General features: G+C 40.2%; 6 protein-coding genes across 11 annotated transcripts in view; 2 read left to right on the plus strand and 4 right to left on the minus strand.

The window, feature by feature from the left end:
* Window positions 1-918: 918 nt before the first annotated feature.
* On the minus strand, window positions 919-40,929 carry adcyap1r1a (adenylate cyclase activating polypeptide 1a (pituitary) receptor type I). 3 transcript variants are annotated; one of them, XM_029524882.1, is made up of 16 exons: window positions 40,792-40,929; window positions 24,623-25,473; window positions 21,963-22,126; window positions 19,010-19,106; window positions 12,594-12,704; window positions 12,407-12,510; window positions 12,227-12,324; window positions 11,343-11,475; window positions 9,777-9,930; window positions 9,403-9,463; window positions 8,648-8,717; window positions 8,309-8,400; window positions 7,191-7,274; window positions 4,933-5,062; window positions 4,468-4,509; window positions 919-3,811 (listed from the first exon to the last, which is right to left on the minus strand). In XM_029524882.1, the coding sequence occupies exons 3-16, from the start codon at window positions 22,002-22,004 to the stop codon at window positions 3,608-3,610; spliced, it is 1,422 nt and encodes a 473-aa protein (XP_029380742.1). In that variant the 5' UTR covers window positions 22,005-22,126; window positions 24,623-25,473; window positions 40,792-40,929; the 3' UTR covers window positions 919-3,607. The 3 variants fall into 3 exon arrangements, with proteins under 3 accessions (XP_029380742.1, XP_029380743.1, XP_029380744.1); XM_029524883.1 differs by lacking the exon at window positions 7,191-7,274; XM_029524884.1 differs by lacking the exons at window positions 919-3,811; window positions 4,468-4,509; window positions 4,933-5,062 and adding an exon at window positions 5,762-5,851.
* Window positions 40,930-45,760: 4,831 nt separating this feature from the next.
* fyco1b (FYVE and coiled-coil domain autophagy adaptor 1b) lies at window positions 45,761-64,322 on the minus strand. The gene is made up of 18 exons (XM_029525442.1): window positions 64,258-64,322; window positions 63,513-63,596; window positions 63,079-63,185; window positions 62,669-62,794; window positions 61,271-61,377; window positions 59,770-59,913; window positions 58,346-58,442; window positions 55,678-58,113; window positions 53,695-53,787; window positions 53,228-53,346; window positions 52,791-52,958; window positions 52,437-52,577; window positions 51,215-51,423; window positions 50,960-51,089; window positions 50,353-50,457; window positions 49,441-49,651; window positions 49,079-49,188; window positions 45,761-48,938 (listed from the first exon to the last, which is right to left on the minus strand). Exons 2-18 carry the CDS (start codon window positions 63,571-63,573, stop codon window positions 48,863-48,865), a joined length of 4,440 nt encoding a protein of 1,479 aa, XP_029381302.1. The 5' UTR covers window positions 63,574-63,596; window positions 64,258-64,322; the 3' UTR covers window positions 45,761-48,862.
* An 813-nt stretch (window positions 64,323-65,135) lies between these two features.
* LOC115057459 (chemokine XC receptor 1-like) lies at window positions 65,136-67,620 on the plus strand. The gene is made up of 2 exons (XM_029524589.1): window positions 65,136-65,158; window positions 65,435-67,620. Exon 2 carries the CDS (start codon window positions 65,460-65,462, stop codon window positions 66,504-66,506), a length of 1,047 nt encoding a protein of 348 aa, XP_029380449.1. The 5' UTR covers window positions 65,136-65,158; window positions 65,435-65,459; the 3' UTR covers window positions 66,507-67,620.
* Window positions 67,621-67,669: 49 nt separating this feature from the next.
* On the plus strand, window positions 67,670-69,349 carry xcr1b.2 (chemokine (C motif) receptor 1b, duplicate 2). Its single transcript, XM_029524588.1, has 2 exons — window positions 67,670-67,960; window positions 68,090-69,349. The coding sequence occupies exons 1-2, from the start codon at window positions 67,818-67,820 to the stop codon at window positions 69,135-69,137; spliced, it is 1,191 nt and encodes a 396-aa protein (XP_029380448.1). The 5' UTR covers window positions 67,670-67,817; the 3' UTR covers window positions 69,138-69,349.
* A 15,963-nt stretch (window positions 69,350-85,312) lies between these two features.
* neurod6b (neuronal differentiation 6b) lies at window positions 85,313-87,038 on the minus strand. The gene is given in 3 exon segments (XM_029525423.1): window positions 85,313-86,322; window positions 86,740-86,917; window positions 86,919-87,038. Coding segments are annotated over 3 exon segments (1,308 nt in total).
* Window positions 87,039-99,460: 12,422 nt separating this feature from the next.
* The window catches only part of pde1cb (phosphodiesterase 1C, calmodulin-dependent b), a 64,417-nt gene continuing 19,698 nt past the window's right edge, over window positions 99,461-144,179 (minus strand). For 2 of the 4 annotated variants that reach the window (XM_029525738.1, XM_029525740.1), the window contains 15 exons: window positions 117,935-118,048; window positions 116,783-116,965; window positions 115,278-115,344; window positions 114,536-114,652; window positions 114,073-114,213; window positions 112,126-112,226; window positions 111,344-111,472; window positions 110,754-110,855; window positions 108,738-108,858; window positions 107,423-107,504; window positions 106,841-106,961; window positions 104,509-104,684; window positions 103,327-103,539; window positions 102,888-102,947; window positions 99,461-102,694 (listed from right to left, as the gene is read on the minus strand). In XM_029525738.1, the coding sequence (XP_029381598.1) occupies window positions 102,675-102,694; window positions 102,888-102,947; window positions 103,327-103,539; window positions 104,509-104,684; window positions 106,841-106,961; window positions 107,423-107,504; window positions 108,738-108,858; window positions 110,754-110,855; window positions 111,344-111,472; window positions 112,126-112,226; window positions 114,073-114,213; window positions 114,536-114,652; window positions 115,278-115,344; window positions 116,783-116,965; window positions 117,935-118,048 (1,747 nt within the window). In that variant the 3' untranslated portion in view covers window positions 99,461-102,674. Of the gene's footprint in view, window positions 102,695-102,887; window positions 102,948-103,326; window positions 103,540-104,508; window positions 104,685-106,840; window positions 106,962-107,422; window positions 107,505-108,737; window positions 108,859-110,753; window positions 110,856-111,343; window positions 111,473-112,125; window positions 112,227-114,072; window positions 114,214-114,535; window positions 114,653-115,277; window positions 115,345-116,782; window positions 116,966-117,934; window positions 118,049-144,179 lie in introns of those variants that run through there. The other 2 variants (XM_029525739.1, XM_029525741.1) reach the window with 2 other exon arrangements.

Here is a 144,179-nt window from a genome sequence, read left to right on the forward strand (position 1 = left end):
CCAGTGTCCATTAGCTGGTTGTTTGTTTCTTTGTATGTATCAGTAGTTTATCTGGAATCAACAGGGTGTCTGCAGGTCTTGAAATGACTTAAAAAGCATTTCAGGTTTCATCAAAAAAGGTCTGACATGGCAGAATAAATTATCTTAAATTTTGTTTACAGACAATTGAATTTTGTTTAGAGACGACAGATTATACTTTTTTAGCAGTAATGTTATATATAGAACACATTGGATTTGTTTGTAATTCCACATCGTATCTTAACTTTACAAAGAGCTAGAGAGGAACATTTGCAGCTTTATGTGGAGTTAAATTTGTCATGAACCATGTCAGCTGATAGCAGCAGTTTTCATTCCTAGCATGCAGACATGACTGTGATATCAATGCTCTCATCAGGCTCTCAGAAAAAAAAAAAAAAAAAAAAAAGCCAGTGAGCATATTTCCAAGAATGTGAAACTATTGCTGTAAGAAAATATGTCATCAACATGGGCTTTCTTTGACACATAAAGTGAAACTAAAACCAGTTTTACTGGAGCGCTAAGTGCTATCAATTCCTCAGATTTCCTCCCATCCAGATGATTTTAAAGTCTGCCTTGTTTGTTTCTGACCGTTTTTTAAAATGGGAATTCAACATGGGCGCGCAAAAGTGGCCTAATTAAGAGAAGAAAAAAAAAAAGTGACAAATCTCAAAAAGTAGTGTGAACAGCGTTGTCCATGTGGCATACAGGTGCCTCGATACACATTTAATCCAAAATCCAAAATACTAGTTTCAGAAAGCAAGTCAGTGCTGACCACTGCCAACTATCGAGCTTTAATTCTAAGCTTTTGCTGCCACCTTGTGGTAAACAAATATACAGCACAGACACGGTCAAGTAAGAGTTTTCTACTGTTTTTTTTTTTTTTTTTTTTTTTTTACCCCCCCCCCCCCCCCCCCCCCCCCCACCACACACACACACACACACACACACACACACACACACACATTAACAGCTTCGAGACATGGTCGTTTCCATCTGAGCTGACGCAGACTCAGAGTGACAGCTGGTGGTCGAACACATAAGCAGGAGCAGCAGCAGAGTGGTTTTTCCTTTCGCCCCCTCTCTCTCCCTCTCTCTCCCTCTCTCTCCCTCTCTCTCTCACACACACTGTGTTGCATCTGTCGCACTTCACCCATTTTCTTACACCTTCATTTCATGAAACCATCTTTTCCACCTCTGGCCAATCACTTGATAGTTTGTGGTCTCAGACTCACTTTCTCCTCTGATGTGTCTGTTTTATCTCTTAGAGGTTAGTTATATTTCATCTCACTACATAGCCTCTGCGTTTGACAGCAGTTTCCTTCAAGTGTTTTTTGTTTTCTTTAAAACCAGTGAAGAGACATCGTGCCACACATCTCCCACCACCACACATGGCACAACATTTATGCCCCTTTGAATGTGTGTCATACAAGTATTACGCTGAGAAAAACATGGACTGTACATTGGATCATTTCACATGGCACTGGTTTGTGGAAAATAAATATACATATGTTCAACAATATCACCAATTCATTGTTAGTGCATTTTTTAAAAATCCACTAAGATGAGAGAATCTGTACAAAAAAATTAAATAAATATATGGAATAAATATGATGGAAAAATCCTCCTGTACACGACATTTCAACATTTCATCTTATTGAACTTCTGCCCTTAGATCAAATAATTTCCCCACAATAGTTGTCATTGCATGGATGCGCACGAACAGAAATAGAGAATAAAGAAAAACGGGCAACACTCAGATTGTCAAGAGCGGTCACATTAAAGCATTTTGTGTTAACTGTTCCAATGTGAAGTGTTTCGGTTTATGTGACATTACCGCTAAATCAAGATGGACCTCGAAAAAATGCTGCAATAATTGTGAGCAATTGAGTCATATCGTAATTAAAAAAAAAAGAAAAGGGTATTAAAAAGAAGAATCTAACCAACAAATAAGGTAAATATAGATGCTTTTGTTGCACATGATGATAAAAAGCACAATTTTGCAAAGCTGTCTATGATAAAACACATTGGGCTCAACTTAACGAGTCGATGTACTGTAAATAAAAGTGATAGCTATTTTTGGCTGACTAGGCACTTTGGAATATGAGTGTAGACGATGGTTCATTTCGAAATCTTAAATGAAAAGGAATTCAATATGGCACCGTGGGTTGAAGCTGAAGGGCAAAGAATCACATCATCTGTAAGAACACAACACAGCCTACAATAAAATACAGCCCATATAAAGTCATGGCACTATGAGGAGCTTCGGATAAAGGCATCCACTGAATGGCACATGTTCATGCTCACAGTCTGCAAAAGCACGTCTGTCAAGTTTGTGAAAGGGGAAACCAAATAAAGGATATTACAGCTTCTGCAGAAAAACTGTATGGACTTCCATATATATGTATCTTTATCTGAAGAAATAATAGATGTTACGTCCTCTGCAGCAGCAGGTTGCAGCTTTCTCACTTCGATTAATTTGGATAGTTATAGAGGCCCGAAGAGGTAAATTTATCCAACATTTTATTGAGGGGGGGGCAAACATTGATTTTCTTGTGAAATAAATTCAATTTCACAGAGCAGGAAATGGTCTTCTGTCCTAAATTCACTAAGCATCAGGGCTGAGATACACTGCTCTTCAACATTCATTTATTTTGGCACTGTGCTCTTGTATTTGTAGTAGTTGTGTATTTTTTTTTTTAATGCAAACAAATATTTCAGAATAAAGTGGGCAGGATCTTCTGGGTCTTCAAGATATGTGATGAAGTCTACAGATTTGGGCTCCAGTTCCTTTTGTTTGAAAAGGTCATTACAATACTACTTTATGCAAAATAAAGAAATTCTGAATTTAACACCAAAAGTTACTATTTACAAAGTCCATGAGTTGTTTTTTTTTTTGTTTGTTTTTTCCTTTTATTTATCTTTTGACATACTCTGTACTTATGGCTGATTGTAGAAAAACGTTTAAATTCAAGATGAAATATTTAAACAATGAGCATTTGTACAAGCAAGGCGAACGTTCGGTTGATGTTTAACTTTGGACTGTTATGAGATCAGACCCAGTCAGGCATCCTTTATGGCACTTTGAATCACATTTACTTTACACCAACAGCCAAATATGACCCCTACGTTGATATTTAACTATTGATCTTTTTTTACATCTTGTGGTTCTTTCGATGTGGTATTTACAATAATTTTAGAAATAAAACAACATAAGGAGTTACACTTTTAGATAGAAATAGTGTTCCAATATATATTTCACAGCTTAATTGATAGTGGAATTTCATTTGTTTGTAAAAGTGCATCATTAATCATGTAAGTTTGAAACCTACAGAGTCGACTGCAGCACTGAAACTAGTTAAATAAATGCAATTATATTGTGTAACCAAATCAAATCCTATTAAATATGAAAGCCAGCTCTGCACCTCCAATATATTTCCGATAAATGCTTTTAGAAATACCTCATTTGCTAAAGGTGTGGTCAAATTACAAAATGGAAGAGGTGTAAGGGGCCACTTTGGTCTGTTCTGGTTGGTCTGGATGTATGTTTAGAGGAACGGCACCTTGAAGTTGCCACCGGCCAATCAGACGCTCAGGTGGGGAGGCTGATGTTGGCGTTCTCGGCCAGCGGGCTGGACATGCGTATCTGGGAGCTGCTCTTGCTGAGGATGGACAGCTGAGTACCGCCGTTCACTCCGCTGCTGGCCAACGAAGGGTGTCTCTGCTGCTTCAGGTCCACAGCAAAGTACCGGTTCACTGTCCAGCTGCGCCATTTCCTCTTGATCTCCGACTGCACCTTCAGGGAGAAACTTCACAAGGTCATTTTTAATGTACTTTACGCTGTACCGGCTCCACCAAAAAGGTACAGTGCACCGTTCCCTGGAGGGCAACGCTGTCTGATTTGTTTGTCAACGGTTCCTGTTTAAATGAAGGATTCATAACATGGAGATAAACAGCGTATGACTAATGTAATATGAAAAAGCTGCAATCAAATATAAACAGGATTTCAAATATTACATCAGGGATCAACAGATTTTTGACTGTGGACCATTTTAATCCAGCATTGTTGGTGAGGAAGCCAACAGCAGATGTCATTATTTCCATTCATTAAGTGCCATCTCACGGTGCAAATGCACATCGAGTTGTATCCTTGGCAGCACATCATTTGGAAAAGAAACATGTAAATGTAGGCGTTCTTCAGGCCGAATAAAAATATTTTTATAATTACTGTTCCCAATGAATAAACGTCAACACATCTCTAATACAAATATTGATATGGAATGTTAATTGGGATTTACAAGAGTCTTGGAGTTTTGTTGTTAACTACAGGAGAGCACTAAAACCGGAAAAAGGATTTATTTTAAATGTGTTAAATTTCATTATCTATTGCTTTTATTGTCTTTGCCATATTTTATCCAAGCAAAGGGTGAACCATCAAGTTGAAAAGCTTACCTCTCCATTGAGGAAACAGTAAAGGACAGCGACCACAAAGCCCTGAGGACGAGAATGCAGACAAAAAATATGACTGAGATGGAAATTTGCTTTCATCTTTAAAAATATCACAAAACTTCAGACATCAAAGAGAATCTGACTGTGAGCACGATTCAGCTCGTTCAACCATCTCTACTAAATCTGGACTACAAAATGTTGTGTTTTGACAGCTACAAAGATTCAGTATCCAGAAATGATCGTTTGACATCAGGGAAACTACAGGAAATGTCTGGCAATCTGTAAACGTCCTCCTCACCGCTTAGCTCTGGACAGAGAGAGGAAGTTAGAGGTTTAATCATCACTATCGGCCTCCTTTAGAGCTTTTTGTATCCTCAGATGATTTATTATCCCATTATCGTCTCTCATTCATCAACTGGTATTTCTCTTTAACTGAAAGTGGACGTTGGAGGAGCTCGCGGAGTGTACCTGGAAGGATCCCAGTCCCAGTTCAAAGACCAGCCTCTCCCTCTTGCTGACATCTTCAGGTGAGAAGGCGAACACGGTGTAGTGAATGCCAAACAGCGGGATGAGCAGCAGGGTGGAACGTGCCAGACGCCTGCAAGCACACACAACATAGTTTAATTAATCTGAGATGTAAATCAGACCCGCCAAAAAAAAAAATCTACTCTGAACATTTTTTTACAGCTGCTGGTCATCTGGATGTGATGCAAGAACAGAGCCACTGATGCAATGTCATGACACCATTTCTGCCTATTAATGTGACCTCGCCTTCTGTAGAATCGGATATTTTGTAAAAACCGCACTTTTAACAATAACTGCTTGGGAATCTCTGTTCCAAAATTAAGACTACTGCATATTTTAGGGCTTAAATTTAATCAGGCTTAATTCGAATTCTTTGTGGGGGTTTATATTTATTCATTATATCTTTTACTGTCAAAAAATACCATGAAAAGACGAAATCTTCAACAAACTGATCATTATTGTCTGTACAGTTAAAGTGTTCTCTGATTTCTCTGCACCAGCTAAACTATCAAAAATAATTACAACTCATCATAATAAAGACGGGTAACGTAGTTTTCGTTTAGTCTGTCACATAAACACTGTCATACAACAAATGTGTATTCACTGGCAGCTGAAAGTAGTCTCAACAAATGCACCTTTTACTCCTTTGTGAGATATAATTACTGAAAAGCACAGTTTTAGGGTGTCACTGCGTTATGAAAAAGAAAACGTGAACCTCTACATGAATGTATTTAATGTTTTTTTAAGTCACCTGGAGGAGAAAAGTGGACTTGAGCTGCTGTATCCACTACTGCTCCTTGTATGCTACTTTTATGGCATTTATTGACAGTAATGAAAAACAATTACTGTATGCAATCTGCCCCTGCAGTCACACAGATGGACAGAAATACACAAATAGACAGAAAATAAATAAATAAATAATAATAATTACACCTCCAAAATGGAAGACATCCATCTACAACACAGCAGTCTGTCTCAGTGCATTGCAATGACACCAGGACCTTAAAAACAGTCGGACTGTGACGCATTTCTGAGATAAGAGAAAATCTGAAGCAAATCAACCAGCAGATTTGTCGTTTGCCGTTGTGCCGCTGTCTCTCCATGAGTACTGGAAAAGCAAATCTGACATAAAAACTATATGTGCTTAATATCCAAGTTGTGCGTGTACGTGATTGTGTGCGTTTCTGCGCTTTGTACGTCTTCCTTTGAAAGCATGAACGAGGACAGTTTGGTTGTCCACATTTTGGGTAAACATGTTGAAAGCCGTTTGGGGTTAAGACCTGGTTTTAAGGTTCAGGTTAAAGTGAAGTGTAGATTAGGAAAATGGAGGAATTGCAGCTTTACGTGTTACACAACAATGTGTTACGCCTGTAAAACTTCAGAACGGTGTGAAAATAAAACACAGACATGACACTTACAGTAAACAGCACAAGACATGACACAGATGAGTTACAGGTGTGTGGGGAGAAAGACGGCAGATGACAGAAGTCACGAGAGGTCAACATCTGCTCAGATATCTGTTGTCACAATTAAACATAAGGAAGGCTCGAGAAAATTTTCAAAGAAATTTCACTCATAAATCCTGAGTCCAAAGAAAACATTCTGTGTCCCCCCGATAATGGACTCAGGCATATCTACAATACCAACTACTTTGGAGGATTCAAGCTTTATGCCATTGTGTAGCTTCGTAATATTCCTCTTGACCGACTGATTCTGATTAAAGTTTGGGTCTATATCAAACATCTACAGGGGTGCAACAAGTTACGTACATTTATTTATTTATTTATTTTAATCTGATAAACACCACAAAGGACTTTTGCCTGATTGATATTTTCACAGTGGCCTCATCTGCTGCACTGAAAACATCCTTTGGGTTTTGCGATCTGGGGGCCGATAAATATGCAGTTTTATCTTGAGTTAATGAGCCTCCCTTGGGGTGCAGGTCAGGAGAAGAGTTGGTGTTGGGCGTGTAGCTGTGATGGGTGAGGTGGGTTGGGTTGTCGGTGGGGGGGTGAGGAAACACAATATGTCAGTGAGGGTCCTCACAGGTACAGAAGTGCAAACGTGCATACATTTGTGTTTGAGGGAGAGTGTGCATTTGGGAACCCAGACCATTAAAAAGAGTTTAACAACCCCTGGTGACACACATGCAGCATGACACAGACAGACACGAACACACACACACACACACACACACTTACAGTGTGATGGTAGATAACTCTGACATCCTGCACGAATGCTGAACAGCCTGTGTGGGCTCACTGAAGCATTTCTGAGCACAGCTGCTACACAGCACAAAGACAACACAACAATACAACAAAGACAGTGTCTTTAGGGACACAGACACGCAGACTCACACAACACACACTCACACACGTCTTCACGCTCGGTCACGCACGTACAGGTCTCAGCAACAGATGAGAATGACATTATCTGCCGGGGGGCCTCAAAAGACACTATCCTGGGGGAGCAGAACAGGAGTGATGTCTGGCTACAGTACAACTCCATAATGAGGCTCAGGCCTCCTGCCAAGAGCTAGTACAAATGAATATGTTCTGAGAAGTGTCTAGAAGGACATATCAGCGATTCAGTGATAAAAATTTGGAAAAAAAGACTATTATGGGTTCTTTTCAATCAATTTATCAGCACATTACTTACGAATTTAAAGGGACAAGGCCACTGATCCAAAAGGGAGCAGCGAAATAGATGGGAATCAGTTAAGAAGAAGGTTTACAGCAGGTTTATAGCATCCAGGGTGTCTCAGTAAAGAAACAAAACAAAAAACAAACAAAACAAAAAGAAACAAAAAACTGTTGTCATTCAGTTTTTCTTCATAATGACGATAAATCAGTCAGCAGTCAGACCAAAACCAACAACGTGTTTGCCCATCCCTCCATCCAGACCAAGATTGGGATTTTAAAATTCACAAATACACCAAAAAGTCTGTTCCTAAAAAAGGTGGGAACTTTAGATTTTACCAATTCATTGGGAGTGCACGTTTCTTTTGAGTGGGGCGGTCAGTGATGGATTTATTTTGGCTGTTTTTGCAAAAATAGCACCTTATAAAATGATACACCGGCAACACAAAATTAGTTCATTGTTGGTTTTGCTCTTTTCATGGGTGAGAAATAAAGACATGAAAATTGTTCAAGCAAAAGTAATTAACATTTCTTTACAGGTGGTGCACGTGCAGAGTGCACTATAAAAGGTATTTAACTGATTTCTACGCACATACAAGCACACACACAGACACAAACACACACTCCTTTCTGAAACATTGCACCACGTCTGTGAGTGAATCTGATCACTTGTAACTCACAGGTAAATACTGGATTCATTCCCACCGATATCAGGTGACTGGAGCTTTTGGACCAGGATAATAATGATTCCAATGAAGAGGACAAAATTTATCTGAGGGAAAGAAACAGAAACACAAACCTGCCATTAATCAAATCCCAGTAAGGTCATCAGTGAGTGTTTGAAAAAAATAAAAGATCAAATCAAATCAAATTTATTTATATAGCATCAAATCATCACAAAGTTGCATCTTTATATATATTGTGGAGCAGGGGGGTGGGGGGGGGGGGGGGCCTGACCGGTTGGGTTGAGAGAGATAAACGAAGACACAAGAGAAATAGAATGAACAAATCAACTGTACCATTATTGAGGCTACAACTGGTCCTTTGATCACCCACCAGAGGGCAGTATTCTCATTTGTATCCCAACATCTGGAGGAGGAGGAGCATGGTGTCGATCAATAATCACAGTGCCCATCTACATCTCTCTCCACAAAGGTATTGTAGTAAGGATATAATGTAATGAATTTAAATATATAAACATGCTTTAATTGTTCTAATGCATATATATTCATTTCCCATATACAATATGAACATGTGCAATAGGGACTGAACTTACTCTGCTTTCACTCTTCTTATTGTTATCCATTTATTCCTGAACGATTTTTTAGGATTACCTGTTTGATTGGCATTTTTTTTGGTACTATGACAATGAACTGATTCTCAAACTCAGAGCGCAGAGTCAATAATACTAAATAAAAATTATACATAAAACACAAGGATCGATTTAAAGGTAGGGAAATAACCAGGGATTTGTTCAATTACTTTGAATGGCAAAACATTGGCGGCTTACCTACGTGAACCCATGCGAAAGATGATTGGTTTTAATTTTAACTTTAAAAACATCGTCAACATGAGTGAAATGATCTGTGAGTTATGAGTTATTTCTGTCATGGGCGTCATGTTTTCTTAAATTGTGCAGTGTGAAAAGGTGATTACATTTTAAAAGGGTTGAGGGGTGAAATGAAGAAAAAAAAAAAAAAAAAAAAATCAATCAAGTTACGTAAATAACTTGAATGACGGAAATATGAAGTCCATAGGAAGAGGTGGGACATACCCAGAGTCATGAAAGTGGAGCCTCAGCACAGCCCACACAGTCACACAAATGGTGGGAGTTCCTGAGAAAACAATAATTGAAAAACACAATTTATTTGTTTGAAGTACAGTTTTCCTTGATGAGTTTGGTAACGCCAAAGAAAGACAAATCTATTTTGAGGTTGTCGGCAGAGGAAGTTTGTTTGCTAAGAGATGTTATCTCAAAGTTTAATACCAACATGAAATCTCAGAAGCCTTATTTGATTCATTTCATTTTAATGAAAACATACTCTTTAGAGGATTAAAATCCTGCCTATAAAATATGAATGTATCGATCAGTGTAACGATCAGTATGTAACGGTTAGTGAAAAGCAAAGACATGTTCCGGAAACTCACCCCATCCGACTATGGTGTACCAGTAGAAGTATCGTCTCTCTGGAAAGAAGGTCTCTACCAGCAGAGTGAAGAGATACAGACCTTCAATGAACAGCCAGAAATAGTTTGACATGACACAGTAATGGAAGAAAACCATCACTGCTTTACACGCCACCTGCACAGAGAGACAAAGGGGAGGATGTGTTTGTGCAGCAGAGGTAAAGGTCCGACTTTATCTTCATTGCTCATATTGTGCAAACTTTGCAGGATGCTGGAAGCGCGACAGAAGCTTCTGTCTACTCTGAGACAATATCATAAGCAAATTTAAACAGGTGGCATCAGCAATTTGTTAAGTCTTTAAAAAATAACGGAGAAAAAGTAGACAAAAATCTTCATAAGCGTACTAGTGTTTACTTTCTTGGTGAGATTTGGAATAAAGATATGACAGCACCCTCACGAGTTTTCCTTTAATATGAACTTGGAGACAGAAGTATTTGGTTTAGCACGAATAATGGATAAAGGGAGTCGGTTAGCTTAGCTTAGCATAACACTGGAAATGGGGAGAGTCTGGATCTAAAGTGCTCCGCAAGCATATTAAGTTTGTTAAAACCCTGAAAAACTCATCCCTGCTCCCTGTCCAAAACACTGTTAACACCTACTTAAGCTGATATATATATATATATATGTATATGAGACCGCAGTGTGCTAGATCGCCTCCTCCCACCCCTTAATGTCAGGTGAGCTCTAATTTGATGAGTTCGTTGACAGAGATCGTCTTTTGTGAGAGGTCAACCAATTACAGCACCAATCTGATGCCTGCTACTGATGTGACCTGTGGTTGCTATGGCGCTAGCGGCGAGGCAAACAGGTTTGAGAAAGAAAGGGCAAAGTAACCATAGATATGTCAGTGGACCTCCAGTAGAAGATTTCCACTGGCCTGCTGAAGCCATTAGTGTAGCTAAATAGATTTACTTATAATGGCGGCTTGACAACAGCAAGCAGTGCACTGTTAGCAGACAAAGGCTAGGAGCTTGTTCTGCGTGTGTAATCAGGGAGTATTAGTCATCTAATTGTGTGTTTACTTTTTGTAAAATGTGCATGTGATTGAAGTTCCTTCAAAAGGTGCATATCAAATAGGACAGGCTGGAGAATGAACGGCTTCGAGGCGTGCTCTAATCTTAAACAGAACAAACCCGGTCAGATGTTTTCCTCTCTGAAATGAGTCACTCGTACTCTGATGAAAACTCATTTCATAATGCACTCTGGAAACAATTAAACAATAATCTTGACAGGTTTTTCCTGGAGCCAATATCCCACAAACTTCTTACACCGACACCAAACCTGCCAGCAATCATTTTATTCATGTAGGGATAATTTAGAATAATGAGGGCCTCTTTTTGCAATTATACACTTCAAATTTAAAGTAATGAAATAATTTGACTTTGAATTGGGGGAGAAAAAAAATAAAATAAAAAATACTTGAACAACCGAACCAGCAGTCCCAGCGTTCTCCTCTTTGCTGATAAACAAAAACGCTGACCCCCAGGTACCACTGTACATGCATGTGAATGAAATGCTGATACTGACTGTGTGCACGAAGCAGTGCTCGCTGTCTTCCTTAGCGTAGAGCACACCGTCTTTGATGAAGACGGAGATGGCTCTCAGGATGAAGGACACAAACAGGTTCATGTGAATGAAGTTTCTGGTGCAGTGGAGCTTCCTAGAAGGACGAAAGACAAAATATATCTGATCTCACCTTGTTTTCAATTTCAAACATACCAGATCATCTTTTAAAATTCCTTCAACCCTTCAAACCTTCAGATACTCAGAAAGGTGTTTGTTTTTTTCGTTAGGTTTTTTTTTTAAGCTTGTCAGTAAAACCTGCTGAACCAAAGCGTTTCTAGTTTGCTTCCAGTAAAGATACGAAAGCTGAAACAAGACAATATTTGGTATTTCTTCATTCATTCATTCTACCTCTACTGTTTATCTGGTTCGGGGTCGTGGGGGCTGCCGGAGCCAATCCCAGCTCTGGGGTACATGATGGGGTACACGATGACGAACAAACACTCACTCACCAGTTAACCTAACCTTTGGGCGGTGGGAGGAAACCTCAGGGAGATCATGCAAACTCTGAACAGAAAGGGAACCGAACCTGCGCCCTTCTTGTTGTGGGGCAACAGCGCTAACCACTACTCCAGTGTGCTGCCCATATTTAGCATTTATCATTTCAAATTCATGGTCTATTGCTGAATGAATTAAGATGTTTTATTCGTTTTAACTTTTAAAGCCTTGGTTTAATGTAAAAACAAACAAACTAAACCTCTCATTTGTCACGGATTTCTTTACAGATTACTGATGTGTATCTTCTTTTTTTCCTTCTCATTTAGACTGAACGCATTTTCATTTGAAATATTCATGGATAAAACATTTAAACACACTCAGACCTATCACAGGACCATTGTGTTGCTCACCTAAATCTGCAGAGAATAACCATGGCTGTGGTCAAAGACACCAGCGATGTGCTGTACCCGACTGTGTACAGGGCCTTGACTGACGGATAGTATGAGCTCTAGGAATTCACAAAGAGGTTTAGTGTGTGTGTGTCTGACATAAATACAATTGTCATCTACATGAAGTACAAGCGGACATACAAGTGGTGCTGTGGTGTTGTCGTAGAAGAAGCAGACCTCCACGTACTGAGGGTAAGGTTCAGACCAGCCATCCTCAGTACAGTTCCGACTGACCTTCCCCCCGTCTGAAAGGACAGAATATCTCTAAGCTGAACAGGACTGTACGGCGCTGCAAACGACAGATAAGAAATCGGCTGTTTCCACTCACCGTCCTCAGAACTCATGAAGTTCTGGAAAAGCTCTTGACAGCTGACCACCACAACCTCACCGACTCTGGCCGCCTGCCAGCAGGTCAGGTTGTCCCACATCCACGGACACACTGTGGGCCAGAGGACAAGTTAAAGAGAAAACACCCGAGGTCAGCGTGACGCTCACATCGTTTCTGCAGAGGAGATGATGTTACACCATTCAAATGGAACTGAACTGAACTCATGGCTATTGAATTTGAGGTTTCATCCGATATACTGACCATATTTGTCAAACCCACATGGACCAAACTATTGAAAACATTAAAGCTGATTTCATTCCCTGTTTATTATTTTTACACATTTAACAGTTAATCTGTGGTAACACCAGACAATCCTGGGACGGAAAATGCTGTGTATTTTCTACATAAACAGCTCCTTCTTCTTAAATTGGATCACACTGGTTGCCACAAAAATGAGATGTGAACCCAACATTGATGCATAGATGCATAGCACAGAAACATGGCCAATATGCTGCATGATGCAACAGCAAAAAGCTAAAAAGCAAAGTTGTAGGAGGACGAGCTGAAACCCACCAGAAAATTCTGTAAAGTGCAAAAAGAACTGCTTTACAGAAAGCTATTGATAAAACTAACCCGATGTACCACGCACAAATGAAATGCAACAGAAAGCTGATGATGATCTGGAACACAGTATTTATTTTGGTGCTTTCATGCCTTTAATTTAGACTGGCAGAAAGGGCATCAAGAAACAGTGGGAGAGAAGGAAGTGTTCCTGGCTGGATTCTAAACAGGGATGCTGCAATTATACGGCACGTGCTCAAGCCACTTGACCAACAGCACGCCGACCGATTGAAAATTCATCAAATAAAATAAGCACCTGGAGCATCGCAACAAGCGAGGGCCTTACTCAAGTTTTAAAACCTACTAGACAAAGAGAGTAAAAGGATGGAAAAACACAAAAGAGTTAATGAACCTTTAGCTAAAGTTTAATTAGTTCTTTTGTGTGTGCCCATGCGCGGCCTAACTTTATCAAAATGTCATTTATTACATAACTATTTTGTCCTCTTCCTCCCACATCCCAGCAGTGAGACAGTCCCTCAGCTGAACCTGCTGTCATTAACACGGCGACAAAGTCACACTTTCTGTCCCCGCGGAACAAAAATAAAACCACACCTCAACCAGCTTCTGTTCTCTTATTGATTTGCACCGGTTGATAAATTAACGCATTAATTGAAACACTGGACTAAAACGAGTGATTTCAAACACAGCACATGCACAGCGACAAGGACCCGACACAACGGCTTTCACAGTCTGTGCCAGTGCGAGAGCAACTTCCTCTTTTCCTCTCATCACAGCCTGAGTTTGATGTGGATGGACAGGAAACAGACGGGGAACATTTCTTGCCAGCAGTTGCACGTAGCACAAGACGTAAGCAAGAACATCATCTGACGCCACTGTTGATCTCATTGTTTTTCTAACACAATTGAGCATTTAGATTCTCGTTCTAAAACAAACACAAACTCCCAGGAATCATCCGTCCCTCGTGTTTCAGCTGAATAAGTTGCTCTGCTTTGTCTCAGCTGCCATCAAACCTCATTGTGACTGATTACATATCACCACCAACACTGTTCTGATCTCACCTTCAGCCCTCAAAAGGTGGACGGCAATTAATAAATGATGTTGGCCATTACTGTAAGGTTGCTCCACAGCGAACGAGATGTAATCTAGATGGGTGGATGTTTGGTCTTTGGGTTTTGGTGTCTGTGTTTAACGCATGTGACACAGTGAATAAGCTGTAATAGTTAAAGAGCACATTTTCTATTGTTAAGTTCAAGGAGATTAAAGATTTATACACAGCTGATGGTTTATTAGAAACAGATAGAACCGACAAATATAAATAATGCTAACTGATCTAACTAATCCAACAGTAAATCCTGCATGAACGACCGTTATACTGTTAATGTTTTGTCGAAGTGTTTCATTCGGTAATTAAAATGTGTGATCTAAGTTTATGATCATTTCCTGACACAAAATGAGACGACAGAAAACCCAGCCTTCAAAATGATTGGAGTGTTCAGCCAACACCCCTCTAATGCAATTTCTACAAAAAGTGAACGTTCATGAAGGGAGGAATTTTTGCTGAACTAAAGGATTGCCCAACGGAATGGCTGAAGCAATAGGTTTGAAAGTAAAGATATCAATCACACTGGTGCATCTGACATTTGATTTCATCTGGTTTTGTTGTTTCTTCTTTGGGTCAGTTTATGTGGCTGTGATTCATTCCCCTTGTATGAACAAACGTTGCCAAACCCAGTGTAATCTTTTGTTGTTTTCTGATCGCCTTCTCCTCATCTGCCTCCATCTTTACTCCACTGAGGCTCCCTGTAGATCTCACGTCCTTTGTTTCAGTGCAGCTCTCACTTGGACTCTTTTACTATCAGCCTCCATGTGCTTTATCTTCTGCACCTCCCCATCCCTTCCTGCCGTTATTTCCAAATCTCTCTAGTTCTCCCTGTTGTTGTTGCTTGGGTGGTTTTATAGTGCGACAGAGGCAGGTGCAAGTCTGATTGGGTGTGTGCTCAATTGCATGCATGCTGAGTCTTTTTGAGTGTGTGTGCTTCTGTGTATTTGGGATTGTGCACATATTCCTGTGCGTGTGTGTTTGCAGACCTTTCTCTATTCTGTTTGGCTCTCTAATCTGTTTTGGTTCTGTCTGGTGAGCCGGACACGAAGCCAATTACCTTTTAAAGGGCAAATCAGAGCCAAATGAGGCGCACTGAGCGACAGAGGTAACCTGCTTAATAAAGCACTCTGCATCACTGGCTATATCGCACAGACCGACAGTATTCTGAATCTTCAGCGGGCTGCAAAGACACAGACCAAACACATACATGCATGATATAAGGTACATTCACACAAACACAGACAGATGGATTCCTTCTCGCTGATCCAATCACAGGACAAAGTGAGATGAGCTCTCTGTAATCCATAACCAAAATTCATTCATTGCTCTTTCTACTTGGCACATAGAAAAATATGAAATAACGCTCTTGTGAAGGCCAACAAAGAAAATAAACAACAAACGTGCTTTGGCCTAATAAATTTGATCCAGGTAATTGAACAACTTGCTGTATGCCAAAGTCATATCATTAAATAGTTTCTTTCAGTTTAATCATAAGAGATTAAAAGGCGAAGCGAGATAAAGATATTCGGCGCACAATCGTTCAAAAACAGAGCTTCAACAAGTCATCACATTGAGAGAGTGAAATGTGGGAATGTTTTTGGATCCAAAAATCATATGCCAGTTTATTTTCTGTCAATCAATCTAGTTGAACAGCTCCAACCCCCAATTTGTCCCAAATCAATTTTTATTTGGCAACAAAGAAACTGTCAGATGAAGACAAATTAATAAACTGTCTGTTTGTTTGTTTGTTTGTTTTTTTTGTTTTTGTTTTGTTTGTTTTGTTTTCTAATTCAACTTCATTGTTATTACAGCACAGAAAATTATTATATGACACTGTAAGTTGGTCTGCAGACTAATCTGAGCTAAGAGCACTTCAATTTTAAAGATATAATAGCAAAGAAACTGTGAACATGCTTTAAAAACAAATGACCTGGTAAAAGCTGAAAAGAAAAAAGACGATCCAACCAAGCAAAAAATAAAACACCTTTTACAGGCTTCCCCATTTTTCTCTTTTCCTCTTTTTTTTCTTTCTTCGTTTTCCAAGTCGGATTTCTGCAAAGCAGGCGTTTTTATCTCCTAATAAACGATTTGCTGTCAGCAGAAACACAGAATGGCTCCTTTTAAAGAGAAGGAAGAGGCAAGGATCAGCTAAAGGGCGCAGGCAGGGCCAATATGGTTGACTGTACAGTCTGAAAATGGATGGCTTAAGACAGAACTAATACATCTAAACATGTTGCAGAGGAATAAGGGAATTAAATGGCGCCAGAATACCTGATCTGAACTAATTTTCCACTCAAAAGCGAAGTTCTTCATGAATGATACCTTTACTTTGACCCACCTCGCAGCATCAGACAGTAAAACTAAACACATTTCAAGTTCACATGCGTTTTGCAGGAAAGCTGCAGGGCTGACCTTTAAGAGCTTCAGATGAAGAACGAGCTGAACATGCAGATGCTCTCCTCTTTAAACTTGTTATCTTACTCTGTGAATCTTTCATGTTTCTTTTTTTTTTCTTTTTTTTTTTGTTCCCGAAGAGCTTGTGGCTGTCAGTGAAGCAGTGAGTCACAGCGAAGTCTGCTGTGAAACTTTTGAGCGGCGGGAGGCCTATAGCAGTTGCTAATGAAACCCGCAATCCGTAGCCAAGAAAATAATTGCTTCCAGGAATCATCGAGCAAGTTTCCTGCATTATTTGGAAACGGGACATGTGAGAAAAACATGAAAGCAGCTCAGCGTGACATTACAGGCAGACATTTGGTTTGTGAACTGCATCGGTTGATTGCTGCCCGTGCAGCATATTGGCCTTGCAAGGTGATCTATTTGTAACATGAATATGATATAAAGCGAAACTCATCTTTCATCCTTACTGCACATGTTCATCTGTGACCTTTTCAGAGCTGATTGGATGAAGTGAAAAATACCACATCACTGACTAAAACAAACAAACAAAACAAAAACAAATACTGTTTTTAATTCCCAGAAGGTTGCACGGCATTCAGTCTTCTAACCAACCGAAGAAGTAAACAATTTAATCACAGCAGCGAAGCCTAGAAACTCATGGCTTCATGCCAGTTTATGAAAACAGAAGCATATGCGGACAGAAACACATAAAACCACATAAAAAAAAACACATAACAAAACATACTGTTCAGAGGTGGACAGAGGACACAACTTCACTACTTGAGTAAAAGTACAGATACTCCTTGTCAAATATTAATTCATTACAAGTAAAAGTAGCTTTGTCAAAATATCACTAAAAAGTAAAAGTCCAAAAGTATTTGCTGAAAAAATGACAGCTATATTATCATTACACAATACACTGATGTGATTCTGCTACAGACATGTTTATAGCTCCAAAACACCAGCCAGGACTGGCTTTATTTAGCTCTTTTCTTCCTTCAACATCACAACACAGTTATTTTAGGAGGGGACAAATGGGTCTGCTGTCCCGGGCCCAGGGTAGAGGGGGACCCAGAACTGGGCCCTCATTAAATTACGGAATCATTTTTCAACATTTCTCAAAATAAGCCTATTTGTGGAAAAGATTGTTTAATATTTGAGTTACATAAGCTTCTTATTTGTTTTCTTCCTAATTGTCAAGCGCCCCCAACAAATAGTTTGGCTAACGAGCCTTCGCTAAGCCCCGCCCCCCTTGGTTACTGTTGCTATGCCAGGCTGTTCTCTGTTGTCTGAAGTTCGGTAGGAAAATGTCCAGTCAGCATCAGTCCGGTGATCAGAAAAGAAAGGAAAAGAGGATAAGAAAATAAAGGATGAAGAAATTCTAGACAAAATATTTGAAAAAGGTTGTGACGTTGAAGCTGGGACAAAAAACGTAAAGCAAGGTAAGAAACAGGGCCGTTAGCTTGTAACGTAAGCTAACTGGCCAGCTCTAATGCTAACGTCCGTTAGCCTGACACAAAACGTTATCTTTGACAGAAACAGCTGAGTTTGGGAGCTCCATCAGAGAGGAGAGGGCTGCAGCTGCAGACAGGAAACAGAGAGGGTGGCATGGGAGGCCACTGCCCTGGAGCGGGGGGGCATTTATGATTATCTTGTCCCAGGCAAGACTGTCAGCTGGCCTGGATGGGGATAGCGCGAATTGAGTCTAATCGATTGCTTTGGTGAAACCTGCAAGTCTTTCAAAATATGGCAGCTACGCACATTGTACTTCAACTTTCTGGGGAGTTGGTGATAGACATTTTACCCCTGGAAGAGTATGTGGAAATTTAGAAGAAGTACTCCACCGCTTCAGACACAACAACACACAGGACCGGGGCATTACTCGTTGTTAATGGTTAATGGTTAATGGTATTCAGCTGTGTGTGATTTCAGTGTTTTAAGTGATGTCCACAGAAGACATCCAAACTCTGGTTACAAGCTAATGCGTGGTCAAGAGGTGTGCGTGTTCCAGGTAATAATACGGCCATGCTGTATGATGTGGAATGAGCCGATCATTGAGAAACAATCCCAGGTAGGATGAACATTATACATCGTGGCTATATTCTTAACTGGAACATGCACAGAGGTGTGTGCGTTACAAAAACTATTACAATTAAAAACAAAGAACAAGTAATGTTAGTCTAGCGCAAAATTAGCGAGTAAAGAGAGCATCAATAGAAATGTAGTGAAGTGAAAGTAAAAGTATCCCCCAAAAATAAAATTCAAGTAAAGTACAGTACTCAAGTAAATTTACTTCGTTACTGTCCACCCCTGATATGGTTATATCCTCACTTACCTAAATCAGGGTAATCACTGGGATTGTGCAGTGCAATCTTCTCCATGCATCTCTCATGTTCATGCTTAATTATACAGTGCTCCGACTCTGAGGCCACCTGCAGAAAATGCACAGACACATACAATATCACACCACATGCAGACAACACCGAGCGAATGAACTGAGTCTCAAAGGCTTTAATAAGTTTCTGGTGAGGGGTCGACTTGAATATAAAATTGGTAAAGTTGAAATTTTTTTGATTGGCTAGCATGATTGAATCATTTAACATATTGAACGTTTTTTAGCGGTACAGTTGCTTATTTCTCTCCAATTCATTTGGCATTACGCCTCTCTGTTAAAAAACAGTGCCGAGCTGTGGCCGAAAGCAATACTACGAGAGTGATGAGCGTGAACTAAAACAGAGAGCTAATAGTGACCAGAAGCTCACAATAAGGCTCCATAAAGTCTCTGAACTAGCGGCATTGTTTTGTGTTAAATACAGGTCACAGCAATTAAAAGCAGGGAAATCGTTTTGAGGTTTGCTCATTTATTACATAATTTCATTAAATCCCACGCAAATTTGCAGCCCACCTTAAATTCTGCTTCGCTTGTGGATTGGTTGAGATAAGAGCTGAAGATGCTTTGAATATCACCTCACTGTCTCCACTGTCACTATAACCAGCCGAGAAAGAAAGTACCAGAGAGTAACTGCTGTTGTCTGTCTCTGCAGTGCAGTCAGGGAAACTATTTACCCAGAGGTAGTAGAGTTAGAATATATCTGTCACCTCCGTTATAACTCTTCTACTTGCTGTTATAAATCTCTGTTTTGCACCATTTGCTTTCCTGTGCCCTCCTTCACTCTGTCTGTGAAATGATAGGTGTAATATGTCCCGGTCCTCTGAGCCATGGCTGACTCATCACTCCATCTCTGCTCCCCAATATAAAATTCACCTCAGGCCTCGCTGCCTACATAAGATAGGACATCAACCAACGGTGAAGAAGATTTCCTGAATCGAGCTTCATGTGGACGGAATTATAAAATATTCCATGAATTGCGTGAAGCATCTTAAGAACTATCTCCTAATATCTGGTCTGTTGTCATTGATAATGTTTGATACTACTTCAGGAAAACGACACGGGCATCGTTGGAAATAAGGACCTCTGCACCGGTTGCAACCATCCATGTTGCTAAGCAGCAGGTAACCAGCTAAGAGCCATTCCGTATTGTAGGCAAGCCTTCCCAGAAATGAGAAATAATTGGATGCAGATGACTAATATCTGTTTGGCATGAGTGCAGACTTGCCTGTGAGATGAAAGAATGAAATGCATTATTTTATTTTACTTCTATAGGACCCTGGATAGAAAGTGATGCGTGTTATTGAGCCAGATAAGTGTTGTTTATTTCACTAATTCCTAAAATACTGAATTCTTCCATCATTATTCAGCCTGTCCTCTGATGAGAAGCGCCTCTGTGCGAGCAGGTCTGTTGTCGTTAGGTGGGCCCTAGAATATAAAGTTATTATTACAAGAGAAAAGGACTAAGATGGGTTGCGAAAGATGAAGAAAGACATCCAAATAAGTGGGAAGTTAAACTTGGTGGATCCACCGAACACGAGTCGGGATCACAGTTTAGTTAGAAAGCTGTCTGACACACTCCTACGATTTGTGTTCAAGAGTATGGTGGTTTGAGTTGGAGGAAAACAAACTTTTTTCTTTTAAATAAAATACAAGCCTGTATCTAAACAGTAAAACTGACTGCTTATAATGTTGGACTGAATAGAAGGAGAAAGGTGGTTATCCATCCGTAATCCATATTTGTGTTTTTATTTATGATGCCTGAGACTGCAGAGATAGTTTGGATTTGGTGACTGCACATTATTCCAGCAGTTTCCTGCACACTTTTTCACACACAATCCCATTAAAAGAGAAGATCTGGTTGGGCCGAGGACCGTTTTAAAAAGCTATCAGTAATGCAGGGCATGTGGCAACAATGCATGTGCCAGCAAATGAATGAATGAATTATTTTTAAGTGTGCTTGCTGTTCTGTGCTCCCAATTACTCCTTTTCTCTGTGAAGCAGATGTCTTTCCAGATAAGCGGCCCATTTTGAAGTCACACAATCCCGTTTCCCTCCCCGAGGCTATTTTACAGGACCAGATAACTTGGTGGCGACCACGGCACTGTGCAGAACAGATAATAAAACTCCCATTTGACGTTGCAGACCACTGGTCCTCCATCCAAACCCATTTGACACACAATAAGTACATCACATCAGACGGGTCTGCCACATGATCCACTGAAGGTCAGCTTGCAACTGCATCGTGCAAAGATGTCAACTGGAGGAAGACGCCATTTGTGCTAAGAGCAGCAAAAAGATATTTTTAAGAGTGAGACCACGAAGGGAATTAATTTTAGCCTCCCATTAGGAATTACACAACCACTGTATTAACTGTTTTAACTGAATAACAGATTCACATAAAGTTATGCCATTTTTAAATAAACCAAAAACAACCCATGTATCTGTGTGCCTTCTCCAGAGAAAACTGCTGCTGTGCTGCAGTTGCGCTGGATACGATTCCTCCCACACATCTTGCAAAAGCGCTCCATTCTTTATTTTATTTCAATGAGAATAAAAGTGAGTCAGAGCAGATGGATAGGCAGCTCTCCGGTCAACCAGGCCATCTGTTATTGTTCGGACAGGCAGCCAGTGCTAACACACAGCTGAACCAGGACCTGTAACGTATGCTGATGTGCTGATGCGACATATGGTCTCCATCCTTCCAGCGCCTGTCCCTGACAAAGCCGCAAGAGCATAGCGATGAAAATAACCCAGAGCTCCAGCTGAGGAGGAGGAAGCTGATGATGGAAACACGTTAACACCCTTGTGTACGTTTAAATGCATTCCTGCATGCTGATCAGCACGCCCACACATGTGTACAACAAATAGGTGCACACATTGCCCAGTAACTACTCACCAAGGGCAGCAGAAAGACTGCAGTCAGCAGGTATCCTCTCATTGTCTGTGGTGAAGTGCTCGTATCCAAAAGGCTCCACCGGTTTGTGTGTATGGGCGTGTGAATTCACAGGAGTTCTCGGAGATTGCTTCCCTGAACGTCACCACACTTCAGCATCAAGGGCTCTGAAATACAAAACACACACACACACAGACACAGAGAAAAGGGTGTGAGAAGATGGACATAAACACAACAGCACTGTCGCTGTTACTTGGTTTCACTTGTGAGGGCCAAATTAAAGGAGCTATATGTAATTTTCTCTTGGGAGAGGGTTGCTGCCTTTTAATACAGCTGACCTGATGGCGTCTAACATCAGGATATTGATGTTAATGCTAGCGTTTAATGTTCAGTGGCTCCTTTACTTCTAGTGATGCTCTATCAGCCACCAAACGTTACTGAGTGATTAGTGAGTTATTGGTTTCTGCATACTGCAGTGCCGATAGTTTGTGATCAACATGGTTTACCAAAAAAAAAAAAAAGTAAAATCATCCATAAATACTATAGAAATTATAAAGTTTTGACTGATCATTATTATAAAAGGAAAAAATAGTATGATCGTATATGAAGCCAAATTGAGAAGGGAAAACATTTGAGCTATTGGTTGATTAATCTGTTAGCTGAGTGGCAGAAAAACATTCAGCTGTTATTACGACACACAAACAGTCTCGTGTATTTCTGAGGATTTTCAGCTGTTCTAAATTTGATGTTTGGTTTTGGAGCATTAGTGACGCACACTAAAAACAAACACAAAACATTGATATGATGTCACGTTGCACTTCAGGGAAATAGTGACAAGGTTTTTTTTTTTATTGCTTTCTCACAAACAACACAACTCTTTATTTTCTCCCCACAGAATCTGACCCCAAAACCTCCTTGATTAAATCACTGTAGAAATTATATACACCAACAGAGAGACTCAGTGAGTCCCAAAGGCAAATTATTTGTGAGGATCACACACATTTTCTTTAAGACAGCAACTTCTATGTGCCTGAGGTCAGCTCACTCCCAAACCTGCCCACCTTCATGTTTTACTCCTGAAAACATAATGATTCACTGCAAACACAAAGCACATCCTGGCCATCGCCAGCCGAGACACACACACACACACACACATAACCACACACTGTCTCCCACAGCTAATTCATGTACACAACAAATTCCACTCTGTGTCCCTTCCCACCAGAACCCAATCCAATGACCTCCAAAGCATCATTTGGATGCTTTATCAAGTAATAGGACAGAACGTTCTCAGAGGCAAAACCTGTGTCGGGCTGAAGCCAAACTGTTGGGTGATGACTTAAATAGCCACTGACAGGCAGTTCCAAAGAAAGACTTGGATTTGTTTTTTTTCTCTTCCTGGTTTAGATACATTTTCAGCCCCCAGATTGGTGTGGGCTGAAAATGAAGTTCAAAGAAATGGCCCTTGCTATTTTGAACATATGGTATTGAAACTATCCTTTGGGCACAAATGAAAGAGTCTTTGCTTCACTCAGCAGCGGATGTGTGGGACTTGCGAAGCTTTATAGTAATTCGGGGAACTATTTCAAATGCAGTTTATTCCAGTAGCAGTACCCGTACCTGAGAGGAGCTGAAAGAGTTGCACCTAATCGAGACAAGACTAGACAGGGATGAAGGCCTGAACCGTTTCCAATCCGAAACAACAGCTGAGTCAATTGTAAGTCCCTGAACTTGACCATGAACTGGTGCAAAACACAAAAACATGCCCTAAAGGAGAGACACACTCACAAAAATCAACCAGGAGAGGTAAGAGTGTGTGTGTGTGTGTGTGTGTTGTGTTGTGTTCCAGATACAGATGCTGACAGAGGAAAGCAAGAGAGATGAGCTGGAGCTGGAAGCCCTTCGGATCTTATGCACCATCTTTAATCATTTATCTCCATTGTGAAAAGGAATGTTTTAAGACATATCTCCGCCTATCAGCTCCCTTCTCCTGTGTGCTAAATTCCTCTGAACGTGGTGGTACATGAATAATTCATGCCCAGTTTAAAACGATCCCAGCAAGACGGGAGAAGCTTCCAATTAGCCTAAATGCAAGTGTGTTAATGCCTGTAGTCAGAAGGGGGCTGCTTGTCTGCCAGTGTGCAATAACGCAGCCATTCCGAATCATTACTTCTTGGCAGTTTTGTTCATGTTTCTGGGTCATACATCATCCGGGCCACACAGATCACTTTGCAGGAGGATAACAGTGTATCGATGCTGCTATTTTCTTCATGTTTAACTGAGCCAACGTTTTGCTGAACGATTCCCAGACAGCAGGAAAAACACACCAGTCCTCCGTGGTGCAGAGCCCAGTGGCTGATTTTGCCCCGCTTCTTGCTCTTTACCCCTCCTTTTCACAGACATCTGATTAATCAGTGCAGCGGATGACCTTCGCTTTGCACATGGAAAACATCAACAAGAGGAGCGTCTGCAAACCCCCGTTTATTGGATGTAGCCACCGCTTTCATACTGTCACTGAAGAAGATATTAGATTATTATTATCATCACTGTCATTCAGGCAGGGTTCAGTGGAAACCTCTGTCGTTATTCAGCCGCAGTGTGAGCTGAATAGGTGCGTTTGAGCGCGCAGCAGTCAGCGCGGAAAACAAGTGAAAGGAACTTACCGATGCGTAATCTTCAGAGGCGCTAATATCCACAAATGAAGCCATCGGCATTCACGGCTCCATGCGGTGTTTGGCACAGGATGGCTTCAGATGGATACCTTGTTTTTAATCCTAACGCGACTGTCGGATCGTCCCGATGAAATGACAAGTGCCGCTCCTGCTGCTGTTGCTGCCGCCGCTGCTGCCGCTGCAGGACGCACTCACCGCGTCGGTTGCTGCTGCGGCACCTCGACGAGGTGGAGATGGAGGAGGAGGAGGAGGAGGAGGAGGTGGTGGTGGTGGTGGTGGAAGTGGAGGATGGTGTCAGTTCCTTCTGGATTCACACCTCGGTAGACAGTGAGACAACAGTTTAGTCTGCAGATACAGCGATACAGCTGGAGGAGCTGAGGAGCCTCAAAAAACAGAAAACCGTCTCATCACCGGGATGTTGAACTGAAAGGAGAAAAAAAAAAAAACAACGCACAAAACAACTCTGACATGTCTTGGCTTCCCATGGGTGGGACTTTGCTCCAAAACAGACACTATTCATATCACTCTGTGACGTCTTCTCCTCTCTCTCACTCCAGAAGGCAGTCACGGCCCGGCTCCCTGCTGGGCGCAATTTGTGAGGCACTGAGCCGGACAATCTTGTGCGTGACTCACATTTAATCAAAAGTTGAACATCTGAATTCACGTATTGGTTACAACAGAAATCCCAGAGTGATGTGCACTGACCTTTTTAGTCCAAAAAGTAACAAGCATCAGGTTTTGGCCGCCGGTTTGTGTTCAGCACCATGGACAGAGATCTGACGGCGGCCCCGGGGCATCGATGATCTGGGACACCTTCAGTGAAACACATCCCAACATGTCATCTGCAAACAAACGACAGCAGAGGGCTGGATTACTGCTCAGTGACACTGGGTCTAGGCTCAGGGGGAGCCCTCGGCAAAACCACCATGATGAGACTGTTCCCACGTTTGGTTGGAAAGAGTCTGAAAAGAGGCAACGTGACCACAGAGTGACACAAAAGAACGAGAAGACATACAAAAAGAACACAAGTCCATGGATGGAGAAGGGGCACATACAAAAAAGGAGAAGCTTTCGTAACCCCGGGCTTCCCAGGTAACTAAATAACAAATGTTTACTGATATGTTATGTTAAAATACTTAAAGATGTTTACTTTGTATTTGTTCTCCCGAATAAAAGATTTATTAAAAATCAACTTTCTTGCAAAATTTAAAGCTTTAAATGCAACCGAATCACCTTTAAAAGGGCCTCTGTGTCCATGCAAGACACAGCATGCAGTAGAAGTCATAAGGAGCCCAGTGTTTTGAGCGCAGGGCAACACAGTGTGATTGATCACCCAGCTGGGGTCTGGTGATGGCCGGTCCATAAATCAATGAGGCATAAAAGGTATTAAACCCTGCCACAGTGTGATTATTCTAAGAGAGCAAAAGAAGAACTAAAAGGAGTCCACAGCAACTGCCTTGATGAAACTGGTTCTATGAAAATGTATTAAAATGGAGGGGCAAAAAAAAAAAAAAATCCATGACAGAGTCTGATTGGATGTGGGGTAGTGACGCGCGTTTCCTGCTGTTCCCGGAACATTTTAACACTGTTACCGGACCTGCCTGAAGGACAGGGATGAGAAATTCAACAGTTTTCTGTCACTGCAGTCAGCAGCCTGTATCTGCAGCATAACACCAGGTAAGACAATGATCGGAGCCCCGTTTCCATGGCAAACACAGCTGCATCTTCCAGCGGCTTCAAGTGTTTTGGATTTCCAATGCTGAACTTTGGACCAAGCATCGAGGAGAGACAGAATCATATACTGCTGTGATAATTACATCTGTGTGTGCGAGCAGAAGAGCTATTTTATTTCAATTTTGCCAAAATATCACAGCGGGTGTCTTCATATTGCTTATAGAGTAAAATGATAAATTCAGAGTATCAGGTGTTTACCCAAGGACACCGTGACCCTGACGGTGGGGGCCATAACTGAAATGTCAGTCAGTGTCAAAGGTCAAACCAGAAACCTCCTGGCTCTTAAATCCCGTCTGCACCCTGAGATTTCAACCAAACACTGCAGCTGATCACTGACATAATACTGTCATCATTCATCTTCTAATGTTTAGCCATTTTTGGGTCGCGGGGGTTGCTGGAGCAAATCCCAGCTCACACTGGGTGGGGGTGGCGTCACCCTGGACAGGCCCTGGACACTCTCACTCAGACCTACGGACAATTTAGAGTCACCAAATAATCGCTATGCCGCCGTGCAGATTTAGTGACAGTGACATAAAATATCTTTCTCTAACATTACTAGATGTTGCGGCCCTGCGTTTTTTTATTTTTTTTGAAGAAGTCCTTTCAATCAAATGTCTAGCTAAAAATGTCTGATATAGGTTTGCGGTCAGAAGTTTACATACACTTATGAATGTCATTAATTTTGTGCTTTTTAATGATTTATTTGAACCGTTCTTTTTCCAGGGTGGAACTACATGTTCCAGCAATTTAAAAAAAACAACAATTGGGCGCACAAGTTTGAATTTATTTTGGGTTTTCTCTAAGCCACACAAGGTGAAAACGGGACTGGATGGTTAGCATGCTAACGTTAACAGGAGAAAGATGTGATAGAGACAACGCTGGAAAACGTTAAGCTTAAAGGGCAATGAATAGGTATGCCCGGCCCCTGGAGGTCACTTTGGCTGATCATATTTAGTGTGCATAGTCAGTAATAGTATGAATAGTCTCATCTAACTGTGAGGGAAGAAATGTCCAGAACAATGTCCAAATGCCCAACTGTTCAAGGTCACTTTCTAGTGGGGTGAAATGTCTGAAATCGCCAGCATTTGAGGAACTATTACACGGCCCACATGACAGCGTAAACCTGCTTTTGTATTTGGAAAGATATTGCAGGGATTTGAGAGAATGTCCACAGAACAGGAGTGTGTTTGTTTCTTCTGCAGCTTTATTGATGTAACACACAGCCTCTTGAAGGTGTGTTCGTTCGACTGCTCTGCAACTAAGCGAGGATCTCCACAGGACATCTCCCCGACTCTGCCCGACTCTGCTCTGCTGTCACGCACCAGTCAGACAGCTGGCTATCCAGGGAGACTCAATCTTTGACTAAATGTGGGAGGAAAGCAACAAGTGGTTGAGTGCTAAAGCCCCCCTACCCACCTGATCTCAAAGAGCAAACTGTGGGGGACCGGCCAAGACCTCATCCTCACCTCGCATCCCCTCTTCATTCTCCTCCCACATATCTGTCTCCCACTGAGTGTCTCACTTGGTGGACATTAATCAATCAGCTATGCACACGAGTAACAGCAGAGGAAGGGGAAGCCAGAAAGTCTGTAAAAATGGATTAAAAAAAACAAACAAAACAAACAATTTCAATGAGAATTTTTGAGTTGCGCCAACTGTTAGTTTAGCCAAAATTTTATTAGATGTCAAAATCAAAATCTTTTGACAAACTTTGTACAACAACCTGGGATAAAGAAGCATCGTAAACCTTTAAAGTACTAAGCGCCGAGTACATGTCCAGGAAAAAAAGGTTTTCAAGCATCTCTCTGTGTTTTGATCATTATGTATAACATACATCCACCGTGGCAAGAAACGCCCATCTGACCTTTTAAAGAATTTGTTGGATTAGTAAGACCACAGGTGTGAGAAAGGATATCAACTCCATCGCTGAGGTCGGGATGCATCACTTCAGGAAATATTGTTTATTCGTCGTTGAGTTGTAGACTACAAAACACTGCCGGCAGCGGAGCCCCATATATATATATCCTTTTTTTTGGAACCACAGAGCAAGAGCTGTAGATTTATATCCACCATCCATCTTCACACTCAATCTAACTCTGCAGCTATTAATAAATGCTGCACTTTGTTTATGCAACTTAAAAAATACAGATACATTTTTCAGCTAGAAGCTTCTTGGACTGCTTGACCCATGAAATCCAGTTTGACTGTACTTTAAATAAGGAATAACTGCTTTGGATAGATTCCTTCTTGAAATATCACGCTCCTGGTAGTTTTAGTATCCTCTTGATTAAGGTCAAAGCGAGGTATTTTCTCCGAATGTGAACAATGATGAAGGCCTGCCAAGGTCACCCTTGTCTTAATGACCTTTGCTGCTACACTGCATCAGTGTTTCCTTCCTCCTCCACAGTCTCTTTCTGTACAATCATGCAGTTAAATATTTAAAAAGGTCCCCTCTGCAGATTTTAAGACTGAAAATGCAAAACCTAAAAAATGACCATTAGTTTAGAAATATTTTCATAGGAACCATGAACAAAGGGACTGCTGCTGAGCTGGCTGGCAGCTTCAACTGGTTTCTGTTTCTGCAGCTGAGATAAGATTTCACAGGAAGTCTGCTTGATTACTTCATGGCACAAAAAAAAAAAAAAATGGAGGAAGAGGACGAAGGAGGCTTCTGATATTCAAGCACAGACAGAGCTAATGTTTTCTCGCAGCGGCAGATGGTGAAACAAGCAAAAGGCTGATGGAAAATTCTCAGTTGTCCTTTATGGACTCTCATCTTCTTCCTTCCTCTTTAAAAACAAGTATATTGAGTTAGTGGGAAGCTGCAGGATGTGTTATGGAAAATCTGGACTTAATTTCGTGGGACATGAGTGAAAAATAACTGTTAAACATTACAGTGTGAGAGGATTTTCCTTGTGTTGCATATGGTCTCATTTGGTCTATTTCACACCACAGAAATGCATCTAAAGCTACTTTGGGTTTCTTGCGCAAACAAAGAGTTATTTCCTCTTTCATAAAAGTGGTTGCTAACCAGATTATTCAATTTGACTAACTTCAACAATTCATTCTCAAGTCATTAAGAGTAATTTGAGAATTACAGTTTGTGGTAAATAGTGACTTCATGATGCTTAAATGGTCTGTCGGAGGCTTTTTGTGAAGCCGTTGCAGTCAGTATTGCAGTATGGGGGCTGGGCCGCCATTTTGTTCGTTCACAGGTCTTTTCAAAAGCTTTTGATTGCCTTTAATGTGCATCTGACAGTATGAATTGATTTCTCGGCACATGCTGGTATAATTGCAGGTTGTCAGAAAAAGGAAAAAGCGGTTCATTGAAATGTTTCAGAATGGATGGCACATGTCATCACGGGGTCCTTTCACTAGTGTGGGAGAGGAAAATGACAAATCATGGACATGAGTCTCAGTAGGGGAGATTTTTGTGCTCGCGAGAGTGACAAGGTGTTTGATTATACTTTTTTTTTTTTTTTACCATGTTCTAACATTTATGCTATTGATAGACTACAAAACAGTAGCTTACCACATAAAAGATAAAGGTTTGAGATACTGAGGTGAGCGGCTAGCTGAAGATTCATTAACTGAACACCTGTTGACACAGCAACAAATCCAAATGCTTTCACTGTGACCCGCTACTGCGTGGAAAAAATACTTGTGGCAGGACGGAAAAAGACACGCTGCGGGTGACTTCTCAAATTAAACCCTGATCACCTGGTCAGCCGATCCCAGAAGAAGATCACAGCGATTGGCTCAATTCCTCCTCAAAATGGAGGAAATACTTGAGCAACGAGGCAGGCTTTTAAAATTACAAAATAAGATGGCAATTTCTTTGACTGCAAGCAAGGTGATGGGCGCAGAAATCTTTATTTTTTTAAGTTTTAATAACTCCTAGTTGGATTAAGTACTGTACAATAGTGCACTGCATTGGAGGGAAAATAAGCCCAGTTGGCACCTTCCCAGCTGACAAGCAAGACAATAGGTATTAAATATTACTGGTTACAGCGGTTTATCCTCCAGCTCTGCATGAAGTGACTCCATCCCTGAGTTTCCCATGCCGATTAGTTTCGCTGTGCCACTTAATGGACTTTACACTGCAGTTGTTGTTGCCAGGGCAACCACTGTCTGTCCAAACCAGACGGAAATCTTCAAAATTTTCAAAGCCGACAGATTCGATCCTTGGTGCCAGTTTAACGTTTTAGAATATACTCACGATCAGCATTTCAATTCCAGTCCGTCTAAATATCAACCGTCATGCAGCTTTAATTTCTCAAATTCCAAAAACACACGACAAAAGCCAAAATACATAAACTGCAAACATGAGGGAATAATTGGCTCAAGCTTCTGCTTTGTATTCTGTGGACATTATCTGGACCATCACACAGGAGGTTATGGTTGAATGTGTCTCTGATAGTTCATGAAATACTAACATAGGAACGCAGGCGGGTTCAGCAAACGAGACACATTTGTCTCACGTCACTTTTCCAGTTGAAAAAACAACTACCTCAGTGTGAGGAAATGAAAACAGAAAGATGGATAGCAGGACACGAAATAATTACAAAACAGAGAAGTGGACATCAAGCTGTTGCCCCAGTATCATATTCAGGGGAGGTTTGTTTATTCTAATACAGTGTTTCATTGATGTCTCTGTTTTCGCCACTATGACTTATTTCCTGGTCACTGCAGAGCTAATGATGGCAATACACACTTTACAGGATGTGTCTATGCTTAATGTTTTGTTTTTGGAACAATATGAATCTCCTGCAAACATTAAAGTTGAGTGAATTAAAGAGAATTCCCACCTCCAGTCAGTGAATAATCAGGACGGAGAGCCGTTCTTTTCCAATGACAACATTAGCTGGAAGCAAATATGAAAATTCACTGATCCAAGGTAGATGTTCACATCGCCACCATTTGTCAGTTTGCAAAGTAGCTAACGCACTTTCTTTTTATAACTGCTTCATTATTTCGAGTCATCCTAAACATTTCCAGAAGGTCCACCTATCAGCAAAGACTTGCCACGCTGATCACTATCCAGTCGCCCAGTTGACTAATAGTTGCCATGTGCAACATGGTAATCAGTGCCATTCTGCTTTAGACAACTAATTATAAGGTGAGTGGAAACCAGCTGCACGAACCCCAGGCTTTGTTCGAGCAGCTGGAGCTTTTTAGGACACTGCAACGACCATTTGGCCTGTTCTGATGACTGCGAGCTTGTGACTCTACATCCTACATCCTCATGAGACAATTTGTTATAATAAGCATTGATTTCAGATTGTGAAGTCGCAAAAAAAAAAAAAAAAAAACACTTTAAAAAGGTAATTGCTTATTTTGGATCATTTTTTGAATATTGGAGAGATTGCCACGAAAATGCCAAAGCTTAAATTTGAATTATTCTGGCGATCCCCGGATTTGTCTCCTTCTGCAATGGCCCGTTCAGAGTGGCATCACTGATTTTGGGTGAAATGTCTTGAAATCTATTGCATGAATTGTCATGAAATTCGATGCAGGTCCTCCTGGGCAGATTATAACACAACGGCCTCATACCCAGGTGCACGTGTGCAGAGGCAAGACAGGCAAACCATGATTGCCATTTCAACTGAACTTTGTTAATCCAGTTTCTTGCTTGAAAAGTTGCTTCAAATAGAGGCGCAGGCCCAGGAACCCTCCCGGTCCTTTTGACCCCGACTAAATTAATAATAACTTAATCCTTTAACATTTCCTCTTGTGCAATCATCAGGTCAAATGTCTTGTATAAATGTGAGTTGTGTTTTTTTTCTCCTGTCTCATATTCTTCATGTTATTAAAGATGCTTTAACAGCTTTTAATTATTGCCACTCCTGCATATCTGATTTCTTCCCTTCCACTGTTGTCCTGCTGTTATTCAAGTGTCTGTTGGGTTTCTCGAAAGCACCATTCAGCTTCGCTTTATTGTAGTCTGATACACAGACCCACTCATCATTGTGATTTCACACTTTAATTGTCTGAACTCTGGTCTAGTGCGATTCGGATCCTTGGTAATTTTATTATTTATACCTATTGATTTTATCATCCTTCACCTGACACTTTAAAGACCCACTGGAGTCTTTTCACATCAACTTAATTAAAGGGATCATGAATTTGAAGGATAATGCCTATGGTTATGATACAGATGATGATAATCTAGCGAATGCATTTGTTTCTTAAAGGTTGATAGTGGCATGTGCAGTAGTCTGCAGTAATATAGTACAGTAACAGCAGTAATATATTTAAGGGAAACATTATTAAATATTCAAAATGTTTTTTACCAAAGAAGCATGCTGGGTACAATCGAGTAAAACAACATTAGTGTCAGCAAGTAAGATTTTGTCAGGGAAAACACTGCTGGATGACCGCAATGCATCCCTTTGCGTGTATGAAAACCTTAAATAGACAAAATGTTTAATCGCAGGGGGAGGAGACAAACACACGCTGTCAAAAAAAATTAAAATAGCAGTTTTAAACAGCAGTGATTCTGCAAAGTCATACAGTACATCTATGACTCCCACAGCATCAGAGAAATGAAGGGACAAAATGTTCCTGTTGTCATAGAGACCAGAGCTTTACATACGTAGCATTTGTTGGTTATGTACTGGACGGAGACATCAGTCTACATATTTCAGATTAGAGAAAATATACATTATATGGATGATCGGAGGGAACATAATGCTCACAAACATGGCAAATACTACTAATGCCACTAATCTCTGATGAAGGGTTCTGCTGCTCTGTATTTTTCAGAGGTAAAACAAAAACTTCAGTTTTTCCCTTCGTTACAGAAGATAGCAGTGATATTGTATCCAGCCAAATTCTGAACAAATTACAGCATTATGGCACTGCAAAGACTGTCAGAGCTTTTCCTACCACAGACACAACCAATGTGTTGCAAGCTGATGAACCCATGAAATAAGAAATCACAGTAACTACAGGTGACATCTAGTTCATGTGCTCGTAACAGGCATGCAGAGAGAGACATAGAAACCAGCTTCATGGATCGCCTGACAAGGAGAAACACATCCTCGGCTTCAGCTCTGCTTAGTCTGAGGCTGGGTGCAGAAAACGGTGTGCACATTCACTACTAAAACTACGTTCACGCACTGAGTCAGGAACAGGTATGTGCATTTTACTTGGCAGAGTTACAAAGACGGAGCTATATGTGATTCCCTGGCATCAATTTCACCAAGAAAGAAGATGTTGAATCATCGTTTGTAAATCCCCCAATATCTCTTAAAAGGCAGGGGCGAGGTAATGAGCAAAGTAATGCAACACTGTGCCCAAAACGAATTTCCCTCAGGGGACAATAAAGTTGATTTTACTTTACATTGACTTTGTTTGTTAGGACCAGGGATGTCTTCGTAAAGCTACAGACAGCTATATTAAACTGTGATAGTAAATATATCATATCATATATAATATTTAATATAAAAAAAACTCACAGAAGGTGTCACAGTAACACAAGTATAATAATAATACAAGTTACAAAACCAACACAATTATTTCCATCCGTGAACAGTCAAACCTCGGTTGTTCCTTTATTCCACGGGCAAAAGGAAAGCTATGCTGAACACCATCTCCCACAATTCCTCACTCTTCACTCCTCAGACTGACATCCCCTTGGGACCTTAATCGCATTAAGTTAGCATTAGATGAGTCAGTTGCCCTTAAAAAGCTACCGTAAGTGGTGAAATCAATCATGTTGTAAGGCAGCACTATTATTGTGCTCAAAACAATCGTAATTAAATGAATGAGTGGATTGAACTTTACCTTACTTTCATTCATCATACATGATAGAAAACAACTTACTTTCAAACCCATTCATAAAAAAAAAAAAAATAATAATAATTAAAAACAAACAAACAAACAAAAAAAAAAACAAAAAACGGGGAAACTGGGAATAGATACTTTGATACATCGGTGCTCCTAAAAATGGCCTCATTGCATTAAATTACTACATAAACTACACCAATAATGAGAATAATCTTTCAGAAGGATCAATGTTCCTCTGATTTGACAGTAGCCTGCATGTGAAGAAACAATTAGGCATGCAAAGAAGAAATGGTCCCAAGAAATCATTGGACAATATGAGCATGAGCCATCATCCAACAGAATACACACACACACACAACAGTCACACACACACACACACACACACACACACACTCACACACACACACACAGACACAGACACTCACACACAGACACTCACACACACACACACACACACAACAGTCACACACACACACACACACACAGACAGACACACACACACACACACACACACACACACACACACACACACACACACACACACACACACACACACAGATGTTTGGGCTGGATAGCTGGAGAAAAGACATGCCATGCAACTCTAAAGCTTAGTGATGCGTACGAGAATGAGATTTTGCCAGAACTCTGGTGAGTTGAAACAAAGCAGAGGGCAGAGAAATCGATCAAAGGTTCTGATTTAGACAGTAGATAGATCTGCTTTATGTAAAAATACACTCTACAGCAGAAAGAAAATGCTCAGTGGAGAAGATATACATATAGTTGCTCCATTGTTCGGCGCCATCAGCAGCACTAGTTCACATATACAGACAGAGGATGTGTGGCTCTGCTTATCTCTCAGTGACTCACACAAACCTGACAAAGAAGTTAGCCACTAATATTTAGCTTTCTGTGTTTGTCCTTTCCCTCAACCTGAGGCAGATTCTGATGTTTCTTTCTCCCTGTATATGCAAGGACAGACTGCACCCAGTCATTCATCATTTAGTCTGCACAACATAATACTATTACAGATCTCCAGGCACAAAATAATTAAATCAGAAAACGTGCTTTCACCTGTAAATACTGGTTGTAGCAAATCAGGGCCATTTAGGATCAGAAAATATGAGATGTGGCTGGGTTGTGTACAGGCGTTTAAATATGCAGGCGTCTGAGAGCTTATTGACTTCTCTAAGGTTGACTCTCCATCTACAGGGCTGTCACTGTACGCATGTTCTTCATTAAATGTTAAAGTTGAGCCTAGTGAACCCATGTGGTGCTCAGGCTGTGTTGATTCTATTTCAGTAACGAACACATCTCTTGGGGAAATAGAATTTAATCTACTTAGGACACAGGATGTCTTTGCAGTCAGTAAAACTAAGTGCATATCGTTGTAGCTGAAGAAAATAATGCTTATGGCATCAATTCTCATCAATGTGCGGCAAACTCTGCGTCGCTCTCTTCATTGTTGCACTTGAACAAATGCAAAACAGTGAAAAGAGCAATGCCAGGCACTGTACCTTCAAAATGTAAGGGAGGGATTTATACAGCGTCGTGGTTTGAATAGGTTTTGTGACGGACTACTAACGGCTTTTCAGGAGTTCACAAGTTGTTGTTGCATGTTGAGAAATGCATTTTAGGGAAATATTTAACATTATTTTACATATAAATGATTGAAATAATTGACCTAGATTGCCTTTAAGTAGAGATATTTAATCCATTTAGATTTTATGCCGTTCTCCACCTCTGTTATTTGACATGAAAACAAGCATGAAAAAAAAAAATAAAAAATGTTCCTGTTCTGTAACTTTACTCCTAAATGGTTTGTATTGAGGTCTGATCTTTGGTAAAGCTGCCAATATTTATTGAGTAAACACTGTGAGTGAGGGCTCTGTATAGGTGTGTGTGTGTGTGCACGCGTATGTATGAGGAAACAGGCTTTAAAGTATGAATGTTGGTGGCTGACAAAAAGTTAACCATTAGAGAGATACCCCAAATGGCACAGCAGGGTTCAAATACTTAGTCTATCATTACTCTGACATTCAGAAAGCGTTGTTTCCTTTCACTTGCACATTGGCTCTGTTTCATGTTGTGTCAGTGAACATGCCTGATCTTTCTTCAACACAACTTCAAGAGCACAAGTTTTATATTTGTACGTAATGTCTGATTTGTGGTGCTCCATATAATGTCCCTGCGAAGATTTGTATTTATAGTCTCGCTCTCTCCACTTCACCAAGCCAAGCTGTGTACACTGTTTGCCATTGTAGATATCTATTCAACACAGGATGCTTCTAAAAAAGGAAAACATCGCAGCTTTTGAATATGAGGACTGATAATTTGCTCACAGACGAAGAGGAAGCTCATTCTGGCGCAGCGCTCACCAGAAATAATTAGTCTGCGATGTCAAATCTGAATCATGGTTATGCAGCGCACTGTGGCGATCAAACTTGACCATTCAATCATAACTCCTTATCGCCACATTGCCATGGCAACTTGGAGCACAGTGTGTGTGTGTGTGTGTGTGTTCTCTCTGAGGGACAGAAAAAGGTCGGACATATCTGAGGTGACTGGCTTTCTTCAGTTCAGTGCAACAGATGTCAGATAATGTAGAATACTGTACCTGAAAAAAAAAAAAAAATGCTTGCTTGCCATGCTAGTAGCAACCTAGTTTGTGAAAACGACAGATGCAGAATTGATGGGAAAGAAAGCAAAAAAAAAAAAAGAAGAAGAGACCCATTGAAAGACAGAAAGGTAGAAACAGATTGACAGACAGAGAGGGAGAGTGGCTGGCAGGTAGTTACAACTTCATGAGGAGCACGAGATTAGTCTGTGGCAGTAAACTGACTTAGACGTCATGTTCTCAGTTCACAATGCCCGCGGCTGATATGACAGCCTGTACTTGTGTTTCATATCACATTTCTGGGAGTGAACACAGGTAAAGGGTCACGGCAGCTGTGTTGCTAGAACACAGTAAAGTGTTTAAAATGTGAATCTTAAACCAAAAAAAAAAAAAAAGGTTTAATGAAAACACAAATGACGTGTCAATAAATCGAGTTTCTGTTATCTGTTAGTTTGCTGTTATCTTTGCTTGTGTTACTTTTTCAATCCTCCAGAGACACATCAAGGTAAAGTTCTGCCGTGGTGTTACAGCCGCATACTCCTGCAGTACCTCTCTGGTTGTAAACAAAAAAGGCTACACTCAAATTTAAAGGGGGTCTGTCCAACGAACATGGTTGTTTAGGCGTTGTTACAGCGACGAGAAATGGGCACAACAGTCCAACAGCTGCACACGTGTGTCTAAACAGTGAAGGGAACTGGGAAACAGAAGCGGCAGTCCTTTTAACGCCTTTGTAGAAAAGGAAGTGACATCACAGTGATGCAGGAACATATAACAGGTGAATAGGAAAATCAACTCTACATGCGATTACGAGCAGAGGAACAGATCAGTTGCTGACCCGTGGAGAGAAATTAATTTCTGATGTGCAGCATGTGACAGAATTGAATTGGCAATGCAACTCTAATTACTACCCCCCCCCACCCCTTCCAGGGGAAATCGTAATAACTCTGATGATTTAGCTCCATCATCAGGTCACATTTTTATTTTTCGGTATTTAAGAGACACCAACAACCATTTCCTCGTTGTGGTTTCATTTACCAACTATATACATCTAAACTAATTATACGATTCATAAAGAGGAGTCAATGGTGTCAAAAATAAAAATGGGGAAAGTTAACTGAAACCTGAAAGTTGGTGACTTTTAAGTGGGGAGATTTTGATCTGGAGCCGCAGTCGATCCTGTCCCAACCATCTGCTCTGCTCTGCTCTGAGGGCCGGGCTGCTGTCAGCACATCGTGCCCCGGACTGCCCTCCTGTCCACATCAGACTCACTCTCTCTCTCTCTCACACACACACACACACACACACACATCTTATCCTTTATCCTGTTCTTTTCTTTCCTACCTCCTCCTCCCCTTTCCTCTCCTCATGTTGTCACTCCAGCTGGCGGTTTTTTTTCAGCGAGGGCTGTCAGATGCTAAGCTCCCCAGTGCGGAGGCGAGGAGTGAGGAGAGGAGGACGAATGGATGAATAAAAGATCACAGGCAAGCTATCACTTGATTCTGTTCTCCAATGGAAAAAAAGAAAGAAGAAAAGTGAAAAATTCTGACGTAGACACGCATAAAATGAAAAATACCACCCTGTTATGAGATGAAGAGTGAGAGGAAAAGGGAAATTTAATGAATTTAATTTTCAAAGAACCCAAAAATACTTCAGAGGACCCTTTAGATGTTCTATGTATACAGAATCCTAAAAACTGGAACGGATTCTTGTGTTGAATTTTGACATTTTGGGTGCTGAGCATTGAGCTGTGAATAAATGCAGCGCTTCACAATTCGGTTTAATCCAAACAATAATGAATTAAACGAGCCACACTGCTTTCACTTTTCTTTTTCCTCGCCTCTCGTGGAAACAGCCGATTACTTTCTTTTCCTATTTTTCCCATTTGGTTTTCATATTTTTGAATTGCATCTATCACACAAATGACAAGAACTTTTGGTTGCGTTGTCTGTCCATATATTTAGAATACAATATACAGTCTTTGTATGCAAGTTGTTTGTGGTGGTTTGCAGGACTTGTGCCAAAAACAAATTCGACTAACTAAATTTCATATTGCAGTCTGGATTGAAAAAAGACAGAAAATAAACAAGTTTATCCTGATAAGCAAAATGACTTTCTCTCACTATGAGATTAGCCGACTGCACCTCCCTCCGAAAATCACAAAAATCAGTTCTTTCCTCTGACTAACACACACAACAGCGCACATAAGGATATTTCCTGGATGAAAGATATCTAACACAGTCTTTGCGGTTATGAAACCAAATAAAACTTTCTATTTGAGTAAAGCTGATTTGGTTTAGTTGAGCTCATCAACAGAAAAACAGGCGGGTTAGGTATTTTGCTGTTCTGTCAATAAGCTTACACAGTAAATACATGGAACAACAAACCCAAATGTAATATTTACAAATACCAGCCGACAAATTGCACACTACGTGTAATTGAATTTTCCATTTGAACTCCAAAACCTTCTTTTCACATGCATTGATTCTCACGAAATACCCATCTTCCCCAGTGATAACACAATTTTCACACAAGAGCTCAATTTGGAAGCCTCTGTGTAAACAACACGTCCTCCCCTCCTGTACTCCCCACAGAATAAAAGCGAAAGTAATTGTGTGCTTTTCATCGCCCTGAGGTCCACAACGCTTCGTCCCCACGGTCGAGCGTGGAGCTCACTGTTGTAATTAGCGAGGTTAATATCCCGAGCAGCATCACTAAATTAAATCTCTAACTCTGGAGCGATGTGGTTGAGTGATGCACCTGTTCACGGTAATTACAGATGCAGCCTGGGAGGGTACTTGTAATGAGTTGGGATAGTCAAGGTTGAATCACTTTAAAGGCACATCCCACCACTCTGTCTGTAATGTTTTTGTCTGTCTATGTGGAAATTGAGGTCAACTTCTGAGAAATGAAGCCTGGAACAGAACTGTTTATGGCTCTGGAGCTCAATAATCCTAAAGCTGTATTTTTTTGAGGGGGGGGGGGTTCATGAAATGAAATGAAATGCCATAAATTCAATACTCACACAAAATCTCACGGATCTGATCTGGTTATACAAAAAAAAAACAAAAAAACAAAACTATACAAACAGTGCAGAATGACAAGTTAAAAGTCTCTTGCTTCAGCCTTTTCATGTAAAACATGACCAAAAAACTAATGATATACTGCAGTTAACAAGAAATGATTTACTCACGGCACACAAAAGTTCAGGCGTCAGCAAGTTCAGGCAGGTGATGCAAAAATGATAAAACTTAAGTAATTTTCTAAATTATACCTATGACCTAATTTTGACTAAAAGATTTTTGGCAGCTGGAGTAGAGACATGGAAGCAGCAGAAAGAGGAGGGATGAATTTGAGGGAGGTAAGACTGAGAGACAAACTAACTTACAGCTCATATCAGGGCGTCCTCAGTCATCAGTCACGTCTCTGCTTGGCTTGGGGACATTTTACCTGATGCTTTTTCAATATTGATAATGATAATGTGCAACAAGGTTTCCTCTCACTTTCCCTAGTTTGAATATGTGTGTGTATATATAGTGTATCCCTTTCATCCTGTACGCTCGATGAAAATGTTGATGCATCTTTGGTTAAGTTATGTAAATAAATATTTACATAAAGATTGATATCTATACGCATTTACCTATTTACAGTTTTTGCTGCACGATAGGGATGTTTCTTTTGGATAGATACTTTGTTAATGGGGGGGGGGGGTGGCCCATTCAGAGCTTTATATCGCCCCTGGCTGATGAAGCTATTTTCTGTTTTACTCCCCAAACTATTAATGCCACACTGACATCTTTAGCAATTAGCTAATTTTTTTACTGCATGAAAACAATGACACAATGAGCGGGGCAGAAACATCACAACAGTCTAAACTCCTACAGTCCGTGAAGTGGATCCTGTTTGTTCGCACGTGACGCGCTGCGGTGAATTCAGACACCGATAACTCGACAGAAATGCTTTTTCTGACGCTCACATTCAGCCTGATGATTAAATATAAATGAAGGCTTACAGAGTTTCTTACCGCTAGTTGTCCGGGTCGGAAGCAGCAGCTTGCACAGCCGTGCTTCAGGTGTGAGGCAGTGAAGTGCTCCTCACACAGGAAATAACACAACAACACAAAGTTTGCACACTTCACACGGACCTCGGAGGCAAACTTCGGCCGTTTTCTTTGGCGACAGCAGATGGCCAGATAACCCTGAGAAGTGTGGAGGAAGTGAGCCAGACCAAGTGTTAGAGGGGCCGCTAAAAAAAAGAAAAAACATATATACAGGATGTTAGTTTGCCATATCAGAAAAAAAAACAAAAACAACAACAAACAAACACAAAAAGTAAGCAAAAACAAGCCAGGCAGTTATAGCTAAAGTAAACCTCTCTAAAATAAAATAAATACATTTAGGACTAATCTTCATAGCCTTGGCGTCTCCATACTGTATCATCATTTGGCAGCACACAAAGAATCATTTAATATCATCTGCTGCAGGAAGACCAATCTACAGTGCTTTTCTTATAATTTATGATCCAAGGGAAATGTGATTGCTGCTGCTGTTTCCATCTATTGTAAAATGTCTGTGAGAGTGATGTCTCAAAAAAGGATCTTAGTCCAAATTGAAATGTCATTCTTTTTGTATCGACAAAAAGGCATTTAAATGAATGCCATCTCAGGATAAAAACCTTCCAGCAGCACTCAAGTCCTCTCCGACGCTCTCATATCTTCTGCGCCAATTTTCTCCAACCCTTTTAGGCCGGCTCTCTGTGCAAGTATGTGCTTAGGCAAGATGGCCCCCTGCACTAATTGAAGTCAATGACAGGAGCTGCAGGGGCGCATGAACAAATTACATCTCCATGGAAACACATGCTTGCAAGTGTTCCCATTGAGGAGCCTGCAGCGTCGATTGACATCTGATTGGATGAAGCGTGAGCTAAGTGACACACACCAGATCCATGTCAAATGAGCCATGTCTGTACAGGAACAAAGGAAAATTGCAGTACAAGAAACAAACCAAGAAAACCGAATGGCTTTTTTTTTTTTTTTTTTAGCCCATTCGTAGTGGAAACAGCAGGCAACCAGGTTAAGAGTAGTCAGAGAGAAAACATCTGACCCATGTCTCGTCCTGATACAATCCAAAATTATTTATTGTGCTAATAGAAGGGAAGGCCCAGCAGCAGAAAAACCAACAAAACAAAACGGGGTTGACTGAATGGCAGGATTTCATGTCAAGTAAAAATGATGAGCCTTTAGCGGTTGTTACTGTGAGTTTGTACATTTCATCCTTGCCTCTTACTTTCTATTGTTCTATTTTAAGAATGAACTTACCTGACATCCAGTGAGCAAAAAAGTACATTTCAGCATCAACAGCAACAGCTGTGCTTTCTATCTGCTAATAAAATTTGTTTGACATAATGAAAATGCCAACGAAATTCAGAGATTCAAAGGTTTATTTGTCACATGTGCCAGAACAAGTTCAGTAAGTACAGGCATTTCATTTGCTGAATTAACTAGAATCAATAAGAATTCAGTAAATGATGAACTATACTACTCCCCGTTTATTTAAATTATCAGTGTTATGAACAAAAGAGCAAACATGCGTAGCTTTCTCCTTTGGTGAGTGGGGATTTTATATATGATAACTTCTTGTTATTTGTAACAGCAGCTATTAACGAAAATATTTGTACACAAGAGACACAGTGCCTATGTTTTTAACAGCATAGCTGATATAAATAGAAAAATAAGTTTTTAATCCTCTTCCTCGTCTGTGTGCGCGGCTGTTTTCATGTGAGAATTTGTGGACCCCTCGGCTCATGCTTCAGACGCCATCTTGTCTTGTGTTACTTTAAAAATAACAACTCTGATCTTTTGAAATGTTGTGGGCAGAGGTTGCTCTAACAGAGTTGCCATGGAAACAGTGGCCATCAAGCTACCATTTCACCATCTACCTAAAGATAGAAGAAAGGCTGTAATGAACAACTCTTTCTCCCAAAACCAGCCCCCTACATTCCCAACCCTGGCTCGCTCTTCCCCATCTACAGATTGAGGGGATTTGGGGGTGGATCAATGTATGATTGGGGGGAAAAAAAGGAAATAAATATGGCTCAGTTGCACACGCAGTGCATCAACAAGCACTCACTCATAGAAATACTGAACATGAAGTTACACAGAGTCCATATGTGACATATTTCCTTTCTCCAGCTGCTTTTCATAAATCTGTTTCAGTTTAATGAACAGCCTGCTGCTGGATCTATATCTGTAATTCTTACACATTCATCACAGCCGCTGAGGATGCCGGCTGAGATGCCGCAGGGTGCTAACTACAGAGAAACAAAATTCCAGGCATGGATCGTAAAGAGGAGGAATCAAAATGTAAGTGATTCATCTCATATATATGTGACAAAGAAATACCTATTTAAACTCATTCACAGCTCTGGGAAGAGCGCAATGATGATGCTTTTGGAAGGAAACCACTGCAGATAAATGTAGAGCAATATTACAACCATATTCTTTGTCCGTGGCGTAAAGGTACATTTGTAATTTTGCCACACTGAAAGTAACGATATGCCATTGAAAACACATGCTGCACAATGCTTTAGGTCGTGGTCCATTACAAAAAATATACAAACAAAAAAACTGTGCTGTTGGTCATGTGTGCATCATATGTCTGAGTTGTTAGCAGAGATATTGCCTGTGTTCCCTGAGCTCAATTAAAAACATGTAAAAGACTTTTTGCTTTCTTTTCAAGCACATTATTCATCTCACTCGGCACCTGTTAGAAGCAGAGTAAACTGGATTTAGTGTTTTCAAAGTCACTCCACCTGGAGCAGTGACGACATTGAAATGTTGTTTATACACTGATGTGTCAGTGTCTGTTACTTATGAGACATCTCTTGGTCTGGATGAGTAACAAACAGTGGACACACGCAGAAGCTTGTATTGCAGAGGTGGATTTAATTCCCTTTGGACAGGATGAGGCTGTTTTCACTCTTTATGTCATACTAAGCAGCGGCTTCATATTTAGAGGAGACTTCACGCTGGTAGCAACTAGAGGCTGGATAATTTTTACATGGTTGTACTTCTCCCAACAAGCATGAAACACTGACGAATCTGGGAAGAAGGTGTAAAACAGTAAAGGACGGAAGTCCGGCAGAGGAAACAAGATCTTCTACTGTTTGAGGAAAGTCTCTGACAGGCCCTCAGCCTGTGATGGAGGGTCCCAGTGTAGTGGGAGGTGTACCTGTTAGGGTGAAACAATGTTTGACAGGAGCAAACTGTCTGAGGGGGGCCAACACAACCTACCATTAATGCTCCAGGGGACACAAGGCCTGAGGAGAGAAACTGTTGAGAGAGGAAACACATACACACTCAGTGAAAGGACAGATGGAGGTACACTAACAGCCACACATCAGTGTGACTGGGTGAGTTCACTCAGGCACAGACATACATAAACTGCAGAGTTCATATCAGTGCTGTAGCCTCTGAACACACACGGCCTGGCAGCTCGCTCTGACCCATCTTTATTCAGTTATGATAATGCAGTGTCACCCAGGTACAGATTACGTTAAAATGTTTGAGAGGAAAGCTTGAATTGAGGATCTGAGATCTCAAGCTGGGAAAGCTACTGAACACAGAGAGCCACCTGAGACTTTGTTTCCTGTGATTTAAAGCTCTTGAGTCTAATATATTAAAAACAGAGGTGTCAGAAAACAACATCAAACCACCATCATGTATTCTTTACGGGCAGCGCTGCAGATCTTCCCCCTCACTGATTCTAAATGTCTTCACAGTAAGTGCACATAAAATGCACTAAGAAACAGCTTTCTCCCTTGTTAGTGAGCCCGTTTGTTCTTTGACCAAAGATCTGGGCTCAGACTCATATATATGAGCTTTGACATACTTGGGCTTTGATGTTGTGATACATGATGGTAAAATCCCAACAGAGTTAAAATAAGATGATCTAAACCTTAAAAAAAAAAAAAAAAAAATCTCAAACTTTAAAGTTGAAAGGGGCCTTTGTTGTTTCTGTAATTTGGGCAATTCTACGATTACTGTGTAACCACAAGCACTTTGCTGTTTGTGAGTCCCCAAAGGGAAAGTCTGGCCACAGCATCGAAACAGGGTAAAGACACACAGCAAATAATAATAATGATAACATATTCATACAAAACACTTCAAATTCTGGCTCTGAATAGGTTCGCTGTAGATGAGTTTCAATATTTTTATATAAAGAGTCTCGAAAAGGGAACCTGCTGTTCTTGCCAGCGTATTTTTGTCTTTTACTAGGTGTAATTATTTCATTACATCTCCTATGAACAGTGACACATCCTTATCTCCTGGTGGGGGATAAACTGTGCTGTAAAGAGCACATCGCTTCACACAAGAGCATTTTAGACAAATGATTTATGACACCTTCCAGGTAACAGGCAAATGTGATGAGGCTAACAGTGTGCACATTTATTCTCAGTGGAAACGCAAAGACATTTTTTTTTGCATCCTTGACTTAAACAGTGACAGACTTTGACAAGCTACAAGGCACGGACAATAAATGTTTTTCCTTTTTTATTATTCAATGAACAATGAAAAAGATGCAAAGAACAAGTGAGTGGAAGGATTACTCTTTTATATTATGTGTGTGTACACATGTAAAACTGTCATGTGGGTCAGAAATGATACTGGAATCAACGCACATGTACTGTATATATGCATGTTCAAAAAGGCTCTCACTTCTCCATACCTATGCATATGCACATTAGCATTCAGCGCGCACTCACACACACATATTCTCATAAACAACCCTCCCCAACACGCACAAGTCATGCATGTGCACGACCACAGTTTAGATCATAGATTCAGTGAAGGTGGCAGGCAGGAGAGAAAAGCAGGAAAGAGGCGAATCACAGAGGAGAAGAAGTGGATGTGACATGATTTACAATAAGATCATTAACCTTGAGAAACAGAATGGCCTCTATGGCATAAACACTGTCTAAAAGACGGACACACAGAAAACGCTCGTGAATGCTCTCAAAGACATCAATGCGGCAAATTTGCACATTACAGCGTGTGTAAACATAAAAACTCTTCAAATGTTTAAAGCTTATTTGATCCATAATAGATAAGAGCTGTGCCCTAAATACTACACACTTTTCAGTGCGAAATGTATCCACATTGGAAAATGACAAGTGTGTTGTTGTTGGGCCCCACTTTCCCACAATGCAATTCATAAATGAATCTAATTATTTACAGATTTTGAACATTAATAGAAATTATTCATGAGACACTTGAGCAAGCGCTGCATCAATTCTTCAGCTCTGAAATGATGACGTATATTTTATGACTTTAAATAGTGACTACAGAAACACTGTATGTTTGTTATTATATTGTATATACTTGTATAAAAAGGACAAACTGTAAAGAGTTTAGAACCTTGCTAGCAGCTCTGTGAGGTTCCACTTGTACACAACAGTGCTTTGAGCTAAATATTTGTGTTTTGTTGCTTACTGCACACTTTATATGTTTGACTACCGATCTTATGGGATGTCAGGTGACCCTGAGTGCTGTGAAAGGTGCCACTAAGTTATTTAATCTTATTACCATTGTATTTCTAAAATTACCTCTTCACATTAAACATATATCCCTGTCCTAAACGCAGAATGTTACTAAAATATGAAAATAAATAATTTCCTTTTTTGTTGAGGCACCTCAAGAAGATCCTCAGTAGCATTGCTCTGGATCACCCGTTTCTCACAGATCATAGCTTCAGTATGCACTGATGACCAGCATCATATACTATAATTCATATTAAATAAATGGCCAGCCTTCACACACAATCATAACACAATCATTATTTATTTGCCCGTAATCTTCAAGCCAGTCTACAACAAATCTGTTTGTAAATGACATTTAAATAAAATATTATTTAGTCTTTTACAGGTTCAGTCAGCGAGGTACAGTTAAGTTTTCCTCTGACAATTTCAGCTGTAAATGTCTACTATCACAGGAAAAAGGAAAAGAAAACCATTCATCAAGTGGCACAAATGCTAATGGGAGGCAGACCGACAAAGAGCCCTTTCAAAAGTGCATTATACCTCAGTCCTGTTGCAGTGTCTTTAAACAGAAACTCCCATTTGTGTACAATAAAATAGACAACTATGTTTCTCCAATATATTTGGCAATGTATCACTCGTATATACAGTATATATGTATAAAAAGTGAATTTCTTTTGAAAGTAAATTAATTTCCCTTGTCAGTCATAGTTATATTCAAAATAGGTTTTAAAATGTTGGAAGACACTTTGGAAATTCACTGTTCTCTGAAGACTTTTTGTTTATTTTTAAGTCAGCAAAATTAAAGGGCACTATAATATATGACACTTGAAAGAGGAATATGAATTGAAAAAGGTAAATTTCTACATTAAATCCTCAAATGAGCCCACATTGGGCAACTTCAAGTATAAAACTGGTATTTTGGATTTGCATTTTTTGAAGATCATATGCTGAGATTGAAACACTTTCTGTTTGACACACTTCAAAACCTCTCCAGAACATTATACACCAACAGTAAACTGTTCAGAAAAACACATGCCTCTTTATATCTAGAAAATCTATTCATAAACAATATTAGTGTTTTCTTTGTTTTTTTTATTACTTCATCTAAAGGCATCATGTATAGCAAAAAAAAAAAAAAAAAAAAGACAGTATATTTGCTAAAGTGAATGTAGAATTTTTTTAGATTTTAGAGTTTAAAGCACTGAAATTGATGTTTTGATGTGTGTTCCATCTTTTTACTGACTGAGGGTTAAGTTTAGGGGACATGGACATTCTTTGTGTTTACACATCAAAAACCACATTCTTCCACTGCACTGAATTAAAGCCTGTTTAGTGAGGACAGTTTAAACTAAAAGTTGTGTCGGTGTTGCAGCATTCACATAAGTCGTGCTTCTACCAGTTTTGCTTGATCATGATTGCCACACACACACACACACAAGCCAAAGGTAAAACAAAAAACAAAACATATCTTGTAATTTCCGGGAGCTGAAGGCAACAATCAAAATGTGAAATTCAAGTGAACTTATAAAAGCAGATTGCAGTGCAGGTTTTAGACACAGACGAAGGACCAGTTTCTCACTGAATAACATAACATAAACAACCAGTGAAATAGTCAGCCACGGAAAACAGTTTATTAATAATGTATGTTATGATCTAAGTTAAATTGGGACTTAAGTTATATAATTCTACTTTAACTGCTTTAGGAAACTAAAACAACCTTAATATTAAAACATTGAGATTTCGTTTCAGGTTGTCAAAAGCAACAACCACGCAGCCCTCGACTTTATTTTCCACAGCACTACAGCATTTATCCACTTTGTTTTTAACTGTGTCTCTTTTACTATAGGCGTCTGTGAGTTTCAAAACATTGTGAAAAATACTGAAAATCATTTAGCAGGACTGATTTCACATCAGTACTGGATTTTTATAAAATTTTGTATCAACGTCAATAAGCATTTTGATTTGACACAAATTCAGTTCTTATGATAATTAAAAAATAGACATACCTTTTTGATTGATGTCACTACTTAAAATAACATGTACCATCATAGCACTTTAACCCACTCATAGTGGGGCATCCGCCAATGTGCAGGGAACAAATTATTCCCATATTCACAACTATAACCTTCATGAAAGGGTAACTACAATCATTATAAAAATATGATCGACAACAGGATGAGCCAAGTTCTTCACATTCAAATATGCGACAAACCTCTATTCACCTCTACTCAAGTTCAATACCCTTAATGCTACATTTGATTTGTCAAACTTTTATATAGGTAGTGCATGCTCCCATTCACTGGTGTAACATTGTTTTGCTTTACATCTTCTCCAGCTTTGTCGTTATCAGAATTCATCTATTCATCATGTGTAACATTTCATGAGCAAGCAGCAAGCTTAGAGGGACATTTTTAAAATGTCAGAACCTTTTAGTGAGGTTGATGAGCATCATTAGATTCTACTCCAGTTGTCTGGAAATCCTGTGCATGGACCTCAAAACCCTGAATGACTGTTTCAGAAGTCAGTTTTATACCTGTTTATGCTACTTCCTACCATGCTCAGAGGAGGTCAGTCCCATCGTAGACCACAGGCTTGTCCAGACTCAAATGATACAGCACTTTCTTTGAGATGAATCTGATTTATTGGAGAGACACATAAAATTTTAATTAAACTCTTGTGTTGACATGTATGAAAAAAGCAGAGGTTCATGCCAAAGAGTGAACAGGCCATGCATGAGACGGACAGTAACTGAATTACAAAACAGGGGGACTGACCTGGAGAAGGAGTTGTCAAAGACTAGTGTGTATTCTCCAGAGTTCCTGACTTTCAGCTCCCCCTGGATTGTCTCTTTGTGAGAGTTACAGCGAGTCAGTGGGATCAAAACCTACAGAGAGCAAAGGACAGAAATCCCAGGTGACATTTATAGTCAGGTTAGAGGATTACCTCTGAATGCATTAGGTCATGTCTGAAAGGTTGTGAGAATGAAAAGAGGAGGCAGAGATGATGGTCAATATTACTTCATATCACCTTTTTCGTGGGGAGTGAAGACAAGGAAGAGTTTCAAGTCATCAGAGTCGATCATTAAAAAAAAGTATCGTGCACAGATCTTGCCTTAATAGACTTCCAAGCGCCTCACCTTGGCCTGCTCCAGCGGTGTCTCTGTGCTCTCCCTGTAGATCACACTGAAGGCAATACTTTTGGGTTCAGAGGTGAAAGTCCAGGATACAGTGGGACCAGGACTGCTCATGGTGATGGGGATGGTGCTATAACAACTGGACTTGATGAAGAGTTCTCGGGAGCTGTCTCCAAACCCTGAGATGTCATGGATTGTGAAGTGGACAGAAAGACTGCAGCACAAAGCAAAGACCAAGGCACAAAAGAAGTTCACAATGTTCACAAGGTTCACAAAGGATGACAAATGTCAACTATTTTTAATAGCTTCCTCGATTAACTGTCTGATTTTCACAGTTTGACAGAAATCAGGTCAATATTTTCAAAACTACATTTCAGTTTCTCATAGCTGGTAGCAGCTAATGAAACCTCAAACTGCTAACCTACAAGCAAAGGTGAGTATGGGGCTGGAGAGGTTCAGTAAACTCACAACCCTCTACCCCGAATATTTCAATTTTCAAATTTTGCTCTGCAGCTTTCCATGGAACTGGAAAAAGGTGTTATACAACTATTTCCACGTTTTCTAGACATGAGAGCTGACTTGAGCACCCCTTTTCTCTTGGGGCTTGGATTAAGTTCCTTGCTCTGCAGCATATTACTGGTGCTTGCTAACACATGGCCTTCGAGCTTTCTCCTTACTAATCAAACAAACCTCAGAATTTCTACAGAAACAGATGTCTCAGAATAGAAACTTCGCAGCATTTAGGGAAGCTGTTCATAGATCAGTTTCATGTTTCCCTTCCTGTTTTTTGGATTTCGCTTTAAGTTTGCTCCAGAGGAATTATTAAGAAACATCCTCTAAAACTTATTTGTGATTGCATCCATGTGTAATACCACAATACAATAGCAATATGTGTTTAATTTTACTGCAACTAACGTAAGTTCTCCTGACTTCAGCAGGCAAATTTCTGCATCCTGCACTGCAGCCACAGTGTCCTCAGTCTCCTCTGATGTGAGGTCTCCTGCACTGGCACTGCTGTTTCTGTAAAAAGAGATGAATATTTGTCATTTTAATTTACTCAAGAATACACTTCCATATCCACAAATAAGTATTTTTAGATGATCACTGTCAAAATAAATCTTGTAGTCAACTATAAGAATATAGAAATTTGTCAGACGAGGCTCACGGTACACATAAAACAAATGTACTGCATGGTTGTAACCAGTGTTTAGTAAGTTCTTTCTTAAGCTAAAGATAAATGCCATTGAATTTGTTCAGTTAAAATATAATTCATTTTTAAACACTCTGCTTCTTCTCACTCCAGTCAGTGTTATAGGCTTTGATGTGTGGCTGCTACGATGTTAAAATGGAAAATGACTAAATAGGTTGTTTCCACTGTGACACAATGAAAAACTGTGTTAAATCCATCCATCTAGCCATTCATGTCCATGTATCGATTGTGTCTATTAATCCGGTGTGGTTTATCATCTTGATCCATGTGGTACAATCTGAAATAGTCAGTGGCTGCATTTTAAATACTTACAGTTGTGGTGCCCCCTGCTGCTCATGTCCAGGAGAGCAGGCAGTGACAAAAGAGAGGGAGTCACTAACCACACTCACTTCCTCCTCTGTGATGATGTCAAAAACACCGTCGTCCTGTTTGTCATCTTCATCTGGTTGTAGTAAAAACACAATATCTACACATTTAATATGGCATATTCATTGTGCGGTCATCCCACTGGCAACAAAGTAGTTTGACCTCTTAATGAGCAATGAGTGTATTTGCGTGTTGTGTTACCTGGGACGCGGGCCACATCTCTCCCAGCCTGTAGCAAACGGCTAAAAGGTGTCCCTGGTGTGCTGTTAGGCACTTCCTCCTGCGGGTGGCGCTCCACCACTGCACTGTGCTGACTGTAACAGTCCCTGCAGCATCTCTCTCTGTTGCCCCCCTGTTGGGTGCTCACTGTGTTGCTGCAGCAGTAGTAGCAGAAGGGACGCCCACACAGTCTAAGAGAACAGCAGACACAAAGTGATAGAAATGGACAGGCTCTGAGAAATGGCTCATTATTTTGAGGAGAATAATAATGTAAAGAGGAATAATTAATACTTTGAGCATGTTTCAGTTACTCCAACAGAGACCTTCCTATTTTTAACACGTATGCAAAAGCCAAACATATATGAGGAGGCAAAATTGGTATACATTTTAAAGATCATTTCTAAAATTCATGCATTTAAAACCCTATGAGTTTTTGAACAAACAGCAGAATCTTTGCAGATATGGCAGAATTATGGCCATGCAGTTGTTCGCCTCCAGCAGCCACCCCAACTGCGGGAAATATGATTCGCAATCTCTCCTTCCAGGGTTCCTGCAATGACTCATTGCCATTAAGGTCTTGCAGTGAAGTTGATTTTTAACCATTAGAATAAGATGTCTTCATTTTAACTTGTTTAAAAGTGTCATAATTTCTTTATGAATGCATAAAGGCTTGCTCTGTGAAATTTGTTAAAAAACCAATTACTTCAAATTTTGTGCCATTGGCTGGTGCCAAATTTGAACAAAGTCTCCAAAGATCATATCACATTCAAGATAATAGGTAGAGGGAATGAGGGAGAATCCAAATGTATAAATGCAAACATCTTAAAATGGCCCCAAGTCACTGGTCAGCTCGTTTTAGATCAGCACCACACTTCCCTGAAATTGAATGGGTCTGACTGTAGAGGAGGATTAAGAGACCCATGGTCGAAAGCAACCAAAAAGAGAAGTGAAATGCAGAAATAAAATTCCACTGGATTTCAGTGGTGCATTCACAGTTCTTTTTTTTGATATGAGCAAAACCATGTGGAAATGTCAATTTTGGTCATATGAATTCACCAGTCAGTTAATTGTTTTTACGTAATATGGTATAAACTGATGTCGCGTTTTCAATGTTTTGCTGCACTGCTTGAGGAAAAAATAAATGATTGCTGCTGTGAAATTACTAGTTCAGGACATGACTGAACACAATGGACGACCATCGGACCTGCAGTTGTGCTTGCGGAGCCACCAGCTGAACTGACTATGGCAACCAAGGCAGTAGTTTATGTCTCTCTCGGTCTCCTCATCCCGCAGTTTCTGTTCAAATTCAAGGGCGTCTGTCTTCTGCCAAAGTGCATCTTTCTCCCTGAAAACAATAAATCAAGTATATTTGTACAGGTACTAAAATCAGATGTCATTAAAGTAAATTACACAAGCAGAATCATTTGGTAAAACTATTTGAAAATCAGTCAACAAAAGAACCCTCATTTGAGCACATTTTACTCAAATCAACAACACTAGCAAGAAGGAAACATAGAAGAGCAAAAGCCAATCTTAGGTTAATGAAGTATGCTTATACCTGATGAGTTCTACAAGTCTTTCCTCCAGATTGATTTTGGTGCGGTAGAGGTCATCAAGTTCAGCAGCCGTCTTTAGATGAGAGTTCTCTCTGTCCTGTGCAACTCTCCGAAGATTTTCACTCATCTCCTGACATGTCCGATGAGCTGCTGCTCGACCCTCCTCAGACCTGCATGCATGCACATATGTACAAAAGCTGATTTATGACAAAGTGTGTCAAAAATAATTAGGTGATTAATTTTTTTCCCCTATACAGTTATTTTTAGGTCTGAATATTAAAAACAGGAGCAAGTAATTCATCTAAAAAGGCATAATGTAGATATGTAAAGAAACAAAACAAAAAACAAACACAGTGATCTAAACACAAAAGATTAGAAACATTTTTTCACAGAGCTATAAGTTGGTCCAGAATGTGTGATTATGAATACAGTATCTCACCTTGATAAATTCCCTTTCAGATGGATTATCTCGTCTTCTTTCTGCTGGATGAGATTTTCAGACTCAGCCATCTGGATGTTTTTCTCCTCAATCTGTTGGCAATATCTCTGATTCTCAGCCTGCAATCAGCACAGCAAAGCACAACATTATTTCTGGATCTTTGTGAATTACCCCTCTGACCATAACGTTATGATTATTTCAGTTGCCCGAATTCACAATGTAACTGCAATTAGCACTTTCATTTGTCAATTGCAGACGTATGAACATAGATATTGATAAATCTATATTCACTTTGTTGGGGGCTTACTTGCTAGAAAACAAGTCTAATGGCCAAAGAGCTCAATCTTGGTCTCATCATAGAACCTTCTTCCAGCACTCTGTGTAAGCAATTTAGATTAGGGCTTGGGCTATCTGCCTATTAGATACTGTAGTACTAAACTTTCTAAAGTAGCATGTGGCCTTCTCACCTTTAGCTCCTTGAGTTTATTCTCCAGATCAGCTGCTTTCTCCTGCTCAGTTTTCAGTTTTAATTTCACTTCCTGTAACTCTTGGTTCACACTCTAGATGAGGAAAGAAATCACAAATGGTAAAAAATTCAGCTAATAACTATCTAATTTTACCGACTCGGGTCTTGTAAGTTCGTTCAGTAAAAAGAACAAATCTTTTTTCAAGTAATTCGTTCATTTCGTTCATTGGAACCAGTGTGGCTCCGTAGCTGTCACTTCAGTCATGACTGAAAAAACACGGCTTTCAAACACTGAAGAGCAACATGGTTTGCTTCACTTGGCATATAATACACAACTTTGCTTTTGTTGAACTATTGAGCACCCTTTTGGGTCAAATCCTACTGAAGTTGAAATGACTGATTACTTCATTTTCCTGTAGGAGAGCACTCCACCTATCATTAAAAAACTCATTCTATGATGGCTGTTCACTGAAGACCCGTAGTTTATTAATTCATTCCAACTGAAAGGCAAATTAAATATCCATCCGAAAGCTACATAGCTGAAGTTAACTTTGGTGCTAACGTCAGATAGCTCTCATCAGTAATGACAGCATCGGTCATGTTACTGTTATAACCACGTCAAAAATGAACGAATGATCCGAAGACCCGATTTTATGAGTCGTGAACAAATCGGAGCCTGTGGTGCGCATGCGCGGACCAGGGAGCAAAGAACACATCACCCGCTGATGACTTGTTACTCCAAAGTTCAAAATGAACGAAACATCAGTAACGGCCGCTGCTGTCGCCAATTTCACGTTCCTTAGAGTAAAATCACTGATCACTATTGGCGGCTTATCAGTGGAAGAACCTGTTGGTATTAAACCCAGCTGCTGGGGGGCGGAAACTCTCTCGGCTTCCGTCCGCACCTGCTACAGGGTGGGGGGCGGCTAGCTACATTAGCATAAGCTGGGCTAGCAAAGGTGCGGAGCCGCGACTCTATCTCACTAATTCTCGCCTCCATTTCTGCCATCATCTTGCATCTATGACAAGAAATACTATCATAAAAGGAGGCAGAGGAGGAACTACACAGGACAGGAGAGGAGGAGGAGAAGGAGGAGGAGGAAGAGGGGACGTTGCTAATCGTTTAGTTAGATTAGCGGAGCAACAGAATCGTCTGAACAGTTTAGCGAAAAGAGAAAAGAGGTTGAATTCCTATCAAAGTATAAGTTTCATAACAGTTTACAGCTATTAATCAACACGAGGTAACACACAGCACAGCCAGCAGAGACCGGACCCCCCGGAGTTTCACACTGAGTGTACTGTGTCTATGTAATATATATTTTGTGACGGACTCCTGCTGGATAGGATGCAAAAAAGCAGAAATTCAAACTCCATTTTTCTTCTTTCCTGATCTCCTTAAGTGGAGCTGTGTGGATATTAGGTGATTTAGCACAATATCTCATGTGCCACAAGTATCAACATACATCTCAGTATAGTTTGTGAACCTTTCATCATCTAATCTCTACAAAAACGAGCTGTTTGTCACGGGAAGTAAAGCACGAAAAATACGGATGGAGGCTGCCAATATACCAGTTTTCCCACAATGCCCCACAATAAAAAGGGTGCTGGTTCAATTCCCGGTCTGAACATGTCTAGGTTAATTGGTGACTTGATGTAAATGTATGTGGTGACTTGAGCAGCACGGTGCTTAGCTGTGAGGTTGGAGGTTCGATTCCCGGCCAGGGCAGCCTAGGTTAATTGGTAAATTGTCCATAGTGAGTGGCACAGAAATTGTGTGATTGATATGATAAGCAAGACTCTTAAGACCAGAGATTAGACCGGACCCCCCTCAAACCCACCAGAGAGTAGACTGGACCCCCCCCCCAGATTTACTGTGGTCAATGTGACTCACTCATTTACTCGATTATAGAAAATAGCTTACAATTAAAGCAATTAAAGACCTAAATACATGAGAACACATTGAAACAATCCAACAGTGTCTAACCTTGAGCTGGCTATCGTAGCTCAGGGTCTTGCTGCTGAGCTGGAGGCGGAGTGCCTGAATCTCCTCCTGGTTCATCACCTGCAGACCTTCAGCATCATGTTGGGCCTCTCTCAATTTCTGTAGTTTCTCCTTGGATGCCAGCAGACCATCCTCATTATGGAGCTGATTGAGGAGTAGCTGGTTTTCTTGACGTAACTCGTCCATGCAGCTATTCAGCCTGTCAGCTTCCTGAGACGCCTCGTCCTCCAACTCTTGCAGCCTTGATGACAGACCCTCCCAGCGCAGCCGAGCCTCTTCGTTCTCAGCCGTTAGCATGCAGACGTGGACTCCCAGCTCAGCAGTTTCAGTATTGGCTCGATGGAGCGCCTCCGTGGATTCACTATTTGCCAGACACAAGGCTTCATATCGCAGCTTTAGTTTATTTAGCTCCTCTTTGGAAGCCGTCACCTCTGCAGCCAGGCCTTTTCGAGCCTGCGCCTCACAGTCTCGCTCACGGACAAGAGCTTCCTCTCTCTCCCGGGAGCGAAGAATTTCGTCAACATGCCTGCGGTTTAGTTCCTCCACCTGGGCCTTGAGTTGCTCTGCTAAGACACGGAGGTCCTCTCTGGAGGCCTCCGTCACTTCCTGCAGGGCCTGGATTTTCATTCTCTCTTCAGTTCCTGCAAGAAGCTGAGCCCTGAGTTCCACCACCTCTTCTTGCAGCCGGTGCACCTCCCTAAGGTTGAGCTCCAGTTGAGCCTCAGCTATCACCAGCCTGAACGGGGCCTCTTTGGTCTCTACTGAAGAAGACTGACGCTCACCATGAAGCTTCTGCATTTTTTCATTGCTCTCTGCAGCTCCCTTTTCATTGTGTAGCTCTCTGGTCCTGTTTTCTAGTTCCTCTGCTTGAGCCTGCACAAGCTCACAACTTACAGTCTGGTCTCTGAGTTTAGCTTCGGTTTCCTGGAGTTTTTCCAGTAACCCTGCTTGGCTTCTTTGGGACACTGTGAGGTTCTTCTCCAGCTGTGCAGCTTTGGTACTGAGCGAGTCTAATTCCTGTTGCACTCTTGCTAACTGTTTCTTCAACATTGTTTGAACCTCAAGAAGCTCCCTGTTCTCATATTCCAGCTTCTTTAATTGAGCATCTGATGCATCCTTCTGGACACATGCCTTTTGAACGATCTCCTCCAAACGTAGGTTTTCATCTAGAAGCGTCTTCTCCCGAGCTTCCACACATATATTTCCAACCTCCACTCTACCTCTTAAGTGCTTCTCAGAAGCCCTCAAAGCAGCCAGCTGATCTAACAAGGCTGTCCTGCTCTCCGTCAGCTCTGTAATACTTTCCTCACTCTTCTTTACTGTTTGGAGTAGCTTAGTGTTTATTTCCATGAGATTGCTGAATTGAGTTTTGTAGTCCTCATCATTCTCGGTTTGATTACAGAAAGAGACTTCATTATCAGTGAGTCTGGAGCTCAGACTTTCTTTTTCAGTACTTAGTTTCTCCACCTGCTCCTCTAAGTGTTTTATTCTTTCTGAACTGACAGTTAGCTCTATCTCTCTGGTTTTTAGAGTTTTTCTCAAATCCAGGATTAGCGTATCCACTTCCTCATTTTGGCTACCACTTGTGCTACATCTCTGCTCCACCTCTTCTCTCTCTTCCTGTAACCTTTTCCTTAGTTCCTCTGCCTGTCGTTCTCTGCCCTCCAGAGATGCTTGCAGATCCTGAAGCTGAGCTCTCAGATTCCCTGTCTCCTTCTCTTTCAAACTCAGTGCACCCTGAATTCGACCGACAACCCCTTGGAGCTCCTCCAACCGTCGGAGTGCCTCCTCCTGTTCATCATGAGCTCCAGCTTTAACTTCAGTTAACTTTGCCTCGTTATTTCTCAACTCTTCCTCCCTTAGTTTCAGCTCTTGTGATAGACGCTCAGAGTGTGAGGCCCTTACTTCAGCCTCTCTCTTTGCCTCCAGCTTCTCCTCTTCTGCTGTCTTAAGTTTATCCAGTAGTTCCTGGATTTTCCAGGCAGAGTCACAGTAACTTGCTGTTTGTTGACCCTTTTCCTTAAGCGCTTCATCCAACTTAGAGAGAAGCTCCATGTTTTTGTTCTCCGCAGCTGTAAGCCTGTCGTGAAGTTCACTTGTTATTGCTTCTCTACAGTTGTGATGGTGATTTGCTTCGTCCTGATTGCCTCCTTCTTGTTTGTTCTGTGCTTCTGTTGACACTAAGAGACCAGAGGGCTTTTGAGCAGCAAGCTCTCCTCTGAGGTCTTTAACTACACTTTTCAGCTCAGCAGCCTCTTTTCCCAACTCCTGGACTTGTACCAGAAGCTGCTGCTGTCTGAGCTCAGACTGGTCGAGCTCAATGCGGAGATTCTCTTCGATGTTGCAAGAAGGCTGTTCCCCCAGTTCAACAAGGAGACTGTGACTAAAGTCAGGGATTGGAAGGAACTCAGCATGGGCCTGGCCAGTTAGAAGAATAAGAGCGCTCTGGTCAATCACTTCAAACAGAAACAATGAGGAAAAAAAAAGTTTTGTTTCACAGAATGTACAGTTATATGGTTTAGCCACCTCTGGGCAAAAAACACATTTTGTTGATTTCTGGAATTAAACTTAATAAATACAAGCCTGAATAAAGTGACTAAAATAAGCCCAAACCTTTACCCACAACTATAAATTTGCTATATGAATGTACCTGGGATTGTGAGTAGCTGCTAACCAGACTGTTGATACTTGAACAGCGACTGGGGGGCTTCCACAGATAAGCCGGTGAGGCTGTGCCTAATGTTCGCCTTGAGCACAGAAAGATAACAAATATTAATAAAAATTATATTTGACAAAAATGACAGAAGAAGCACATAAGAGAAAGTTCCGTTCAGTTTCTATGATGGCTCCTTTATAGGGTTCCTCTTATATTTCATTAATTACAAAGGGAACTTCCTAAACAGGATTATGTAATTTAGTACAAATTCTATATGAACAGACACAAAGTTCAAACACAGTACCAATTACTGCAGATACTATTTATTTGTAAGAAAAATAGCCTTGCTCCCAATTTATAGATGGACTGCAAAAGTTTTTCTTTCCTGTCTTTCTGGATGTACAACTGACAACTGAGAAAGTATCCTGTGCACGGATACTTTCTCAGTTAATTTACGTTAACAATTACTCGACATTAATTAAAAACACACCAACAAATCAAGTCCTCATTTTGCCTTGAACACTTAAACTATATAGTCACTTGCCCAGTAAAGGACTAAAGGTTTCTAAAGAAATCAGCAATTCCAAGAACAGTAATGTCACAACTACTTCTCACGTCTCTGGGGAAAATTTTAACTGTTGAGCAAAACACAATTTCTGTGAAAAGACCAAGGCAAGCAATGCCAATTGGTTACTGTATCAAATGATTTGAAACAACCTTCTGGAAATGGTAAGTGGAGCTAGTACTCACTCTTAAGACCGCTCTAAGAATAAATTACAAAAAAATACAGAGGGTGTATACAACATAACAAAACTGTATCAGATCAGGTAAATGTATTCCACTTAAGAACCCCTTCAGAATTAAAACACTGCACATTCAGTCATCTTTTTCAGCCATAGTTTGTTTTGTGATTGTTTCACTGGATTGTACAGCTGGGTTTAAAAAACAATCACAATAATGCAATTCAGTAAAACAACCGGAGAAAAAATTGCTTTAAAAAAATGTGGCCTGTAAAATTATTGTGAATCGATGACAAGAAAATGAAAAGTTTTGGATTAAGTGCAGATGTCAGGCTGTCAGCACCCACATCATCTTACTTACACGTTCACACATACAAGCTAAAAAAAAAAAAGTGTGAATGTACAGAGTTATCAGATAATTAAGTTCCTTCACATTTCAAAATACTGTACTTCATTTTACATTAAATGCATCATGTCTCTGTTAATTTAAGGTAGGTTTCTCAGCTCAATTTCCTTGTTGTTTCTGACCCCAGCAGATCATATAACCTTTCATTTCTTTTAAACTTGAACGTGCCATTATGACACCAACAATAAATGCAACACTCAAACATCTATATACTTCCTTTCAGGCCGTGGGAAAAAACTGCTAATTGATCTAGGTATCTAGGTATCGTTTACCTTGCAAAGGCCGGCCAATCTGCGTCAAGGTCATAACCTCTGGCAGCCACGTCAAATTGGATCTGGTTGAGCTCATAAAGATGGTTGATTATGTCAGCAGTGAGATGAGACTTCAGGAATGGACTCCGAGCATAGTACCAATCACTGCATGTGGAGTATACAAACGGAAAAAGATAAGTATTGACATTGAAAAACCATATTTAAAGAGTTTGTTGGACAATGCGTTTTAATATATTGCCCTGTTAATGTTAATATTAGACAAGCTAAAATGAAGTACATTCAAGGGATGACACAAGAGTGAAACAAACAAACAAACAAAAAATAAATACTGATAACAAAAATAAAGGGGTACGACATATGCCACTGTTAACTATGACCCACAGGTACTGTTCCAAATTTCTGTTGAATGCAGAGCGTATTCAAGTGTGTTCATGCACATACACTGAAAAACCTTACTTTCAAATTAATCATTTACCTTGAAGGTCATTAATTAACCCACAGGTTGCGGTGATTAACAATTTCCTATCTGGTAGCTAAACTTCTAACTTATGTTAGGGAATAAAAACTAAACAATAAAGTGAGAGACAATGTACTTCTACTAGTACACATTCATCTACACAATCACAGATGGCTGCCTAATAACAAAACAGTTTCGTCCACTGCTCAAAAATATTTATTTTTCCGAAGCTGATATCCTCTCTGATAATAATAAAAAAATTAAATAAATACATCTTTCATTTTCAAAAATGACATCTATAATACACATGCGCACCAATACAACCATGATGACTGAATAAAGATGGAAACACTTGAAACCAAAAATTGTTATAAGACAAACGTTTCGAAATGCATGACAAAACGGCAAAATCAAGATTGAATGTCTAATCTGTTTTTGTTGATTAAAGGCAAAATAAACATTTGACAACACTACACTACACTAAAAATGAATATCCATTTTTGCGGAATGACAAAAACTAAATCAAAATCACATATCATCATTAGCATTGATTGATGAGTAGTGGTGCTAAAAGGCAAATTTAGGTAGTTTAAAAGAGCCAGATTTGCTGTTTGCTTATGTTTTCAGTTGTCTTGCTAAGCTACATTAACCAACAGCTGGTTGTAGTTTCATATGTCTACAAAACTTTTTCCTTGATATAAAAATTACACTAGAGGGAAAGTAATTGGATGGTCTTTGTGGATTCTACTGTACTCTCTTGAAATATATAATGTAAAAAACTAACTGAGATAACTGAGCATACTAGCAAACAACATTTAGTTTGATAAAAGACAGTGGAAGTGAGTTGTATGTGACCACATTTTTTTGATTTCTACTTTTGATAAGAAATGAAACTTTCCGAATAATTGGAAAGAGAAAAGTAACACTTCCTTCGAAAGGTTGCCATCCAAATGGTGTCAGCGCAAAACACTTTCTGCATCAAGACAACTTCAAGAGAGCGAAGATTAAGAAATGTATACAGTAAATATGCACATCTCCTCTGACCTTGTGACTTTCTGGTTTATAAGACATTGCTGCAGTGTGTCTGCAAGACGCTGGTGCACAAGTGAATAGCGGATGAAAGCCCTTCCTTTTCCCAGTGACGTCTTCAACTGGGGAGACACAAAAACAGACATTTTAGTGAATGCTCGCACACAGACATTACCTCACCACCTTGTGGACTGGCCCTTGGGGTTTACAGTCCACAGTGTCATACAGTGACAATGGCTCCTAGTCTCTGAATATTTTCTTTGTACAGTTTCTGTTGCAGGACCAGCCTTGACAAGACTGATTACAAAACCCAAATTAAGTCTTTCATCAGACTTAAGTAACTATTTACTCTTTAAAATGTCAGCAAATCTCTCAATTAGAATCCAAGATGGCTCCTGTGACTGTCTTGAGTCTTCTGACAAACACTTCAAAGCCACAATATATTCAAAGCTCAGTTAAGGAACGAGTAGGTGTTGTTTTTTAAACATAATTCAAATCTATAATTGCAGTCTATTTTTCTATTGAACACCTAAGCAAGTAACAGACTATTTTTAGCTCTAGTTTTACATAACCCTTAAATGAAACTATGTTTTATTAACATGTATCCTGGTAGAAAAGATTTTAGGATTTCTATATTTAAAGGTCACTGCTGCGTCTTGCACAGATTCTCCAATACATCGGCAGATGGAGGGATTTAGGTAAGACAACAGACTTGCAGACCCACCATAAGGACACCAGCTGGAGACTTTCTTATGTCTGTGACTGAACAACAAGACACAAGAAGAGCAAACAAAGAGTAAAAGTAATATTTTAAGTGAGAGTTAGTTGATTAAGAGAAGAATGAACAGCAAATATTTAAATTGCTGATGCATTCAAGAAGTTTGTTGGTTCCAGCTTAAATGAGAATACTTGCCACTTTTCTTTATTATAAATGATAATAAGCTAAAAGTCTTCCACTCTATAAGGAATAAAGAATTGGAAGAACAGTTTTTGGTGTCATTTTCTTGTTGTTTTCATGACTTCAACTAATCAAGGAAATATATAGAATTCAGAGATAGCAAAAAATAATTTTTAGTTGCAGTTGTATTAGAAACAAAAATCTATAATGGAAAAGTAATGAAAATATTTCACTTTTTTCTCCTAAACTAAAAGAAACCTCCATGCCAGACAGAAAGTTACAAAATTAAATATAGCACAAACTAGGACCAAGTGAACTACAGTTATTCAGTATGAAGCTCACCACTGTCAGTTCCCTGGATACAAGGTGAAGAAGAAACAGTATCGATCATTCAGATGTGAAGCAGCAGGTGAATTAGCAGCATTGAGTCTTACTGTACCTGACTGACCAGAGGATTGCTTACATGTTTGCACAGTCACTGTGTATTTGTGTGCATGGCATGTTAGGAGGATTACCTCGGGGATGGACTTCACAAAACGGATGCCATCATTAGCTCCCTTGATCTTAATCAGGCAGTCGCAAAAGTAATCCCAGTAGTCTTTCCTTTGGCCAAGAAAGGTTGTCCTCTCTTTCTGGTCAAACTGAGAACACACACCAATTTCTTAAAGCATTGAGACGTACTACTGTATGTGACTTAGGTGTAGAATTGTGAGTTCATACCTCCAACACTAGTTTAGTGCTATAATAGCCCATAAAAGTACATTAAATAAGAATATTTGATAAAAATAAACTTAAAGAAAAGAATGCACTATTTCTTCTTGTTTTTTAAGTAATTATTGATTGATAAAAACTTATTGCTGGTAGCAGATTACTTAAAATGAAAAATAATTGCTAGTTGCTGCCGTGGGATATTCAGGGGTCTTACCTGTAGTAGGTATTCTAGTTTATAGAAGAACTTGTGCAGGCTGGGACTATCGTCAGTTATCGGCTCACCACACTCTCTGTGCTCTTTACACAACTCCAACACAGCATCTTTGCAAAACAGTGTTATACACCCTCACAACCCAGAAATGGATAAGCGGTTGAAGACGAAGGAATGAATGTTATACACACACAAAAACACCAATATAAATTCTATTGTACACAACAAAAGTGGTAGGACCTGCACATATATCGTAATAATTTTACAACATATCTATCAGTCATTTTTAAACAGCAAAAAAATTCTACTTATCTAAGCTTTGAAGATATTGTTTGCATTTTAACCTGTGGTATCCTTTTACTTGTATTTCGACTTCAAAACACAGTACACTCTAATATACATATGTTGCTTTTTGTTTGTGCAGACAGCTTAATCACCATGCAAATCTCTGATTATCCTCTGCAGTTGATTATCACCGACAGACGAGAAGGAGGCCATTGTAGGGAAAATGTCAGGAAAACCTGCATGTGGGAATAAAACAGAAATCTCTGTTTTTCAGATTTCATGCATCTATTCATGTCATAACCACCACTATTCATATCTGTCAACTGTTTAAAAAATATATACATATATCTATCTATAGATATACCAATACAAGGATATGAGGTAAAGTGTGCCAAAGCTGCTACCAGTAGGAGGTAGACTTCAAAATATTGCAATCCTAAATAAGTTCCCAATTTCCTGCAACTATATGAGACTTTCTACCCAAAACCAACACTGAGACCTGTTTATTTACAGCTGATGAGGGTTCATGATGAAACCACCCAAAGGTGCCCAGTGAGCTCCATTATGCCTCCAGAGGACACATCTACATCATGAGGACAGGTGGAAGCCCAACACCGTGTGAAGCAACAGTCCGACTGCCACATCATTTATCTGCTGCTATTCGTCAAAACACAAAGTTGACTCATATCGCTGTACAAAGCCGCTACAAAATGCAACAAACCGCGACGTCAACACACATTTGTCAAACCTTGGCAGTGCTGGGAGACATGCACCTGCCCCAGCTTTTCATTTCCTGACCTCATTTAACGTACATTTCGGCTGTAAACCGTCCCAGCGTGGTTTTAAATGAGGAAAAGCGGCTTAAAGAGTAAATAAAATCAAAATAATGAACCGTACTTGTTGTGTAAAATTATCCAGTGTCCAGTTTGTAGGCGATACAGCAGAAACTTGCTACCGTGGTCGGCGGGGCTAAGCGGATGATTGACAGGTCGAACGGACAAATAGGAAGCGCCTCCCGTCAAGTTTGGTTGAGAAAGCAAACCGCAGATAAACAGACGTGTATATCTGCTCAGACGTCACCGACAGCCATCAAAACGCAGTTTGCACGTCATTTCTCGCATTTGATTTTATTTTCACATTGATTAGTGATACTATACTATACTGAAATTACACGTTAATTGATTGATTCATTGAGCTACAAATTCCTTCACTCTTCTGTAGTTTTTGCTTCAATGTATATATAAAAAAATAATAATAAATAAAATAAAAGCCACAGAGCTTCCTGTGTGAATAGATGAGGCTTTAAAATTTATTATCCTTGGACATTTGGGGTTCTGCTGGTTAGTTTAAAAGTGTTGAATTATTTATGAAAAACACTGAGATATGTTCTTTACTGTCTAATGAGTATTGGAAATAATGTGAAATCACACCAGGAAAAGCAGAGAGTAGAATCATCCTTCAATAGTTTTTTGTTTGTTTATTTACTTTTTTCCTTGTAGTGAAACAAACTCAGAGATTAAAGCTGGCCATGTGCACTGAAGGAACTTTTTAAAGTCGACTGAAATGTATATATTTTTTTGGAACTCCGAAGTTTTCATCACTTGAAAAGTGCATTGGACTCCAGAAACATGCACAAGTGGTTTCAGGAAATATTTTTTTGTGTGCATGTGCACTTGAAACATGTGGGTGTTTGTTTTTCTGTTCACCTTTGCGGTCAATGCTTAAGGAACAATTCCTAGGTCACCTAGTTTTTTTTACTGATTTTGCATGAAGCACTCTGTGTGTGCACAACTTGGAGGTACAGTACATTTTACACAATCCTGATTGTGACTGTAGTGTAGTTACAAGTTTGAGTACTGAGCTTAGTGTAGTAAAACAGTATTTTGTGCTTTATTTTGCAGATATGTTTTCACATTTTTTAAACTGTAAGATAACATTTGTTGGGTTTAGGCATAAAAACTTGACTATGCTAAGGAAAGATCCTAGTTTCTTGAGGATAAAACAACTTCAGTCTTTGTAATTTGGAAGGTCTGATTCACTCCTGTAAACTGTTTTGCTTGTTTGTTCGTTTTAGATTTTTTTCTTCTTGCTGGAGGAAAATGGTCACAACTGAAGAATCATTGGACTGGGCAACCTTCACCACAGTCAGTTATGACTATTTCCTGCAAGATGAACTGTGTGACAATTCAGACGCCATGCAGTTTGGAACAATCTGGACTCCGGTTTTATTCTCCATTGTGGTGGCCCTCAGTTTTTTCGGCAACATTCTGGTCATTGTGATTCTGGCCATGTATGAGAATCTCAAATCCCTCACCAATGCCTTCATCCTGAACCTGGCTGTATCGGATCTCTTATTCACTGCAGGCCTGCCCTTCTGGGCATACTACCACATCTACGGATGGAATTTAGGGGAGCCTGCCTGCAAATTGATCCACTTTGTTTATTGTGTTGGCTTCTACAGCAGCAGTATCCTCCTCATCCTGATGACCGTTCATCGTTACATAGCTGTCATGAGACCTCTGTCTAACATTGTGTTAGCCACAGGTTACAATAGTGTCCTGGCATCTGTGATCATTTGGGCAATAAGTATTCTAATTTCCTGTCCAGCCTTCATCTTCATCCACGTGCGTGATGAGAATCAATGTGTCTATGCAAATTCTTCCTCAGCCTTATGGGGAACCTACCAGCAAAATATTTTCTTTGCATTGAGTTCATTGGTTTTCATATTTTGCTATTCTCAGATTATTTGCAGGTTGCTACGTCCTACTGCCCAAAAAAGAAAGCCCAAGACTTTAAAACTAATTTTTACTCTCATGGTTGTTTTCTTCATGGGATGGGCACCTTACAATATAATAATTTTTCTTCAGTCATTGTATTTCTGGCGCCTCGAGTCTCTTGATGCAAATACATTGAGAAAACAGTGTGAAATAGAAAAGCAACTGGAATACGCTTTCTATGTTAGCCGAATTTTTGCGTTTTCTCACTGCTGCCTCAATCCTGTGTTTTATGTGTTTGTGGGGGTTAAATTCAAAAACCACCTGAAGAAGATGCTGAAGAGCTTTGGCAACAACAGAGGCAGCATCCGCAGCAGACAAAACCGACTGACAATCACATCACTGACAAGTGGGGAAGAGTTCTCGATGTAGTTGATGTCATGTACATCTCATTCAAGCACAAATAAACAAAAATTCAGGTTCATACAGAATATTGAATAATTCAGAGGGTCTAGATAATGACGGTAATTTTCCCAATCAAATTAGCCAATATAATCAAGATTTCTGTTTACAGAGTGGAAAGAGAAGGTGGTGGAAGGTGATGAGCTCAAATAGACATTTGTTACAGCAGTGCTTTGCATCTTCTCAACTCAACAGGGTAAAGCACCTCTATTGATTTCTGCTGAGACATGCACAGGGATCTGAATTTGATGGCAAAAAGATGAATCCATGAACTCAATCTTCCCCAAAAACTATGTTTTGAATGTCTTCTGACTCAACTCAACACCTTTTCATTTGATCTGATTACAGCGCCCACTACTGCTTGAGTGCTACTAGTGCTAGTGACTATTGTCAAGCCCTTTTTATACACCAAACAAACTCACTTAATAACTCTATTGGATGTGACAAGAGAAATAATTTAAACCAGTAATATTTAGCTAGCCAGTCTATTGATATAATATTGCATTCTGTATGATTGCAATTCACATGAAATCAAGCTCGTTTGTGGGACATCTCAAGAAACCCTGGGACTGACTTGTCGCCACAGAAGTCCTTCAGAGACACTTTGGTTTGGTTGTGTGCATGGCGAGCTCTGCTGTCAGCTGGTGTGAAACCCATAGAACGTCTTCAGAAGGTGATTAGCGGCATGAATGTGCAGCTGACAAAATGAGGAACTGATGTGGTGCAACAAGCGTTTCAAGGAAATAAAAACCTTCCCAGTGTTAGAATTGTGTTCAAAATCAAGAGTCTTAGACAGTATTAGACATAAAGCTTTTATCTGAGAGCTGTGATCAACAATATAATGTACAGTGTTTCATCTCTAATTTTCTCTTTTAAATAAGTGTAAATTTGTAATTTCCAATCAAAATGTGTTTTTGGCAAAGAACAATATGACTTATATTTGTACTTGTGATTTTGAATGCATGTTGTAAAATTGTGTGTACGTGGAATTGAAGTTATTTGTGGCTATTTCATTGATTCATTGACCAACTGCATTTTAATTTATATTTTCCTGTCAAACATTTTGCTTTTTTTTTTTTTTAATTTTCACTGTACAATATTTGCAATTATTTGAAATGTATTTTTAAAGACTTTGTTTCCACATGAGAATGTTATCTTAAACATTATATGTATGCTTTTCAGTATGATCAGTCAGTCTAAATTAGCAAATAATAATAATGCTTACTGCTGTTTTCAGGTTATGTAATTATAATTAAAAAAAAAAAAAACTCTACCCATGAAATGTGTTTAAAAACGTATGCTTTTCTGAGAAGAAAAGGCGTAATCAGTACGCATTCTGAAAAGAAAAGAGGAATTGCCCTGTCTGCTGTTATCACAAAGTTCCCATTTAGAACTGCCACAAGCTGTGCCAGCGGAGGTTCACGGTGAGTTGCTTGGTTCTTACTGCGATTAGTTTTAGATTTTGTAACTACTATGCTTCACATTTTAAGGAATCACTCTTGTTAAAACCGTCTCAGTTTTACATTACATTGTTTCGTGCTAATGCTTTCTAGGAACTCTACAATACTCAACAACTTCACAATGAGCAACATATCTGAGGACTACATTGAGGAGGATGTCATATATTTATGTGATGAGTTTTTTGATCTTACAAACATCGCTGGTGGCTTCTTCATATTCGTCTTCATTTTAAGCATCTTGGGCAACAGTCTCCTCTTGTGTGTTCTTCTCCTCTACGAGAGTTTAAAAAATCCCACTAATCTATTTGTTCTGAACTTGGCTTTCTCTGATTTGACGTTCACCTTCACACTTCCATTCTGGGCCACTGATCTCCTGCACAACTGGATCTTTGGGGATTTTTTGTGCAAATTGATGACTGCAGCATACTTTATTGGTTTATACAGCAGCATCATTTTACTGACTGCCATAACTGTGGATCGTTTCATAATGGTGGTGCTGCACAACTGGCCCACAAACTGTGTAAAGAGGCAGAGGTTTGCAGTCTGTGCCTGTGTGGCTGCCTGGGTCATCAGCATTACTGCATCCCTGAGTGATGCCATTAATGTAAAGTTGGAAACCGGTGAGCAGAACATTTCCTTCTGTGTGCCTCTGTATAGTGAGACTGAGTCCAAAGTGGGATATTTTCTCCAAGTGTCACTGCTCTTTTTGCTGCCATTGGTCATCATCATCTTCTGCTACTCTGCCATCCTTAAGACAGTTTTCAAGACTACAAACAGAAAGAAGCACAGGACTGTAGCGGTGGTGTTCTGTATTGTTGCAGCCTTCTTCATCTGCTGGGGACCTTATCACATCATGCTTTTCATCCAGGCTTTGTATGTACCCCAAACTTGCAATGACCAAGAACGATTTTACATCGTTCATAATATTTTTCAGATGCTTGCCTATTCTCACTGTTGTATGAATCCCGTGCTGTATATGCTCTCACAAAAGCTGCGAAAACATCTGATGGACTCTTTGACCTGTGCAAAAGAGTGGAGGAAGAACAGGGTGAAAAATATCGGCCAGAGCACTGCTATTTTTCAGAATGAAACTACAACCGTACAGAACACCACTGTTATTTTGGAACTGCCGACTAAATAGAGATCTACTTTTAAAATGAAACATCTGTCCAAATGGAACTTAGTTTTCTATCCTTGTCATTTCCTTGTATCTATTTAATTCATAAATGTTATTATTTCCATATCCATACAGATTCCATGCTATCATGTATGATACTGGGATGCTTTCACTGCAGGACTTTCCAGTCTATTATTGCTCTGCTGATACTGCAAAACATTGAAATAAAACTTGGTTGGAATCCAGTTTGACTGTTTTCACTTCTTTATATATATATATATATATATATATATATCTTTATATATATATATATATATATATATATATATATATTGTGGCATGTTGTGTCTGAAAAAATTCAGTTGAGCAAGTACTTTTGAAAGTGAAACTATGTCAAGGTAAAGGTCAAAGTTCTGTTTTATTACACAGTTATGACATTCTCGGAGAGCAACAGGAAGGAGCAGTATTGGGAAACACACTTCAGTGCACGTCAAAGGTAAGGCTTGTCTTGCAGTTTATCTTTGAAATACTTATTTTCGAAATATTTAGAAACTAGATTATTTTTAAGTACATTTTTAAATGTAGTCAAGTGAATTTTGCAAAGAAGATACAAGAACAATTGTGTTTTTCAATATTCTGGAGTGCCAGTCAATAAAAACCAGGTTTTCCATTAAGGTTTGCACAAAGCTAAATACAAGGCAAGGCAAGTTTATTTATACAGCACATTTCATACACAAAGGCAATTCAAAGTGCTTTACATACGTAAAGAGGCTTGGAAGAACAGGCTGAGAATGCGTTTTCCATTATAGTCTACATCCTCATTTTTTGCCTCAGTGGAGGTCCACCCCTGACATATTAATTCTGCAACTCACAGTTTCTGCCCTTTGTTACTCTGTTACTCTCCCTTCTTGGGCCTTCAATCAGCTCCATGACTGGATTTTTGGGAACTGGGTCTGTAAAGTCGTCGGATGGGCTTTCACGTACGGGAAAAACAGCTGTGTGGTAACAATCACTGTCATGACCTTGCATCATTTTGTTATTGCATACCATTCTTGGTGTCACTCCGTAAGATCCCTTCGTGTGGTTAGCATCTTGGTGTGGCTGATGTGTTCTGCTACAAGCATTGTGTTATCAATGAATTAGGTGATAGAAAAAAGTTGTGGTGATAGCAAGTGTACATGTTTTCCTAGATCTAATACTCAGTTACTAATTTACATCTCCTTAGAATCTGGCCTTTTCTTTCTAATCCCTTTCATTATCGTGGCTTTCTGCTATGTCTACATGGCTACCAAACAACGTGGGACAAGCAGACAGCACCAGGTTTCAAGGACGACTGTTGGGCTCACTGTTGGTTTGTTTCTTTGTTTATCACCATATCATTACTAATTATTCATGCATGTTCTGGAACCAGTAGTTTTTTGGCTCCCACAGCAGTGTATATTATTCAAGCCTTGTTTCATTTTCACTGCTGTCTAAACCTGATCCATATATGTGCCCTACAAAGGTTTAGGAAGTATGCCATATTGCACTGTCATTCAATGAAGGTACAGAGATCAGGGAGTCACTTCAACACCAGTTGTTCTTCTAAATGAGTCCTCTGTGTAACGGCTCAACAGCCATTTCTTTCTCTATTCACACGTCACAATAACACAATGGGCACGTAATTTAAGGCAAAAGACAAAAAGAAGTGACATGAACGTGTTTGGATTCTTATCTTACAGTATACAGTTATTTTCACTTTTAGGATGAGTGCTGACGGGCAAACATGTGTGTCAAATTGGCTGGGCTTTCCCTGATTGAGTATATAATCTGGGAGTAGGCGTTCACACTGTAGAATTACAAGGCTCCACAGTTTTTCAAATCCAGACCCTGAAAATCAAGGTCATCATCTCAAATGCGCTTGAGAAAGTCTGCGCGCACTGTAACACTGATCACACATTTGGTATCTCAAGTTAAAACATATCTTTCTTTAAACACAAACTATTATTCAAATCATGTAAAATATCAAACCAATAACAAATTCAAATCCTCTTCAAACTAGTGTCTCATGAAGTAAATCTCATCGTGCACTAAGGATCGAAGCTCTCACTCTTTCACTTATGTTGTCAAGCTAAGAAACAATAACAGAAAAGACAGAAAATTTAATACTGATTATTCATAAATAAACGACTTTGAAAGGTTCAAACAGAAACAAGAAACACGTGTAAGGAACGAAGCAAAAGCAATATTTTGCGGTCAGTGCGGCAGGCTATATCTTGTTAGCTTGTACAAAGAACAGACAAGGAAATATCAGGAACATTTGAACTAATTTTTTTAATGACAAAGGAAACCAGCAGTGTTAAACTATACGTATGAAAACTATTCTGAGTCTGTTCTCAGTAATGCTCTCTACTTCATCACGATATTGTAATAATAAATTATCTGCACTGAATTTGTCACCCCACAAGATGGAAACAAATTAGACATCATTGTTTCATTTTAAAACAACTGGAAATGATGAAACTGTGTTATTTGTGAAATTTACTTTCATGGCAATGTTATGTTTGTGATTGCTATCATGTATTGTTACATTTCCTATTGTGACCTTTTTTCTTGAAAAGGAAAAGTACTGCAAGAACCAAACAACTTTATGTCATGCATGAAATAAAAAATATCATATTTTCAGGGCCCAAGATGAAATCCAATTCACATTAATAGGTTTGTTTCGCTGCATTTTGGATACATATAATTAGTAATTATTTGTGATTTTTATGAATATTTTTGCTATGATTTTGAATTATGAATTACACACAAATTGCTTATTGCAATTTTCCTTTACTTTTTAGTAAACTTTGAGAGTCTGCCTTTCATGTGGAGGAATAGCTCCATTTCAGAATATTTTTTACCCACAATCTGTACGTCGAAGATTATTACCTGCGCATCAGATGTTATATTTCTGTCCACATCTGTTTGGTCTCTATCTTCATAGGTATAAGCACCAATTAACCAGGCGATGTTCCCACATGGCCCCACTGTAACTGCAAATACAGCAATTCAGAATCTTGTTAATTTATTTAATCGTTTTCTTTTTTACACATCCGCTTGGCCAGCATGTTCACCTGACCTTGTGTGTGACACAAAAGAAACCATTTTAAAATGTCTCTAAACTTTTGACTGGCATATATATACATATGTGTGTGTGTTTGTGTGCAAATGACGCACAAATCTAGTTACTTTCCTCCTATCTAGTTTTCAAAATCTGCGAACTTTATTGCATGTAATGCGTTTCTACAGAGCCCTGTCAATAGACTTGAGGATGGCGACGCAGTGTAGCCCTGATGGCTCCATGGGGGGTCCAGAGAAGAGTGTACAGGGAGAGCTCAGTGGGCCAATGTAACAGCACTCATATCTGTCTCTGGGGGTAGATTAAGCTTAATTAACTAAACCATCCAGCACGCTTGGATGAATGGATACAAGTCAAGGGCAGAGCAGTCACCAGTGTGCTCACACATTCCCTGGCAAGCACCAGGAAAAGGATCTGAGCTGAATATTATATGTGTGTGTGTGTGTGTGTGTGTGTGTAATAGCTTCAAATAAATGAATACTGAAGCAATGAAGAAGTTGTGTTAAATCAACAATTGTAATGACCTTTATTTAGTCTCTTAATGTAGTCATTAAACACAAAATCCCAGTGACATGATAACAGGGAAGTTTCAAATTGGACTGTATGTATGAGATTCAGTTCATCCCGCAATTCTAGGTATGGGTCTGGTATGGGTATATGAGCGTCTCTAAACGGCTTCTAGACTTTTCTTCAGTCTCAAAAAGGAAGTAGTCAAGGCCGTGTGAGATCGTGTTGTGGGGCATCACCTTACGGGAAACAGATTCTCAAGATTTGCATTCTTTGTTTTTAATATGCACCGGGAACAAAATTCAGGAAGTTTATTGTAAATATTAATGCCATCAAAGAGAGAAGACCAAAATTAAAAAGGGGGGGGGGGGGATCAAGCCTACAGAGCCCCCACAAGAAACGGCGTCCCATTTCTTATCTCCGAGTCGGTACAATCTCTTTTCCCAGATCATTTTCTTAGCAAATTATGTTGTTGTTCAAGTCTGTTTTTAGCCACAAGCCAAACAGCTGTTGTTGTTTTCTTATGTAGTCTCTGCAACTAGCCCTCCCTGGCCCTAACATTCACTCCCTGCTCTTCTTTTCTCCAGGGCAACTCACCCTCCTCTTTCACATTGATACCACTCCTTTAATTCCAGTTATCTGTAACGATAATTATGCCAACCATATGTGAATTTAATTGATGCCTTTCAAATGTGTAAATGTGTGTGTTTTATTGCGTGTTCTGGACTGTCAGGGAAACGCACGCAAATCGATTAAGTGTGTCAGTCTTACCATTACAAACAACTGCTTTAGTGAACAAATATAGAGGACTTAATCCTTGTATGTCATACAGCGGCATGTATGACATTTCACTAATGCACCTCGTCTCGATCAAATTTGTCATAGGAATAAAAAAAAAAAGAAAAAGAAAAAAGGATTGGATCCACTGCCTAACAGACACACACACACATTTATGCACGCACGCACGCACTCTCACTCACACACGCACACACACCTATCTTTGCTTTGTTCAATCAAACATCTAGACTGGTGACAGGTTTTAGGATTCATTCTTTGAAAAAAGGACATTTGATGGATGGATGAACCAGCTCTTGTGCTTCACCTTAGTCTGCATTTAGCCACTGCAATTCTCCATTTCTCCACTAGAGGGGAGATGGGTATTGGCATAGTGCTGCTTGTTTCATTATGACTAGACCACACTATTGATTATTGAAATAAACATTTAAATGAACTCGCTCACAAAGATCACGAGTTTCTACAAAATGCCTTGGCTGCTATTTCATCTTTGTTTTAGTTTTTTTTTTTGTTTTTTTGCTGTTAACTGAATGTTTTTGGTTGAGGTTTTGTTTAGTTTAAAAATAAATGTTACACAAAGAACAAATGCAACCTGTCTCTGTCTATAGCACACCATCACATCTCTTAATATTTTGGGTTCATCCTCCTCACTTACCTGCTGTTGTCTGATAGAAAAAAAAAACAAACAAACTGTGATGAACTGCCATTGAGACTTGATTAACAAATGAAACATCTGGATATTCAGACTCGGCCTACTGCAAAAGGCTTAGCTGCCTCTTGTAAGACCGGCCACTTGATGTATCAAAACACACATCCTGATGTATCACTCTCAAATGTTTCCATCTAGCTTGTTTTGCGTCTTTACTTTATTCATCTTTTCTTACTTTTCAATTTCCGCTTTTTAAATGTCGCCCACTTGGAAGCATGTTGTGCTTTACCTGGTGGTCTGGCGGAGGATTGAATGATGACTGGTGAAGGGCAGAGACAGGGAGGCAACGTGAAATCCAAAAATACAGATGTGGGAATTATTTCATAGGTTTGACTATCATATTAGTGGATACAAACATGTACTTTATTTACAAACCGTTATTATTAAATTATGTCAATGGCTTGGTTAAATTTTCACAATAAGACCCTACATGAGGAAAACAAATGAAATACACAACAGAAATGTTTAATTATTTTGTACGTCGTTTGGTATTTGAGTGCTTAAATTTATAAAGTGCACTTCGGTGCAGACTTGCTGTGCTTGGTCTGACATAATAGATTAAAGTGGAGTTAACTTGTGGACTAGTGCAGAGCAATTAATTCAGTTGTACTACAAGAACACTAACTTCCCTTTTGCCTGTGGTCCTTTATTAATTGCTTAATGTAGGACGCAGCGTTATCGTCAGCTGTGGTCTGAAGAAATTCACTTGGAAAAAGTGTTTCTGTCAGAGCAAATATGGAGAATATAACCCACAACAGCCAGCCAGGAATTGCTGAAACAGTGATGTATATATAGCTCTGTGTTCTGAGTCTTGCTCATGTACTAAATATAACTGAAATCTCACGATAGTAGATCAGTAGTTCTGACTTCTTAGTTGAGATACCTTTTCTTCAAATTAGGCGATGATTTACACATCAATACCTCCAGTTCGTTTGAAGAACCAAAAGACTCAGGTAAGAATCAACAGGCTCATTTTAGCCTCATGACAGCGTTTTATCTCGCATTCCTTCAGCCAAACCTGAAGAAGAGGACCCAGATGTTATCCTGTCCGCGAATCATTTTTACATAACATAACGGAACGTAACACAACATGACATAGGTCCAAAGTACTATGCATTACTATGAATGAAAACATTTTTAGCCCGGCATCATCCCAATGAGAACTGGACCTCCAGACCTGGCACTAACTCTTCAATGCTCTACCCACTGAGCTAATATCCTGCAGACCGTGCTTTTTGGCTTACCCTTCCTTATCCTCGGGCTGCACCAGCTGCCGTCTACCTCCGACCACACTCCACGCCCCTGATATGTGGTCCTCTACCTGCCTAGACTCTTCTCCTCCTCCTCCTCCTCCTCCTCCTCCTCATTTGTAGGTGTTCTATCCCCCTTTTTGGCCGCAACTTTCCAAAAGGTGAACAGAAGTGATTTTCAATAGCACCGTGCATGACTAATGGTGGAAACATGTTAAAATCATCGCAGAAATGTCCTTGGGAAGACAAATGAATTTTCAGCAGAATAATTAACTTAATTAACAAATTTGCATGCATATTCATCAGGGCCATTGAAGTCTTTCCAGCTCAGCTTGATGAACGTTGCTGTGTAATAACCAGCTCATTTACATTCTGCCATCCACTGCCATTTGTGTGGATTACTGAGAAAAGGCAATGGTTGTGCGTGTGTGTGTGTGCATGATGCTCGAGGTACATCATATGTGCACACACTTTCCTCTTAGCCTTAACATGTCACAGAGGGAGCTCAATGAATTGATCTGACATACTGTTTTGTTGCATCTACACCCAAATACTGGACCCAGCTGCCTCTGCTTACACACACACACACACACACACACACACGCATGCATGCACAAACAGGAATACACACAAACATAAAGAAAGCATTCATAATGCGCATATTCATACACACATACCTTGTGTGAATGCGACTGATAAAGACCTATTTTTTGTGCGCGTGTGTGCGTGTGCGTGTTTGTGATCTACACCCATATCACCTTGCATCCCACTTCTCCTCACCCCCCATCTCTCTGGTGGGCAGTTCTTGGCACCGATCCTGAGTCGTAAACCCTCCTGGGTTGCCAGACTGTGCGTTGTTAAAAACGTGAGGCCCTCCATACCCCCTCCCCATCTCTGCAGGGCAATCTTTAAAGGCAGCAAGGTGTGACGGCACAGACTGGCAGCTTGGCAGCCATGCCCGAGGATACCAACACTCCGTCAGCCGTGAACGGGCACCATCACATGGGCTCGCCTAACTAATACACTCGCTGTACATGTGCCTCTCTCATGCCTCATCTGTGCATTCAGAGACAAAGGAATTCATTAAGAAATTTCACATGGTGTTGTTTTGTGGTTTTCTGGGATATACTTAATTGAGAATTTCACACTAGCTAAGGTAACTGAGGGAGAGATTAGCCAAATGAGTTCGAGAAAAGTTAATTGCACTTACTTGGCTGTCTGTGCCCTTGATCTGGATGGGCAGGGAACAACAGGAAAACTTATTTTATGGAAGCTTGTGCAGGATATGTCCCTGACAATATGGTTCTCATTCTTGTCATGGAGTTCTCCTTCATTTTAGGCGCCGCTGAACACTGTTAGAAATAGACACTTCCCAGCAGGTTACTTACCAACCTGTCAGAAAACTGCTGCACCAGTAACGTTTTCCTACCAGCATAAGAAGGAATGCAAAGCAAATGCCTTTGCATCTTTAACATGAGCAATATGGTGCACTGTCCCGAGAATTTACAGGCGCAATTATCACATTTATTCAAGGGAAAAGAACCCAGAAAAAAAAAAAGCATCACCTGACACATAAAAAACTTGTGATATTCAGCATACTTTCTTCCCTTTGGCCTGTGATAGTTTCTCCTACGCTTTTTATGCAGACATATGTGTGACACTTGAAGCTGTTATCATAGCTGGAAGTGTGAAAGAGAATTGTTGCAGTAATATGCCACTCTTGAGTGTTGTGACAGGAAAATGCTTTTCAGAAACAGAATTGGCATTTTTAAGTCTTGTCTGACACAACAGTGGTTGTCTTCCATACAGATAGCAATGCAGCCAAGTTTGCACATTATTTACTCCAGAAATTCTTTGATAGATTCTTCAGATAGCAATTTGTGTGATAAAATAAATCCCATGTTTATTAGGAGACTTATTGCACTTTTAATTGCATGTTTTACTCATAAAAAAAATCTCATTTATTGTGTTGTCTGACCCTCTTTGTTTTGAAGCTTCCACTGAAGCAAGACGAATACAAAACACAAACGGACCATTAAACTGACCTTCAAACTGGCCCCTACAAAAATCAAATGGCTGTCACCACACTGAAATTTACACAACTACAGCGTTTTTTCCCTCCAGTGAAGAATCTGAAAAAATAAATAAATACACATCAGATGTTCGTTTTCATGATGCTTCTTTTTGAAGCAATGGCAACTCTCGCAGCTCGACTGAGTAAATCTATAAAAGCTTCGATCATAGAACATGAAAGGAGGGTGTGCGTGGATGGAAACAGCATTCGCTCCCCTGCAGACTTGTTCTGTTGGCATGCTGATGTGATTGTTGCCTCTCCATAATAGCTGTGGCGCATTATTGTTAAAACTTGATGTCTGATCCTGGGCACTGCTACATACAAACAGACAAACACACACACACACATACAGCCCTGCTTTAATCAGAGACTTGTATGAGAATGAAACAACCCCTGGATTTTCTCTGAAGGGATGGGGATCATGCCTTCCAGGTAGGCCTTCTGCTTTCTGTGTCTGCGGCCCCAGAAAAGTGCATTTTCCAAATCATAGCGACTCAACTAATCCAAGTCTCTCCGAAAATAAAATGTTGTAACTTCTTTGTATCTCTTCTTTTGAGGTTGAGGGGGGCTGTTTTTGACGATGGCACCGTTTGATGGTGCAATTGATGGGAAAGTTCTGAAGAAAGTCCCAAAGCCTCAGAGGAATTTGATTACCTCCATCCATTATCTGCACAGTGAGCAATCGCAAGGCTCACCATCTGTCATCCGTTTCATTTGCATCGTCAACACCTGCCCTGCCTGTTTATGCCTTCACATTTTTTATAAACTGCCTTTCATGGTAGGGAAAAATGTTGACTTTTCCTTCTAAATTCATTAATTCCACAAGTTCAAAGAACATATTGAACACAAACAACTTGGTTAATGTCTAATAGAATCTTGAAGCTCTCTTTTTATAACTCCGGATTTGAAAACTAAAAAGATAAAATCTGCTTTTACAGCTTAGAGCAATAATGCAGCATTTAAAAATAAACAGCTATAAGAGAGAAAGAGAAATAGATAGATAGATAGATAGAATGCCACATCCTCCTGTTTTTTACTAGCACATTATGCTGCATACACTCCCTCTTCTTCTTTCCCTCCTTCCCTCCCTCCCTCCATCCCCCTACTCAACGATCCTCCCCCATCCATCCATCCCGTCTTCCATATCCCCAGGTGGTGTCGACGGCTGCGGGGCCCATTAGCGACAGAATTCCTGCCTCCAGCAGGCCATGCGTGTCCCGAGTGACACATTTTTGGACCGGCACCAAGAATCCAACCCTCTGCAGACAGCTCACTTCCCTCTGCAGTCACCACAGTATGTGCATGTGTGTAGTGTGTGGGTGCGTGTGTGTGTGGTGTGTGTGTGTGCGGGCGTGCGTGTGTGTGTGTGAGAGAGAGAGAGCGAAAAAAGGGAAGGAGAGAGGAGGAGAGAGAAGGAGGCCTTGCGAACACAGTATGTGTCCCACAGGAAATGCTTGAAAGGCAGTATGGGCCAGATTGGTGATGGTGCAGAATGGACTAGAATACTAAAAAGAAAGGCAAAGATATTCCACAGCAGACAGATCATCCATCGATAAGATGAGCTTCCTGCCAGATCTGGACATTTGTTATCGTCATAACTTCCTCAAATATCTTCTATTGTGCATCTGCATGTCTTAAAACTGCACATGAGTACTCGCATTCGTGGAAAAAAAATTTAATTGGATCTTGCTAATGCACATTGTTGTTTGTTGATGGTCTTTGCCAGCTGATGCTTGTGTGCCGAATTTTATTTTCCAAACACTTCCTATTCAGGGTGGAGAACCAGTCCAAAATGGGATTCTTGTCAAATGTTGCATGTGTTGCATACAATAAAGGTTGCTGCCGCCATGATTACCTCAGCTGAACTGATCTGCACGGGTAATATTTGATGGTCGATCAAGATTCATATTAATCATAAGGAGGAGTAATTATGAAACAAGTTAAGAAAGAGCAGAAAGACCTTTTAGTATCGATATTATGAATGGATTCTTTCTTCATACTAATAGATAGTTAATTATGTACCTAATGACTCCTCACAAAGCGCTATATAATTAGTCTAGATGAGCCGACAAAGTTCCTACTTGTTCTTACATGTTTAATGTTGGTGATTTCTCATTTCCAAATGGGAATGTGCTGATGGTGGTATACCATTAGTCTCTGTGGGGCTACAGAAAGGTAGTGATATCGATTTGTCTGTCTGTCTCTCTGTCTGTCTGTCTGTCTGTCTATATCTATATATCTATCACACCACAGTGAAGTCATGACTACCAGATGCTCACATTCACAGTCGAGGGACTTGAAACCATCTTACCCAGAAGCACAGCCTGCCCTGAAATAGGGTGTTGCTGGGGTGTCAGAGGATCACACCCTTTTATGCTTCCACCTGCTCCAAAACACGCCCTATACATGTTTTACCCACAAAAATACACTATCTTTCTCACACACACACACACATATATATACGTTGCCCTCAATCACAGTACCACTATAGACAAAGGGCACAAAGCACAAAGGTGATGTAGTGACAGATGCTCAGTCACATACTTAGCATATCTCCACCTCCAAAATAGCACAACTGCAGGAGTTGCTCTGCCTTCCGCTCTGTGGAAATCATGGCTGATTTCACTTGCAGCTCATCCATTTCCGCTTTATATGACAGATAAAAGGAGCTCTTACACCGCAATCCTTCACCCAATATTTATCCAATCTGACCAAATATTATAATTAATGCTTCTGTCTCGCCTCTCCTCTCTCCTCCAGGCCAATATATTCGCCACATCTATCCCTCCCTCCCACCCTCTCTAACCTTTCAGTGCCAAGTTCACAGATAGAGAGAAAGTACTTCCTGTGAGAGGCCGGGCTGGCTGCCAGAGAGACTGATCCACCAATCTGACACGTTAATGAGATCCTGGCCCATAGTACTGGAGTGTCAGGCCTCCTCCACTGCAGCATCAGCCCTACCGTGACCTGCTACACACACACACACGCACGCACGCACAAACACACATCACTACTCATATGTGTAATTTTTTGTTACACACGTGCAGCCACAGAAATATAAGCATAAATGAAGCCGAGTGTCGCCGCACTCACACACAAACACACACGCACACACACACACTTTGAGGGGGGGGGGGGGTTCAGCTCCTTAAATCTGTCTAATTAAAACACCAAATCCCTCTGCTCCCCTCACCCACCAACCCAATCCTCACTTCCCAGCCACACACACACACACACACACACACACAAACTTGCACCCCCCCTCCACCATCCCCACTGCCACCACCCCCGATACCGCAGGAGAAATGATTATTAGGAATTTAATGGGGGAACGTTTCCCATCCCACACCATCTGGGGCTTGGGAACGGCACAAAATTTGAGGATGGTTGCCGACATGGCGGGGAACATTATTTTCATTTTTCTTGACTGGTGCTCAGATTCTCAGACATTGCAGGAAAAAGGGTCCTGATTACAATAAATTACCATAATATATTGCAAAAATAAAATACATATGAAGATGATATTGTGTTTCTTTGTCTATGTTAGGTGATTGTGCAAAACTTTTACTCAACTTTTAAGATTATTATTGCCACTCTGAAACTTATCCCCATAGAAGCACAGTGGATTTTTTTTTTCTTTGCACTAATTATGACACCACGTCTCAGATTGCAAATGCACCTCTATACGATATATATCCCCCCACTCCTGTCCTTCACTTCCCACACAGCGCTGGGCCATATGCTCCAACTCTCTCTCTCTCTCTCTCTCTCTATACTTCTCTCTGCTCCTTTCTCCTCACCCAGCTTAATGAGCTGCATGAACGTAGGGGTGCACATACACGTTTGACCCCATGCTAAACTACTGCATGCTGCCCTGTGGACCCTTGCGGGTGTGAAGAAAAAAAAAAAAAAAAAAAAATCCCTCCTCCTCACCCTCACACATGTCAACCGCCATTCAAAGCCCCGACAGGGATTTGAACCAAAAACCACGTGTGCACATTCAAATGCACACTGTGTGGGGTGCTAAAGGTTTGCTTTAGGGACCCCAGGGGGACCTCTGGCAACCCGCTGCTCTTGTTTGATACTTAGACTGCACAGGACGAGAGGAATGAGCAGGGGAAAGTAAATCCCCCCCCCCCCCAACACACCTAAAAAAACAACAACAAAACCAAAACAATTTTCTCAAAAGGGGAACAAGTTGAGTTGTGATTTTTCTTTTTCAACCAAATGTCTCAGAAACACAGATCACCAAAATTTATTTCATCATCTACATCAACACAATGCAAATCCCAAAACAGCCAAAGCAACATTGAAAAAGATGCCATGTAATTGACGTCTTATTGTGGTTTGTTTCATCCTACATAACAAAAACTGATCCATGTTTCCTTCCAGAAGCTTCCATCAGGCAGACTTGAACGCTTCTGATTTTCATGTTTTTCCACTTTTGACGCCAAAAAATGTTATTTGGTTTCCATTTTAACGAGGGATACTGTAATAATGTAACATCACATTACTTGTCACAGCATTATTACTTTCTCAGTAAGAATTTGATGATGATGGCGATGATGCTTTACAACTCATTGGCTGTGTTCACTTAAAAGTTAATTTGTGTTTTGCTTTTTAAACAAGTTTGTTCTGGAGGCAGAGAAAACACAACAGTGAATTGTTGCCCACATGAAAAATGTTTTGTTTGTAGTGTACTGTCATTACTCTGCTGGCTGTAAAGGTGGAATTATATTTCTCGACAAATTACAGGCCGCCCAGACCCCTTCTTCATCTTTATAAAATGACAAACAGGTTGTCAGTGTCACTGCGGGCAGGTGCTGAATATTAGCACATTGTCCTGCTCTCAGAGGTCTCCAGGATGTGTGTGCTGCTGCATTTTTACCCTCACACACACACACACACACACACACACACTGGAGAGGCGGTAGGTCACTGTCAGAAATCACTGCAGCACTTCAGCAGCAGAAAGAGGAATTTTACTGTTGTTATAAAAACTAACGATGAACTGCAGATTGATATGTGATTTAGGTATCTCAGTCAAGGGCTGAAGTGACCAGCATCAGCCTCACACACAAAGTGTGTGAGTGTTTGTGCATTTTTAACTGTGGATATATAAGAGAAAACAAACAAAATAGGCACAGCAATAACTGGATGACAAAAACCATTGATCACTTTCAGAAAAAAAAAAAAAAAAAAAGGTTTAAACCCAAAATAAACAACCCCCCCTCCCACCCCACCCACCAAGTTTTATTACTGGCACTGATGGTATGAAATGATTTCCTCCCGTCCTGGTTTACTGCTCCTCTGAAACTGTTCCTCAGTTTTTACTAAACTAAAACGTTCTTCAAATAAAAGAGAAGAAGTGTTTTGTTTTGTTTTTTTTTCCACCCTTCATTAAAATCTCCTCCTTCATCCTTCTAGTCATAAACGATGCTGAGAAAGCAAAGGCAGTAAAAACAATCAGAGAAGAAACTGATCACCACAGTCTCGTGACTGGGAGGACTGGGAGGACTGGGACCAACTGTCTCGGCTCTCTGGCCGACATCCAACAACTCCTGGCCATTTCTGACACAAATCAACCACCCGATCAACTGAAATGAAACCAAATTATATCGACAATCCGCTGTGAGATAAAGCATTTAAAGAGCAGACTGACCCCCCCCCCCCTCCTCCTCCTTTTTAAACTGATTGGTATGTCAACAGTCTCATTAAAAAAATAAATAAATAGAAAAAAATCAAATTAAGTGAAGCTGTTTGTGTCCTTTGAAAATAATCAGGATGCGATAAAATGCCATTTTTGGTTTTAACCTAAACACTCAGTTCAATACAGGCCTCATCCTCAGAGATAATTCGTGTCTTCCTTTCTTAATACACAATTCAATTTCCTGATAAGGAGATAAATTAATAAGATTACGCCTGGGGCGTTTTTTTTTTTCAATCTTGATTTATTTTTCTAACATTTTTTTAATCGCCGTCTGCTGTCGATCATTTCCACAGAAAGCTGAGAAACAGCCTCTTCATTTTATTGCGACAAACACATCACAAAACATAAACACATTACTTCACGAATATTTCGATCCATAACGGGTTTCCAGGTGTGTGTGTGTGTGTGTGTGTGTGTGTGTGTGTGTGTGTGTGTGTGTGTGTGTGTGTGTGTGTGTGTGTGTCAGATCGGTAACTGCAGAAATTAATAAATAAATAAATAAAAAAAGTCAACATCATCCAATAACCATTCGTCATTCGGGTAAAGTTACAAAATCAACAGGATTTATGGGCGGACAGTCACCAACATTGTGCAGAAATACATTAAGTGCATCACAGCTGCTCCTCAGCAGGAACAAGTTAGTGTAAAAAGTTCATGTCAAACTATCCAAAACTTTCTCCTCGTTGCATATTGATGGTCCTCGTCTCTGTCTCTCTTTTTTTAAGGCATGTTCATCGGATTCTTATCGTTTTGGAAACATTTTCTTCACCTCACATAAAAACGATTTTTCTTTCTGTTTTTTTTTTTTTGTTTGTTTGTTTGTTTGTTTTTTTACTTTTTTGTTTGTGTGTGTGTGTGTGTGTTTGTTTTTTTTTTTTTCCAGTGTTCGACTTTCAGCTGTGGTGAATTAGTCCAATACAACAACGAAACATAAACAAACTTTAAATGTATGGGAATTCACATAAAAAGGTAACACTGTTGAATTTTTACAATAACTTTTTTTTATAATATATTATCCACATTCAAACCGACGGACTGATAATAAATAAGCTTAAATAAATACAATAATCATTTTACATTCACTTCGTTACCACACAATTTACTCCAAATACAAATGCATTTAATTTTTAAGCACCCCCCCCCCCCCCCCCCCCCCCCCACCCCCTTCTCTTCCCACCCCCACCCCCCATTCCTGCCCCCCAATAACTTCCTGTATGATCAGAATCCAGGTGACATCATCATCCTCAAGTCTCCTTAAACACATGCACATCTCCACACTGGCTGTTTCCTTTGAATTAATCTTGTGTAATTTGTTGTCGTTTTAATAAGATATTGGATAATGAGACACGCCTTGTGAGAGGAAATAGACATATATCCTTTTTTTAAATATAAGCAAAGATTGCATTTTGTTGCCTTGCATAGCTCAATTGACCTTTATTGCTAACAGACTGAATCTCTAAAGTCCGATCGTGTCTCAGCACAACTTCAGTGGTGAAGTGAAGCCTCTTCAGATTCTTCTTCACTCTGTTGTTTTATTTTGATTTTTCATTTCGCCGCCGAAATCAGCGTGATCTTCACTGTGTCAGTTGAATCATGCCATTAAATGTCATCTGCAGTAACTAATGTGATCAAGGTGGCTGAGAAAACCTGCCTCTTTCAAAAATTATTCTACATCTGATTTGTGTGTTGTCTTTTTTTGTCCAGTGAAATCAAATGTGGCAAAGTCATCAGTCATTAATTGTGAATTTGCTTGAAACGAATCGGGAGCTCTGCCTTCAGACTGAGGTCATTCTTGTCTTTTTCTGCCTCACATCGACACTAATTTAGTGGAACGAGCATTAAGGTGAAGTTAAAGCACCCAAACTAATTTCGGACTTTTATCGCATTTCAAAGAAAACGAGACTGAATGTTTGAAACGAAATGACTCGTTGAAATGGGCATTTTTTTTTTTTTTTTTTTGCAGCGTGTCTGCAGTCAATTTCATTTCCATTCGACATCTGCGGGGGGAAATTGCATCGCTTCTGAAACTTGAACTTTGTCCAGCTGATTGATTAATTGTGGAAAGAGCCATTAACTTCCCCTTGTGTTTGGAAGGACTGGCTGCGGACGTGCAGGTCGTAGGGGAAACGGGCCTCTGGGGACACTCGGTACATGGAGTTGTGCGCAAGAGCCGTGCGCCCTGGCGCACTGCAGTAACGCACGCCATAGTGGCTGCCTTTGCCGTAGTCTGGCGGCTCGTCGTGTTTTAGGGAGAAAATCCCGTTGAAGTTCATGGGGGGGCTCAGCTGGCCGTCGAAATGCGGGCTCCCGCCCTCTGGGGACGGATTCTCGTAGTAGGGCTCGTAGGCGCCGCCGTAGCTGTAGTGCCGGAACGGTTTGGCGCTGCTGTCCAAGCCGCTGGAGCTGTGGCCGGGGGGCGTGTTCATGTCTGAGCCCGGGTACGAGTACATGGCGTCGTAGGGCGACCTGCCAGAGAACATGACCTCCCCGTTGTGATCTGTGAGGAAATTTCTCGCGTTCAGCTGCAAACAACCAGCCACCAAGTTGGTGGTGGGCTGAGATAATCCTTTGCACAAAGTCTGCACGAAGGCGAGGAGGTCCGGTCTCTTCCCCGCGCTCAGGGTCTCTGACAGGGCCCAGATGTAATTTTTAGCCAGTCTGAGGGTCTCAATCTTGGAGAGTTTTTGAGTTTTGGAGTAGCATGGCACAACTTTGCGAAGGCTCTCCAGCGCGGCGTTTAAGCCGTGCATCCGGCTGCGCTCTCGGGCGTTGGCTTCCTGGCGTCTTAGTTTGGCCCTGTCCATCTGCTCTTTACAGATCTTCTTTTTCCGGGGGCCTCGCTTTTTAGGAAGCCCGTTCTCGTCCTGATCCTCCTCCCTCTCGTCCTCCTCTCGCTCGGATATGTCGTCCTCGGCCTCCCTCATGTCTGAGTTGGACCTGTCCGGGTTGTGCTGGCGCTCCGGCTTCAGACTCTCAGGTAAGCTTTCTCGAGGATAATTGGCACCAAGCCGCGGCTCACACATCATATGAGGTTCCTCGAAAGGCAGTGTCAACATATTTCCTGAGAGATCAGATCAGAAACATTTGGGCAGTGAGAGCAGAGCACAGAGCGGCGTCTCCTGAAGGCTGTCACTTTTTATTTTTTTTTTTTTTTACCTTGTGAGTGAATCCTCCGAAGAGGAAGAAGAACAAACTGGCAAAGCAAGGCCAATGTCACAGCCTGCTGCCTTCTCAAAGACACTGGTCTTTGGACTTTGGGAAAAACCAACCTCGGTTTAATCCCTAAATCAAGTTCATCCTTGGATGTGACATTGTAGCCTGATGGGCTATTGTTTTGTTTTGTTTTGGGTTTTTTGTTTTTTTTTTTGTATGTTTATTTGATTTGTTAAAAAAAATCCATATCACGTTCAGCAACTCAGAATAAAAGCAATCTGATAATGAATAAATACAATCAAAATGAAAAATAAGTGAGACTAACCTTTGGTCAGCGTCCACCTCGCATGATCCCAAATAACTCCAGTCAGTCTGCGCTGCAGCTTCTTCTCCGGCGAAACGCAAATTAGAGGAAAAAGCTCAAACCTGCGCACCCTCTTTTCCTCCCTCTCTCTCTCTCTCTCTCTCTCTGGCTCTCTCCCTCTCTCTCTCTCCCTCTGTCTCTTCCCCTTCCCTCTCTCTTTGAGGAATGACACTCATGCCAACAGCGGGTACCCATGCCATCTGCCACTGACGTCTTGTGGCAGCCGAGACCACGTGTTCAGTGTCCCGTGGGACCTCCATTCCGTACCGATCATCTGGCAGCTCCGGTAATGGGCACCGGGAGGCCTGCGTTTACCGTCAAAAACACAGACCGGAGAGGGATAACAACTAATATCTGCATCTCCCCGTGTAAAGAAAGATGAATTCATGTCTTTTTATCCGGAAGGGGAAAAAAAAAAAAAAAAATAAATAAATAAATAAAATCAAAAACCAGAGAGAGATGCTGAGAGGAGTTCAGAGTCATTCTCAACAGGTGAAGTTCACTCCAAATGAAAAGGAAATAAGTCAGATAAATTAGAGAGGAGTTGTTTTCTTTTTCTTTTTTTTTTTTAAAGGGACAAGATATGAATAAACAGCGATATTAAAATATTTTAATTGGATGAAAGATAATGGGGAAAGTTCCTGATTACAAAAACAAACTGAACGCAGCTTTTCCCATTTGGTTTTGACTCTGTACATACTTTGGCCCCTAAAGGGATCCTACTGATTTTCACAGGGAACTGTAAAACACATTTAACTAGGATTAAGCAGCACATGTTAAATACATGTGGAGGTGGGAAGCTTAAGACCTGCCCTGAGTCAATTACACTAAATTAAACCAATTATGAATGTGGAGCTGCAAATAAGAAAACAAAACGGCTGGTGTGGATGAAGAGGGTTTAAACGCCATAGACACAGCCACGTCTGTAAACCCTGATGTTCTGTTTAAGACCCCTGAACTTGCCTGGGGCAGTTTTTAACAGCTCACCATGTTTAGCACTATTTCATTAACGTGGCACTTGATGAGTTTTGTGTGTGTGTGTGTGTGCTAGGAAACATGATTTTAAAATGATTTGATCTCCAAATCTCCAAAGCTGTAAAACATGGTTTAATACAGCTGACTGGTGCTGCTCACACAAGTGTGTATTTCTGACTGTTTTTTTTTTTTAACCAGTGTGGGGTTGTTTTTTTTTTTTTTTTTATTATAGTACTTGAGACCTTAGTTAGTGATGTCAAAGTGGGAGTCAGAAGATTTCTTTGTCTTTTCTAAAATTGGTTTTGGAACATTTACATATTGATTCATCTAATAGGCATATATATATATATATATATATATATATATATATATATATATATATATATATATATATATATATATATATATATATATATATATATATATATATATATATATATATATATATGTATGTGTGTGTCTCAGTTATAGCAAATAATTGGAAACAACATTTATGTCTTACTTGAACCAAAACCACGGTCATTCCTTAAAACTATAACCAAATTATCCAACAAGATCTCAGAATCAGATCACGAAAAACTTTACTAACCATGCATATTTTGCCATTTAGTTGAGAGCAACTCATTGGCTTTTAATGCAGACTTTCAGATTTTTCCAGTCTTTCTTAAATTTTACTTCAACTGGTTGTTTTTGGAGATCTTACCGATATCTTCACACACAGAAGAAGGCGGTCTGTCTGAACTCCAACACTGAGGTATCTCAGAAAAGCCTAAGTGCTGATTGGCACATGATATTACAAAGAAAACTAGTGATCACTGATCAACCTGCAGAACCTCTCAAGAACCAAAACCGAACTCAGCATGCAGGAACCAACACTTTAAAAGCAGAGAAAGGCAGCACGTCGTCATATTGGAGGAGCTGTAACCTGAGAACTTCCAGCATATTTTCTTCATTATCAAATAATGGCTGATTCGTTTTCTGTTGATCAGTTGATTTATCCTTTCTGCTCTGGATAAAATGGGTTAAGAAATTCCACCAGGCACCTTGCATGCAGAGGATGGGCAGACCGGTGGGGCGTGCACAGTGTTGGTACCTCATGACCGTACACATTAAGTACACCCCATGGAAAAGGCCCAGTGGCATGCTGCCAAATCCACATTGGGGCACAGCTGGCACTCGATATGGGTATATGCACTCCTCAGTTATGTGGAACGCACACACAAGCGTGCACACACAAACGTATGCCTGTGAATGACCTTGTTGCAAGGAGAATCAATTAAAGTGACTTATCATTCTCTCTACATTGGACATTACAAGACATCGATCAGCAGCACAAGCCCGACTGCGGAGAGCAGCAGTGTGTTGATTACACCTCGGCGTGAGCTCGGAGTGTCAAAGACCACGCAAAGGTGAAGAGGCAGCTTCTACAGAATGCAATGACAGCATGTCCACACAGTGGTCAGTGTGTATACACTTAACCTAATGTGTGTGAGACAGAGTGCTGAGCACGTGTTCACACAAATGCACAGAGCAGTGTGTGTGTGGGCGTGCATGTGGACGAACACGTACTGTACATGGGCACCTAAAAACACACACATGGACAAAAACAACAACAACAGCCATTAAAAAAAAAAAGAAAGAAAAAAAAATCGTCCCTTCATCACAGCCTACCCCCTGAAAATGCCTCAGCTGGTCTACTGATCGTTCTGGTCCAGCAAACACACTCTCTCACACACACACACACACACACACACACACACACACAAGCATCTGATGAGTCAAACTCCCCATCTCAGACTAATCAGTTGACTGCACTAATTGCAAATGCAAATATGCAAATTTATATTAATTAATTACTCCACTAATTAGTTCTCTTGTCTTTTCAGGTAATAAATCATGGTGTGGTTGAGAGAGAGAGAGAGAGAGAGAGAGAGAGAGAGAGAGAGAGAGAGAGAGAGAGAGAGAGAGAGAGAGAGAGAGACAGAGACAGAGAGAGAGAGAGAGACGTGGCAGTGATCTTTTGTCTGCTGGAAGTCCTTGTTTCAGGTCGGAATCTGATCCTGTCATGTTTCCGGGACAGATTTTATCACAGTTGCCCACTGAGATTCAGTAACTTTAGGTTAGGTTGGTTTTTCTTTTTTTCTAAAATAATTCCAGCCTAGATAATTATTTCAACTGATATTTAATGTGTCATACTTCAAGGGTGGAAGCATTGTAATTTGAGAGGTATAGCAAATAGCAGAGGTTGGTAAATCAAAGTGTCTTACCGACAGTTCTTGCCTGTCAGCTCTTTTAATTATCACATTATCAGCTTTTATAGACACGAAGCGTGGTGCAGAGCTGCAAATGAAGGCGCTGCTGATCGCATGCTGAGTTGCAAGCGGTTCTCAATTGATGTCAGCAGTTAAAGGGAGTCTGTCTGGGTGATGAGAGCGAGGTGAAGTGACTGGTGAAGATGGTAATGATGTGGCAATCCAAACACGATTCTGTCCCAAGTCGGATTCACTGAATGTCTTTGGAGCAACTTCTTAAAGGTCATTTCTACAGTAAAACCCTGCAGAGCTTGAGATGACTGAGAAATAAACTCCAGAGGCGTGCTTTTTTTAAAATCCTGACACCGACTTTGTAATGAGGCACACACTGTTTCTCAACCATCTAACAACTCTTAGTAGTTTTTTTTTTTTTATAGCTTTACACCGAGGTGCATGTTCAAATAACTAAATGCTAAAATAAGGAAGTGTTTAACTGCTCCCAAATACAAGTGGAGGTAATTTGATAATGGGAACTTGTTGATACTTTCGTGCCCTGATGAGAGTCCATGTTGCATCCGTTAAACAAATTCACATTCCCGTTTTCACATCATAAACCTGTTGTGAGTGGATTTATCCTCTATTTGTTCTTAAGTTACACAATCTCTGGTATTGTCCTCCTTCCACCACTGTACATTCTCAACTCACTCGGCCGCCATCTATGAATTTATAACCACACTGTCAAGAGAGGTATAGAAAAAGTACAAAACAAAGTTTCAACAAAAACATAAAAAACCCCGTCTCCTAGAAATTATACTGTCATACAATACAAAATACTAAAATACACATTACGATACAGTTTTCTAATATTATATTATTCAAATACTTTTGTTGCTTTCTGCTTCTTACTGAAAGATAGGTGAGGGGCATAATCTGATCCACAATGTCATCGGCCAAACTCCATTTAATGTTCCTCTTTGGGAACAATTTTCAATTTGGTTTCATACATGAGAACGCTTCTTACAACCATCAGCCACCGAAGACTCACACACTGCACAGTGGCGTTGGAGAAGAGCGCTGGGGATTGTGGGACCGATTACCAGAGGCCAGGTCCTGGACTAGTGTCCTCCAGCTGTGCTGTTCTATCCAATTAGAAACTCCATATGCTGCCCCACTCAGCTACTGAGTGGCCACACCTCCCACCCACACAGGTGGAGTATTGCGTGTTTGTGTGTGCGCCTTTGTTGATACTTGTCTATCGACTCCAGTGGAGAAGCAAAAGAAAAGTTTCTCCTGTGCCCGTTTTAAAGTAAAATAAAATAAATCACTTTGCAAATTCAATTTAATTTGATTTTGTGTGATGGTCCATCACTGCTGCGCTTTCTTAATCCCAACTCATCTCTTCACACAAAAACAAAGTAGCTCTGACTGCCACTGCTCCTTTGATAGGAAACACAGGTATTTAGGTGGGTGGCGTAGAAATGCTAATAGTATTAAAATATGGCGGTATGAATAATGGATATGTTTTTGAAAATGTATAATGTAAAGATGTTAGTCCCGTTTTCAGACAGAGATGGGATAGCAGACGTGTAATGTTGCTGGAGGCACCCGTTTCTTTTTCAAAGCACAATCTGTTCACACACGTTCAAAGTGCCTGTGACAATCTGTTGTGGTAGGATGCGACCAAAAAGTGATACGATAAATAAAAACGTGTCAGATATCATATTTAAGTAAGAGTCACATCTTTAGTTTTGTGTAAGTATTGTGCAAAACATATGATCAAATCTATTCACTGCAAAACGGAGGAGATGCTTTCTGACAATACTAACCTGCAGAGGAGATCCACAGGGGCAAGAGCAGGGAGGTGAATCAGGTTTTCATCGAACACAAACAGCACACAATTCATCAAACTGTTCTCGTCCCTACTCATTCAAACCTCCTCAGATAATGGCACAACATTTGAGTTATCGAGTCCAACCAATGAAATCAGATTGGGGGTGAGAGGTTAAAAAAAAAAAAAAAGAAACAACTTTGACCTTTGAAATATTTTGACTTTGCGATTCCCAAGAAAGATCTGCTGACGCAGAACATGGCTGAAGGCTTAATATCAAAGACTTTATTATTCCAGCTACACAAATAAATGGAGGTAACTTTGTTCTACCGTTTCAGTCCGAAGACGTGAGAATCCAAATGGTCCATCCTGGGGCGCCATTAGATTACAGAAGCTGGGTAAAGAGCTGGGTAATATCTCCGTTTATGAGTCCAGCTCATACAAATCAGAGCAGGGGAACAGTGTTCAGGAAGGCAGCGCTGACCAAGCTGCAGCTCTGCAGTGGTCTCATTGAGGTCTGATCTGCAGCCACTGGGAGAATTTGTCTGCGGTCACTGTTGCCCATCGAGGTTTGACCAGTTGTTGTATGATTTCTACGGTTTGCTGTTGCTACTTAGCAGCTGTTAAATCCCTAATCCAGAAAGAAGCCTGGCAAACACAGCTTCAGATGTCAAGCCTTCAATCGCCAACAGCCGTCTCCAACAGCGAGCGAAACACCATCGTGTCTCTTGTTCCGCAGAGGTTGGCCTGCTAACCAACTTCTTCCCGGTCTGTCTCATCACTTTTGGAGAACAACTCAGTGTCAACGCCAGTCTGCCCAAAAAGGTCTGCTCATGTCATTACGTAAGTGTGCGTGTGTGTTTGTTGTAAAAAGTACAACAAACGTAGTATAAAAGTTAAAAAAATATATATATTTCTTGTCTATTTGATTCCACCAACTCGCCAACTTTTACAGCACTTTTTTTTTTTTTTTTTTAGCAGCTCTGGATTTTTTTCCAGCATGAAGCTGGGATGATTGACAGTGCTGTAATGTTGCTTTCTCACCTAATCGACACTCTTGGTGTTGATACGGTTTCCTTCTCCCTGTTCCCTCATCAGCTGTCCTCAACTCCCTGTTGCCCGGCCACGTTTGAGCTCAATCAGCGACGCAAAAAGAGTTTTCAGTTTGGGCCGCAAATTCAGGTGAACATTGTTGATTTTTGTTCACGTCAGTGGGAAAGATGTGCGGCTTTGCTGGCTGATCGATCTCTGCACAGCATGATCAAAATGAAGTCTTCTAAACCGTAATGTGAAGGGAAGGTGTGGAGTTGCTTCAGATTCTCCATCAAAGTTAAGTATTACATTTCCACATTTTCCTATTTCATTTCCTGCAGCAATCAGTCTGATGAATCATGTCACTACACTGCCCTGCCTTTCTGCATCTGAACGGATTAAATGAAGTTACGACCTGCTACTTTGTGAGCTTTATATAGTTTTCAGGCCCATTTGTATCTTTCAAGAGGACTGCACTGACTCTTTCCCCAGTCTTTATAGCATCATAAATTGCAGCAGGAAGCAAGTAAACAAATGTCCTTTATTATTCATTAAGAAAAATAAATAAATAAATGTTTATACCTGTCAAATTTACCTTGTGTCTTTTTCTAAAGGAGTCCGTCTGTTTAGAATTTCAGCTTTGAAAAACTGAATAGACTCTGTGCATCGGTGCATAACAGTTGAATGTTTTTCAATACAGTGAAAATGAAAGATGAAAAACTGAATTCATAACAAGTAAATTCACCCCTGGCTGTTCGGCATAACTCCACCTCCGTCTTCAGGCTATTAAGCTCCACTGTAACATTGCTGGAAATATCTCACCATGACACCACGCCATCTGTGTTTTACCAGTTTTAGCAAGAACAGGCAACATGGTGTTGCGGTGTTAAATTGGTTTGAGGTTGTTTTAAAAAGGAAAATGAATGAAAGGCAGCTCACAACAGAGCAACAAACAAAGGGAATCAGTATTCACTGATAAACAGAGCTTTAAAATCTTCAGGGCTCTTTAAAAGTGGTGCCTTTAAATAGTGGTCATTTCTGATCATGTAGAATTTCCCAGTTTAAAAATAGTCATTGTGTCAATATGATGAATATCCATTCCTTACATTAGATTAGGTTTTTTCCTGTGGTGTCGTTGTCACCTATTTTACTACTTCATGTGCTTTTATTAGCAAAAAGTTCAACCGAGTAAAACTTACTTTGGTCTTAAATCTTACTTTAAATCGCTGTAAAAATAGCAACTGGCTTAAAGATGTCCTAAAAATGATCCTGCATCCGAACAGATGAAACGGATTCTTGAAACAGTTTGATTTACATTCTGAACATTTAGTTGAGCTATTGCTACCACACATGCAGACCTATGAAATGAGAGTAAGAATTTTTATATTTTAACATAACATTAAAATAAGATTAAAGACTCAATAAACATAGCAGGCATATTGTTGTGGTTTGTCGGGAGGCACGCAGGTCAAATCAATGACATCGTAACTGCAGCAGCTGGCAGGACGGTGGATGGACCAGCACTTTCTTTGAATACGGTGGTTTCACATGCACTTTCCCAAAATGTCCCCAATGATCCCTCCTCTGAACAATGCCCCATGATTTGGAAGCTAATCATATTATTTGTATGAAAAATGACGGTGATGAGAGACTATTCCCATCTACTTCATTTTTAGAACCAGATTTAACGTGCTCTTTGTCATGTTTTTAGATTTTTTATAACAGATTGCACTTATATAACATTTTTCTAGTTTTACTGACCACTCAGAGCTCTTTATGAAGGAGGCTGCATTCACCCACTCTCACACACACACACACACACACCCACGCACACGCATGCACACACACACACACACACACACACACACCCACGCACACGCATGCACACACACACACACACACACACCACTTCCACCTGTATTTACACGCCATCAAAGGCAACTTGGGGTTCAGTATTTGGTCCAGGACACTTCGACATGCAGCCTGGAGGAGGTCAGGGATCGAACTACCAACCCTCTCGCCTGTTTTCCTTAGCAGATGACTCACTCTATTCATCTCACAACCCCTTGGAACGACTCCCCCAAACAATCCAATACACAACAGTGCAGAAAAGCATTAACAGTAGTTTCTTAAAATGGAAGTTTACATTATAAACTGTTACCATCAGCGGAGGTTAATGGCACACGATGCCACGGTGTCAACGTTATTCCAAACGAACTCTAACACAATTTGTGTGCATATTTTTTGCATTTTCCATCATCAATGTGCGGTGGAGACTACAGGAGAGACTGTCACTTTCACAGCAGCTCTTTGTCAGGACACATCAGAGAGCTCAATGCCCTCTGCGACTTGCATCATCTGCTGAGTGTCACAATCCTGTAGCCATGATGGGGGTCTGCCCTGCCCCCTGTGCCCACCTGAGGGGGTTACAGTTGGCAGCCTCAGCTCCACACCTGACAGGCTTCCAGAAAAGGAGCCACTTGGCTGCCAGCAGAAATAGCTTCTTCCAGTTTGGGGGTCGGCCCTGAGTCAAGATGAGGGAAGCTTGGCTCTTTAAGAGTTGGGCCAATTCCCAGACACACTAGCAGCTTGTGCCACAGGGCCCTTTGATTCTGGGCTCTCGATCAGTCACTCTAAATAGAGCTCTGTGGTCTTTCCAGTGGATAGACGGGCTTTAATTTTTATTAAACAACTTGATATGTAACGTCTACTTTACACACTGCAGGATGTAGCCGTGTGTAGCTGAGTGGTGAGAACATGCTGTCAATTCTGGTTAAGTTGGAGGACAGATTCCCAAAAGGCTAGTCACTCCGGAGTCTCACTGTCACAGCATCAGGGTTAATCATTTCTGCTCAAGCACTGTGCTCATCAACTATTTGGATCATCAAATAAATGTTACATTTATGTTTCAGGCAAAAACCAAATCAAACACTTTGTTGCTTTTTCCTCTCTCTCTCTCTCTCTCTGATGTGACAGTAAACTGATCATCTTTCGATTTTATAGAGCTGGTTGGACAAAACAAGTTGCAGATGTCAACTCAGACCTTTATTTTCCCAACTGTTCATATCCATCACGGCCTCTGCACTCCATCTTTGTTAAGGGGATAATAACCAAGACTTTGAGTGCCTCCACATTTGCATGTGTGCATATATTATACATATGTAATGTGTAGTTGGGCACATCCTTCCCACAGGTGTGCCTGTTTTCCTTTTGATGAGCGAAAAGCAAACTGATTAGCAGGTTCAGGTAACATCAGAGCAGCAGTTTCCCACCAGTGGCCATGTGATTAAATCACACAGAGCAACTCTAAGGGAGCCAGGTAATGAAGGAATGGACCAGAGGATGCCATCACCCCCTCCTCCTCTCTTACTCTTCCTCATCAAGTAGTACTGGAACTCAGCCCAAGCCTGGGACAGGAGGTGGGGTGGAGCAAAGACACCACACAGACGCACACACTTGCATGGGCAAAATGGTTTTGCAAGTGTATTTTGATGAAGGGCAACATATATGTTGTTGTGCTCTGGTGATGTACAAACTTGTAACCATAAACCCAGAGGACTCACATAAAGACACAGACAAAGTATACGAGTGTATAAATCAACCGGAATAACACAACCACCTCACACACATTTGTGTCTATGCAAAACCTGCGACTGCAGCTAATACAGCAAAAGAAACTCATTTAGACTTTTTACTTCCGAGCAGATTGACTATTTAATAGAGTAATGACTAAAAACAAAAGTTGTGTAAATCAACTGTGCGCCAAAACAGAAAAGAAATAAATAAATAAAAATACAAATGTTACTTTGCTGCCCACAAAATTCCTCAATCGACCCAAAAATAAGCATTAAAAGCTCTTTAAAATACTGTTGATGGCTTTTGGTTACAGGCATTCCCCATTCTCCTGCCTGGCAATGGTCTTTTATGGCGAGGGACCTAATACAAGATTTCTGTTCTAGTGCAAACACAGTGGCCATGGGCACCAAGGAACAGCTGCCGTATAATTGAATTAACATTTGCCTTCTGCTCCAGCACTCAGTGCTGTGCGGAGAACTCATACACATCCCTCCACAAGCTCCATCAACCTGCGCATGAATATGCATGCTACTTGTGATAAAAATGCACTCGGTGTCTAATGTTTGTGGAGTTGCCTATACGACGTATAAAGAGCAATACAATAACTATCTTGTGAGAGTGACACCATATACATCAAGTGTGTTGATCGTTTTTAGTGCCATGGGCCGTCAGAGGCTGAGTGCAGAGGTGCTGCTGCAGCTCTGGTGGGTTCAAAGTCTAACAGAGACATCTAGTGGACTTCTGACTGTGTTTCACGTTCAAGTTGCTGCCGGTGCACTTCAAAGTCTGAAGACTTTCAACGATTTCTAATTATTTATTGCTAATTCTATTGATTAAAAAAAAAAAAAAAAAAAAAAAAAAGGAGGACACGTCATCAGTTTGTTTCTAGAGGTTGAAATAAATGGACGAAATGTACAATTGAGAAAATGTATGTTTAAGAAGCTTCAAATTATGCAATCATTTTAGTTTTTTTATTTTCTTTAATTTTGGAGGTTGTTGAATCTAATGAGATTTGATCATGTATGGTTTATAGACGGGCCCTGGAACAATGAAGAGGCAGAGCACTGTACAAAATGACCACAAAGACATGCAAAATTGCCACAAATTTGGCACATAATGCTTCCAGATAGACCTGACGCAAAACAGACTGACCACAAAGAGACCCACAACTACCACAAAGACATGCCAATCGATTACAAACATACACAAAACACCAACAAAGAGGCACAAAATATCACAGAGTGACCACAAATGGATGAAAAACTAAGAAGCAAAAAAAGCACGCATGTAATGACCATAGAGACACCCGAAGCTGACAGAAAAACACTAAACAACCACAAAAAGATTACCACAACAACACAAAATGATGACCAATTAGTTTCACTGTCAAATACAGAATCAACTCCATGTACATGTTCCATATCGAGCACCTTGTCCTGCATCTTTCAGACTCAATTCAGTGCAAATCCATCAATATTACAAGTCAGACATACATTAGTCATGTTGTACCCGTCAGCCTGACTGATGATATGTTCCTGACCAGCAACAAGTGAAGTTTGGAAAAGGATTTTTTTTTCATCTACATGAAGCACAAACAGATGGAACAAAAAAATACAACTGAGCGCTGAGCCTCCGAAAACCACCTGGCTGCTCATGATCAGATTAAAAAGCCTGTGCAAAGCAGCTTAGCAATAAATATATAATTATTTAAACCTCTATCATAAGTTTGTCAATACAACTCAGCCAATTCTCCACACCTGACTTCATCTAGAAATATATACATATATATATATATGAAAGCCTACCTTCAAAGTGGTTGGGATGTCCATCAGTCTCAGTTAACTTCATAGATGTCCACAGACCAAAAGAATCAAATGGCTTTTTCACAAGAAAGTATTCCAGTTTGTGAATGAAGTGACAGGAAGTCCATTGCAGAGAGTCAAGGAAACTTTTTCCTCTACTTCTCCTCCAACATCAATTTCTTAGTTTGCTGTTCTGGCTTCAGGATGTTTGTTTTGATTAGTTTATCAACTCCTCTCTAAAGTTTGAGAGATAAAGTTAAAGTTTGTCTTTTCCACCTTCTCTTCTCCTGGAGACACCAAAAAAAGACTTCTGACTGGATGGACTCCATTTTTATGCCCTTTCCTTTTTAGGAGCACAGTTTTTCACAGCAGCGCCACCTTGTGAGTTGGAGTTTAGAGTATTTTTCAAAGATATTTCATTCAAATGCTAAACTGGTCAAAACTGCATTACGTGGGTTGTACATAGTGAGAGTTTATAATCGCTTTGTGTGTCTTTTAGTGTCGTGCTACTTTGCAGGAGCTGTAGATGGCCTGGTGGTTGTGAAGGGTTGGTGTCTGTGAAGTTTCAAACTATAATCTAATAAATGTTTGATTCACAAAGATGAACCAAGGAGCATTTTAAGGAACAACTGGTTAAACATTAAAAACTGAATTTTATCCGGATGTACGGGCCAAACTCCAAAGAAATGTAAATGTAAAGAAATGTCTGCAATAAGATTAAAGTAGTGAAGATTTGCTGTTTTTTTCTGTTTTCTGTTTTCGGGCCAAGTAAAGTTTGTTTTTGCATTCATCTACTGGATGAGGAAAGTTTGTCTGTGCTTCTCTTCAGTCTGAGCTGAACAAAAGGAATTTGTCGGAGTCAGTCATTGTCCAACGTGCAGCATGATTAGATTCTGTGAACTTTTTTTTTTTTTTTTTACACATTGATCAGTAATGGACAAAGTATACATGGCATCTTGGATGTTTTTCAACTGCCAGCTACTCAGTTGCTATAATGTGTCTCCAAGCCCAAGATCAGAAACTTAGATTTTTTTTCTGGTGTTTTCCTACAAACACCCAACTGACATTATCAAACCGTCAGACTCTGTGTGGTTGTAATCATGAGCAATAAATGGATATTGATGTGCAAAATAGGTGGCGTGTCTCTCTAACGTGATCCAACGAGCTGTGATGTTGCAGAAATGAGGACAGGCAGACATGATCTGAGCCCTTTGAGTCCAGATTTATTGATACGGCTGTGCAGTCACAGAGCATGGTGGCACACATGGCCGCCCGGCCGGCATGGGACAGTGACACACACATGCATGCGCATACATCCATTCACTCTTAGTCATTCTGTCGAACCAAGGATGTAGTAGAGGGAGAGCCTAAGTGGATTTACAAACCATTTGTCCCCCTCATTGTTTTTCAATAGTTGTATCCGCCCTGCAAAACAATTCATGATCTGATCGAACATTTGAGAACTAGATCTTCAAAGTAAAAAAAAAAAAAAAAAGTTTTTTCAGAATGAAGAATTTGTCAGTGGTGAGAACTGTTGAACCAGCTTTATACGGTCCAATGCATCGCTTCGTTTGTACTCTTGCTCTCTCTATCTCTCTCACACACACACACACACACACACACACACACACACACCTCATCACACTCTCATTGACAGAGCAGGTCACAGTGAGGAGATCAGAAATGCACACTGAGTAAGTTTTGTCAGTTTCTCTCTCTCACACACACACATTCTCTCTCTCTCTCTCTCGCTCTCTTTCTCTCTCACTTTCTCGCTTTACATCCATCTAACCTCACTGACTGGAGCAGTCTGAGGTACGTCATGACAGAGTGATTCAGACCAAATAGGGAAACAAAGCATTAAACAAACAACAAATAATCTGCTCCATAGTAACGGTTACAAAACACCACATTTAGAAGTCTTTACATGTCATAAATACAGCTATTTTTCTGGTTATGGTTGGTATAAATTCCTGTTAAATATTCATACAGTAGGCTATCACAATAGCAAGTGGAAGAGAGAGCAAACTACAAGACTGTACATGTGTTGGTCCCTTGGTCGAGAAAATAGTTTCTGCTTTACCAAGTATCAGGCAAGCTGTTCGGAGGATGCAATAAATTCTGCTTTACATCTATTTATAAATGTAATTTGCTGTGATTGTTACACTGTAAAATTCTAGTTTTGAGCCATTGGAAATGTTCTGACTTCACAGCTGGTGGAGTAAAACAGATACACAGAAGACAGACAAAATTAAAAATAATAATAATAATAATAAAAAAAAAGTCACATGTAGACAATCCATCCTCTGAGTCAAAATAAAAAGGGACAGCAAAACAAAAAACGTACACTATACAGCACGAAACAGCTAAAAAATAGATTTGTTTTTCTAAATGAAAAAGAGCAAAACATAGCGTTAGAAATACGAAGTCAAACTGCTGACTTTACAAATAGTGTCTAAAATACAAGTCCTTACACTAGACTCTTTTAGTATGTCATATTGAAGGAAGATATGAACTAGTTTGTTTGACTGTACCTCGATCAGCACAGATTCAAATGACATCAACAGATTTTGTTTTCCCTACAGGTGAAAGAAGTGAAATGGAAAGTACAGATATAGGCACACATTGAGCCAGTGGGCTTGCTAACCACCGACTGTGATTTTTAGGTAGAAAGTAGCATTGCATGACAGACTACAATGTCCCGGCACGATACTAGTGTTTCTGTTACAATATAAAAATGGGGAGTGTGCATTAAAACAAGAGGCTAAAAAAGAATATCATAGTTCCTGCAGCTTTATATAAAGTTACATATGCACTTTATACTGTGAAATAAAATTTGAGTCGGCCAAGAACATGGCACAGTTAATTTAGGGAATTGAAATAAAAGTGCACAATTATAGAGGAAAACATCATGATGCAAATACTGCCAAAATGCTCGTTTTCCTTTCTTCCACTTACACATATTAGGTACATCATAAAAGCTGAACCATCATCGCAGGGGGTTCGATATGTTACATATGGACAGTAAGCAATATTTGCATTTCCTATACACAACATTAGAAGCCTTGAAAACCTGGCAAACAACCAGGAAGCGGATACAGTTTGGACTCACAGCCTGGGATGCATCACAAAAGCATGATGGATTCAGCTGGCTAATAGGCGCACAAGCACACTGTAAACACGTCGATCAAACATCACACTGACAACTGAGAAGGTGAAGCTGCTGTAACATAACTGTCCTTCAAAATAAAATGACACACGCTAAGATTTTTCTTACGGCTTTTGTGGTTTGACTGTTTTGTTTTGCTACAGCTTCAATACACACATGAAGGCATCACAAAGAAGTCCTTTGATGAGGAAATGACATACAGTGGAAGGATAAGACACATCTAGTGCATGAACGATATTGGGCAAACACGAAAAACAAACATTACCAAAAAAAAAAAAAGGTAAACATATAATTTGTAGATTACAAAAATTGAATGCATTTAGGTGTGCGATATGTTTGAAATGCGAAGGTTGCATTCTAATTTTTGGACTTTTTCCAAAATAATATTTTACATTATATCCAGAAAAATATCAATTTTTGGATGGTGGAATCAGAGGATTTCTATTCCTCTTTAGATTCATACATTTACAAATATACAGTGGAGTGGACAAGCATACAAAAACAATATAAACCTGGCTTGAAGGAACAAAAAGTAATGATAGCAAATACGGTGAAAATAAAAACTGAAAAACATCCTAAAGCATAAGTGTCCTACAGAGGGGGGTGTTTTAAGGATTGCTTGCTGGTAAAATAGTAGTGGAGTAGACCTGTAGACTCAGCCTGGTGTACTCTAATATGCTGCACTTAATGTGTAGCAGCTGTAAAAGTCACTCTTCATGTGCATCTTTGCTGCATTTTACACAAAAAGGCGCTTCTGCATTCATTTTTAAGGATTTCTGCAACAAACCGGATGTTTCTAAATAAGCTTTACTTTGTGATGCCAAAATCTAGCTCATGAGCAAATAAAGCTGGTGTAAGAAAAAAAAAAAAGTGGGACTCGTACCATGGCTACATGTCAGTGGTTGTGTTAAGTAAAAGATTGGCAAGCAAACAAAAGAAAGAACCATTTTCATGTCCATCTTTCATGGCTCCTCAACTCCTCATCTGAAATCTGGAGCAGTGAGAGAGGAGTAATGCACATGAGTACAGACACAAACTCTGCACACAACAGCGTGGGAGTAGAAACGAGGTGAAAGTAAAAACTGTGAAAATAGAAGTGAAGATATGAACGTGTTGGCGCCCTGTAGAGGGCGACACAGTCCTAATAATGGCTTTCCCTCTGACCAGTCTGTGAGTTTCCTCAGTCCGGTGTTAAAAGCAGGCTCAGGTCGATACAGCGCAGCAGAGATGCAATGGAGAAGCCAGGATCATTCACAGCTCGCTTACTCCATCACTACGTCTGCTTTGGGGAAACAAGAAGGGAATAGTTAGGCAACATGACACAAAAAATAAACACGTAAACAAGCTGCTCACATGGGGAGATAATGGTTTGATTTTTTTCCAGCTTTCAAGGTAAACAGTTTTCACCACAAACACACGAACATGAAGCATTCATTTCACAGCTCAAACGTCACTGACTTTAGAAAGAAACTCACCATTGACACTTTTGTTCTTGTTGTCTTCACCTGAAGATTCAGCCCCTTCAGACAACTCTCCTGAAACCAACAAAACTGTTGTGTTATTCGTGAAACTTGCGCAGGTAGCAAACATACTACTCTATGCAAAACCCTGGAATCACCCATGGTCCTTTAAGTGTTAAATAATCTCTTAAAACCAATAAATACTCATTACAAACAGGGAAATGTGGATAAAAGTTCCCGGAACATTGAGGACATTGAACTAATACACAAAATGGTATGTGAATGCCGCGTGTATGCAAAAGCATTTTGACAATGACAAATAAAGAAATCTTGAGAAGAGATAAGCATCATGGAGGAATACTGATCAGTCAGTCATGGATGCCAATGTAAGTGTAGCACATGCACAGAAATGGACTGATGTCACGTCAGCTGAGACACAGTTAAAGGGACGTACCGTTCGGCACAGGAGGACGCTGTGCTGCCTGTTCTGCTGCCTCTGTGTTACCATCTGCTGGTCTGCTGACCTCTGCTGATTCAGGCGCCTCCCCCTGCAATTTGTCCTCCTTTGCTTCCGGGTGATCTGATTCTGTGTGGGCCTCCTGGGGCTCCATAGCTTCTTCCTGCTGGGCTCGCTCCTCTGCTTCCCTTTTAGCTCTCTCCTCCGCCTCTGAGGTCACACCAAGTAAAGGGCAAAGGTTACTGCGTTTGTGCATTCATGTGCAGAAGTTCCCAAACCTGCGTCACTGGAGTTGTTGGCGGCTGGGGAGCAGCAACACAACGCTGACGCTGTATCTGCTCACACATCGGGCAGATACACAGCAACAGCAGCATTCATTGGAAGTGTATGTGAGTTCAGCATCTACTGCCTTTTGGCTTTTTCACACCTGATGGAACTGTCTGTCACAGCGCACGGCAGGTTTTTGAAAGCCCCACGTTGCATTAAAATTGTTGATATAAATATATTGATAACAGCTGCAGAATAGTTATAACAGTGACTTCATTGGCTTCGTGCTTTATGAAGGCATACTGATAACCAGCTTTTGTCAGGCTGTGATAAAGATCCTATTGGCTGTTTTCTGTTTTACTTTCAACAATAATATATTTTATCATACATAATGGAGATAAAAACACTAAATTCATTCTCATGTGCAGACCACTGAGTCTGCAGTTTGATATATCAGTCAAAATTTGCTGATGAATGAAGAGCTGAGTGAAAAGATAAAAACTGAAACATGAATAAAAGGGTCTTTCTGAATAAAATGAACGATTTATTCACAATTATTTAAATCAGATGTTACCTAGCAATAGGAGCTTTATTGGCACTTGCTATAATTGCAGTAAACTAGATTGAATAAATAAAAAATAAACAAAAACTCAAAGTCAATATAGTTTTTATCGCTGGTGGATTTTAGCTGAGTACATAAAGCACAGAAAAATTCACTGTGTGCCCTGCAAAATCCTTCGCTGAGCGAGCTAAGAGCATTGCAGATGTTAAGAGCATTGCAGCTTTATGAGCCAATTTTCTACACCCGGCTGGATCTGCTGCAAAAAAGATCTATTCTAATGCCACCATTTCCAGAGTCCCCTAATCCTGAACCGATTCAGCAGGTTTACAGGGTGTGTGATTGGATATTACCTTTAGCAGCCTGGGTTTTCCACCGCTCTCTGTTCTGATAAACCTCTTCATTCCACAGGGCCTTGAAGTTCTTCGTGTCCACGGTCAGCAGAGAGCTTTGGCCCGATGAGCTGCTGTCGGAGCCCATGCTTTTAACACTGTGCCGTTTGGCTTCATCTGAGCTAATACTGTTCAGACTGGACAGACCAAAATGACAGGAGAGAATGGATTTAACAAGAGCGAAAGAAGACCGACAGGCTACAACCATCCTGAAGGCTCTGGGAGGCCAGCAGCACTTCAGCACGCTGGAGCTTTCAGCTGAATGCTGAGGGCAACAAGCTAAATCACTCACAAAGGATTAGATAGTAATGAGCTGCTGTTTAAGGAAGTAATGTTTTCCACGTTCACAAGGTTAGCCCAGTATGATAATGTTGATCATGTAAAATACATCTGAGACTGAGTACATAATGAAACTTCAGGTATTTGGTAACAAACCAAAATAATGGACAAATGATATATTTGACCTAATGATGGCACTAAATGAGCTGATGACATTCAGCATACTTGTCACGGTGACTCACCCGGCGAAGATACACACATAATGGTGTCGTTCAGGGGTTTTCAGCACCGAGACACAATTAGATACAGGGTGACTTTAACTCTCAGAGGATATCTGGGGCAATTAAAGTGCTTTCAGACCATTAGCATCTGATTGCCACAATTTGCATGAAAAATTACACTCCTTCTTGGATTCACAACTCAGCTTTGACATCTGTACATAAGAAGCATCTTTTTGAGACTTGGTATGACTTTATTTTTAAGGATGTGATTATTCTCCCAGAAGTAAATACATGCCCATGAATCCACTTACTGCTCTGGATGGAGATTAGAGAAGTCTGATTAGATTGCCATGAATGTCTCAGCTTGGGCTAGATTTTTAAAAAAAATGTTTTTAACCATTTTTTATTTAATATATTTACGAAAATATCTTCAAAACAAAAATGTGTCTCCACATTCAGAGTTTGAACCAACTAAAGGTCGGAGTGTTTTGGCCTCTCCTGCATCAGTTTTGTTGATCATTTCTCCCCAACTTTATCATGATGTTATTCCAAATCATCATATGTGGGACATGGACATCTTTAATAAACACATCAGTATAAGGTTTTTCATTTTAAGTCACAAATATCAGTTTCTTATGTTGCAATAAGAAGGAAATTCAAGAGATCACCGGAGGGAATGGTTTCTGCATGCCACAGATGTCAATGTAAAAAATCTGATGGCAATCCATCCAATACTGTTGAGGCCTGAAAGACGGTGCAGCAGAGTCACCCGCCCCCAGCTTGGATAAAATAAAATCAGATTTCAGAGTCAGAGGCGTTTTGAAAAGAAGAAAAATGAAAAGCCAGGTGGATAAACACAGGCAGACAGAGTGAGCATACAAGCTTCTAGATGACCGAAAGCAGCTACAAATGCTGTGAAGAAACCGTCCAATGAAACCCATAAACACCCAGCTGTGCATGTAGACAAGGAGACTCCATAAGTGGCAAGTCTATCTGAGATTTCCACACGGTTAACTCCGACTCGGAGGCCCACTGAGTGATGCTAATGACTGTTGTTTTGGAGAACAGGGAGGCTGTTATTGATGTGCAGGTGCAACGGATGATGCAGAGCCGGATTCCGCGAATCCTGCTTCAGTTTCCACTCATCTCATGTCAGGAGCAAAGTTCAACTAGTTGACAGACTTGACAGATCTCTCTCTGGATAGTTCAAATATCAGTAACGCAGTAGTAATCAGGATGTACGCTGCGCCATGCACAGACCTTATTTAGTACATGGCTGCAGGAGAAGGACTGAGTCAATTAATTAAGCCTGTGGAGACAAAGTCACTTCCTTTTGTTTCTTCGAGGCCATTGTGTATGCCAATCCAACACTGAGGCCTGTTCTTGATCATGGATGACGAGGTGAACTTCCCTAGCGTAACTAAAATGGCAATTTCAAGGTGTGTGGCTGTGCCTGATGAAAGCTGGAGACATTTCCATGCACAGAAATGGATTACTCATGGGAGACTCATCTGCTGCTCTCAATTCATTCATTTGAAATGCTGTTATTGTGGAGAAGATGTTGAAGTTTAATCACGTCACCGAGTGTGTAGTTTCTCAGAGTGGAGAACGCCAGAAAGGCACTACATTTTCCATCCGTGATTAACCAGGCTGGATTGATTAAAACTTACTCAGGTTTACATAAAGTCACTCACTTCCCATCTGCTGTGTCCTGCTCATGAGCAGCAAGTAAGAACGCAAACTTTTCACTGCACAGTGATCTCTCAGCACGAAGAGGAAGCACCGTGGCTCACCTTGACCGTCGAAAGCCAGCTAAACCTGAATGCGTAGCCTCTTCGATGAGCGGCGTGACGATACGCTCCATCATGTCTGTCAGCACAGTGAAAGTGGGTACCACGATGAAGTCTATGAATCCTGAAGATGAAGATGATGGAAAATTCAGAACGCCATGTATTTCTCATCTTGTTCAGAGATAACAGCTTACCTGGGTTCCTTTCAGCTGACTGTAGTGTCAGCTGGGTCTTTTCTATTTTGTGCTATATACTTCTAATATATACTTCCAATCTAGATTTGTCTTCTTCACTAATATTAAAGAATGAAACACTCGTGCTTATAAGTATTATGAAACAGTTGTTGGTAATACTTGTTCTACTTGTCCTTGCAACTTTTATTTATAATCAGATATCTGCTCTTATAGCATAGTACATACCACAGAAAGAATAATAGCCAGTTTATTCTTGTTAAATACAATGCTCGCTTCACATACTTCATATAAGTGTATGCAGTTTATATTAGACAGGAAATGAAATGCTGAAGCTGGACCATTGTGTTCAGATTTTGCGTGGATGTGAATGTAATGTGGAGAAACAACTCACCAATCTGGGACTGTGCCACCATTGTGGACTTTCGGTCGCAGAGCGGAGAGAACGGCAGGCCGAGCTCTGCCTCTTTGTCCCCCTGGAAAAACAAAGGCTTCCTCAAAACTGATACAATCATGAACATGTTGCTTTAGAGGGGTTTGTTTCAAAGAGCCTTATTGAAAGAATCATTCACTAAAGTCCTCACTATTTTATTCTTGCTGTTAGTCTGTAACTGTGAGGAAGAAACCTGATGGAAATGAGTCTGAATTGGGCCAGCACAATTATTTACCTTTCTCCAGCAAAGAACTCAATATGAAACACATACACCAGAGGAGCAACTTAATAGTAATGTTGAGAGAAGATAAGTCGATGCTTCTTTTAGATTTCATCTTTTGGCAGTCCCACAAAATCTAATAACAATTGTTCCTGAGAGTCTTCAGCTGGTTTGATGCAGAGAGCTGAAGAATAGACTTCTGATTAAAACTCTTGAGCCTCCATGGCTGAAAAGTCCCATGAGGGTCTGGAAAAAAAGATTAAATTGAACGACTCCCAACTCTGTAATGGACTTTTCCAGTCAACAACATTTGTGTGCATCACTCAACTGGTATGTTTGAAAGGAACGGACAATTAATGGCACAGTGTAGCTGGACACTTCTTTGCTGCTGTCTTTCATTTTTCAGTTTCGCTACTCTGACACAAGTCCTGTGTATTTCTGAGCTGATGTTTCTACTTCATGGTCAATTTGAAGGTTGAACTGAAATATATTTCATTACATCTGCTTTTTAAACTCATGGTGTTTAAAATTCATGCACTGGTGCAAGGGGGCTGCAAAAATCACACTTCAAATCTGACCCCACAGCCCCACATACTTTTTAATTTAATTTAATTGATTAATTGTTTTGATAACAAAAATGTATGACTAGGACTATAGTTGTGCAATCACAGAAAAAGACACAAAAAGGCTTTGTCTGAGAATCATCATGTTCAAAGTTTTTCACAGAATCAAAGATACTATAGCTGCTCTCACACATCTAAACACAAACCAGCTAGTAATAGTAAAGGTGTGACTGTTTTAATGGTGCAAGTTTGCCAAAACGGCGCTCAGGCAGTTACAGCCCACAACAAACTCAATGATAACAATTTGAGATCTATAGCAGGGCCGCTGTTTTAATTATAGCTATGTGTACCTAATAAACTATCACTAAAGCGTAGATTACAGTTCTTTGTGTGGCCAGCTGCCTCAGAGCATCATATCCTCACACCGCTCAAGCGTACACAGGACAAGCCGCTCACGCACTTGTTGGTTACCTGCCCAGGTGAACCCGCTCACCTGTCTGAAGAACTCCTCCAACAGGGACGTGGTCCAGCGATGGTGCAGGTCCCAGCTTTTGGCTGGGTGGCTGATGTCTGCTGTGTGTAGCAGCAGGGACAGCGCTTTGGGCTTGTCAATGCTGAAAAGGAGAGCACAGTTACAATTTTTTTTTTTTTTTTTTGTTTTTTCAAGAAGTTGTTTTTTTTTGACAAAAGTAAAATGAATAAGTAATTAATTTGTTCTGTTGTTCCTGTAGATTCTGACTCCACAGGGATAAAAGCATTTTGTTTTTGCCAGATTTGCTCAAAGTCCCTTGAGTTGAATTTAGCTAGAAACACAAAACTTGGCATAAATATTGAAAACAAAAAAGTTCACCATCGGGGATTTTTTTTTCTTTAATTGAGCTAATTAGCAAAATGTGAAAAACAATAAAAACTTTGAACAGTTGAACTTTTACATTAGTAAAACCAAATTTTATAAGCAGCCTGGACTGAGACACAACTTTTTATCATGAAGAAAAACATGGTTGCAATCAACTAAAACATCTTTGCAAAGGTAACTACATGATTAATCGACTTGTGGCCGTAGCTTTAGATGGTGTGGGAAGGCTGGCCTGTATTTTCCCCTCTCACTCCGCCTCCATGAGGCTAATCAGCTGGCTGCAGAGGAACACAGTGTGAAGACGCCTCACCTCATCAGACATCAGCGTCGTATGAGCTGTCACCTGATAACCATATCAAAATATCCCGTTTAATGGACTGATGCATGAATGAACAGGCACAGGCAGAAATGGAAAATGGGCGGACAAAAGAAAACACGCCAACACACGCACATAACACAAGGTTAAACAGAGGTGAGGCGCTCGCATTTCCTCCTTTCCTCCTCCATTTGTGGCAGATTGGATCTTAAAGTGCACTCTAAGCAGTCCTGGAGCAGAAAGGTTTGAATTACTTCACATTATAGTCAATTCAGCATTGGCCCTTCCAGCGGACTGCAATCCCTCATTTATGAGTACATGTAAGTGAGTGCATCTGCGTGTGTGTGTCAGTGTGTGCAGCGTCCCAACAGTGGACCTCCAAGTCATTATAACCTTGCCATAAGCGGATCGGTGAGACAGCTAATAACAATAATAATAACAATAATAATAATAGTGGGGAGCGTTATTATCAGCTAATGTATTTTTTTCAGTTAATCAATGAAACTGTCAGTCTGTAAAATGTCACAGCATGATGAAAAATATCTTTCCAAGACGTTTATATCCAGCCAAGGTGATATTTAATTTAGGCCAATCAAAGGTCCAAAACCTGATTATATCCAGCTTAAGGAGATGTTACAGAGAAAAAACACAGGCACTGGCATTTTTATCCGAAGAAAATGGCATGATATTAACACTGTAGCCAGTTAAATATCTCATGGTAGCTGTGCAAGTGCTCAGGGGAGAGCTGAGGACATATCTGCAGTTTCAGGGTACTCCATTTTGTATGCATGTTTAATAATATCAGGGGCAGCAGAGGTGCTGCAAAACATTGTTTGGAGAAGGGTAATGTTTTCTGTCTTGGCACAATGAGTATGCTAAAATGAAAAAAAAAAAAAAACTCAGAACAAACAAACAAACAAACAACAACAATCCAAAACTGTCAGCAAAATATTTGGTGCTATTTTTCAGAACAGTGTGCAAATGAGTTTCACCCTGCCAAATCTACTGTGCCTGGACCATAACTGTGATTTTTTTTTTTTTCTTGAGAGGGCCTTTAATCCTGCAATATTTGATGCTATTTGACAGCAAAATACACATTCCTCTTCATGTTTTATGCTACACGAACAACAGCCAACAACAGAAATCATCCCTTGTTTGTCTCAATGTAGACCACGTCTGTTGGTTGCCCTTCTTTATGACTCCACCCTTCAGGGTTAATTGGATAGTAAACAGTGGGTGGTTAGTTGAGAGCAGCTGATTTTCGGGTTAATGGAGATTTAATTGCGGGGGTGAAGGAAGGGAGGGTATAAACAACAGTGAGGGAGACAACAACTGACCCCTCAGGTTGTTGGAGGAAGTTCTTCATGGCTTTGATCTGCTGGAAATGGCAGGACATATCTGTGGCTAGCACCATCTCCACCACCAGAGCCCTCAGCTCTCTGCAGGGAAAAAACAAGAGCGAGAGAGAAGAAGAAGAAGAAGAGGGAAGGATGAGCCGTGTGCTGTATCACACTGTCAAACCTGCAGGTAATAAAAGCCAAGTCATTTCGGAAGTTGCTAAAGTAAATGTAGGCAGCCTGCACAGTTTTTTGAGAGCTATTTATAATATCTGCTTTGACAAGTCCCAGCGTATGCCGTGATAAATCAGACTGTAACCGTCTCCCTTAATGTATTATCACACACAGCAGTTCCATTTTCTACAAAGTTGTTGGACCTTGAAGGTAATCTAACTTTTCTTATTTGGACTCCATGGACACAGTTTTTAATCCTGAAACGAATGAACAGTCACATCGGGCTGTGAATGGTTGATGCGGACATTGTGACTATTTGCTACCTGGTTTCTCCCTGCTCTCAGTTAAATCTCCGAATTTTATATCCCTGTCATTGCTCTGTCTTTTTGGCATGAGGACATAACTGTCTCTCTGACCTCCAGTCATCCTTGGAGAGGTTATAGAGGATGTTCATCTCATCATCGTCCTGCAGTAGGCGGTAGGCTGCGCTGACGTGGTGGCTCTCCAGCACTGAGCGATCGTTATACAGGATGGCTGTGTCTGACCTGCCGGCCACAAAGAAAAGCAAGAGGTTTATCATTGGAATGGATTAATCAAGTGCAACAACAACAACCCTGGGTGCGATGTGTTTTTCTTCAATTTATTTGTAAAATGGGTCACCTAATCATGGAATTTCATTAATCGGGTCATTCTCTTTACTGTACGTCAGTATCTGTGTGTACTGCAGCTGTCAGTCTGACAACCACTTGACTAAATGAAGATAAAGACCTGACCTGTTTTCCTTTTTATTACATTTGGAAAATATCAATCAATTTTTTAAGAAATTTCTCTTGAAATGTGGGCTTTTAATATAGAGGGAGAAATAATTTACTCCTCTAAGAATAGTACAGTATCAACAAAGGTCAACAAAATTATGACCTCTCCAAACAAATATTTATTAGCTTTTTTACATAATGACATAATGCATTATCTTTCAGCGTCTCCATCTCAAGTTAATACTGTGATGACAAAATCAAGCACTTTTGAGTCTCAGAGAATGTACCAATTGAAGTTAGGAGTCCATTTGGTTTCTGTCCTGCCGTTTAGTTATTACTGCACTGCAGGCGTTCTCAGTGTGAATATAAAGCCCCCTTGCTGTAAATGAAAACATTGATCGAGTGAGTCAGTGCCATGCATTTTTGATTTTATGATCCATTACCTCGTCTGAATGTGGAAGTTGTTTGTGGTCCCCGTGTGCTCATAGTCGTGCACCGCCGCCGCAAAGATCAAGGCAAAGATCTCCAACTCAGTCAACCAGTGCTGGAGGCAGAGATAGACGAGAGGAGGAGGGGGGAATGTGAGGAAACAGAGAGAAGGTGAAGATAAGAAGGAGCAGAGGGACAAAAAGAGCAGGGTAGAAGAAGAGCCAGGGAAGGGAGGCAATGAGATGGAAACGACAGACATCAACAGGAAAGAAGAAAAAGTAATGAACAAGAGAGGAACGATTGGACAGAAAGTAGAGAGGAGAGATGAAAAGGGACGTATTAGGACGTAAAAAGGGGCATATTGCAGGGAATGATGCATCATGTCAAAGAGATTCAGCGGAGATAAGTGATATCGAAGATGCAGAGCGTTGTATTCGGCATGAGGAATGCATTAGAGTCGGCCGTGAAGGCTAACAAATGGGGAGGAGGCAGAGGACAGGTCAGAAATGCGGAAACTAAAGATAGGACCAGCTTCCACTAATGCTCCACATCCTCCTTCATTTCAGACAGCCTGAGTTTGCCAGTTACTCAACACAAGCTCTCTTTACACAGTGCAGTCAAAAGGTGAGACTCCACAAGTGCCATTTTTGACAACAACAAGAAGAGGTTAACCGCCCAAGTAATTCCAGGCAACTCAGTTTGCTGCAAGGTCAAACTCGGAGAAGATGAAGATGGAATAGGGAATATTTGGTATTTCTGATTAAAAATAAATAAATAAATAAATAAATAAATAAAATACTTAATACATGTCATGTCAGGTAATCCGATAATTGAAAGATTTAGGTCTCACTGAGTTATTTAACTTTCAGTTGAAGCACAAATATAGTTTTTCTTCGATCACCTTCCAGCTACAGTACAGAAAACAAAGGTGTGAACGATATTCTTGATATGGACTGTTTCGTCCGTGACTTGTGAAGTATTCTCACACTCGTGAGTGGGCATTTAATCTCGGAGACATACATGAATCTAAGTGCACTCACGTACACAGGGCTCTGATAGCCCTGTCGATACTGGTGACTAATCAGGAGTGGGGGATGGCAGACTCATTAAGAACAGGGTGATGGGTGCAAGATGCCCGATCCATCCCTCAGTATATTTCCTCATGGGCCTTCTTTATGAATGAGCCGTTGATTGCTGATTTAATGGAGTCTGCAGGGCCTGCAACATGATAGATGCTATTCAGTGGCTCTCCCAGGAGCCTGTGGTTCTGGCAGTAATGTGGTTTAGGCCACAAGGCACTGCCCAAAGAAACACGCCATGTCAACAGCTGTCGCAGCCACCTTATTAAAGTGATTAAATAAAAACACTGGAACCAGGGGCGGCCGGCTGGTTGGGCTGGTCGGCTGGTCCGGTACTTTGAACTCTTTGAAAAGCTATATATATATATTGCCCTAAAGTCGCTCCAGAGGAATGGAGAGAAATATAGGTGACCCGACGAAAAATGTACAAATGTAATGAAAAAAATATGAAATATGGAGACATTAATTAACAGCAAAAAAAAAAACAAAGAAACAAAACAAAACATTGAGACAGTGACCATTAACATGCGTCACATTTTGACAAGGTTGATGATGTCAAACCTGCCTTAAGCAAGATTGCAATTAAACAGCAATTTTCTTTAGGCCTCTTGTTTTAGTTTACCATGAACGCTTCACAGATTCTCCAAGAAAAAAAAAAAAGAAAAGAAGAAGCCATATTTAGAAGCTGCATGTCAAGCAAAGCTGCAATTAGGCTGGCATACATCTGCTGACAGACATGTCCTGAATACAACGAGGATAAGACCAAAGACTAAGCTTCAATCCAGCGAGCTGTCTTTCTTGGAACTACACCAACAGATTTCAGGGGTTTCTGCACAGTGGATGGTCACAAAATCACGACATCTGTGCCCCCGCAGTACTCACCACCATGCCAGTCTTGAGGAGCAAGTAGTGTACCGTCTGTGTGACGTCAGCAGCGTGCATCAGGTTGTGGTAGGGGTTCTTGTGTTTGCTGTATCCCACTTCCAGGGCCTCCACAAACGACACCACCGCAGAAATCGGGATCTGATGGCCGACGGCAGAGAAAGTCGATGAGCACAGAACACGTTGGATGGTAAGAAACTTCTGAAAGTTACCCGATGAGCTAAGTGATAAGCATATGTCGTTTCAATCTGTTCTCTGTTGTGAAATTAACATAAAATCATGCTCATGTCCGTTCAGTGCCCGTATCATTGTCTCTCAGATGGTGGCTCTTCAAGTGAAGCGTCCCGAGTTACAAGATGCTTCACCAGTATGAGATGTAATGTCTGTTTTCAAATTCTCTTCCTTTTAGTTACATGGAAAAATGTTTGACAGTGACTGTGCTATGGTGTCCTTCTGTCTTCACCTTGAAACGGCTGATTAGGTCATATCTTGTGAGCAACTCGTAGAATATGAATTTAAGCGCATGGTCCCCGCTGGCCTCATTCAGGGCAAACACGTCAAACGACCACTTGTCGACGTTCTGTGAGGAGGAGGGAAAAAAGGTTGAAGGGGTTTTCCTTAAACAATGTGTTCATCTGCTTCAACAAAAGAAAAAATATTTGAGGTGAGTGGCCCTGAAAATCCAAGGAGGTGGGTTTGATTCAGTCACCTAACCCAACTTGAAATGAGTTTGACAACATATTTTGTGCGTTACTGTTTTGCCTGCCTTTAGTGATGCTCAATTCAAGTCTCCTGATGAGCAGGGGTGGACAGTAACAAAGTAAATTTACTTGAGTGCTGTACTTAAGTACACTTTTTGCGTATCTGTACTTGACTTGAGTATTATTCTGGGGGGATACTTTTACTTTCACTTCACTACACTTGAAAGACAAATATTGTACTTTTTACTCCACTACATTTCTACCGATGCTCTCATTAACGAAGAATTTAGCCTGAGAGGCAAAACCCAGGGTGCATATTAATAAATGACCTGATTCTGGGTCATATTTTTTCGGATGAACCTAAAACAATACCAGCGAAGGAAAAAGCAACAATGAGGGTCATTGTGTAAAGCTGTTTTGTGTACACAGACACACGTGTGAATCGGTGTGTGCACCAAATAGTTGTTTCAACTTCTACTTAGACGTGTGAGCACATGTTAATACCTTCAGCACAGATATGACAGACGGGGGGTAGCTGAGTCCAACCATGTTGGAGGTACGTCGGTACATCCTGTTTGGATGAGATAAAAACATCAAATGAAGCGGACTACAGTGTGTAAACACCAGAGGTTACCACTTCAGTCCCAACCCACAGCCTGCACGCTTCCCCAGCAAGATTCACTCTGAATGTTCACGTCAACACGGCGCTGGATGAGCTAAAATGCTCAAACATAGGCTTTTTTTTTTTCCTTTCACACAGTAACTGTTGAAAGGTTTATCACAAGTGAGAGATTAATTTAATCACAAAATGCAAAACAAGCTCTGTAATTGCCCAGTGAGCTTTAGAAGGATACTCTGAATCATTTTTAGGATTAAAAATGTGTTTACATTACTAAATATTTTGCTGCATAAAAAATAAAAAATCAGCTTAATTTTGTTGTTGTTGTTTTTTTTTTTTTTTAAGATTTGTTCAAATGTTCATCCTTTCCATTTCTTTCTCTTTTCCACATCGAAAATGTTGAGTAAACTGTCGGCACTCTATAAAGACAGATTAAGAAAGATTATATCTGACATGCTTTAGGCTTACCCATTTCAACAAATGCACGTTGCATGTTAGTGAGTGATAAAGCTCTGCCTTCGGAGAGGGAGCTGTTTTTTGTTAACTGTGAAGGTGTGCTGGTGCTTAGCCAGGCTGGCCAAGGTCGTGATGATGTATGGCCAACTCGAGCGGGTGTGTCATTGTGCAGCGGGTGCACGTGTATTTACCACAGGATGAAATTTCAAAAGGACTGGAGCATTTCTCAGACCAAGCTGCAGGGCTTTACATTTTGGATCATTTCCCCCATTTCTGAGGATGACTTTCAGATAGATTTAAAACATGTGTGCTGCATTTCCAATCAGCTATAACCTTGAACTTCTACATTGCAAACCTTATTGAAGTTGATTCACATATTTGTGGGATTAATGGGTAAGACAGTTGCTTTGCTTCTCGCATTTTGACCTCGTTTTTCCCCTTCTCTGTATGCATTGCTGCTAATAAATAACAAGATACACATTATGTTCAGCTGCATGAAAATTTACTGTCAATAATTTAGAAAGATATGCCTTACTTTTCAGTCACACAAAAAAAGATTTTAGATTAAATGTCGACCAACATGAAGACAGAAATCATGCCCGGTCTAATGGATGACTCGAGTCACGCAGGTTTAAACTCACAACATTGAAACTTTTTTTGTTTTTCGTAACAAACTGAAATGAGCTGAAAGGGGAAAAAAAGCTGTCTACTTGTCAGTAATGAAAAGTGTGCATGCAGAAAAAGCACCAAAATCCACAACAGCAGAGTGGATGTTCATTCCAAAGCTGAAGACGCTGGTGCAATTAGTTTCAGCTGCTTCAGGCTACTGTTGTTTGGGTGGACTGATGCCAGATCAGCAACATGAAACGATCAAACATTTTTTAATATCAGTCACTCAGTGCCTCTGTGCTCACACACACACACAGATGTTTACCTCTCAACAAATATGCCGGCCTGAACGGCATGGACGATGCTGCGAAAGCGAGGTTTTTCTTCATTGCGTCTCAGCATCAGACCCATCTGGCGGGTGAAGGTGGAGGCCAGCCAGTCCCGCACCTCTGAGGGCACGGACTCTGACTGAATGTCGCTGAGCTCGTCCTCTGTGTCCACCAAACGTCTGGAGCGAGGAAGAGGAGGAAGGATTGAGGAAGACAGGAACACAGAGAAAACCAAACAAAGACACAGAGACAGCTGTAAAGACTAAAATCTTGCTAAATATTACCTATTCAAAATGTTATAAATTATATATTCATGGCAGGTCTACTTTCACCACGGGTCAAATGGAAATTCCAGCCCTGTCCATCAAAAAGATAACCTCTTATGTAACATTAAAACACACCGGGCCTCTTAAACCACCATAATGCAGGATTCAAATGCTATTGCGCGACATAATTCTCTGCAGCTACCCTGTTGTGTTGACATTGTGTAGAGGGGATCAGGAGCAAAGCCTGCTGGTCCCCACCCTCTGAACTGAATACGTGATCTTATGGCAAAGAGGAAGCATTCGCATCACACTAATAATCATGGCGCTGCATGGATTCTGCACTGGATAGTTCATCATCCTGGAGGGGTCAAACCGTTGGCGGCCCTAATCTGGATGCAACTAGATGACGAGGGGTTTACATAATTCCATAAGCCTGTTCATATCTCAGATCCTGGATACGTAGTTTCGTTTTCTGAACCTGGTGTAGCAAAAGCAAAAACAAAAACAGCGTTCTCATTTTGGAGCATTTGGAACTTTTTTTTTTTTTTTTTTTAAATAAAGGAAGTGCTCAGTGTGCGAAATCTCTGTCACCATACATATACATGACCTGACATTAATCATATAGAAAATATGAAACAATGGTACATTTGATCAAATGTTCATGTATTTTGTTAGTAACGCTGTAATCTGAAAAGTAATAAATGCTTTAAAATATAGCACACGTAATGGGGAAAGAAGGGAAACCCAAACCCTTCATCACAGCAAGTCTGAGATGGTTAAAACTAAAGCTTGAATTAAAATACAGATCGGAGTGAGTGCCATCCAAATGATGATTTGGTGATGTCTGAAGGAAGCCTGATACTGTACGTGTTGTTTACGTACCTTGTCTCCTCAATGTAAACGGATTCCAGCACCGACGCCGCATACTCGAGGTTTTTCTTGAGGTCAGTGAGGGAGGCCTCTCCTCTCTCCAACTGCTTCACCAGACATCTTAATCTAAAACAGAGATTCAACAGTCATTTACCAAATGGGATTACTCTGCTGCTGTCTTGACATGATGAAATAATTGCAACTGATATCCAATTAATCTGCTCTGGGTTTCAGCTGCACAAGGCAAGGCAACAAACGGACAAACAAATAATCACAAATACACGACATGAAGCGAAAACTTTTCAGCTTAAACACACGTGTAGCTGATTACTGATTGATGACAGCGTTTCCTCAGTTCATCAGCCCTCTATTTCGTTAGTTTAATTGGTATATTTTTTAATCTTATGTATGTTTTGGGAATGGGGGGTACTCTCATGTCTACATAAAGCACTTTGTGGTACTTTATTACATTAAAAGCTTCAATATTGCATTTTTATGTGCTTCTACAATTGGCCTTTGACATCACTGACAACTCCTTTTTATTAGACTGCTTGCATTTCTGAGGGAGGGTCACTTGTTTCGCCCTTGACTGGCGCTCTTTCTGTTGTTGTAAATCTTCTTCCTGAAGGCTGTTAAGTGCTTTATAAAGTATTATAGCTTCAAATGAATAGCTTAAACATTCGCGTTCGTCAGTCCTTTTATAGTGTATAGTGCAGGTTTAGCGATGTTACAGTATAAAACATATTTGAGGTTTATTTTTGGCACATGTTTTTGAATTCAGTCATATTTTAAAAAGCTGAGTGGCGGGTCAGTGATACAACATTTCCAAGCAGCTAGTATCAAATGTGAAATGATCCAAAATTCTCCTGTGTTACATTTTTTCACTGCTTTTGACTATAAAGCATATGACTTAGTGTTAGTGCTAAAAAGAAGACTTCAGCGTCTGCACACTGCAGCCACTTACCACTGTACCACCTGCTGCAGTGCTGGAGGTCATGAGCTCCCTTTCACAGTGAATGCCCACAGAGGCTATGCTTGTTGTTGAATTATTAAGCAGAAAGGTGGGCGAGTTGAACGATTCACATGCTTTCATTGATTACACTCCCCACTTGGTGGTTATAATTTTACCAAGTGAAGGGTCCAAAATGTGTCTGTGGAGATTTGAAATATTAATGAATTTATTTAGGCCCATTTGTTCCTTTTCAGAGCCAAAGCTTGCGATTGGGGCCTGAGTGTGTTGAATATGCAGCAGTGAAACATCCAGTCCCAATTACCATACGTCATTTTGTGTCACACTCCACCAGACTCCACTTACAAAGCTGTTGAATATTTGCTGGCTGCAAGGCTGTCATGCTAACATCTGACATAATGCCAGATGACAAACGCTGCAAATATATTTATCTGGGCATTTCCTCAAGTCCACCTCTGCAGCAGAGCCACAGATGTTTCACAAAACAAGAGCGGCTGTAGTCATCCTGGCAGCTTTCTGATGCTGTACATGAGCACAAGAGCCTCATTTGCAGGCGTCAGGTTAAAAAGCACAGACAAGCAAATATTGAGAAGAAAATGTTTTACATTTCATGCTCATGCCTTCATTTCGTGGTAATGCATTGAGTTTCAGTCAAGACATTGAATAAAAAAATAAAAATGTCAACGTAATCATTGCAAAATTCAGTGACTCATAGATTCATCCTCTGGGAACCATGAAAGTCTGTATGAAATATGGAACCAAATTTGGCATGCTGGTAGGATTCAAGTCGCGAGCTCAACAAAAAGGACAGTTAGCTATTGTTGGAGATATCAGCCGAATGGAAACACCTTAATTTAATCACCTGCAGAACGTCATTGGTGTCGATAAGTTTTTAGGAACTGACTTTTTCACATCTTTTCAAAGACAAAATGTTTCTTTAACAATGACAACAGCTGCTGCACATACTGATATCTGTTCAGCTGCTAACGCTGACAGCTATTTTAAGGATCATAAGGAAGTGAATGGATCTGGGGTGAGCTGCAAATCTAAAATCACCGCACATGTGATTTGGTTGGCACTAATAACGGTTATTAACAACAGCTGTGTGCCATTGAGCTTCCCTGCTAATACTTGAGAGCAGGAAAAAAACAAAACAAAATGTACCCTCACTGCTCCAATGAAAGCTCCTCAAAATAATTCACCACAACATTTTTTTCTCTTCCTCATTACCTTTGACTTTACATCTTGTACCACAGCAGTGCTGGCCTGTTGAGCTAATTTGCTCTCGGTGAATGGCGTTAGCACACGCGCAGAAAGAAATGTTTGTTTCTGCTGATTGACTCTGCTGAAAGGCTTTGTCATGAGCTCATTGCTTCTGTCTGTTGACATTATACTGAACTGAATGCCCAATCATTTTCTGTTGCTGAGTCAAAAGAAAATTTACCAGATCAGCAGCATATTCACGAGGTCTTCATTGTGGGATTTCATGCTTTTCCACAGTGTTGAGGGTTTTTTTTTTTTTGCCTTCAGAACCGCTTTGCCAAGGCAATACATTTTGAATCACTTTTGAATTGAGCGTCCTTTAAAAACTGAAGAAGAAAGACTTGGATGGATGAGACCACTGCCAGTACGTATGATAAATCAACATTTCTGCCAACCAAAACAAAATTGGCTCGCTTCACCTGCTGTCATCAACACAGGAGGCAACAAGCTGTTGATAGCATGGGTCAGACCCAAAGTAACTCCTGGGATCCGAGCCAGCTGAAACATTCAGCTTCAGCCAGAGAGAATAAGTGATGCAGTGGAGGAGCAAAAGCCATGTAATTTGCTACGGCTGAACATTTGTGGTGTTGAGGCAGAGAAGTCATTTTCTCACTTCGTTTCACTATCAACTTCTCGCTCTGGATACAGGACATGTTTAATCTCTTATGGAAAAAAAAATAATGCACCACAGGCAGTAAAAGTTTTCTAATTTGAGTGTGTTGTAAAAATAAAACATATAAAGAGGGAACCATAAATGACACAAACTGTTGTGCCTCAGAAAATATTGTGTTGAAGAATAAAAAAAAATAACTTTTTCATCATTAAAATTTGTTAAATGTTCTTTAAATTGTTTGAGTAAAATATTGTGGCAGGTTCTTCAGGTTGCTTTTATTCAAACGGTGAAAAATGAAGGTAGAAGTGAGGTAGATGAGCAACATTTCTGATATGTTACAAGATGAAACAGAAACTATTTGCTTCATAACAATTTTTGGTGGTTTACTGTCTAATCGGTGAATCAACTATATTCTCATACATACTTTTTAGAGTTTAGATTTTCAGAACCAGCAGGTTGTTGTGAAAGAGATAAAGTTATATAGCAACAGTCCGGCAGAGTAGCAAAGATATTAGAGTAATGGTGAGAGTAAAAAAACAAAGACAAAAAAAATCCAGAGTAGATTAACATAAGTGTATGTAGAGAGTATTGCCTTGAAAGAAATTTTGCTCAGCTGGCAGTCGGAGAATATTGCTAATACATATACATGAGGCACAGCTGAAATCAGTGATAAATATAGTGAAGGTATTGGTTTTATAAATCATTGTATGTGACTTATGGTATATACCAGCCACAAGTGCAACTATTGTGATAAGTCAAACTGCAAAATATGACCAAAAAGCAATAGTTCGAAACATATGGAGGATGCAGGGGAGCAGAAAAGGGGTATAAATATGTTTACATTCCAAATCTCCCACTCGCTGTTCTCCCTGAAAGATTAAAATACAAAAGCAGCTGTTTTCTGCTAAATATTAAATACACACCGTTGGGTGTGTTACTCCAGAGATGTTTTTTGGGCATTGCATCATTTCAAAGTTAAACAGGAATCTTTAATCAGATGTCTGTTTTCTCATCTGAATCCAATATGTTGGGAGTATTGGGAATTTCATTTGTTGGACACTAATTTCTGACATAAATAATCTTGTATTGACCTGGCTGCACCAGAATACAAGCTGCCAGTCAGAATGTCACCTTCAAACATGAGCAGTCGGACTCTGAGTTTATTGGAGAGACGACAGCTCCGTATCAGCGGGTCAGAATCTGCGTGATATTTCCTGTTTGACAACTCTAATATTTCACTGACAGCTGGGCTCGGATCTTCAAGCTTGACCCCAGTGTTAAATGGTGTGAAACCTGGCCAGCGCAACACTGTCTCGTAACAAGAAGGTTCAGTGTTCGAACCCCGGCCTGAGGGTAAGTGATAATGGATGTGTGGTATTAAAAAAACAAACAAACAAAAACAAAAAAACAAAGCAAGTCACAAGTGCTGAAATTGTCATAATGTGAGAGAGAAATGTGCGGTTGTCATTAAAGACCTTTTGACTTTGTGAACAGACCAGCACTGAGTCTGCGGCCATTAAAAGGTGGAGTAACACAACGGTGAAATAATTCATTAACCGTAACTGCCAATAACATTCAGAGAAAAAATACTTTGCTTCAGCAGATCAAAGACATTTTTTGCCTCCAATTCCAAGTGAAATATATTGAGTTTTTTTTCCCCAACTTTTCTTTTTCCAAGGATTTGGAAGCTTTAATCATCTGCTGCTATCATATAGCAACCCCCTAACCATCCTCAAGTAAACACATAAACTCTCAAATATATGGTCTCGTGGATGATTTTCTCTCCACTGCATTGCAGGCCAGTGACAGAGCAAAGCAAAGACATGAGCCTCCAGCTGCCTGGTTTATATCTGAAGATGAAAGATTTATTTGTTTTCCCCTCAGAGGGGTGAGCAGAGAGCACAGAGAGGAGATTAGAGTTGGAATTCAGGTTGAAAGCATTTCCCTCCTCTATTCTTATTGCATCCAGTTTTCTGGCCCCGGCTGACCTGCTCAGAGAGAAGAGTAAAAATTAAAGCACTGAAATGACCTGGTGTCAAATTACAGATGCCTTGCGGTGTAAAAGCGGGTTTCTACCTCTCCACAGCTGTTTGGACAGCAAGAAGTGGGTGTGGAAAAAAATGAAAAGAGGGATTAAACTGGAAAAAGGTGACATAGCACCACCTTTCTACGTCCTGTAACAATGGCTTTGTCACTCAAATGGCAAAAGAACACCTTCTGTCCACATTTACAGCAGGGGGATATTTAAAATTAAATGCATCACACCGAACTAAAACCAGATGAACTCAACATAAAAACGGACGTGCTTTGAGAGCCTGCAGTAACAATCAGAGTCAATCTTCCACACAACAGAGAGCAGGGGAGAGGATAAATGGGGCTGGGTGATCAGAGGGGAATGAAAGCACTGCCAGGATGTATAAACTGGTCATTGCATGTATACAAAAGACATTCTGGCCTAGACGGTGTGTAATCAATGACCTGGGGTCAATGTAATCTCCCGGGAAGATTAGCATGCTTCCAGGGAAAACACACACAGGTTTTGGGCTGATAAGCTGAACAAGGCCTGAAAAAACATAATGACTCAGTTAAGCCGCACTGCATCACATTCTGCCACCTCAGCCGTGATTTGTGACTGCAGCAGACTCGTCAATGAAATCATGAAGTCCCCAGACATCTCCATTTTGACAAAACAGACGAGGCCTCTGATCAACATCAACATCAACAACAGCCCAGAGCTGCATTCTATTGATCGCAGTGAACATGACAGTATTTCAATTATACTCTTTATCTAACTCACTGGTTTCCTTTGCATGATACAAATCCCTTGATCTGAAAAATGGCTTGCTTTTTGAGTTTCACCAGGATAATATTTACATTTTAGGTTAGATCGTAAGACATTTTTAATATGACTTAAGAATAAATTTAATACCACTGTGATACAGCCCTAAGTATAAAAGATGCCCATAAGATGCCCCAGAAATTATATTCTAAAATGTAAATTTACTGTTACATTTAATTATTTTTTTTTTTTTTTACTAATTAAGTACGAAAGAATATTAAAAAAAACTGTCAGGAAAATGTCTTCCAAAACTTTGCAAAGCCAAAATATTCATGCATGAAATCCTCACAGTTGACAAGCTGCAGGCAGAAAGATTTGTTTTTACTGGGCTGGCTTTCAAAACTCCTCAAATAATTCACTGATTATCAAAAGGTCTTGAGCAGTAGCACCAGAGCTCAATCTACAGAAAAGGCATCACATTATGTATAATAAACCATCTCCATTTTTACTGGGGTTGTTGAATAGATGCTGAATTTAACTGTGAATGTGTAAATGCATCTCAGTAGCAAATCCAGCATGCAAGTCACACATTTCCAGAAGTTTGATGTTGCTAAATAAATGAAAACCAATTTGCAGCATTAAAATCAGAAGTTTTTGATCTCTTTGGAGAAAAAAATAACATGAATGTAAAACAAGAAATTCATTTGACTGAAACTCAAGCTTGGTGTGAACTATTGAACAGCCGTCTGCGTCTGTAATGACACATTTATAACGAACAAAGGAGCAGGAGAATTTCCTCAAGCGATAAAAAGACAACTAATCCTTCGCTTTATCAGAAAGATTTGAAGAAAACCAAATTTGCAGATGCTCGACAGTGACAGAATACTGGAAATTAAACGTATTGTGATGCATCACCAAATATTGTCTCCGGTTGCAAAGACATCCCCATTACAGTGAAAACAAGCCATTGAGTCCTGTTAAAACGTCCTTGACAAGCTCCCTCCCCTCTTGTTAAGTGTTGCGCTAGAACGTGAGCTTAATGCTAAACTGTATGTAAATACAATTGTTAATGTGTCACCCACACTGAGCATTGGTGGCCTTTCAGTTTTGGGTGGGAATAGCTACAGCAGGCTTAGGCTGCTGTTAATTAAAATTGCAAATGCTGCAAGCAAGCGCTCTCTCTCCAAACATTATTTGTAACTCACTTCAAAAAGTTCCAATATCAATTCTAAACAAAGCCTCTCTCGTGGGAGGTTGCATCGGACAGATGTGACATGAATGGCAGACAGAAGAAACCTTAAAAAAGATCAGTGGTTGGCTAAATGCAGCCCACTCATGTCACTGTCTGCCAGTCACATCCACAAGATGAAGTAAAACAGTCTTCAATAATGCTACGAGCACAATACAAAAAAGGGAGAGCGACAGTTCTCTGGATCAAAACGTTGTTGATATTAGAGAAGGTGAAGTTAATTCTGTGGTTTCCATTTAGAGGCAACAAAGGCACTGATAGCAAAAAAAAAAGATTCCTGGAGATACAAACTAATTATATATACAGTGATAATATGATCATGTCAATAAATGATGTATTTACCTACCGTCACGTTTAACACAAAAACAAGTGCTTATAACACTTAAAACTGCAAGCGATACTCAAATACGAATATTTAAGTTTAAAAAGAGCCAAAGTTGATTGTAAACAGTGATATCGACAAATAATTCAAAGCAGCTTACATTTTTGGACCGATACAAAAAACCAATGAGTATATTGATGACACATTTAGTGTTGCTGTAACACCTGCTTGGGAGACACGTGCACAGAATAGAGACAGCATGTCAATTTCACACTGTCAGCTCCAGAGAAGCCACTAAAGCTTTTTAATAGCCTTTGATGCACTTGCATAACAATGAACTTTGGTACAAAGCTGTGCCAGGCAGGAGTTTTTTCAGAAGAAACATCAACAACAACAACAACAACAAAAAAAGGTGCTCTTATCTAAAGTGGTTAAGAAGGGCAAGGACGAGCAGTCCGCCTCCACTTCAGATGCTGCAAAGCCTGTCTCTTTTCTGAAATAAAAACCAGGTGTCTGGTTTAACCTTATCGTCATAGAAGGCTCACATTATTCTCTAATCACAGGCTGGTTGGAAAATAGAAGCAGCCCGTGAGCAGTTCGCTCAAATCGCACTCTCTGGTTAGGAACCTAGAACGCATTTCCACCATTGATGTTTTGGTGCCATTTAGAGCCCATGATGTTGGTTATTAGGCAGCTTTCTGACAGGAGATTATCCTGACGTGGTGAGGTGGGCTCGTTTACTTCATCATAAACAGAGCATTTTAATTCCAATAAAAATGTCATGAAAGACGTAGCGTGGATGCCAACAGATTGATGTCAATAAGGAACGAGATACAGACTGGCAGAAGAGAAAAATCATCCTAATTAATATGTAGAAAAGAAAAGCCAGAACAGGGGGAGGTCGTGACCAACAGCCGCTGCCCTCAACAAAATATAAGTCCAGGTTAACAGCATTCAATTTTACGGCATTCTGGGTCTTATTTTTTTAAGTCGAGACAAAGGTTTGAGCAGTTGGATGACAAGCCACAGTCTGAATGTGAAACCAGACGTTTCCACATTCCACATTTTGGTGACAAGCGCCGAATACAAAAAAAAAAAAAAATCAAAGTTGATTAAAGTTGAAACAAGTCTCTGTTTGCCTTTTCTAGTTCTGTCGAATAAGTAATAAGTAGTGTCAACGGCAATTGACCTGACCAGATTTCGAAAGCAGGAACCAAGTTAAATAAAAATACATTTCTTTGTAGAGCTTGAACCTGAAAAACATTTAGCCACATGTTGGTTAGCACGATGATAGTTAGCACTGCATCAGACAGTAATGCTGCATTCACATCATTCGGGAGGGAAGGTAGATTCCTATTTGATTAGCCGAGATGGCATCGGTCACTCTCGTGCTGCAGACTCTCATTCATTAGTGTATTCTCCAGCTTAATCAATAGACACTAATGATGTGGTCTTCTTCATCATTTTGAGAGAAAAATCTATGCTGAGAGTTTCCCACTGCTCCGGAGAGAGGAAGTGATTGTATCGGCCGTTTTCATGAGACAATGTTCTTATCTGGCTTTAAAAAAAATGGAGGTATGTTTTATTTTATTGTTTTATTTGGATTTGACAAACAGATGAGAACGGTTATGTTCTCCAGGGGAGGGATGTGAAAATTGCAGCACACACATTACTTCACTGGAAGACTTGATTTACAAATTTTATTTTCTTTGGTGGACAGTGCTTTTCTTTTCTCTTTGCTAATGTCTGCACGGGGAATAGCATGTGCTCTGTTTTCAGAATTGTCGTATTAACAATGGTCCATACTAATTTCAACTTCTTGTATCAGAACAGTTTAAACTCGAGACAGCTCCATCGTTGTGCTGTGTCAAAAACACCCCACCGTCCTGCTCTTCGTATATATCACACTGAGCAGTTAATGGTTTCATTCACTGGAACCTTCAATTGCACAGGTGGCAGCTCGGGAGATAATTCATTTTTGGAAAAGTCTCATGGTTTGATTTGGACAGCACCGACAAATGTCTTACTTTTGTCTTTGGCTACAGCTGGTAGTGTGTCCCTCATTGTTGACTTACTAACCACACAGAGGGAGAACATGTGGTTTTGTCAATACATTATATAATGTGAATGTGTTTGTTATAATGAGCAAGTGTGTATTCTTTTGTGTCGCGTCTCCTAGAATCCCTTCAAAACTGCATTTACTTTAATCCTGGAAAGCAATTGGTGGGTTCTCAGAAGTCATTTGTTCTGCAGGGAAATAAAACAAAGCCAGCAGCATTACAGAATGACAGTCAGCACGTTTATCACAGAAATACCAGACTTTGTGTACCTGTCTTGCTTTGTGTATGTGTGTGGGCGTTTTGCTCTGTATATTAGCAGAGTGATCTTGTCCTCATGTGACAGTGTTAAGTAGGGAACACACCCCAGAACAGCTACGAGCTGACTGATCACACAGAGGAACAAATCGTACACCTGCTCGGAAAGCATCTTTTTCAGCGTTTATCAAAAAATGTCCAACACTATTAAAATTAGTAGAAATAAGTTGCTATTGTTGGAAGAATCATGTTACTGTTTAGTTATGCTAATGAGAATTATTAGTTTCCGGACGATGTGAGATAGATGATGTGTGATTCACGCAGTAGATATTGTATTTCTCTACTCAGGAAACCTTCGGATTCAAATGTATGAAGAAACGAAGGTTGAAGTTAGATTCAATAATAAGGTCTGACCGCAATATACATATATATTTGTAACATAATGGCAGTGATCAACCCTGAGGCTGTGATGGCTGTGATGGCTGTGATGCTCCAACTCACTCCAGAAATAACATTTGAGATCTCCCTCCAGAAAAGTGCTGTATTCTGGACGGATATTACAAAGAAACCAAAGACTGAAGACCGTCAGTACCATTTCAAGGAGGTTAAGTCGGTGTTTGCATTGCAATGAAAATCAAATATAACCACTGACAATAAATCAAGACACCAAATATGCATGAAATGTAATACAGTTTTTTTTTTGTTGTTGTTGTTGTTTTTTTGTTGTTTTTTTTTACTTGCATCATTAATTACCAGAAAACCAAAGATGGCTTGTCAGGTCAAAGGGGAAGCAAACTGTCTTGTGGAGAAAATGGGATCTTACTGGAACATAGAGACCAGTGGAGGGTGGCGTAATTAAAGATTTAATGGACTCACTAATGACTGTGCTATTGCTCACCTTTCAATTATAACAACAACAACAGCAACAAACGTGTTTTTGAAACCAGCTGTGGCAAACATCATTTCGTATTGCAGGAATCAGTCAGAGCTCCTGGTCCAAGCAGAGCGATGAAGGTTTGACATGCTTTAAGGTGCTGTGCTCATCCATGACTGGGCTTTTTTTCAATAGGGGGAGTACAGTCTGCCTAATAAACACATTCAGACTCATAATAAAACAAGTTCATCTATACATCCTCAAACTAGTGTCTCAGACTGTCTTTGATCCAGCTCATAAACCTGCTCAAGATAAGATTAGCAGTAAAAACAACAGCACTTACCGTTCCACGCTTCTGAGTGCTACTGTGACTTAGTATCAGAAAGAGGCACGATGTGCTGAGCAGGCCAGGACTTGTTAGCTCGTTAGCATGCTTCATTAGAGGGAAGTGACAGACATTGAAGGCAAAAGACAGTCAAGATTAGCATTACTTTCCATCTCTGGAGACAGCTCTTAAAAAATGTCATCTGGATCTCTCAGAATTATTTTTATAACACAAAGCAACATGTAGTTTAGATCTGCATTAGCCACAGCACCCAAAGAATATGAGCACGGTGTTACTGTTTGTCAGGGGTGGACAGTAACAAAGTCGATTTACTTGAGTTAATTAAGTACAGTTTTGGAGTATCCGTGCTTTACTTGAGTATTATTTTGGTGGATACTTTTACTTTCACTTCACTACATTTGAAAGACAAATATTGTACTTTTTACTCAACTACATTGTTTTTAATTGTAATTGTTTTTGTAACACGCACACCTCTGTGCGTGTTCCAGGTCAGAATATGGCCACGATGTATAATCCTCATCCTACCTGGGATTGATTCTCCATAACGATTGGCTCATTCCACATTATACATTGTGGCCGTATTATTTCCTGGAACACGCACACCTCTTGGATTCAGATGAGCACACATTAGCTTGTATCCAGAGTTTGTATGTCTTCTGTGGACATCACTTACAACACAGTCCAATTCGTCATCGCTCACAGCTGAATACAGGTCTGTCTTTCTGCACAAAAAAAACATTAATAATGAGTAATGTCCCGGTCCTTGTGTGTGTTGTGTCTGAAGCGGTGGAATACTTCTTCTAAATCCTGTATTTCCTGAGGTTTTTTTTTTATATATATATATACCTTTACTGAAGTAATATTTTGACAAAGCTACTTTCACTTGTATTGGATTAATATTTGACGAGGATTATCTGTACTTTTACCCAAGTGGTGAAGTTGTGTACTCTGTTCACCTCTGTCGTTACATGTGATTAATAAAACCAGCAGAGAGAAACCGCTCTAGCAAACATTCAACACACTACTGCACAGCTACTCAATCCTGGTCAAATGCAACACACAGTTAGATATCTGAAATTGCAGAAACCTCAGCGTGTAATCAAAGCTCAGTGGCCTGACACAAAACAAGCTAAGTGCACTGATGGCCTTCACCGAGGATCCGCACAGCTCCTGTCACTCCAACAATACAGATGGGAAAACAGGAAAATTGTAGTTTGGAACATTTATATTGCTCTCTCAGTTGTAGCCTCGAGCTTCCACAGCATCTCCAGTGTTACACCCTCCTATGCTCCTGCCATATGTTGTGCCATCCAAGTTGAACTCGGAATGAACTGAGTGTGAAAACATATATGTCCTATATCCTTGAGTTCTCTCCAGTGAGCATCGTTAAGGTGGCTGTCGTAACTTTATTACACGAGTCACTGCTGTTAACTAATCTCTAACACGCTTCGGTGTGTGAGTTACATAATCTTAGCAATTTAAGTTTGCATTTCAGCACAGGCCTGCAGGAGACAAAAGCAGAAAGAAACTGCATCACCAATAGGGCTGCAACTAACGATAATTTTGATAAGCCAGTAATCTGTCGGTTATTTTTTCAATGATTAGATTACGAATTGTATAAAAAGAAAAAACATATTTCCAGCACTTTATTTAATAAATGCAGCTCAGAGTTACAAAACTTTTTCACATAAAAACACCTAAATAAAACCTTCAAATTTTTTGTGTGCATTTACATCATCACAAATGTTTACAGTAATCTTCAGGCCCCGTGAATTATTCTAATCACAATAATGGCCTGCTACACTCGATCACCTGCTGGCAGTCATTTCTGCTGAGCACGTGTGTTGGCACTGTGGTTGTTTGAGGCAGCCAAAATAGATTTTTTTTTATCTAATAGTTTGAAGCTACGTTTTAGAAATGCACTTTTTAGATGCTCTGTATTTTGATATAAGTCCAAGAGGTTAGGTGGATTGAATGGTACTGCAAATAATGCTTTTCTGTCCAGTGCGTGGTCTGCTCATCCGTTGTTATCGACCACGTCTCCAGTTCATAACACGGTCATTAAAGGCCAGATAATCACTTGCAAATACCTAATGAGATAAGAACAGATTTTCCAGGATCATTGAATTCTCATGTCAGATTAGTCATGCAGGGCAGACATTTTTGCCTGTCTCGATAAGAAACATAGTGTGCACATACATTCACATAAAGTTTTGATGCTTCAGGCAGTGGCAGAGTTTGCAAAAGCAATTTTTGAAAGCATATGTTTATCTGCTTCAAGTCCCTGCAGTCCCTGAATTTATGATTCATAGTGTGGAAAAGTGGTTCCTTATCCCCAAACTGCCACCAGATACCCTTGAGCGAATCGTTTAACCCCAAACTGTTTTATTAATGCTGCTGAGTGGCCAAAAGAAAAAAAAATAAAAATCAGTCAGTCAACTCAAAGCTTATATAATGTGTAATAATATGCATAGGAACGTCTCACTCAAAACAGAAAATAACCACACAAGATAAAACCCAGAAATAAGTCAAAGTTTAAAGCCAAGTTACTCTCACTCTTCAATTAGCTCTTATTGACATGCAACATTTAAAACTGCTTAATTACCAAAGAATCACAATTAACCCAGAAAACATGCTGGTTTCATAGTCAAGCGTTATTAATAGAAATCTTCGCAGTACTGATTAGTTAGCACCCCACTGGATGCGAGCAGCAGGTGTCGTCATGTCAAATGCTACTGCGATGGCTAATGATTTTTTTAAAAATGGTTTCTTTTTCACCCAGGAGGCATTTAGACAGAGAAAACTCAAACCCCTAAACAGTGGTAGCCAATCTAAGACAACTGAGAGGTGCGAGAAACTTTGTCACGCAGCGGAGATTGACTCAAAAAACACATTTACAGTTAAACACTTGGGAGTAAATAAGATGAACAATCTGAACAAAGCCATTGCACAGGCAGATGGAGGAAGGCGAGGGGCGGTGCTGTCAGAAAGCCTGACTGAGGGGACACACACTGATGTAATATGTGTTTGTGGATTAGATCTCATCAGAATTTAACATTAAAAAAGGCTGTTTGTTCCAGCTGGGGTGGTGCAATATTTAGCTACGAATTAGGATTTATGACTCATAAATAACTAAATACGTATATTTTCTCGGGCGGTTCAATATATGGTGGAGGCTGAAGCAGCACATTCATTGTTGTCGGGTATGATTTCCACAGTGAGGGTCAATTTCTGCTTTTTGGAGATGCAAAAAGACTTAATTTGGGAGGTTAGAGGTCACTGCTTGTTACACACATACCTAATTCCAAAATCTAAAGGACTCGTCTGCACTGCTGTCCTCCAGCAGCCTCCTTGAATTTTGCGTGGAGACCTTTGTTCATTTCATTCTCGCTGAACTCCTCCTAAAGTGGCTTGGCGAAGCCTATGGCCAATTTGACACCCACCAGCTCTTCTCAAAGTTTCTCTATAATCTCAGAGGCCTCAATTTACAACTTTTAAATTTCCTGTTATATGTTTCCCCCGTGCTGCATCATTCTTCTCCACTGCATTTCTTTTCAGAGTTCTTTATTTGAGACTGGAGGGTTATGTTGATGATTGTTTCTCCAAAAAAGTTGTTTTAAAAGCCTTCAAGCATTTTCAACTCGTACAGCATGGCTGATCGTCGGTGTTCCTCCTTCTCAGAGGTCTGACATGTTCAATTCAGAGGCGTGACAGAGAACACTTTGTTCGGGTCCTTTTCCCAAACACTTATTTAGAGCTCCTGCTCAAATCATTCCTGGTAAGCAGAAGCACAGAGGCTCAACTTAGTCTTGTATTTGAAGCTCTCGCTGGTTGTCAAGCGATGTCTTTCTCTTTTACCTCCCAGGACCTGAGGTGGTCTATGAGCATGGACTGGGTCTCTTTCATTTCCCTCCAGGCCTCAGGGCTTTCAAAGAATTCCAAGGATATATTTTTCTTTTCCAAGATGGGTTTGCTGAAGTCAAGGTTCAAACCTGTTTGCTCTCATTTATACATATGTCGTTTCTCAGTATGGGTCATATTGTACAGACCATTTGGAGAGGGGCTTCACCATTCAAAAGGTCTTTACTCAAAGTCATTTGATTTCGTTTTAAAGGTCAGTTTTATTGAGGTTGTTAGTCAGGGTCATCAGTGAACATGCAAGCATTTTCTTGTGTCAGAGCACGATGTGTTGCAGTTAAGTTCACTGATCAGTTTCTGAAGAGCGTATTCGTCTCCATGGAGGGCTTTACTGTCCGTGAAGGCGTCAGCGTTTTCGGAGGGGGACCTCGTTCGGTCTGATAAGGTTCTCTTTGAGTTTTCAAAGCACTTCTCAAAACACTGGAGAGGATAGTAGTTGACTTGCTAGCGGGAGTTCCAAGCCTTGAGGGTGCTAAATGCTCTGTATCCTTCTTTTCTGGTTTTAGTACAGACAAAGAACGACTGTATGTCATCGTCAAAGACACCTGGCAGTCACTTTCAGTAGTCCCTCTCCATTTCTCTCTTCTTCCTCAGTCTGCTCGTGTTTCCCACCACTTCGATGGCACCTCTCACGTTCCCTCTCTACACCTTCATCATGCTTAACGGTGAGATGTCATCATATCTATCCGTTCTCCTTCTGTTGCCTTTATTCTCTTTTCTTTGAATGCAGAAGTGAGATAAAACCTTTACTGGCATACGTTATAAAGATCCTATAATGATGCTATATTTGTGCAGATAAATTAGTTTTGTCTAAATGCTTCTTGCTGAAACTTTACCCAGGTCATTTATACGTGGATGGTATGAAGGTTGAATTTTTGCCATGTTGATATAAGTAGAAGTATAACCGTCTCTAGTGGCCTAAAATCTACAATCTGTTCTGTGGTTTTCTCAATCTACATGCAAATCAGGTAAAAAAGACCTGGACATTTGGGGGGGAAAAAAATCTGTACTTGAACATTTTCATTAATATGAAAATATGACCCAAATCGATAGAATAGACTGAATGGGCTGTTACTCAAGACTGCTCAGATTTTTGTGAGTGGGGGTTTGGTAGTTTTAAATTGTTAAAGGCTGTTTACTCCAGTGCTGCAGTAAACAGTCTGTTACAACACATTTATGAATCGTGTTACCTGGAAATGAAGAGACTGTGAGATGTCCTAACACAGGTCGATAATGTTAATTTCTCTGCTAAAAAACAGTTATATAATTTGAATTATACTTAGTGTACAATTGGACATCTTTTAAAGTTAGGCATTATGGTGAATGTGGTTAGACACATCTGACAATATAAGACAAGATGGACAACCTGAAAAAGTTACCCTGAGAGGTGCATATGTGAAGGTCACTGAGGAGAAAGAGGGAGCTGATCTGACATGACCCCGTGACCCGGAAACAGATAAGCAATAGAAGAATGGATGAATGAATGAATGTAAAGGTGATCACATCCCACACACACACACACACACACACACACACACACACACACACACACACACACACACACACACACACACACACACACAGAGCCCAGGCCAGTCTGCTAACTCAATGAAACAGGAGAGGTAAAGAAAATAGTGCCTCAACTAGATTATGTCTTTGACTCTAAGACAGAACATAACAAGAGTTAGTGAATAATGCCCTGAAAAATCCATCAGAGATTATTACAGCAACAAACCAAACAAAGTGATAGCCAACTACGGCTGCTGCATCGTGACTGTGACAAGGAGGGGGTGCAACAACACGACAACAAAAGGTGCATCACAACACTTTGTCATATCGTTTTAGGCTTGTTAACCTTGTTCAAAAACGGACGTGCTCATTGAAACCACGCGGAGAGATAATTCAAGTTCGTTCTGAAACACAAAGAGGAAGAGGGAGCGAACAAAAGAGGGGGGTGGCGGGGTGAGCGGACGTGATAACACGGTTCTGTCTGACCTTGTCCTTGTCCCCAAACCTGACACACACAGAGGCACAACCACACAGATAGATCAATAAAAGCTGAAACGTGGTGCACTGTGCTGAGTGAGGTCATCGCTGGTCTGTCCTTCAACCTTCTGGACAAACAAGGACATCAGAGTGCCCTTTATTTGGCAACAGGCCACTTCACACAAAGCGCGGTACGCTCACACTGACAAACACCTCCTTTATTCAAAATGAGCCATTTCCATTCTGGGAGCCTCACGTTTCAGCACGCCAAGACTGGATATTGTCTCGGGGAAATCATAGCAAATGTGTCTGAGCATGCTGAGCATTCCCCCCGACTTCACAGAAAAGCTGAAAAATGTTTCACTTGATTTAAGTATATTCACACGGCGTGTCCTTGGATATGCTGTGCGCCGCATAAAGCTGTGCCCTATAGCTGCAGAACAATATGGGTTTTTATCAGTCTCAGTTATTCCTGATAGGTTTTCAATCTTTTCTGTCCAAGCTGGTAATGTGAAAGGAGACCACAAATTAATTCATAAATAATCATTGAGCAGTTCAATAATTTAGATGGATTATGTACATATATAGATTCACATTTTCTCTCTCTCATTTATATTTGGACTACTTTTATTTTACAACTCTACACTTTTACTATTTTCTCAATTGGCAGACACACTAAATGAATGTTCTAGTTCTCATTTAGGCTAAAATAACATGTCTCTCTTAATGAGACACGATAGCAGCGATAGTTCATGTAAGTCTACTTCACAGAACAGCATTCAGCTACATTACATTACATTAACCCTTACAGATACTCAGTTTTTTGATATGCCCCTATTTTCTGTGCTTCGCTGTAACATATTGACTCTGAAACTGAAGATGGTTGTTGTATTTCTCTGATTGAAGCATCACATCCTTAAATAAATTTGTGTGGACGCAGTGTGGACGCAGTGTGGGAGTCAGACTACTTCCCTTTCGGAAGATTTCATTTTCATCCAACCCCGTCAGTCAGATGCATATCACATCAGAGCGTACACTAAATATTCTCCTTAGATTCCAACCCAGGCACACAGATATACAGCAGAGACATCCATTACACAACTCACCTGAACAAAACTCTTTTTGTACTTCGACTATAGCACTTGTGCTACTCTTGAAAAACTCAAGGCTACGAAATTAGGCCCGCTCTCTGGAGGGAGTTTCTGACTCTGGGTGATGTTCAGAGTCACTAACTGAGGTGTATAAACAGCAGAAGTGCAGGCAGGTTTACAACATCGGCAAAACAAAAGTAATTCCTGACGTTAACTGACCATGGGACTATTAATGACTCCTGTCTGAGGGCTCAGGTCTGGGACAGTCCTCCAACTCTGTTCACTCTCTGTGCTCCAGTCCCTCATCGGGTCGGAACAATATAATGCAGCACTCCTACTTTTGATTTAATTTTGATTTAATTTTCATTTAGATTTAAATGTAATGAAAGCATTCATTTCCGATAACCAGTTATGTTGTGTTTCCCTCTGGTTTGTGCTTGTTATGCTGTTAATCGTGTGTGTGTGTGTGTATGTGTGAGAGATTTCATTTCAGGACAAGGTTATTGTGTTCATTAGTGACAGATGTCTTAGCTAGAATTGGGTTGTTAACATGAAGACGGCCGTTTGCCAAAAGATGTGCTGCGTTAAAATCTCATTTTTCACTGTGTGCATCACAGCCAGCACACCTGACTGGAATAGACGCACACGTTCTCTCGGATTTTTAATAAACAAGCATCAGCATGATATTCTAATGGCTTCAAACGAGCGATAATAGCAGTTCTACAGCCACTTCTTGAGTTTCTTTTCATAATTCATATGTAGCCTGGAGGTATTGTCGAGAGACAACAAGACTGGTCCTCTTTCAGTCGAATTTCTTGGTGGATTGATTATTTTTACTTTAGTGTAAAGAGTGATTTGCACAATTGGTTTCAAGATTTTACTTTTTTTTTTTTTTTTTTTTTTACTGGAAAAGACAACAAATAAATATGAAGTTTTATATCTGTGATAACTATTTTATCTATTTTTCTCTAGTTATTTAACAAGAAGAATGGCCAATTGGTAATGTAAAGAAAAAAAAGATATAACGCAGATACAAGTTATCTTGAAGCCAGTCTTTCTATTTGATCCTTGTCTCAGTCACCAAACAGCCAGAGAGCCACAGTAGGATCATTTCCTCATACTCATTTTCAGAATGTTTTCATTTTTACCAAAGTAATACTAATTCCTAGAAAACCAGCATTCAATTCAACTCCTCTCCATCTTCATGTCTACGATGTCACCCTAAAGGCTACTTATTTACATTACTTCAGATTGTCGGACTGGGAAAGGAGATCCCAGTCTGGTTTGTTGTGAAGATGATAAAGACTCTTCCTTGAAATGATGGAATAAATCCATCTTTACTTTTCTCATTACAACAATATCATTAATTAGGCGTGACATTATGTGTATATGTGTATGTTTCAGTGGAAATACAAAGTGGATCGCATACAGCAGGCAGATCGTAGCGTACATTCTGCAGTCCACATGAATGTTCACAGTCAGGTAACAGGGAACTAACGTACTGGCAGTTTATTATCTGGAGAGGATGTTTAGTCCAGTGTGTCCACAAGAGCATTAAAAAAAACGGCGACAGAAAACAGAGTCCCAACTGCGTCACTGCTGTGTTTCCTAACACTCCTCTCAGATTAAGATATAAGCAAACACTTGCAGTTTTACTGTAATACTCCACACTACGAGAAGCAATATTGCCCATAATAGCGTCATGTTCTGGTTCATTCTTTGGATACTCAAGTTCTCTCCTGCCAAGGTTGAATCTCATGCATTCCTCTTGGATTTTTCCATCTCTATTTTAGCACAAAAAAAAAAAAAAAGAAATGAAAAAAAAAAAGCCCATTTTGCAGACACGGTCTTTTATATTGGGTACGACAGACTGTGGGCCACAGAAAGTATCTGAAAACACTGCATTTGGCGTCTGTGATACACTCGGGCCAAAATGACTGGGATAGTTAGAGATGAACGAGGTGAGGTGATAGATAACACACCCATCCAGACAGCTTCAGGGCATCACATATGAGCACATACTCTGCATACAAAGCAACTGAGGATAAATGTAGCCTCTTATTTTCCTACACAGTCTGACCAAATGTTTTCTGTTCATTCACTCTGGATTTTACCTTTTGGACCAACAGCCATCAGGGAGAAGGGTAAAGGTGAGATGCAGAAGTGAGGGAGCAGAGGGTGGTGTTGTTGGTGGAAGAGTGGATATATATAAAAAAAAAAAAATCTGATTAAGGAGACAATCTGCACCATAAATCTGCAATATCATCCGCTGGAGGCAGCAGGAAGGGGAAGCCTCATGAGCTGGCCAGGCACCAAGAAAGCCCATGGTCTTATCTCTGCCACAACCTCAACTTAGGATAATAGCCCATCATTCAGGCTTTGTAATCAATTTTCAGAATAGCAATACACTTAGTTCGATAATGGAGGTGGGCAAAGAGGGAGAAAATAATCAGCATAGAAGCTTTTTGCTTAAGAATAAAATGGAGCACTTGTCTATGAAGTAGCCCTCTTGATGTCACTTGATGTAAGAAAAAAAAATCTATTTAAGAGTGATTTGCCACGTTTTGTGCAGTCTTTGATGGGCGTTGTTTGGCCTGAAAGCCACATCCATCACAAGCACCCGTTTGTCTTTGCTGTACGTGCACATGTACTATATGTGCAGGTGCATCAAGTAATATGTTTTTAGTTTGTGCATATGTGCCGATGAACAAACAACAAAAGAGTCTCCGGCACCTGCGCGCTTTAGAAAACTGCACGGTCATGAGTGAATCATGCGACCTGATGTGCTCACCTCAGAAAAGAAAAGAGCACCTGAAGTGAAGGAAATGGGAAAGAGAAGGGTGGGTGGGGAATATAATTACCCCAAGCTTGGGAGATTCATTTCAGCCGGGCAATTAACCCCCTAATCATCAGGTAGCAGGAGACATGATGGGACGGGGTAAAGGGGAAGAAGGATCAGCCCGTCGGAGCTAAACCACAGGGTGAAGACAACGGGAAAATCACGTTCACCCCGGAATGGCCAAGTGCAGTCGCTCTATAATTATTAGGTATCCAAAACTGTTTACTGCCGCTTTTGAAAGCACTGCACACATAAAAGACAAAAACTGTTTCACACAGACAACCAACCCAAAAAAACCTCAACCTGAAAACCAATTACAGAAGAAAGTGTGTCATTAATGGCTGAAAGTGAGGTCTTGAATTCTCTCAGCCGCACACAGACATAGATAAAGAGCAGATGGCTGTTTTTTAATCAAAAGAGCCACTAACCCAAATAAAGCAGACACTCAGTCTGAATAGTATACTGCGCGTTTCGCTATAGAGCCACTTTCATCATATCTGCAACACTTTTCCTCCCACAGCTCCTTTTCTCATGTCATCATTTATATCAAGAGAAATCATCTTTGGTAGATTTAGACTATTAAAAGGATTTCATCCATGCAATACTTTGCGTCAGCATAGAGAAAGGAACGTGGAGGTAGCATCTCGCTTCGAGAACATTTCAGTTGTATGCATATTACATACACATGTCCTTCGGTGGGATAGGTAACGTTAACAAACTACTGCACCTCAGATGGAGTTATAATAATGGTAAGACGTTTATTGAAAACTTTGCCCCAATGTATGCTATTTGTCGTGATGGCCATCATTTAAAGTAGAGTGGCATTTGTCCTCCTAATTTTTATTTTTTAATTCATTAACAAGATCATCTCTATCTGAGCTCATCATCATCTTTATTGCCACTGTGATTTACTGTCCTTTCTCAAGGGACAATTATTTGTTTTATGAGATGAGCTTGCACTATTGCATTGTTGGCCCAAATGAATCATTCCCAGTAAGTGGCCGAGTAGTTGTGGTGACTGACAAATGGCCCTGGATGGAAAGGAGTCAGAGAGGCATAGCTAATGGCATCTGATGGGCTGTTCTTGAAAGGCTGCCTGGAAGATTTGCTCCCTGATTGCCAACCAAAGAGCTCAATTTTCCCACATGACACTCAGTCTGATGATATCTGTCCTCCCCTCCTTTGCTCTTGCTGTTCTTCCCCCCCCCCCCTCTGCAAATGTGCCGTTTTTCTCTCATGTGTCGGTATTTTTCTGGAAATGTTATTTCCCAGAGTGAAATCGCTGCCCTGCTGTAATACGTGAACGAGGGCTGGAGTAGAAGAGGAATGTGTGAATCCTTTGGTCTAGCCGGTTTTCTGCATTAATTAAGCATAAAGTCTGATATGACCTTAACAAAAGTCACACAGCGTAGACAAACACAATGTGTTTACACCAATAAACACACAACTACCATATTCTGTGGCTGTGTTTCAGGTAAACACAGAACTGTTGGTAAAAGGCAACTAACTGGACAATCTTCCTTTGGCATCAACAACCTCAAAGAGACTCTGCCATATTTTTGTCTTCTCGAACACGAACAGTTGGGGAAGGCTGATGTACTTCAGGGACATTATACCGCCCAACGGTTTTTCCATCTTTTTAAGGTGGATTTGTACATGAGAGGTCTTCTTACAAATACAGATACTTCAGTGAGAGGACTCTGGGTTCGAACCCCTACCAGTGCCTGCATGGGTTCTCTCCGTGTAGTTTGGCATTTAAATATGTCACATTAATTAGTGACTCTGAACCTGACCTGTGAGCATGAATGGTTTTATTTTTTTTTTTTTTCTCTTGTCTCTATATGTCGGCCCTGAAATAGACTGACTTCCTGTCCAGGCTGTCCCCCCCACCCCCCCGCTGCCAGTGTCAGCTGGGTTTGGTCTCAGTCTTCCATATCTTTCTCACAACCTGAACCAAAAAATCTTATTTTTAAAAGTATGTAACATATTCATTGAACTACCTGTCCCCCCCTCTACATTGATGTACACATGATGTACAAATAAACATTTGATGGATAAATAAGGAATCCTATTTGTTGTTTTTCACAAACAACTCATACATTATGATAACAACAGCAATAAACAAAGACTGACGATGCAGATTTACAGAAGATACAGACTAAATCTGTCCCGCACATTTCTCTCCTTATTTCTTTAGATAGCTTAAGTTTCTCTCTGCGGCATTCAACATGATAGGCTTTGGAAAAGAAAAGACTAAATCCTGCAGTAGCTTTATACGACTGAAAAAATAAATCTGCCTACCTTTTTCTATTTTTATCATCAATATTACTCACATTATGATGACAGTGACTGATGGAGAGTGGAGGAATAGCTTTTTCTAGGAGATAACCAAAATAATATGCAAATGAAAATATTTTAATTAGAAAACTAATTCAAGTCTGTACTGCACATGTTCTGCTGTAGAGTTTGAGATTTGAATCAACTTTGAATTTCATGCAAGTGTATGAGACTTGAATTAAGGATTGCTTTGACGAGACTTTACATTCATTTCATCTAACTTCAGCCTCCAAAATATTAATAAGACTCAAAAAATTGCTCTGCAACAACATGAAGAAAAACACCAGAGAAACTGATGAAAATATCAAAACAGACACATCCAACTACTTACGGTGTATACACATATTTACACACAGTGGGTTTTTGATTCCTGAAGTAAACTGGAGGAGATCCGGCTTCGGATGAGAAGCCCGAGTCCGAACTGACACTGGAAACCATTAAATATCCCTGCAACCCTTCCTCAGCTGTAATCTGAACAAACACAGCAGACCTGGGACAAAAAGGACACACTAAAGCTTTCACACAAACTCTTAAAGTGTTGGCAGCTGTGCTGGAGGTTTGACTGGATTGGATGACAAAAAGCTTACTGCTTTAAAGAGCTGGAATACAAAGAGTGACCACTGCAGCATATTTACAGGCTTAAGTGAAAACTCACTGTATTCAGTGCTCCTTCTGGGCCTGGAATAAAAAGATATACAAGCCATTTTTGTCGCTTCACTGGTTAATAATTGCTAAGTGGCAATTTTGGGGTGATCAATTTTTCTTTTCAGAAAAAAACAAACAAAACAAAACATGTTGTGTTGGGTACAAATTTTAAGCAAATACAGACATAATCAAGGAAAACAGTCTTGCAGTGTAAAAATCAACCACATTAATGAACTTTGAGACATGTTAAAGTAGATCAGCTTCAAAATCTTACAGGCATAAGATACTTTCTTTTTTTTTTCCTCTGCAACATAAGTCAGGAGTTCAAATAACTAATACTCTATAACTCAGATCTAACATTATCTAAGGTCCCTTAGCTACTTTACTACACTTACTTTTGATAAAACATGCAAAAAAAAAAAAATGCATTCAAATAGAAACACATTTTCTTCTGTCTGTGTGAAATCAGGGATCTATGTCTTTTAAGATGACAGGAAGTTTGAGTGGTAAGCCCGTCTCTGTTAGCTGCACTGACTGCTGGGATGGATGACAAGCAGAGCAACAGTAACTAAGGGGGGAGAGGAGGAGCTTAAAACAGTGGAAAGAGCAGATGTGACCATGTGATCAAAAACCAAAAACCAAAATAGCAACAGGGAAGCTGTTTCCCTACAACCAGCAGCAAACCCACACAGAACACACAAACACAGACCTCCGTAGAATACCTTGTATTCCTTCACAGTCTTATTTTAATCCCTTTCCATAAAAACAGAACCCTGTCCCATCCCTCCCCCAGCGAGGAGGGCCGTCTCTCCCCCCATCTGCATTCTGAGGGGTTGTCCTGGTGTGTCAGTAATGACAATGTCCCAGCGTTCCTCTCTGCCAATTAGCCCTGCCGTAATTACACAGACACATATGGAGCTGTCAATCACCTGGCTCCTCCACACAGGAACTCACCCACCCAACAGCGAGAGCGAGGGAAATGGAAAACAGCAGCAAGAGAGATGGAGAAAGTCTCCACCTGCTAGGCCTTTACCACGACACACGACCACACACTGCGCCGGTAAGTTGCATGAGGAGAGTTTCATTCAATTAGCCTGACTGTGCAGCAATCCCATAGTTCACAGGAAAAGGCCAGGAAACAGCTCGAACGCTGTCTTCACAAACCCGTTCGGGTTTTGCTGCTCATTTGTCTTGCACAGTAGTTATAATGTCCTGTTTACTAAATAAATACAAATTGTGCTAACATTTTCTTTGGCCTAGAGGAGAACCAGTTTCTGTTGAACTCGTGCAAAAAGTAGCAGAGATAAACTGTCTGCAGTGTAAATCCGATTTTTTTGGATGTATTAAGAAACATTAAGTGGACCAAAACGGAGAAACTACGGTGCTTACAGTCCATTTCACTTTCAAAGAATAAAGATGGTAATATTCTATAGATTCTTGTTGTCACATGCCACAGAGCGCGAACAAAAACTGTTGAAAACACATGAACGAGCTTCACTGCTGTGGGATGGCACATGTTGCTGTATTACCATAAATATGCAATAATGCCGCACACACATATGTGTCTTGCTGCTGGCGACGCAGCAGGAAACCAAATCTGTGGCTGAATCGATTCTTCAGCAAAGAAGAAAATGGCTGTGGTTTGACTGGCATCTGCGAGACACTGCAATGCCCATTCATTTACTTTTGACTCCTTTTAAATTTGTTTTTTAAAGATTTACATTTGCAGCCAAAAATAATGGTGGCGCATTCAGAGTAGGTAAGAAATAAGTAATAACAGACAGATTGACGCATTCTTGGTTTTGGTATTTTGCCTCCAACTTGGAAACTGGATGTGTCCATCAGTTCACAGCCATCAATGTGGTGTTCTTGGACACAAGTGGATGTACGGCCACCTTTTTATTTACAGCACTGTAAGTAAAGCAGCGTCTCATTAGACTTGGTGGTCTTCTCCATTATCAATAAAAGTCTTGTACCTGAAATTGACGCTGAAGAATAATACAGAAATTTGTGGCTATTTGTGGCTGAGTATATTTTACTAATAATATCCCTGACATTAGCATGTATTCAGCTGTAATCTTAAAAAAAAAAAAAACAACAAACAAACAAAAAAAAACATGATGCAATTGGGTAATAATAGAAAACTATGAGGAAAATTAATTAGTCACTTTATTCTATAAGTCTGTTCGGTGGAAATCAAAGTCAGAAGAATAATTTTCACTCACTACAAGCAAATTCTCAACTACACTAAAGCAAATGTTTACGAAGTGAAGAAGTTAGACTCTAAACCAAAGAGCATGACTCCTTTCATCTCCAAATCAGACAAAGTGTTTGTCATTAGCTGATGTGTCCCACATTTTACTTCGACTGAGGGGCTCTCTACGCATGAGAATTTGCATCTCCTTTGCATTTGAGGAAAGTGATCCCAAGGGAAGCTGAAATGAATAATGGAGGACACTGAAAGAGTGCTTCAGATCGATATGAAAACATCTTTCACAAATGATACTTTAAAATGCATTATCCATTCATCCAGTGGCAATAATTAATCCCTGCTTTCACCCATGTAAATAAATGCATTCAAGTCCCAGTTAATGGAGAGGCTGATTTCCCTTGAGCATCTCCAAAAGAATTAAATAAATGAAAGTTTCATATTGACAAAGATAACACGCTTGGCTTTCAAGTTATTTGTTAAGCTTGTAAGTTTATGTCT

Source organism: Echeneis naucrates, chromosome 17 (assembly GCF_900963305.1).
Source record: "Echeneis naucrates chromosome 17, fEcheNa1.1, whole genome shotgun sequence".
In the NCBI taxonomy this organism is placed as follows: Eukaryota; Metazoa; Chordata; class Actinopteri; order Carangiformes; family Echeneidae; genus Echeneis; species Echeneis naucrates.

Bases quoted from the DNA above. Each gene is read 5' to 3' on its own strand.
- adcyap1r1a (XM_029524882.1), bottom strand. From the start codon at position 22,004: ATGAGAGGATACCTGCTGACTGCAGTCTTTCTGCTGCCCTTG. The intron at 8,718-9,402 runs GTATGTCCCACC...CTCCTCCTCCAG, and splicing joins CTCCACTTTCATGACTCTGG to ATGTTGGGATACAAATGAGA. The intron at 3,812-4,467 runs GTAAGCTTTTCA...TTCTCCCTGAAG, and splicing joins ACTGTTTCCTCAATGGAGAG to GTGCAGTCGGAGATCAAGAG.
- fyco1b (XM_029525442.1), bottom strand. From the start codon at position 63,573: ATGGCCTCCTTCTCGTCTGTCGGTGATAATCAACTGCAGAGGATAATC. The intron at 58,443-59,769 runs GTAAACGATACC...TCTGTGCTCAAG, and splicing joins GATTGGCCGGCCTTTGCAAG to GCGAACATTAGGCACAGCCT. The intron at 53,788-55,677 runs GTTAGACACTGT...TTCCTCATCTAG, and splicing joins GCTACGATAGCCAGCTCAAG to AGTGTGAACCAAGAGTTACA.
- LOC115057459 (XM_029524589.1), top strand. From the start codon at position 65,460: ATGGTCACAACTGAAGAATCATTGGACTGGGCAACCTTCACCACAGTC.
- xcr1b.2 (XM_029524588.1), top strand. From the start codon at position 67,818: ATGTGTTTAAAAACGTATGCTTTTCTGAGAAGAAAAGGCGTAATCAGT. The intron at 67,961-68,089 runs GTGAGTTGCTTG...AATGCTTTCTAG, and splicing joins TGTGCCAGCGGAGGTTCACG to GAACTCTACAATACTCAACA.